The 144,179-nt window shown below is 36.7% G+C and overlaps 1 protein-coding gene across 3 annotated transcripts; it reads left to right on the top strand.

Moving 5' to 3' along the window:
• The first annotated feature begins 31,791 nt into the window (after positions 1 to 31,791).
• On the top strand, positions 31,792 to 118,011 carry LOC131052983 (uncharacterized). 3 transcript variants are annotated; one of them, XM_057987594.2, is made up of 5 exons: positions 31,792 to 32,673; positions 72,772 to 73,885; positions 73,979 to 74,417; positions 74,895 to 74,973; positions 117,258 to 118,011. In XM_057987594.2, exons 1-5 carry the CDS (start codon positions 32,368 to 32,370, stop codon positions 117,420 to 117,422), a joined length of 2,103 nt encoding a protein of 700 aa, XP_057843577.2. In that variant the 5' UTR covers positions 31,792 to 32,367; the 3' UTR covers positions 117,423 to 118,011. The 3 variants fall into 3 exon arrangements, with proteins under 3 accessions (XP_057843577.2, XP_057843576.2, XP_057843578.2); XM_057987593.2 differs by having other exon boundaries at positions 31,795 to 32,673; positions 72,772 to 74,417; XM_057987595.2 differs by lacking the exon at positions 31,792 to 32,673 and adding an exon at positions 68,163 to 68,635 and having other exon boundaries at positions 72,772 to 74,417.
• The last annotated feature ends 26,168 nt before the right edge of the window (positions 118,012 to 144,179 follow it).

Genomic DNA, 144,179 nt, shown 5'->3' with positions numbered 1-144,179 from the left:
GTAACCCCTGAGTCGAAGGGAATCTCTCCCATGAATCCAACATAGGTAAGTCCTCCTGCAGTCAAGCAAATCAACCATGTCAATCGTAGTAGTACTACCTGTCCATCACAAAGTGTTTCTCTTTTATCCTAGTGCTTATATCTATCATATGGCACTCTATCCTAGTGGTAATCCATGTTCATCACAAAGTGTTGCTTTTTTATCCTAGTGCTTATATCTATCATATGGCACTCTATCCTAGTAGCATTCCCTATTCATCACAAAGTGTTGCTTTTATCTTTTAGGGAACCTACTTGAGTGTATCCTCTTGAGTAGCTTATCCAATAGCGTATGTTCTATCACAGAATTGTCAATTTCTTTGGTACTTCTTGTTCATCACAAAGTGCCTCACTCTATCTTGTCCTAGGGCCTCTGCTTAAGTGTATCCTATTGAGTAGTTTCTTGATTAGCAATGTATGTTCTATCAAAAAATTGTCAATCCTAGCCCTATCTGTTATCCTAGTCTTCCCTAGAGGACCTACTTGAGTGAATCCTCTCAACAACTTATCCAATTGACAACATATGTTTTTCATAGAACTGTCGATTCGACCTTGAAGACATAAATGTGCTTGCCCTGCATAAACGCGTCTGCATTTCGCAAACGTGCTCGCATTTTACATAGATGCTTTTAGAATCATAGACGCGCTTAGACCAAGCACATACACACCTAACCTACCCAGACGCGCTTAGCACCAACGCAGATGTGCCTTCCCATCTTTTGACTCGCTTGACATTTTTTTTAGACCTACCTAATGTGCATTTATTGACCTACCTAACGTGCATTTATGACAATAATTAATACAACAAGGTACAAGGAGGTTTTGTGGTACTCACTGGCTCTCCTGCATCTACTAGCCTCTAATATCGACGAACGCAATCGAATCTGTGCACCAATGCCATCGTTGTTGATTGCTCTTTTCTCTCTCTGCACTCTGATCTCTTAGGTGTGTGGATGACAATGAGGATGTTTTCCCTCGTAGTCTATCTTATAGACTACCCTAGCCCTAGTCTCTCGTGTCAGTCTTCTTTATCGCGTGACTCTGTCACTCTATCCTGTCTTGTCAGTCCTCTCTAGCCTTTCTTTCTTATCAAGAGATTGTCTGCGATATTTTCAGACATTTTCATCCAATCTCTCAAGGGGGCATATCATTCCCGTCTTGGGACAACTATGTATCAATTCATCTTATCTTCTTTGAAACAATGCAACTTGTTGCATTGTCTCAAAGAGAGGCAAAATGTAGACACCTAAAATTGTCATGTCTAATTAAATAAATATTTTTATTTATTTAATTATTTTAGCCTAATTCTTCTATTAATTGAATAAATCTTTATTTATTTAATTAATTCATTTATCCTCTTCTAGCCTTATTTCTCATTTAAATAAATACATTTATTTATTTAAATTACCCTTCCCCTAAATTAAATAAATACTTTTATTTATTTAATTGATCCCACTTCTTCTATTAATTAAATAAATCTTTATTTATTTAATTAATTCATTAACCTTTGCTACCCATGAAACATGTCATTTATCTCTTAATTCCTACACTACCTACCCTCTTATTATTTTCTTATTTCTTCTACCTACCCTCTAATCCTAGCCGACCATTTATCTTTTACACCTCTCAATCTTATCCCTCCATTTCTTACAGTGTCTTCTATATAAGGAGATGCTTCTTTCATTATCAATCTCCCAAGCATTCTAGCATTCGAACTTTCATATGCGATCAAGCTATCAACCACATTTTTATTCTTTGTTAAGCTCGTGTACACATAAAATCTGAGAGCAAATATATCAAGCAAGACCAATGGAGATAGGAAGAATGAAGATTCAAACCCTATTGGACATGTGAAGGTATAATGTTTGTGATTTTGTTGATTTGCATTGTCTTAGGTAATATTCATATGTTATGGTGGATCTTTGTTGTTGTTAGGCTAGGGTTTTGTGGTTGAATCTATTTTAGTCTTTCAATATTGTTGTTTCCATTTTTACTATAAACACCTTCAATAATTATTAAGGTCGCGCGGGTCAAAGAGAAAGCAAAAGCTGGTGATATCTTCGGCAATCTGGCTAAGGGAATGACCTCAGACAAGGCGACTCCTTCTGTTGATCTCACAGACATGGAAGAATAAGGATTAGGTAGTATTAGAACTTTGATATATAAGCTTAAGTTTGGTTTATGGACTTTTAAACTATTAGGCCAACATATTAGTATGAACATAAATTTTAGCTCGTTTATATGGTTAAACAATGTACTCAGATATGTGGGTGATGGGCAGTTTTGGGACGATAACTTAGTATATTTTATTATATTTTGAATTAATATAGGAGGTTATAGCTGGTAAAATTTGGTAAACACTAATGATTTTGTGTATATTAGCAGGTTGGTTTGGATCCAGTTCATTTATATATATGATCGATTAACAGGGTAAAGCAATCTTATTGGCTTGCAGAGGTGCATTGACATGCTATTTTATTTTCCTTAGCCTATTATTTGATGAGCTTGGGTGCATTGTAGAATGGGTTCCAGATTGGTTGTCACTTGTTCACCTACATGTGGGTGCCATGACAATGGGAAGGGAGAAGAATCTCCCTTATGATTGTTTCTTTTGGCTAAGTCTAGGGTAAGTTTAGAGACCTGGGGATGAGTTTTTAGGCATATCAGATATAGGTTGTTAGCTAATGAGCCTTATGGCAGAAGTCTTGGGTTTAGCATCAAATATTTCTAATTGTCCTTAAGCATTAACTTTTAGGGTGCGTTCTAGCTAATTTTGTTTGATATATAATTTTTCCTAAGGTTTCACTTATGATTTGTGGCGTGGTCTTCTTAAGGAAACATTGTAATTCTGAAATAAATAGGATCGGTTGCACACTCTTATGGTCCACATTTACAGGAATTCTGGGACTCAGAGTCTTCATATAGTAAAATATACTCAAACAAATAAATAGATATATTAAGCTAAATATATTGGTTGTGGAAAGGAATGAAAATTTTCTGTTTGCAGAAACTTAATGGGATTGGAACTTGGAAAATTATGATTATGATTCTTTAGGGGAGTAGCGTATTCTTTCCTTTTAACTGATATAATTGATCCATCCATGGTATAATTGATCCATTTGATCTATGTCGAAAAAGGTATCTTCCTGAAATGGGGATGGGGCAAGGCCACATGCCACAAGGGTATTGTAACTTGGGTAATCTTTTGTCTTGTAGTCAACATTAAAATGTTCCTTGTTGTCTCAATATAAAAGATGCCTGGGTTGTAATAGCAAGACTGGAGAGTGAAGGTAATGCTATTTTATATGATATATGTCTTTTAGACTAACAAATTATGAAGTGGTATGCTGCAGGGTTGTGTTGAGATTTGATTTTGCAGGTGTCAATGCTAGCTAGAAGCCTGAGTATAAAGATAAAGGAGGAAAGCCCTTACAAAGATTGGAGGTAGTATGTTGCATAATGCATCCCTGTGATGGAACACTTTCATTTCAATAGTAAGAAGTGAAGAGCACTTGGACTAGTCTGCTCAACAGAGGATGAATGGCTGAAGAAGAAAATATTGTAATTTAAATTGTTTTAAAACCATTGAACAAGAATTAAAGTCCCAAGCAAGGCCGGAGATTTTCTCTTCTCCACTCTTTCCTATCGGCGCCCACACCAAGCGGAGAATATAACCTATTTATAATTTAATAAAATATTATGGCTTCGGCCTTTTACCGATAAAAATAAATAAAAACTATTAAAGTTATAATTAATCAATTAATTAATGGATATTTGATTTATTATTATTGAATTTATTAATGTTTGATTTATTAATTAATTGATTTTATTTTGGATTTAATTAATTGATTTATTGACTAATGTTTTTTAAATTAATTTTATCCTTTCAATTTTATTTATTGTTAATTGATTTATTTAATTTATTTTAGATATAGTTATGAACATTGATTTTGATTAATTAATAATTATAAAAGTATAAAGCCTATTTCTATTTCTACACTCTTAAAAGTAATAATATTATCATATTGCTTTTACTATGCATGGGAGGTGTAAAAATAAAATAAAGTTAATCTTACCTACCCTCCTAATTGATTGGGTGAATTTGGAATAATAGGTAAGAAATACAATAAAATATTCTTACCTTGGAACTATACACGATAGGTATGAAATATTGATTTTCGGATTATTTTGATTGGTTGGGATTTTTGCATAGTTTGTCGTGCATTTTCTATTTATTTTAAATTTCTGGATGGTTGTGGGGTTACTAGACAAGATTTTGATTGAAACTTTTAGGATTTTGGCTTGGATCTTGGTTTGCATTTGGATTTTGGAAGCTTGGATTTTGGAAGCTCTTCTTGAGTTTTCATCGTTGGATTTGTGATCTCTAGGTTGGAGTTCTTCTTTCATTTTTTAGTTTTTCTAAAATTATTGTCTTCTTTGTGTCTTCCCGTGAATTGATTTATTTGTGATTGATGAATGGATAGAGAAAAGAAATACATTATAGTTTAAATCCTTCAGAATCAAAATGAATGAAAAGGGGGAAATTGTAGATTGGCTCTTATGTTTGAGTGAAATTCTTGAGTTGATTTGTTTGTGTAATGAATAGTGAATAAATTCATATATCTATATACATTTTCCATGTATTTGTAGAATGTTCTTATTGGTATTTAAATGTTTATTTGGGTATTATACTCCTTGTGAACTTCCGGTTGTAATAAGGGTTGTTTATCTATGTTTTGGGTGTTTCTCTGACTATGTAAGAGGTCATGAAGCTCCCTGTAACTATTTCAATCTATTTTAATTATGTTGCAAGTGTTTTTTAGTGTATGGATTTGCATTTTTAAAGTCCTTTTGGCCTATGCAGAGTTAGAGCTATCTCTCATGCACTTAGATTCCCAAAATGCAGTTTTAGCCAAGTTGCTTATCCACTGAGTTGTAAACTCATACTTGTAAGTTGAATTTGATGCGTAAACCATGTGTACACCCTTTATGATTCTTAGCCAACCTCCTGGTCATGCCCTTGAGGTCGTTTTTGTCTCCTAAGTCAATCTGGGCAGTCACCTTACCTTCAAGATCCTTCAAACTTGAGATTTTGCACACTTTACTAGAAACACCACCAAAACTACCAGGAAACACCCCATACCAACTAGGAACACCACCCTATCTACCAGGAATGCCACTATGCATACCAGGAATGCCATGATATAGACCAAGAGTGTTGACAAATTAACTTTGAGAGCTAACCTTCAGACTAAGTAAGCTAACCTATGGACCCAAAACATTGACCAATGGACCCAGAATGTTGTGCAATCAACCAAAAATGCTATGTAATGTTCCATAAATGTTACCCTACATACTAGGGGCACTAACTTGCATACCAAGAGAGCTCAACTAGTCTGAAAGGCCCAAAAAGGTCAATTTTAGTGTTGTAAAGTCCTAGTATGGATTGTGTGAGTTCCCAGAGGCATGTGAAGTCTGCGTTGAGAAATTTTAATTGGGTCATGATGTTCTATGAGGTCTCATGAGGTATTTTGTGCTTCGGTAAGTGGGATTATGCCCTACCATTAAGGAGTTTCCTTATGTAGAAGTTGCTCCTGCAAGAGGTTGTTGCCTTGTTCTTTGAGGATTGCTTTTATGGCTCTAGTATGATTTTTTTTACCTCGCTATGGAGGATTTGCATTAGTTTATGATGTGCTTATGTTTCACATTCTTGTATTGGTACTATGCCTATGAGGCATTGGCGAAGGCCCTATGCTTGTAATGGTTCATATGTATGCTCTATGTGCAGTATGTTCTCAATGATGTTATGTGTTCTTGAAAGGCTTTAGTGAGAATTATTTATGTGTTGTGATGTAATTTTATGTGTTACCCTATGGCTTGGCATATTATTAGGGAGAGTGGTCTTCCTTTTGATAACCGGGGTCACGTGAGTTAGGTTGCTTGGCACCTAGACCGCCAGGCCACAATGTGAGTTTTCCTTTTTGTAATTCAATGATAATATTTAATAATTGATTGGGTTTGGGTTTCACCTAATAAAATAATTCTATTTGGTTGGGCCATATGAGATGGAAAACCAATCTCCCTTGTACTCACATAGGTTGAGATGGCTCCACATGTCTGTTAAGGGATTGTTTTCACCCTACTTTTGTGAGGGTATCTTGTATGACTATTAGGAGTATGGATTGCTCTTCTTTGTGAGGATAGCATACATGTATACTATGGGTTCATATTTACCTTCTTTGTGAGGCTAGCACGTAGGAGCGTGACTAGTAAGGATGGCCATATTCCCTTCTATATGAGGACAACATGCGATGACACTTCGTTCCTACATGTGACCATGTCTATATGCCATGGTTTATTGCACACCTCTGGAAGAGTTTATTGTTGATTTCAACCTTGTGATGTTATGTGATTATTGTTATGTTGAGTTCTTATGTGTTGCGTTGAGTCGCATGGTTGTTAGGTGTCATCCTAGGTCTTGAGTGTGTGTTAGAACCCCATGTCATCTCTTAGCATGGGGGGTGGTTCATATTTGGTTCCATATGGTTGGGTGGTTTTGATGCCTTCTCCCATTGGGATATTCTTCATTGGAGTTGCGTGTGCGGATGTGGATTCTATTGCACTTCATTATGTGAGAAGACTTGTAGCTGATTCTATGTACTGTATTACTCATGTATTCATGATGGCATTGTATTAAGGAAAGGAACATGTAGCTTGTTAATTAAGTCTATGTAATGTGACATTGTAAGATTTGGAAATTGTATGTAAAATGAAATGTCCTATTGTATGTTTAAGAAATTAATGTATGATTCTTAGATGTAATATGTACTTTGATTAGATATCATGGATGTATGTTAATGTAATTGTATATGAAATTATTCCTAATGTTATGCATAATATTCCTAGATCTAAGATAGTTGTAATGGAAGTAAAGATTGATTATGAGATTAGTATCATGATGTTAGGAAGGATATGTGTTAGCTTTATGATGTTGGAACGAATATGTTAAATGGAATTAGGAACATTTGGCATTGGTGCTTAAAATGAACCTAGTCTATAAGATGATACTCTTAAGTAGTGACGTTGAGATACCCTAAGGAAGAGATGATATTATATGTTATTCCGCTTTCGTAGATGGTGCTAAGATGTTTATGCAATGTAGTAATTAAGATTAAGATGTAATTTGTAATGAGGCATTTAGTAGATGTTATATTTGATATGCATTAGATGGATGTTATAGTTGCATATGCTATTTAAAAGATGTGCATTTTAAGAAAAAAACTATCTCCATTGTAGATAGATTAGGTGTATTTCTCTAGGGTATTTTGGTGGGCATTACAATTACTCAATTATTTGTCCTTTTATATTTTGTCTGATAGCATGCTTTTATGTGGATGATACTATTGGTTTAGTGCCTTTTTTGAGGTGTTACAATTATCTGGTCTTATTTGATCAAAGTACAACCACTCAAAGATGGCTATTGGAAGTCATTTTCTCCTTTTCCTTGGGGTTATTACTAAACCTTTGAAATCACTTCTATTTTGTTTTCTAAACAAACATCAATTAAAAATTTAGATGATTATAGAATGCTTTTTTTTAATAGGTTGCAGTTTCAATTGCCTCTCAAGGTTATATTTTCTCTACATTAGGTAGATTCCAAAGTTTCAAACAGCCAAGGAGTAAGATAGTGTCATTGCCACATCTTGACAATGAGGGGCATGTGTGTGGAGTAAATTTTATAGTGGACTAGGCAATCAAATTCTAATATGAAAACATACAATTATAGAACGACATATGAACCCACAAGTGGATAAAAAAAATTTGATGTCAACATATAGAGCTATACAACCACATACTTTTATGCCAGGAATTATCATATCCTAGTTCCAATATAACTAGGTTTTATGGATATTTTCCATTCTCTTTTAAGCAAAAATATAAATGTGGAAATGTTGGTCTGAATACTTCAATATATACTATAGATTTGTAAAAAATTTATGTTAATTAAATGTTACCATTTTTTTATACATATTTATTATTTTTGAGGTTCCATTCCTTGCACATTTTACTAACAACCCAGGAAAAAATCACTTTGTATAATAGGTCATCGTATTTTTTAGACATGCATTTATGAATATTCAAAAAATTAAAAATTTTGACATATAGAAAATATAATTAATCTATTTATTGAATATTATTCTAAACACCTGCTTTGGATAATTGTTTTTGTTTCAATTCCATTAATTCTAGAGTTTACTAATAGCCCACAAATAAACCCCTTCCATACAAAATCCTCATTGTTTTAGACCCGTTTACCAAGTTATGAACAAATAAGTAACAAACACAACTTCTTACATCAATTTCAAAAATTACCCATTTAAAGAAAAATATGTTCAAAATTTTACTAATAGCCCAAAAATAAACCCCTCTATACTAAACTCGTCGTGTTTTCCAAACTGCATCTATCAACGTTGAAGCATTGCAATTTTCAACAAGTTCTGTCAGTTATGGATAGAAAAGTGCTAACAGATGCAGCGTTCTATGACAGTTTAAAAAATGACTCATTTAAAAAAAAAATACCCCTTTCATAGCCCCAAAAAATACCATCTGCACCTAAAATTTAAAAAACCTACTTATAATTTTTTACTCACTGTTTTTGATAGTCACATTCACTATCCACCCTCCAATCAAATCTTTCTCTTTCACACGGTCCCACTTTCAACAATAGATGATAAATGAGAAAAAACTTATTTGTTTTCTTTTCATTGTTGTAGCGCTTCAAATCCCATGTGTTTTTGGAAAAATCGCATTCACCTCCTTTAAAACTCATGGTGTTTTCTACACAACTTGGTGACAATAAAAAATTCCCACGTTGCTTTTGATTTTTTGGATAAGCTAATGACTGGACACTTTCTTATCGCTTCGTTGGCTTCATGTCTATATCGGCGGATGGCTATCGGCTTAGATTTTCCCAATGGTCAAAGGGCATTGTCACGATGATCTCTCTCACACCCCACAAATGAAGCTATGTGCTCCTATAAATTCTACTTGGTCCTCGATGTTGGGTTGCAGGTGAACTTCGTATGGCCACGTAGTATGCCGATCCATGCTATTTTTTGTGGAGAATAGATGATTCCTTAACTATTAGATAATAATTGCTTCAAAATTGTTGTCCAATTTATATGCCTTTTGCTTTGCTTTATTCTCTTCTTTGCATGCTTTTTTGATAATTTATGTTTCAATCTTATTTTGTACCTAGTAGAAGCATGTGATCAATAGATATAATATTAACCATTTATTTCCTTAGTCAATCTTATTTTTAATCTTTTTTTTCTGGTGGAATGATATTATGTTGATCGACCATAATTTCTTATTTTACTGTTTGTGTAGTCTATTGCGGGTGAACTCAATAATTGGTATCAATCTTCTTTCCTCTATAGTGTTGGAGTAAATAATTCATATATTAATTATTCACTTAGTTGCATTAATTCGCTAAATAATCGATGTCTTAATTAGGAATTAATTATTGACATTCATTATTTAGTTAATTAATTAATTATCCCCTAATTAATATTTGTCTCCATGCATAATGCAAAATAGGAAAAACAAACTATGTTTAGATTTTGAGAGTTTCATGCATTTAATTAGTCTATTATGCTATTTGTGCATACATGATTGATTCATGCATTATGTTTCAACTCTTAGTCTATCTTGTAAACTCCACCATTTAGGGTTTCTTTCTTTATAGTTAGATTTCTTTATAAGGATTAGCATCCTTCATTGTAATTCAAGCAATTCAATCAATTTCATTGTTATTGTCTTCAATTATTTTGTTGTTCAATTTTCTCTTTATGTGTGACAAGTATTCTTGTAGAAGATCATTGGGCTTGTGCGATTCACATTTCACAAATTCTAACATGGTATTAGAGCTCCAGATCTGAAGATTCTTAATTGTTTTTTTTGGAGATTATTTGAATACACAAAAAATTGTTCATCTTGGGTTAATTTGGAGCACACCATTAGTTATAGAAGGCTCAAGAAAGTCAGGATCGCCTTTTGTTTCGTTGAAATTGGATATACAGAGTCTATTTTTCAAGGGTTCGAAGTTCGAGGGCTTTCTTTGTTCCAGAGGGTACCTAGAAATTTAGAGAATTTTGGGCCCAAACGGACCTCGCCATTGGCTTCAAAAGGCCTTTCAGATGAGTTTTGATATATAATTTACCTATTTTCGGTGATAGGAGCATCGGGGGCACAAATTTGCTCTATCTTGGCCATACACAAGTACAATATGAAAATATTTTAATATTTTCATCAAAAAAATAAATAAAAATAATAATTTGCAATTTAAAAACCACTTGGTGGTCATGCAAACCATTGGAAGCCTATGGCACTGACTGGCGGTCACAAAATCAAAAGTCGCAACAGTAGCGGTCTACCTAGACGCTCATGACAATGGTCTCCTAGTCGGTCACGACAACAGGCAGCACAACTGCTAGCGGCCACAGTAACCGCTAGCGGCTATCCACAAACCATCACCACTAGCACACCTCCGCCTGGCCTGAGCCACCACTACATCGCTCCTCCGCAACCTCCATTGGGCCACCGAGCTAAGGAGCCACCGCCCTGCCACCTGGGGGGGTATATTTTTTTTCTCCAAGGTTTTTTGATAGGGGAGTGTTTTTTTTCGTAATATCTTGAGCATACGGAGGCAAAATTGGACAAACCATTTATCAATGGAAATCTCTTTCCAAGCTTGATCCAAAGGTAGAGGTATTTTTCTTTTCTTTTCATTTTGCAGGCTTTTTTGCTAGTTGAAGTCTGAAGTTGTTGTTTGCACTCTCGAGGGCATATCTTATGCATCCGGACTCCATTTTTTGCAAACGAAATATCCTCGAAAACCTGAATCAGATCTCTATCCAAATCTTAGGACATTTTTTTGCCAGATTTTTGTCCGTTCCTTCCGAAGTCAACAGTGCATATTTTGGTCCTATTCTACCTTCCTGTGATTCAAGCTCCTCCATTCTTGTTCTCAGAGGAATTTTGTTCTGATTTTTCTTATCTCAGATCTGTACTTTTTCCAGCATCATTGAGAAAAGTAATGTTCCTCTTCTTACCACTTCTAATTTTCTTGAGTGGAAGTCTCACATTGAGATCGCTCTTAAGAAGTTGAGGTTATATCGAGTCACCATGGGTACAAAACTTGAACCAATAGGTGTTGTAGAAAAGAGGAAATGGTTCAATAGATGTGATGAGGCCTTTGGCACTCTTTGTATGAGTATCTCTTTTGGTCCCTTATTTCATGTCAAGTCTTGTAATACACTGCAGGAAGTTTGGGCACAACTTGAGCTTCTATTTGGTAAGTGGGACACACTTAGGAATTATCAGTTGGAGAATGAGTTGATATGTCTTAATCCTTCTAATTTTGACACAATCCAAAACCTTTTCACAAAGCTTAAGTCCTTGAGGCTTCAACTAAAGAAGTTTGGTATTGAGAAGAAAGATGACCAGTTGATCCTTTCTATTCTTGCAAAGCTTGGTCCAAATTATTTTGTCTTTGTTTTTGCCTTCTATGCTACAAAGGATGCTATGGGCTCCAAGTACAAAATGCCTTCTCTTGATGATTTTGTCATTCAACTTTCTCTTGATGATTTTGTCATTCAACTCACATGAGAATAGTCCAAGTTGATTCAGAATCCAAAGACCACAGGGCAAGGAAAGGATTTCATTTCATAGAACACCTCTGGTTCACCTTCTCCGAAGGGAGAATCATCGAAGAGAGAAATACCTATTTGTGCTTATTGCAAAAAGACATGGCACGATGAGTCACATTTCCATCAGAAGAAGTTTGATGGATATGAGAAACAGATTTCAGATTTGATAGCTCTTCTTGCAAAGAGCAATATTCCTTCTTCTTCTGACAAGTCTTCTTCTTCTGCTTCATTCCAGACAGATGGATAGTCCAATGGAAAGGGTTATGCATTATGTGCAACCACTAGTCCACCCTCTTCTCAATGACTACTGGATTTAGGTGCTTCAAACCATATGGCATCTTTTGAGGATATTTTCTCATCTTTTCAGGCTTCTCCTACTCCACACATCTTGATGGGAAACAACACTATTATGACAGTATGTGGGAAAGGTTCTATCGACATTGATGACGATACTTTCAATGATGTACTTTGTGTACCATCTTTGTCTACTAACCTTCTCTCTATTTATCAAATTGCTCATAGTGGGATAGGGAAGACATTTGAGTTTACACGAGATTCAGTGCACATCAAAGATAGCGAGACTGGAGACATTGTTGCCACATGGACAGTTGATCATTCTTCCCGCGTGTACTCCTTTTCTCATTTTGGTCCACCTTCTCCATTGTCTCAGAATCACTCTCTTTTTTCAAGAGAGCATGTTGAGGTGAAGTCGGGTGACTTGAACTTATGTGTTCTTCTTGAGACCAGTGTTGTGACTTCTACGCCTCCACCTCATGTTCACATCTATTCAACAAGATTCCTCTTCAACACCACCTTACATTGTAACTCCATGCGTTGATCCCACTATTGTTGTTGTTGAGGACATATCAGAGGATGTCCATTCCCTCTTAGATGACATATCCAACACATTTGTTATCCCACCATCATTGGAGCGTCCTTTATAGGATCATCATGCGTTCTCCTTTGATCAGCATCTAGGCCTTCCAGTTTTGCCTTACATACATGTTTTTCCACTCCTTTATCCATTGATTTGTTTCCTCCACATTGGAGCCACACCGGTTTGATCATCGACACAGGGGTTCTATCATTCTGGGGGGGGTTTGGAGCCTCGATCCTCTCTCATGGGGGGATTGGTTGGGTTAGTTGTACATATGTTCTTGAGAGAGTCTCTTGAGATATTGGTTTTGTACTTTCTTTTTTGTTTCTCTTTTGAGGAGGAGTTTTGTTCCTACTGGGTTTTCTCCTTTGCTCTATTTATGAGAAACTTGCATGTTTGTTCATGTGTACCTCATCAGGCTTTATGTCTAGACCCATCTTGCATCCATCTTTGCATGATTTTTTCCTACATCTTTTTTGCCTCTCTCCTCATTTGTAAATTCAAGGGGAGTGTTGGAGTAAATAATTCATACATTAATTATTCACTTAATTGCATTAATTCACTAAATAATAGATGCCTTAATTAGTAATTAATTATTAGAATTAATTTAGTGGTGTAGGAGCACCTACCTATGAAGACATGAACCAAGAACAAGATGATTTTCTATTATCCTAGAAGAAATGTAATAAGACCCTATGGGTCCTTTTTGTAATTCAATGTCCTAGGAGTGTGACAAGTTTGTCCATGTTTGGGTCAAATTGTCATCTAGGGTCTAGTAGAGCAAATTGAGTCAATAAGGGTCACATTTTGGGCGAGTGAGTCAAAATTTATGTTCCGAACACCCCATTTGTGTTAAGGTGTTGTAAGAACACCCCTCCAAGGATCGTTGTATTGAATTGATCAAGTGGGTCATTCAAACCCTAAAGCCTAGTAGTAGCCCATTCATGTATGCAAGGGTGTGGGTAGTCACACAAGAACATGAGAAGTGTTGGTTATTTGTAAGTGGACATAGTGGAGCCTTTGGGCCTTCTAAGGTGTTGTTTGGTGTCATTGAACAATTTCTTGACTTGGTGTTGTGTAAGGAACTTTGGAATTAGGGATTTTGGTTGAGTTTGTGAGCCTTAGAGGTTGGTTGGTTCAAGGTTATCCTTCCGGTCTGTTGCCTCCTCATCGTATTGGTATCAGAGTAGGATTTTGAGGATCACTAGGGTGGTGTGATCTTAGTGTATGTTAGAGGAAGAGATTGAAATAGGGGCTGAAAAAAGGCCTCCTAAGAGTATGTCACAAGATGCAATGAAAAAGTTGATTGAAGAGATGCTTGAGTCTAAGCTTGAAGAATTGAAAAAGACTAAGGATAAGGAAGATGAAAGTGACACTGATGAAGAAGGGGATAAAGAAGATGGGGAATCCTCTAAGCGGGTAGAGGAGATACCTGCAGATCAGAGGGCATTTGTAGATGCCTGGAAGTCAGTCAATAGGGACACCATTGATGGGTTGCCTATATATAGTGGAAGTATGGAAGCAGAAGAGGTGATAGACTGGATTGAGGCATTGACCAGTCATTTTGAGTACAAAGAAATCCTTGAAGATAAGAGAGTTAAGTTGGCAAAAGCAAGGTTGAAGGGGTCTTCTCTTACATGGTGGAACTATGTACAAGGGGAGAGAGTTAAGGAGGGAAAGAGTATGATAACCTCTTGGGAAAGGATGAAGGCTAAATTAAAGGCACAATTCATGCCCATTGGCTATGAAGTGAAGATGTACAAAAAATTGTTGAACCTCAGATAGAGAGACCTTGGTGTGAATGCATATACGAAGGAGTTTCATAATCTCAGTCTCATATCAAAGAGACAAGAAAATGAGTCAGAGAAAGTGGCCAGGTACTTGAATGACCTAAGTATGAACATCCAAGATGAGATCAACATATTGGCACTGAAGGCAGTGAACAAGTGTTTTCAATTGGCCCTAAGGGAAGAAAGAAACTAAAAAGAAGAAGTGAGTAGGGTAATAGACGTAAAAGAGGGAGAAGTTTCAGAGGCAGAGGCAATTTTGGAGGAAGAAGTCCTAACCAAAGGTCTAGTGGTGAGTCTAGCCAAGGAGAGCAAGTTGGGGACTCAAGTAGCAGAGGAGGCTAACGTGGGAGAAGACCAAATGGAAGAGGTGGGACAAATGGATCAGGGAGAGGATCCAAGTTCTCCAGTAAGAGATGTTATAACTGCAATTAGATGGGGCACCCGACCTACAAGTGTCCAAAGAAGGCCTCAACTTCTCATGGTGGTGAGAGGAGAACCACTTTGACTCAAGAATATGCAAGGAGTGTGACATCTCCTAAAGTGAATTTGACATCAAAGATGGGAGAGAACCTAATGATCAAGAGGACATTGCTCAAGGAACCAGTGAAGATTGAGTCACCCCAAAGAAAGGCTTTGTTTAGAGTCAACTGCAAGATTCAAGGTAAGGTTTGTAAAGTTGTCATAGATTTAGGGTCTACCAATAACATTGTATCTTTGGAAGCAGTGAACAAGTTGAACTTGGAAAGGATACCCCATAGTTGTCCATATAGGGTCAGTTGGTTGAACAAAGGGCAACACATACTCATTGATGAACAAGCATGGGTAGAGTTCAGTATTGGGGGATATAAGGATAAAATTTTGTGTGACATCCTTCCAATGGATTCTTACCATATTTGCCTTGGCAGACCATGGCAGTTTGATAGAAAGGCTCATCATGATGGAGAAAAGAATGCTTACTCTTTCCAAAAGGATGGTGTGACTTTTAGGATACAGTCAGTGGTAGAAGGGGATCCACAACATGTAGGATCTAGTGTGATGACGGTAGGGGAAAAATAATTCCTTGATACACTAAAGGAGGAAGGTGGAGTAGGTTTTGCTTTGATTGTGAAGCCCAAGGAAGAAAAGAAGAAAGGTGTGAGTGAGGTAGGACCTAATGAGGTCAGGGAGATGCTAGAGAGGTACAAAGGAGTGTTTGCAGAAAACATACCAGACTCCCTGCCACCTATTAGAGATATTAGTCATCAGATTGACCTCATACCAGGAGAAGTACTTTGTAACAAGGCAACATATAAAATGACCCTACAATAGAATGAAGAGATAGCTAGGCAAATTCAAGAGCTCCTAGATAAAGGGTTGGTGAGAAAGAGCCTTAGCCCATGTGAAGTGCCTACTATTTTAGCCCCAAAGAAGGATGGGAAATGGAGGCTTTGTATAGATTCTAGGGCTATCAATAGGATAACCATCAGATATAGGTTTCCTATTCCAAGGATAGAGGACCTAATGGATTATTTAGGGGGAGCTACCTATTTCTCCAAGATTGACCTCAAGAGTGGGTACCATCAGATAAGGATAAGAGAGGGGTATGAATGGAAGACTGCATCTAAAACCAATGAAGGGTTGTATGAGTGGCTTGTGATGCCTTTCGGTCTTTCAAATGCCCCTAGCACCTTTATGAGACTAATGAATGAAGTGTTGCAAGAGTTTATAGGGAAATTTATGGTAGTCTACCTTGATGACATATTGGTGTTTAGTAAGAGCAAGGAGGAGCACTTGAAACACTTGGAGGTAGTCTTGAAACGACTGCATGAGAAGAAGTTGATGATAAATTTAGAAAAGTGTGACTTCATGAAGCAGTAGTTGATGTACTTAGGCTTTGTCATCTCTAAGGGTGACTTGAAGATGGATTCTTCCAAGGTAGAGGCTATTTTGAACTGGCCTACACCTAAGACAACTAGAGAGGTAAGAAGTTTTCATGGTTTGACAACATTTTATAGGAAATTCATTAGAAATTATAGTGATATTTGTGCACCTATGTTAAAAACCATCAAGGGTGGTGGTAAGGTGAAGTTTGTGTGGACCAAAGAAGTGTATAAGAGTTTTGAGTGTTTAAAACATAAATTTGCCAAGTACATAGTCCTGGTATTGCCTAATTTCAGTAAGGTCTTCACCATTGAATGTGATGCAAGTGGATTGGATATAGGAGTATTATTGAGCCAAGAGGGGAGACCGGTGGCCTTTTTTAGTGAAAAAATAAATGAAGCAAAGAGGAAGTATTCCTCATATGATTTAGAGTTGTATGCCATGGTAAAAGCTTTGAAAAAGTGGAGGCATTACTTGCTTCCTAAGGAGTTTATTGTGTATACTGACAATCATGCTCTTAGTTTTTTGAATGGACTGGAGAAGCTCAATCTTAGGCATATGAAATGGGTTGAAATTCTTCAAGCATACACCTTCATCATCAAGCACAAGAAAGGGGTAGCCAATAAGGTTGCAGATGGTCTAAGTAGGAGGGTGTTGACAATGTAAGAAGTGCAGTTGCAGAGTATGGGTGTTGAAGCACTCAAAAGATTGTATGAAGAGGACCAAGATTTTAAGGAAATATATAAGGTATGTTGTGAGTTTTCAAATGCTTTTCATGGAGAGTTATCTGACTACACCTTGTAAGATGGTCTTTTGTTCAAGCGATGTCAGTAATGTATCCCTAGGTGTTCAATGAGGGATAATGTAGTAAAGGAGAAACATAGTGGTTTAGGAGGTCACTTTGGGCTAAATAAGACTTTGGACCTAGTTAGGAGATTTTACTTTTGGCCAAAGATACAGATTGATATCAGAAAGTTTGTGGAGAGTTGTACTATGTGTTAGAGAGCAGAGGGGGTCTCAACCAATGCAAGGTTGTACCAACCTTTTCCTATACCAAGTAGACCATGGGAAAGTTTGAGTATGGACTTTGTGATGGGATTACCCAAGACAAAGACAAGTCATGATAGTGTGTTTGTTGTGGTAGACAGGTTCAGTAAGATGGCTCACATTATTCCTTGTAAAACCACAAATGATGCTAGCTATATTGTAGGATAGTTTTTCAGAGATTGTTAGAATCCATGGGTTGCCTTTGAGTATTGTATATGACTGGGACAACAAATTTGTAGGGCATTTTTGGAGAACCTTGTGGAAAAGGTTGGGTACAAATTTATCTTTTATTTCATCCTATCACCCTCAAACCAATGGCCAAACTGAGGTTGTGAATAGGTCATTGGGAAATCTTCTTAGGTGTTTGACAAAGGATCATGGCAGTATTTGGGATGTGGTGATACCTCAAGCAGAGTATGCCTATTATGATTTAATAAATAGAAGTACAGGTCTGAGTCCTTTTGAGATTATGTATGGTAGTCATTCAAGAGGAGTTTTTGAATTGAGAGATGTCTAGGGGTTGGATAAGAGTAGTGGACATGCTGATGAATTTGTAGGGGCTATGAAAGAAGTGCACCAACAAGTCAGAGATACCTTACAACATAATAATCAAAAGGTTAAAGCAAGAGTGGATCAGAGAAGGAGAGATGTGCACTACCAAGTGGGTGACATGGTCATGGTTTATCTTAGCAAGGAGAGGTTGCCCAGGGGAAGCCATAGCAAGTTGATGGTGAGAAGGATTGGACCTTGTAAACTTTTGGATAAATATGGTCCTAATGCATATGAAATTGAACTCTCTGATGATATTGCTATTTCACCTATATTTAATGTATCTGATATAACATTGTATAGGAGTCCTACTATAGGAGAATGTGCAGGTGAATCTATTTGGGAAAGTGAAGAATGGATAAAGCACTTACCACCTAAGGAGCTGCCTAAGATGGAGTGCATTTTGGATAGCAGGGAAGCCAAGAAAACAAGGCACAAGACCTATTTTGAGCACTTAGTTAAATGGCAGGGCCTTCTTGACTCAAAAGCTACCCGGATGTTGGAGGAAAATCTCAAAAAGCAGGGTGGTGATTTGCAGCAGTTGGTCTCTAAGAGGACTTGAGATAAATTTCACTCGGGGAGTATGGTGCAGGAGCACCTACCTATGAAGACATTCACCAAGAACAAGATGATTTTCTATTAGCCTAGAAGGAATTTAATAAGACCATATGGGTCCTTTTTGTAATTCAATTTCCTAGGAGTGTGACAAGTTTGTCCATATTTGGGTCAAATTGTCATCTAGGGTCTGGTAGAGCAAATAGAGTCAATAAGGGTCACAATGGTCTAAATTGAGGGATCAAGTGACCACAAGTCTATTTGAGTTGTTTTTTATGTTTTCGAATCAAATGTAATAATTTGGGGGGACTGTGATAGTCTGGAGTCTAAGTTGGTTGAATTATGCAAAAGTTGTCATATTGTCAATTTGTTGTCAATGACAATTTTGCACTTTTTTGTGTTATGATCCTCCAATGGTCAGTTCAGTTTGAAAAATAGTTGGAGGAGGTTGTGGTCATTTGGGAGTTACCTTTAAAGGCCCCAAACACCAAAGGATGTAATTTGGTTGATTTGGAAAGGAAATTAAAGCATCAAGAACTGTTGGAAACTTGGAAAACCATCTAATTTCTATTGATTGCATACTGGAGGTGGATTGGAAAGAATTCTCATGGAATAGTTCCTATAACTAGATCATTTTACCTTTGTTTTTCTTTCAGTGTGAAGTCTTGAAGCGATCGCTGCCCCATTCTACAAGCAAATCTCTATCGGATAGCCTAAAACCCTTAAACCCCTAGAGTTTGACTGCAATAATGGGTTTTGGCCTATCAATCCTTAACTGAACACTCTACCGTTATAGGAGATGATAGGACACTATATCATATGTCAGTTCCAAAAGCCATTAAGAGGATACAATAGGGCGAAGAGGATGGAGAACAAACCCTAGGTCTGGCATCTCTATGTGATAGACCAGTTTGATGAGTGCAGTGCGTGAGAATTGAGTGGTAGAGCACTGGAAAGGGGTTTGAATGTGGTAGAAGCGTACTTTGGAGGTTTTACATAACATTTCATGGTCAATGATGGTCACCCATTAGGAGAACCAAACCAATTTGTGGAAGGCATTCAGTCAAATAGGTGCAATATTGGTTGGGATATCTGCAAGTTAGTCTGGTACCAAAAACTAAGATATTGTTGAGAAATCCCAAAAGGGTATATGAAAATATAATTTGTTTGCCTAGATCCTCAGGGTGTCAAAAGCTATCACTCGATTCCTTCACATGGAGGCCTAATTGCAACTGGTTTTGTTTACGGGCGAGTGAGTCAAAATTGATGTTCTGGTGGATCTAAACCATAGAATCTTGTTTCATTTCTGTTAAGGTGTTGTGATAACACCCCTCCAAAAATCGTTGTGTTGAATTGGTCAAGTGGTCCATTCAAACCCTAAATCCTAGTAGTAGCCCACTCATGTATGCAAGGGTGTGGGTAGTCACACAAGAACTTGAGAAGTGTTAGTTGTTTGTAAGTGGACATAATGGAACCTTTGGGTCTTCCAAGGTGTTGTTTTGTGTCATTTAACCATTGCTTGACTTGGTGTTGTGTAAGGAACTTTGGAATGAGGGATTTTGGTTGAGTTTGTGAGCCTTAGAGGTTGGTTGGTTCAAAGTTATCCTTTCGGTCTGTTGCTTCCTCATCATTTAGTTAATTAATTAATTAGGAATAATTAATTAATATTTATCTCCATGCATAATGTAAACTAGGAAAAGAAAACTATGTTTAGATTTTGAGAGTTTCATGCATTTAATTAGTCTATTATGCTATTTGTGCATACATGACTGATTCATGCATTATATTTCAATTCTCAGTCTATCTTGTAAACTCCACCATTTAGGGTTTATTTCTTTAGAGTTAGATTTCTTTATAAGGATGTAATATCCTTCATTGTAATTCAAGCAATTCGGTCAATTTCATTGTTATTGTCTTCAATTATTGTGTTGTTCAATTTTCTCTTTATGTGTGACAGGTATTCTTGCAGAAGATAACTGGGCTTGTGGGATTCGCATTTCACAAATTCTAACATATAGTTCCCTTTGGGTTATTATTTATCTTAGGCAAATGTGTAATTTGAGGCTCTTTTGGTTCTACAAAATATTTATTTAATATTTTTACAATCCTTTATAATTCATGTAGATGTATCTTATATGAATTATGTATATTATCATTTCTCATAGGGTACATCTTTTAGTGTTTGCACAAACATATCTAATGTAAAGTAGTTTATAGCATATATCTATTTATAATGAGCCCTTCGATTCTGATCACTTTTCCTTCATGAACAAATTTAAGACATGGATGCAAAACCAAAGGAACGTATTTACATTGCTCAATCCATTGTTTCCCAAGTAATACACCAAATCAATCAAATGATTGTATAACATGACATAGAACAAATAATCTCCTAGGTCCAACTTTCAATTGTTCAATAATACTACCTAGAGTGTTAATTATCAATCCATTGAAATCATCTTCAATGCAATCCCAAAATGTAAATAGTTTCAATCTCTAACATGAATATAAATAAAAGCTTCTTCTAAACAAGTAAATTATATTGACATGCATGATCAATACAAATATAGTAGGTGATGAACCTCTAAAATTACTCTATTTATTATGGGTAAAATAATTATTTATGGGATCTCCTTATCAAAATTATAATCAATGGTACCATGAGAGGAGAAGACATGACCTAGAATTCAAAAATTCCTATGAAAACTCTATCCTCGTGTTCCACATTATCACCATAGCTTCCATACCATGTATCTCAACATTATGTGAATGATTTTGACATGGATATGTATAAATCAATTTAATTTAATACTAAAGGGTGTAATTGGTAGATTTCCATTATCTTTAACACGATCAATTTTAGTTGGCATTAGTTTTAATCATATTATTGTCACTAAGATCTTGTTCTTCGCACTTTAAATTAAATCAAGATTGTGTATACTAACTTTCAACTCTATTATAACTACAATATGCTTGACCATTGTATGACTTATGGATTGGTTTAAATGTATCTAATGAATGGACAAGAGGGAGTCAATTATAGATACTAGAAGCTTAGTGAACTTCTTAGAAGCATTTTATTTAAAGGAAGGAAAAGGAAAAATATTGGGAATTTGATTCAAATTTTCCTTCACAATTATTACCCTTTGTAGAATTATTTGAAGTTTGATACTTAGGAGGATATGAAGCATTTTGGCTTAATGATTCATATTTAAAGCCATTATATGCAAGTAACTTGGATTTTATATTTTTACCATGTGTACACAAATCCATAATAGAATCAAGACTATTCAAATATACATTATTTTGAATTGGTTTGATTAACCTCTTAATAAAGATATTTTGAACTTCAAAATCATGTAAAGGAGTAATCAATTTAGAGAACAAATATTGAAATAAAATAACAAAATCACTAATATGCTTATTAGATTGTTAGGCACACTCAAATAAATCAACAATAGTAACTAATGTCCCATGCTAACTTTGAATTGCTTTAAAAAATACTCTAGTAATGCCATCAAAAGAATGACTTTGTTAAATATAACTACTCAATAGAAAAAAAATTTAAAGTGATAAAATGACTTTGGTAAATATGTATCCTCATAGAGAAAGTGTATACATGTAGTTGTATAGGATCTAAGATGTGTATTAGGGTTAGCTTTTATGTCATACATTGAGATATATGGTAGCATAAGGCCCATAAGTAACAAATATGTCAAAATAACATAAGATAGTGGTGTGTTTCTAACATCCATAAATTCATCACTATGCTTAAACATTGCACCCATTCTCTTTTCTACTTGACCTAATTTGTGAAAGGGAATCTAGGCTAGATAAATACATGGTGATGAAATGAGAGTTATTAGGAGTTCTATGGGAAGTGAGAGAAGTGAATGAAGTAATGATTTGGGATAATAACATAGAAGAAGAAATATACTTAAATATATTTGGGGAATGAGATGTGGTATGGGTTATGTCAATGGCTTGAGTAAGTGGGGTAACTATAGGTCCAGTAATAGTGGAGGAGAAAATGTATACAAGTGTGATACATCACATATGTTAATAAATATGATGGGATGAGCATACCCAAGAGCTAGTCCATAATGTGGAGGATAGGGGGAAAATGGGTAGGTTTTAAATGTCAAGACACTCGTAGACAAGGTACTATGGATACAAGTGGTAGCAAAGAATGGATAAATCATAGAAGAACGATCTATTCTAGAGGTGGGGATATATGCAATAGTCATTATTGAAGAAGTATGCCTATCCAAAATTACTTGCAAATTTTTGGATTATGTGGTTTACTTGCAAACATATTGTGAAACATATCCATTAGTTGTGTAGGAATTTTGGTATTAATCAAACTAGATGATTCACTTGCATGATATTGATTATTTACATAAGCATAATGATCATATTCCTCATTCTCATCAGAGCATTATAATAGATTTTATTTTCATTAATTTGGGCTATGCTAGGGTTCAGGTAGGCACTTTGATAAGAGACATAAATAAAAAGAAAGAAAGTTGAAATGCCCACTTTAGGATTGAAAAAAAATAAAAATAAAATATTAAATTAAGTAAAAATCTAATATGGTAGCCAAGGGTGCATAGGATGGGTGAAAATGTAATATAAAAAAACACAAAATCTATAACAGAGAAGGATTAATCAATGAAGAAAAATGACCTAAAAAGAGGTATAGATTTGAAAGTAAGATGTAATCTAAAAAATATAAATCTAAAAGTGCAACTTGGTAATATAAGCCCTAAAAAGAAGGTTGTTATGTGTAGGATTAGATGAGATCATCAAAATGAAAAGAAAAATAAAGTTTTCTCATTAAGTAATCTAAACTAACGAGGTACATGCAATCAAATAAGAATAATCAATCCAAGTTAACAAAAATATGATTAAGAACTTCAACTTTAGAATAATGTGTTTTGGATATTGAATAGGATAGATGGTGGTACTTGGCTTTATTATGGGATTCCTCTACTATCTAACATGGATTTAATGACTCTTTGTTATTGATATTACTTGGGACTTTTTTGTAGATCTCTACCCTATTAGAGAATAGGTTCATGGGATTTAGATAAATTTGAGGCCAAAATTTTGTACCTATTCTTTTAGACCTATCCTAGAACTCTATAGGTTTTTATCCTACAACGTCACTCGGAATGTAGTCTTATGTTCTACCTTTTTTATGAAAAATTTTGCTAGATTTTGATAAATACTTTTGTTAAGTTGTCACATGACCAAGTCATCAAGGCTCTTTACCTTTACCAACCATTTGAAATCAAACAATATTCAAAACAATAGGTAAATGCTTAAGTGTTCATTTTTTTGTTGTTGTACCAAATCAAATTCTGTTATTGATTACTCTAAAATATTCTCTAGAATGAATAGTCACTCTATTATACTTGCTTGATATTTTGACGATTATAATGAATGTATTGAGTGTCTTCAAAGAATAACATATAACATCAAATTGCACTAAACATGTGTTTAGCTGGTTCAAGCTAGAAGGGTGAGGAGGCTCTATATGATAAAAAATCAGAAACAACACATACCCTCAAATTTATGCACAAAGATCCAATCCTACTTATTGAAGAATGAAATCAAATGCAAGAAATTATGAAATCAAATCAAAATTATACTTTCTAGCATTCGTGTCAAATTACCTCCATTGTTCTTTTCAACCTTTTCAAATCGCTCTTAGAAATTATATGTGCACACATTCACAAGATAAAACCTCAAAGTTTGATGATTCAAAAAAGTTTCAAAGTAGTGGTTGGATTTGAAATGAGAAGAAATATCAATTTATAAAGAGGATCCAATTTTTATCAATGGTGGAAGTTTGTTGAGAGATCAAAGGAGGAGATTTAATGAGAGAACGAGCACCCAAAGTTGCATTCTAGAAGTGGATGAAAAGAGGAGAGAGAGGTGTGTTAAGTGGAGAGAAAAATTAGTTAAGTGAAAATGGATAAATCAACTATTTATTTTCAAATAAATGAATAATTACAAGGAAATGTGTTAAGTGAAAATAAATAAAGAAAATAGGTGGTTTAACATGTTTTATAATCTTTATAATATGTTGCGGTTGTGTAGGGCATGCTAGGGGAAACCCTATCTGCCATTTCTCTGTTCTTTTGTTTGCAGATACGTTTGGGGGTTGATTTCGTGGTTTGGTTCAAGGAGGTGTGAATTTTTTGCTATCTCCGTGGGTGTGTGGCGATTCTTTTGGGGGGTTTGATGTGCCTTCTCTCTGCAAATCTGTGTTTGGTTGTTGTTCTCTTGGGATAGGCTTGTGTTCCCATTTTAGATTGGTGTGCTTTGTGCTCTCGGTTGGGGTTCTTGGTTAGTGGGCGTGGGTTTTAGAGTTGGGGGTGGTGTTTTGCGTGGTGCCCTTGGGGTTTGGTGGAATGGCTGGGGCTTCTAAAAGCCTGGTGTCGGCTGGTGTGAAGCCGTCTTCAGGATTGGTTGCGGATTTAAATGTATGAAGTTTAGATTCCTCTTTTATGGGTGAGAGCTCTAAACTTAAGAAGGTGAATGGTTGTTTGCCAAGGAGTCAGGATTGGTCTGTCCTGGTTATTTCTCCAGAATCGGTTCATGAGGATTTTTTGTATTGGAGCCAACATGTCTTGATTTGTAAGTTCCTAGGCATCCGTCTCCCTCTTTCAAATTTGGAGTCTTGGATGCGTCATTCTTGGTAGATTGAGGGTGATTTTGAGATTTTGGTTGCCGGGAATGACTATTTCTTGGTTGATTTCTCTTGTGTTTTAGATAGAAATAGAGTCTTTGAGGGAGGGCCATGCTTTTATAATAATGTTGGTTTATTTATGAAGCCCTGGCATGGAGGATTTAATGCGGCAACTGATTTTCCTTCACAAGTTTTAGTGTGGGTCCATCTGCCATGGTTGTCATTGGAATTTTGGTGAGAGGATATTCTCCAGCGAATTGCACCCTGTTGAGGAAGCCGACTGCTATTGCTCAACATACTCGAGATAAAAAGGTATTTCCTTTTTCTCATATCTATGTTGAGATTGATTTATGCACTCCTTTGCCAAACTCTTTGCAAATTTGTATTGGCAATGCTTCATGGGTTCAACAGTTGGATTACGAGTCCCTCCCTTTCCAATGTTGTCTTTGTCATGAGTATGGGCACCTTCAGTGTCAATGTCCTCGGATGTCTAGAAAGACTGGGGTTTCTTCTTCTCCCTCATCTGCACCTTCGGTGTACAAGGGTGCTAATGGCAAATTGGTTGTGGCCAAGGGGGTCCAAATGATGCTGGCTTTATCCCATTTAAGTCGAAGGCTAAGGGGAGGGGTCAGAAGCAGGCCTACAAGGATAGATAGAGTGATCAAGATTTTAATCATTTTGAGGTTTTGGATAATCAGGCTTTAGAAGAGGGGGTTATTGTTGAGATTCTGTCTGGGGCTACTGGTATAGATACAAAGATGGAGCAAGCGATTGTGGTGAAAGATAATTCTGGGGTCCTCGACAAGGGAAGATCTCGGCTACCTGTTGTTTCTATAGATTTGGAGTAGGATATTGTTTTAGTGGACCTTGCTAAGGAGGTGTTATCTTCAGCTCATGGCTGGGGATTAGTCACTAATTTGGGGGTGTTGCAACATCCTCTCAAGAAGGGGCATTTTGTTCATTCCTCTAAAGTTGGTCGTAAGAAGGAAGTGGACAAGATTAAATCTACAGGGGATTTGTTGGTGGAATCCGGGTCTGTTAAGACCATAGATGCCCACTTTGCTCAACCTTCCTCATGATTATTCTTTTCTGGAATGCAAGGGGGTTGAATTGCGTCTCCCGTCAAAAGGATATTCAAAATTTGATTGTGGTTCATTCACCTGCTATCTTTTGTGTTCAGGAGACTAAGCTTCATGTAGACCTCATGTTGTAGTATGCTCCTCGTATTTTGTCTTTTGGCCAGTGTCAGTGTATTGGCTCTAAGGAAAGTTCAGGCGGTTTGGCTCTTTCTGGGAACCTCAAAATATTGTTCCTCGTTGGTGGATCTCTAGTCAGTTCTCTATCTTGGTAGCGGCTTCATTTTTGGAATCTGGTGAGACTATTCTAATCAGTAATGTTTATGCTCCTTTTGACATTCGTGGTAAAATTCAGCTTTGGGTCCATATCCGGTATGTTAGGTCTTGTTCTCCTTATCTGCCTTGGATCTTAGCTGGAGATTTCAATTTTGTTTTGTGCTCGGAGGAGAAATGAGGGGGGCTACCTAGGTTGGATCCTGCTTTAGATTTTTTTTGGGCAAATGTGGATACTCTTGGTCGTGTTGAAGTTAAACCCTCTAATGGTATTTTTAGTTGGACCAATAGATGATGTGGATTTGAAGCAATATCTGAACAGTTGGACAAATTTCTTGTCTCTTCTTTATGGGTTGGGGGGACTGTGGTCAGTTGCTCTGAGATTCTTGATTGGTGCAGCTTTGATCATTGGCCAATTAAGTTTTTAGCTTCTTCCTTTCATATTCCTAAGAATTTGCCTTTCAAATTTCAGCTTATGTGGCTTCGTGACTCTTCTTTGTATGATCTTGTTGCTTAATGGTGGCAAGATGGGGCCCTGTGTATGGTACAACTATGTATTCCTTTGTCAAGAGGCTTCAGTATGCCAAGTATCATCTTAGGCGTTGGAATAGGTCATGTTTTGGTAATTTAAGGGCTAAGAAAAGAGAAGCGCAGGAGCGTCTTGTTGTTGTTACTCACCAGATAAGGGATCTGGGATTTTCAAAGGCTCCTGGGCAAGCTGAGTCCCAAACTTTGAAACTGATGGAGGAGTGGGAGCTTTGGGAGGAGATATTCTATAAACAAAAGGCTAGAAATTGATTGGCTGCGAGAGGGTGATAGGAATACTGCCTTTTTTCATCACTCTGTGCAAGCTCGAAGGAATAAGTGTTATATTTCTTCTTTAGTTAATTCTGATGGTGGTATGATTTCTTCATAACATGATATGTCCAGAGAGGCTCAGGAGTTCTATTCTTCTTTGTTTATAGAGGATTCTCCTCTCGCGGAGGCTGCTGAAGACAAGGTTCTGGCTTGTATTCCTTTTTTGATCTCTGATGATTTGAATGAGATGCTTTCTCATCCGATAACTTTGTCAAAGGTGGAGGAGGTTGTGTTTGGCATGAATAAGGAGAAAGCTCCTCATCTTGATGGTTTCCAGTTGAATTTTCCAAGATTTTTGGGATATTGTGAAGCTGGATTTGTTAGAGGTTGTGTGAGAGTCTTTTCAGAATAAATAGATGCTTTGTGCCCTGAATGCTACTTTTTTATTCTTATTCCTAAGAAGGACAATGCTGATTGACTTGAATTCTTCAGACCTATTGCGCTCTGTAATGTGGCATACAAGATTATTACAAAATTGATTGCGGAGAGGCTTAAATCTTGTTTGCTAGTTATTATCTCTGAGGAGCAAGGTGGATTTATGGCAAGTCGTCAGATTTTGGATGGGGTGGTGGTTGCTTCTGAGGTCATTCATTCCATGATGACCTTTAAAGATAGGTCTATGTTCATCAAGTTGGATATGGCCAAAGCATATGACAAGGTTAAATGGACTTTTCTTCAGAAGTTTTTGTTGGCTTAAATGGTTTTTCTGCAGATTGGGTGGGTTGGACTATGAGCTGTGTGACTTCTTCCTCATTTTCAGTTATTGTGAATGGGGAACCTTCAAGGACTTTTAGTGCTACCAGGGGTCTTCAGCAAGGGGATCCTCTCTCTCCTTATCTGTTTATTATTCTAGCGGAGGGGCTGGGCAAGTTTCTTAAATTTTAGGTGGCTCAAGGTTTGATTCATGGTTGGTAGTGGGGGTTGGGTTTGCCAACACTTTCTCATCTCCAATTTGTGGATGACACTTCTCTCATGGGGTTGGCTCATATTCGGGAAGCTGAATCTTTTAGGCAAGTTTTGGATATCTATCTTGCTACTTCAGGTTAGAAAGTGAATGAGCAGAAGTCTTCTATTTTCTTCTTCAATATTCCTCATGCTATCCAACGACAGATTGCAACTATTTTGTGATTTCAAATTGGATCTCTTCCCTTTGTTTATCTGGGTATTCCTCTTGCTGTTGGTCACCAACCCAAGTCCTCTTGGAAGGTGTTGTTAGATAAGTTAAGGAAGAAGGTAACTCATTGGACACATAGGTGGTTGTCTACAGCTGCTCGAGTAACTCTGCTCAAGTTTGTCATTCAGACCTTCCCCATCTACAGGTGCTTTGTTCAAGTAGCCCCAATGTATTTTCTTAGGGAGTTTGATGCTCTCTCTAATCAATTTCTTTGGAGTGGTAATTTGTTGGCTACTAAGTGGAGTCTGGTTAAGTGGGAATCTATTTGTAGACCGAAGAAGGAGGGTGGTCTTGGATTACGCTCTTCTATCTTGAACAGACAATTTCTTGTTGCTAAGCTTTACTGGAGATGGTGTACTCATCAACACCGGTTATGGGCGCGTTTCTCAACCACAAATATCTTATAGGTGTTGCTTCTTTTGAGGTTCCATGCTATCCTCTGGAGGGAAGCGGTTCTCTGATTTGGCATACTCTAAAAGTGGGGGCTCAGTTGATTAAGCATGTGCTTTTCTGGATCTGTCACTCTGGATCACATGTGCTTTTTTGGTTAGATTCTTGGGATGGTCATCCACCTATCCTCTCTTCCTGCCCTCATCTTCAGTCTCTTTGTGATGTTTTTACTGTGGCTGGCTAGAATACTATTGAGCATTACAAGACTACAAAGAATTGTGGTTTGGTTGTTACCTATCACTGGAAGCACCCTTCAGAGTGGCCACCTGGGGGGGCAGAGGATCATAGGAGTGAACTAGTCCAACTTTTGGCTTCCCAAAATTATAGTTCTTTGAGAGGATGTGATGTCTTGGCTTGGAATGGTCCTAATGTTTCTAGGAAGTACTCTGTGTCTGCTGGTTATAAACAACTAGATAGGTAGTTATTTGGGGATATTAAGGTCTTGTGGTGGAAGCAAGTTTGGCATAAGCTGGCTTGGCCCAAGTGTAACTTTTTCTTATGGTTGGTTGCTCAAAACCGGTGTGTAGCTTGGGATAATTTGTGCAAGCGTGGTTTCAATGGTCCTTCAATATGTGTGCTCTGTTGTGATGCTGCAAAGACCGTCTCTCATATTTTCTTCCAGTGTTCTTATGCTAGGGAGCTTTGGCATGTTTGGTGGAGGGTGTGGAATTTGCCCTGTAGGCAGGTTTCCTCGTGGACTGAGTTTGTGGATTGGGGTGAGGGGGGGGGGGGGGGGATTATAGCCCATGTTTCTACTTCCTTCCTTCAATCTGCTTGGGAGATTAGACCATCCCTCATTATCTGGAACTTTTGGTTGGAGAGAAATCGTCGGATTCTTCAGGATGAGCGGTTGGTGCCCCTTTAGTTGTGGTGGAAGATCTTGCATTCTCTGGGAGAAACTATAGCGGCTAAATGTGACATGACTGAATCAGTGGCTCCTTGTGATTTTGGATGTTTTGATCATCTTCATCTCCCTCCGCTGTAGAGTCAAATGCATAATCGAAGTAGACACCCTACTCCAAAGGTGAATAGAGAGGGAAGATGGTCTCCTCCTCCTCAAGGCATTCTTAAAATTAATACGGATGGGTCCTCCTGTGGAAACCCTGGTCATGCTGGCATTCGTTGTGTGGGTCGGGATAGTTCTGGCAAAGTTCAGTTTATATTTTCTGTTTATATGGGTCTTCATACTAATAATTTAATGGAGGCTCATGCTATTTTATTTGCTCTAGAGTGTGCTAGTAAAATGTGATGGCGCAGGATTATATGTGAATCTGTCTCTCAGGTGGTGGTTAACTTGTTGAATAGGCGGCATTTAGATGGGGTTAGTTGGCATTTGACTTTGATTGTTGATCATATTCTCAACCTTGGTGCTTCTCTAGAGTGTTTCTTTTACCCATATTCCTCGTGAATGGAATGGGGTTGTTGATTGTTTGGCCAAGTGGGCCTTGGATCATATTCATGATTGGAATGTTGTGGATTGGGGTCAGTTACCCCCTGATTTGTCTCAACATTTGCTTCACTTAGTTGAGCTTGATAGGGCTATGTAATGCCCTTGCTTTGTCCTTCTTCTAGTCTTTAATAAATTTTTACCCCTCCTTTATTTTAAAAATAAATAAAGAAAACAATTTATTTTCCACAAAAGTGAATATGACAAGTGAAGAAAAAAATTGGTAAGTGAAAATAAATAAATTTTTATTCTCAATGAAAAAATGAATAATTAAATACATTTATTTAATTATGGAAGAATTAGATAATTAAATAATGAAAAGTAATTATAATAATAAGAAAAGGATTAATTAAACAAGTAGAATTGTTTATTTAACACAAGAAGAGATGATTAATTAAATATTATAAAATTATTTAATGAAAGACTGGATGAAAGCTAACCTAATTAAAAATTATTTACTTACAAGGTAAAGTGGAAAAATGAAATTCGAATTAGAAGACTGATGTTAACTTAATTAAATAATAAAATTGAATCGAAATGTTGTTGTAGGCCTTGGAGAATTTTTAGCGTTATAGGGTCATTTGGCTAAATTTGAATTTCAAATTTCAAATTTGAAAAACTTGTCCTCAAATGAAATAATTGAATTTGGAAAACTTGGAAAACTTGTTCTTGAATGAAATAATGGTCATAATTTCAAATTTGAGAATTTGAAAAACTTGTCTTGGAATGAAATAATGGTAGAGCGCAGGGGCAAATGAGGTTTATGCATAGATAAATATTATAAACAATCTTTTTGATTTTTGTGAGCAAGTGTGTGTGAATTTTTAGATCCACTTTCCGATCACACTCTGTTTCCAAAACTTGCTCACAAAAAATTCGATGAATTGTGAAATGACATAATGATCAAGTCAAAATATCATTAATCTTTTTGATTATAAACTTGTTCTTAGATGACATAATGATCAAGTCAAAATGACTTAACAATCAAATGAATGTAATTGCATACACAACTTCTTTAACATAAGAGGTTCAAGTTATGACTGATGCTCCTAAATCAGATAACTAAACAAATCAGAGTATAGAAAAAGAAGAACAACTTTTAACATCCACGAGGCTAAACATTGAAACCCTATAGGACAGTCAGCCTTGCCATCATTATCTTTTGCAGTTCGGTTCTTTTTCTATACAATCTGATGATGAGCTCCCCCAATTTCTCAACCGACCTCACATTGAAAAGACTAAACCAAGAGCCGACAACCAAAATATTTTCATAGTTGTTCCTAATGTCTCTATAGACATCACATTCCAAAATGAGGTGTCTTAGATTCAACTGCTCAGGTGGTATAAAAGAAGCAACCCTTTCTTCTCAAATTTCTTTTGGCCTATTTCACCGTCCTGTTTCACCTCGAAGTTGATGAAAGTTGGTTTTCAATTGAACAATGAAGATTTTGGCCTTCCATACACTTTCTGAGAAAGATCCTATGTGAGTTTGAAATCTTCAATATGATAGGCTCCCTAACTCCAAATATGCTTTGTTCAAAAAAAAAAATCATACTCAAAACAAGCGCATGCGCATGGGTATTTATGTAGTCTCCCCATTACACCGTCACGCCAATTTCTGTACAGGATTCCTACTGCCTACTGGTGCAGTTTCGAATTATTTGTTAAATGCAATTCATGTTGGCGGCTGTACAGGTTTTTCATAATACTACGTACACGGACACGTTTGCGCTGCCGTGCTTTTACACTCGTTACGGGAAATTTCCACAACTTTTGGCAATTTTCTAAACGCGTTGCTGGGTCTGGGTGTTTTATGGTTTCCTCCTATTTAGCGAACTGTGATGTGAGTAACACAGAGTGTTTCAGTGACGATGCATTTCAGCAATTGAAGCAGCTTTCCAAGTCCAGGTCTAAATTAAACTTACTTGAGCGGTTAATTAATGTGGTAGAAATTTTAAGTTGTGCATGATAATGGCACAGGGGAGTGTAGAGTTGGAGTATCAGTGCAAGCATGATGATGCATGGTATGTAGTTAGTGTGGAAATGAGAGGGAATGAGCTTGTTGTGCATTATCTTGATTCTGGAGATGTTTGCGATTGTGATGAAATCTTGTCCATGGAAGAATTTAATAGCAGCAGGTCTAGATTTCGGTTGGCGTGCAGACACCTTCAAGACGAGCATTGTGACCAGGTGGAGGAGGGCATGCAAATTTGTGCTTTATATGTCACTGATGCCCAAGAAACTAAGTTCTTTGATGCCATTGTCAAACAGGTGATAGGTCTCTTTGCTCCGACTCGTTCCTTTTAACACATGTTTTAATTCCCAAAGATTTTTATAAGTGTTCTGTGTGTCTAACCCTCATTCGTAAAATGTCTGTTCACAATGTTTTAGTAGGACTGAAGAAAATAATCTTCTGGACGCGTAGCGTAATTATCTATGGTTGTGTGCATTGGGTTTTACCTATCAGCAGTGAAAATTGGCAAGATAACTTAGGGGAAAAAAAATACTCCAATTTTCTCACTAATGTTGAGAATTCCTGCTCCAATTGCGAAATGTCCACGTGTTTTAGAAGCGGTTTGGCTTCAGGATTTATAATTAAAGTCAGGTTCCACGAGATGAGGGAAAAATTGTTAAGAGGATAATCGGAATTTTATCTTCAAAAATAGGAACCTTCACTTTTTAACTCTCAGAATTTCACCATCTGTATGGAGGGTGAAATTGGAAATTTTCCTTACAATTCAAGGTTTTTCTGAACACTCGATACCTTTGGAAGGCATCTCAGGTTTTTGAATTGATTGTTGCACTGAAATCCATGAGGCCAGTTCCTGAAAATTCTCAACTAAATGTTTTAGTATTAGCTACCTCTATAAAATCCATGGGACCACGTGATTGTAAAAGGATCCTAATTTATTCAGCAGTCCTTCCTCAGAAAGTTCAGTTAGCTCCTCTGCATGGGACCATAGCCTGAGCAGGTTTTGCAACTTTTAAGGTGACAGAACAAGCAGATTGATGTTTCATTTTTTTTGGAAGACCACCAGTTTCCCAAAAATTCTCTAATTAATATTTTTAATATCAGTTACTTCTATAAAATCTCTGGGACAACCTGATTTAAAAGGCTCCTAAATTCCCTAAGTAGCATCTTGTCAAAAAGTTTAAGTAGCCCTCCTCCATGGGGCCATAGTCTTAGGATAGGTCCTTATAGAGCTGCTTAAGGTGGTTTCTCATGCGGCTGCTTAGTTTATTATGGATAGTAAAATTTGCTGCTTATTTTTAAGCACTCCACTCAAATGATAGTTTTTTATTAATAATATTTCTTGCAAATAAAATTTGGAGGCAAAATTGAAGACAAATAAAAAGGAGAGAGAAAAAATTGGTGAAGCCACCTACCATTTTCCCCAATAAGCAGTTGCAGTTTATTTCCAGCCCCTCCTTTTTTTCAAAGCTTAGGGCAGGTCCACATGCTGCTTCTTAGCTTATTTTGGTTAGTAGCAGCTGCCCAATTTTTTGAGGAGCAATTTGTGGAGCAAGTGGCCCCATGGATAGCAAAATCGCTACTTATTTTTATGCAATCCTCTTAAAATTTTTTTGTAAATGAAATTATTAGTAATATTCTTGCAAATAAAATTTGTAGGCAAATAAAAATGAGAGAAAAAAATGTGGTGAAGCCACATGTTAGTTTTTTGATTTTCAATAAGCAGCCGCTGCTTATTTCTAGCCTCCGTTTTTTTCAAAGCTTATTTTCAATTTTTGAGCAGCTGCTGCTCCACTAAAATAGGGGAAGATTCCAATTTATCCTTTTGTCCTAATTAAAATTTTACATGGGAACACTCTGGTTGCTTAGATTTAAACAAAAAATGTTCATAAGCAGCCGCATGAGGACATGGGGTTATTTTCAATTTTTAAACAGCAGCTGCTCCACTAAAATAGGGAAAGATTACAATTTATCCTTTTCCCCTAGATTAAAATTTACATGGGAACACTCCAGCTGCTTAAATTTAAGCAGAAATTGTACATAAGCAGCTGCATGAGGACGTGGGTTAGCTTATTTTGGCTAGCAGCCACTCCTTAACATTTTAAGGAGCAATTTATGAAGCTGGTGGCCCCAAAATTATTTAATTTTGCTGCTTATTTTTAAGCGATCATTTAAATTCTGTTTTTAAAAATGTATAATTTTAATTTTTTTTTTTAAACCAGAAAAATTTCATTGATGGGTCTGAGGCTTGGAGCAACAATTCCTCTTTGTCCCATGAACAAACTGGATAGAATACAGGTGTGTTATAGTGAATGCGAATGTAAACAAATACAGTGAATGTAAAATACAAATTCATCTACTCATAGGGATCAATATTTCAAACAAGAACTGCAAACAGAATTTGATTGAAAAATTTATTGTCTTCATAAAAAAATTGTATCTGGGTGTTGCACTACATCACAATTTCTTGCCAGCTTTATTTACATTTATGAATGATAGTACTACTAATATTTTTTGTGGGTAGAACTTGGAGGAAAAATTGGAGGCAAATGAAAAGGAGGGAAAGAAATTTGTGAAGCCACGCCATTTTTCTCACTGTGTAGTTGCTGCTTATTTCTAGGTCCCCATGCGGCTACTCAGCTTATTTTGGCTAGCAACCATTGTCCAATTTTTAAAGGAGCAATTTGTGGAGCTGGTGCTGCCCCCATGGATATTTAATTTTGCTGCTTATTTTTAGGTGGTTATCGTAAATTTTATTTCTAAATGAAATCATTATAATATTTTTTGTAGATAAAATTTAGAGAAAAGATTGGAGGCAAATAAAAAGGAGAGAAAGAAAATTGTGGAGCCACGTATCATTTTTTGCAATATGCAATTGCTGCTTATTTCCAGCTCCCCCTTTTTCAAAGCTTATTTTGAATTCCTTAGTAGTAGCTGCTCCACTATAATAGGCCACTATAATAGGGAAAGATTTCGATTTATTCTTTTCCCATAAATAAAAATATGCATGGGGACACTCCATTTGCTTAAATTTAAGCAGAAAATGCAGTTAAGCAGCCGCATGAGGACATGGGGTTAGTAAGTATTGCATGTTTTTTAGTAGCAGAATAAGCAAACTGATAGTTACTTTATTTTTGGGAAAATGCTTATAAAAGAGTTACACAAAGTGCATGCTTAACATTGGCTAAAAATTAAATAAACAAAAAATGTCAGATAAATACCACAAACTTATGGCCTTCTCCTTAGAAGCAGCTCAGAATCATCTCAATTCCTTCCTCTTATGATGGAACATCTTAAAAGTACCTCCTGCCCCCATCTGCAGCACCTTCAAAAAAAATGGCCACTCTAGATTTTAGGGTGAAGAATCCAAATTTTCATGTTTGCATAATGCTAATCTCCCAGAAATCTCCTTTACGTTAAAGCCTCAACCCTCTTCAAGGTACCTCATCCTTAGTTTGGGATTCTCAAGTGGTTTCATATGGTTGCCATAAGATGCAGGGGTGTGATTGCTTAGGAAGAAGATTTGGGAGCATCTTTTGGCAAATTGCATTTATCACTAACTCATATTTTCCCTGCAATTTGTTTGGATTGTGGTAGTGATTGATGCAATTCCAAAACAACTGTAGCAGAGCAGAAAATGTAAGATACCATGGTATCATGCCCCACTTAATAAGGAGGTCGAAACATTAGTCAGGTCGATGCCTTAATTTGTAGGCAGATGTAATAAAGAATGAAACAACAAATTATACAGGCATCGATTAAGATCTGAAAGGCATCACAGCAAGGATATGATTAAAATAAAATAAATTAATAATGAATGAAGAGCCAAGGCAGCGCTCCATTATGAAGAAGTGTGACTCTTTGCAAGGAGATCACAAGGAAGAGGTGTGATCCCTCCTTTGAGGAGATATAAAAGAGAAATCAATTTTGTTGGAGGAGGGCAGGAAGGGAGAACTGGAATATAAGAATAGAAATGGATTACAGCAAATAATAATATTCAGAAAAAAAGAATTCAATTCAGACTGGAGAATTAAAACAATCCATTGAAGCAATCGAGCTTTTCAATTCAGATATCAGCAGTGATCAGCAATGAAAAACATATTCAATTAAGTCTAAATGGGATTTACAGAAGTTGAAGAGTAAATGAACATTATTTATTTTTAAGAAAAGATCAGCAAAGGAGAACTAAAGCAATTAGCAAGAAGAATATTAATTACGATAGCATAGAGAAATTACTCATTCAAGTATAAACTATTGAACCCCATTCAAACATTAACTTGTCAGTCCATCAAGAAATATCAATCAGCGTCAATCAAGCAAATTCATCAAACAATCAATTTGAATTTGAGGAAGTATCTTGGAGTTGGAAGGGCATAATCCTTTCATGCTGTGGGGCTAGGAGTTTGAAGGACGAAAACCCTTTCATGCCCCAGGGAAGTTAATTCGCAAAGAATTCATGATTTGATTGATTTTGAGGACTGTGCTATGATTTGTTGATCTGATTATTATCTTGAATTTCTGATGTTTGATTAACTTATTATCATTTTGAAGTAAGAATTACTGTTTAAGTTTAAGAAATCAGGAATATCCCAAAAACAGACATTACAATTGGTATCAGTTCCTTGATTCTGCAGCCTGGAGGGAAAAAGATACAAACTTCGGGGTGATGAAAAAAATCAACTTGGAACAGGCCAATGCTGATGACAGTGATATGAATGTTGGCATGCATGACAAGGATCACAACTTAAGATTGAGAGCAGTCCAAACAGACTGAAGCCAAACATGGGCATGTTCAGTGGTGAGAGGAACGGATGAATGGAAAGCCCCTCACCACAACCCTGTCAAAGAAAGGAAGCAGACATTCACAGTAGTTTATAAGATCTCAATGCTAATGGGATCATAATACAGCAGATGGTCAGGAATTCACCATATTACAACCACTAATCCAATCAGAGTTTAAAGTGAAACCAAAACATATATATATGTTTATAATGGAAACAATGACATACCTTATTCATTAAAAAAAAACTGGCTACTTTGGAAAATTTATATTACACCAGACCAGCCTTAATCTGATAGAATTATCAGTATTTAGATTTATGATACCTCCAACCCCAAACAGAGTGGGTGAGCCTTGACGCACCTCATCAAAGTATCCCCAAGCACGAGTCCAATCGATGGGAGGATGAATTGACATCCTAGGGACTTTCGGCTTTGGAATGTGTTTAAAATGTTCATAAAATAGAACAGATCTGGGAAGAACAGTGAAAAGTAGGAGTCAAGCAATCTTGGAAAATAGAATTAATCCTAGCCAACCAAATACCCTAGTAAACAATCAATGAAAGAGCCCTATAGGCAAGTAAAGCACTCCGCTAGAACCACCTTTCAAGGCACTCATAAACAATATCTCCATCCCATGTCAAAACTTTTATCTTCAAAACAAGACATGTAAATCCTAGTCTTTAGTGGAGACTTAAACGCCCAAAGGCTCTTCCAGCGTGAGCATCATGAATCTCATTTTTACATTAAAGCGTTGCATAAAGGATCTTGCCATTTAAGTTTTGACACATAGAGACATCTGCTGATTGGACTCTGAAGTAAATACTAGTAGAATAGATCAAAATAAGCTATATTACGAATATATGAGGCTCTAGATGGTTACAAAATTCAAGTTAATCAATTTCATAATAATTATAGATAATTATAGGTGGTATAATTAGGGGTATTGTTTATCGTGTGTCTAATTAAGCATCATTAGTCACCAAACATCGCTATAAAGAAACAAAACCTATCAACTTGTAGGGACAAAACCTACCATCATGTTCTTGACTCATAATATCCTATTATTCTAATCAAGAGATTTGTAGAATCAACAATAAGCCACCTTACACAGTCCTTAGAGATCACTACAAACAACAAGAAGATTCACAGTGGTTCCATAACAGCAACCCTTGTGTCTGGGTTCAAATTCATCCTCATTCTAGGGTGTAATGTCCCCTTCTCAGTTCTAGACTGATGGATGGAGTCTTAACCTATTTTGGAAACCCGTAGGCTAACCAAAGACTAAGTTAGGGTTTATGTCTTCATGATGGTTTTCAAAGGGGTGTTTGTTGGATTTTGGAAGTTTGCCTCCTGGGTTTTTCTGGGTTTTTCGAGAGCTTCAAAGTGGTATGACATGCAGTTCCCTCAAAGGAGATTTCTTTCTGGGTGGATTTTAGATTAGTGTTTGCAGGAGTTTTGCAGTTGGCTCGCTGGATTCTTTTTGGGTTTTTCATGAGCTTCGGGATGGTATAACATGCATTCCAATTAGAGAAGATTTCTGAATTTACTATTTTTAGTAAATTGTGACAACTGTTTGCTTTATAGGGTTTTTTTCTGAGCTCTAGCATGGTTTGACATGCAAATTCTTCGGAGATGATTTTAGGACTTAATATTTTTAGTATGTCAAGGCGACTGCTCAGAATGTGTTCTAATGAAGTCTGAGATCACTTACTATTTTTAGCAATATGCTAATTTAGTCAGTGCTATTTTTAGTAATCCCATTTTTGGCAGTCTGGTGGTTCTTTCCAGCAATTCAGTTCAGTATTATTTCTCCAAGAATTTTAAGATGACTAAGGTTTTTATTTATTATTTTTCATAAGGCATTTTTGGGTGAATATTTTTATTAACCTTGTGCAAAAATAATATATTTAATATTTTTGGCGTCCAAGCTAGACTTGGAAAAAGGTAACTCATTTTGACGCCTAGATGGGGGGGGGGGGGGTTGGGGGGTTGTGGTAATTCATTAAAAAGTTATTTTTAATATTACCCAATTGTGGTGCCCAAGTTGGAGGGAAAAGGAATTTGAATTTTTGAGGTCTCCAGTCTATAAATAAGACCCTTCTCTCCTTCATTTGATTATGCTGGAATTTGATAACGAAGTGCTGCCGAAATGTTTGCAGAATCTTGGCTTCGGGGTTGCGTGCCCTCCTAGCTATATCACAGTTTTGAGTTTGAAAGACAACTCCTAGCTGTTTGAGGAATTTCATACAGAGATTTCCAATGGATTTTCAAAAAAGCTTGGTGTGTTCTTTTGGTGCAAAACAAACCTTACAGCTGAAGTACGTTTCTATTCATCTTGGTCGGAGTTGTTATCTGATTTTTGTGGGTACGGGCTCAAATTACTTGTATGCTCTGGGCACCTATTTGCTCATACTTTGGTGGATTTTGGTGGAGAGATTGATTTATGGTTTCAAATCGAACTTGTTGCTGATCGCCCTAGACCCATTTTCAGCATTGGAATGCGTGTCCTTGCTATGACTCTGTTTGGTGGCAAGTTTTCTGTCCTATCTTGGTCACCCAATTCTCATACTTCATTTGCATTCTACTTGAGCTCATTTGGAGGTGTCACGAGGGAGTTGTGAGCATTTTGATGATTCTACAATGGCTAGTTTTTCTGAGAATCAGAATTCATTCTTCATACTACATGGCTGGTAACATGGTTTTGATCTTCTGATTTCAGTTATCATTTCTCTTCAAAATTAGCTTATGTAATAACTTGTTTAGTAGTACCAAACAATCTTTGGTCTCATTCTTGGAAGCTAACTTCATCCCACTGAGCAAGTGGAAGTGGCTGGTTATACCGCCAAGTTTGATTGTTAAGTTTTCTAGTAATCTTCTAATTCCCACTGGATAAGTGGAAGTGGCTGGTTATACTGCCAAGTTTTGGGTTGTTAAGCTTTTCATATTTTGAAATTCCCCACTAAAATCAGTGGAAGTGGCTGGTCAAACCGCCATCATGTAATGCTTTCATTGTTTATGTTTTCCTCCCATTGCATAAGTGGTTGAGATGAATATTTGCTAATGCTGATGGGTGCTGAATGTTGTGTTTGAAAATTGAAAAAAATTAAGGGGCATATTTCGTATTGATTTACTTTTAACAATAAGTAAGCAAACTGAAGTAACAGGTCTTTACAAGGGTCTAGGAGTTCATAAAGAATCCAAATGATTACTCTAGATTCTGGATTGCAAGATGAAACCTGAAATCATAACTAGCAGGGTTTAATTAAGTCATAGAGATTCTATAACAAATGTCCAAATATATCTTGTTCACGCTCTTGGTTACAAACCTCCAACAAACAAAGTATGACTTAAAGTTAAAATACAGGGTAGTAACCAAGAGCATAGCGATATTCACTTTGTATACTGGATTGAAGGATGAATCTTTTAGTGGACCCATCTCAACATCATCATATACCGAAGAGTGATTAAATTTGGTACATATCAATCGAGTAACACCAAAATTTAGAAATAGATATGGCACACAACCATACACTAATACATTTCTGGACTGGTCAGAGTCCTATAACTAATACATTGCCATCAATCAACCAATCAAATGATAATGCATAGCAATCTCTCAAAATGGTGAATCTACATTCCTAATCATTGGTATAGTGACTTTTAACTTAAAAATGTGGCTGATCAATGGTGGTCAAGATGGTTAGTTTCCAACTAATCACTCTGGGACAACTCTTCATCCTCACTAAAAATGGGTCAGTCACGAAGCTGGTATCCAACTCACAAAGCTATGAAACAACAACATTAACTATCAACAAGAAATTTAGCACCACAACTGTAGACATCAACAAGTCATCTGCAAGTTCTGATGAACAACTATTAATCACTGGAATACAACAAAACTCTAGAATCATGCAGCTAAACAATCAGAACAAATCATCTACTCAATTGTGATAAGGCATAATCATTAATCTGCAATATCATCATTAGGTGCAATTGAAGTACTCACAATTGTTAAACTTTGACACACACACAATCAGAATTTGTAAGAAGTGCAACATCATTTGATCTACAACAATGACCCTCCAACATATTCTCTATTTGAATTGGGCATACATACAAACTTTCCATGGCAGATGATGGAAATAATGCCTACAACATCCCCCCCTGAGGGAGGAAAGAGTAGCAAATACTTTATGAAGCCCCCCTAAATGGGAAATCCTAGAACAAATTTTTAAATGAAGTAGTGATCATCATTGCAATAACTTGGTGACAACTCTACAATTCAGATTACCATACAACGCTAACACGTCTCATCTAACATAATACAAGATCTATCATAAATCTAAATTATTTATCCATTGTCAATCCAACTTAGTCACTCAACACAGACCCCACTACAGATAAAGTAAGGTTGTGAAACAAAGAAGACAGTTTCCAAAACCATCCCTAAACCTTTCTGACAGAGCACAGTCAATTTGTAGGCAATTATTCTCCTAAGTAATAACCCCGCATAAGAACCTTATTGAACATTGACAATGAGAATACTAATTTCCACTGCCATTTCCATATAACATAATCTTGGCAAGAATCTGCTAAGTGACTGAATATACAAAATTGTCAGAATTATCAAGCATCCCAAATTGAACTTAAATCCATTCACCTACAAGCCTCAACCATGAGAAAGGAACGATGAGTCTCAACCAACCATGGCTATAGTCAACAACCACCTAAGAGAGGATGACACATGGGAGTGGATTTTAAAGAAGGAAATTTGTTTATTGGGTGCCTACCACTTATCTATGAAGGGATTATATTACATAATAAAGATCTTTATTGGAGAAGAGCGATTTATTTTTACCAAGACAAATAGTATCATCTATAGCATATCACCATGATGCCCTTATGTTTTGCATCTTGGGTGAGTGGAAAGGAAGATAAGCGTTAATAGAAAACATTACCAATTAAGGTCATAGATGTGTGTCATGCTTCTAATTTTCATCTTAATATATGGAAGGTTCCTTTTCCTACCTTGACACAAAGAAATAAATCAAAGTATATTCCTTGTAGATGTAGAGGGGGAAATTGATTTTTGAATTAATTTTCCATTACCTGTTTTCACACTATGCTACCACAAGATGTCTTTTTAAGAATGAGAGAAAATTTGTCTTGCAAATTTCCAACTTGTAATGTCCCCACTTGGAAATACAATTTAATGATAAATGATAATAATAAAATAAAAATAAAAATATAAAAGAATATAATTAAATATAATTAAATTTTGATTAAGTTAATGAATGGTCAAAGGCATGAAATGAAAATTTGTGACTCCATCAAACATGAGATATAAAAGGGAGAAGAGAACCTCATTTGAGGGGGATAATCTGGGAATCAGAAGTGCAGATCTGATTTAAATAAGGAATGCAGATCTGATTGTGAAAGGTTGTGTCCCTTTCAAAGGGCAGAAGTAATTAAGAGTTGCACTCTTTCAAAGGGTGCTAATGGTGAAGGGTGTGTCTCTTGCCAAAGGGCATCCATAATGAAGAGGTGTGACCTCTCCTTCACATTGAGAGATATAAAGAAAAGAAATCAAAAGCATCCAGTGACATGACCATCGATCAGATCAAATCAGAACTGTTATTACTTATTAAGTTACAAGCAAGAAATGGATCACTATCAATGGGTCAATTCTAGGCATGGATCATCTCACACATAACCCCTGTCAAAGAAGACACTACAGATCGCATGAACAAGTAAAGAGTCTTCTACATAATCACTGTCAAGGAAGTAATATAGATCGACCCCCAAATAAGAGATTATCCTCTACCTTATCACTGTTCAAAAAGGAGATTGCGATCTGCGTTAGTTAATTAGCTAATAACAAATTAAGTGAAGAACAATAAGATTGATAAAGGATGACTAGTTAAGTTAATAATCTGGACAATAAACAAAAGGTCAAAACCATTAGAAGTTTGATTAGTTTAAGTTGTTGGAAAGCCATGACTAAGGAGATACAACCCCTCACATCATGACCGTTGGAAGAGATTTTAAAGGAGGATCATATTGTAGACAAGGAGGATGGATATTGATTATTTTTACTGATTCATAGCAGAGTACTAAGTCAGAAGGTGGTGTATCCACCAATTTGCAAGGCCATAGACGCATGTCAAAAAAAGATTTAACAAGCAGAATTAGCGTCAAGATTGCATGCGTACAAGGAGACATAACGGATAGAGTGATCAGGGATCAGAATCCCAATTCAGAGACATTCAAATCACATGATATAAAGGAACCAACCAGACACAGCGATCTTATTATTAGAGGGTCAAAGGACATACTTTGTATCAATAATAAAGGTGGTGAACATAGAAATCACAGATAATTCTGCATACATCTATAATTATCAGACCTTTTATTTGATCTCACAACATATTTCTTTTAAAACATTATATTAGAATCTACATCAGATTTGAAAGGTTATATTATTGTCAAGAAGAACATCTAATATTCATATAAGGTCTGCTAATTGAATCTTGTCTAGAGTCATAATGCAATTTCAATCGATTCCATAAGCATCATGAGTATAATTATCTCATTAAATAGCAAAGTTAGTGGAAAGCCCAAAAGGGGACATTACACAACTCTTGGTTATGTTGTTAAGAGTTATTGGGATGCCTCGTTTTTGAAGGCAAAACATATCCTGTTTCAAATTTGCAACTTGAGATAATATCAGAGTAGCGTAGAAGAAGTTGAATTGTGAGACCAATCTTCATAAAAGGAAATGATAGAAGTTGCAAAGACCAAGCCATTTCCTATTGGGAGTCATCTTGAACACTCTCTCCATGATCATCGCTCTTTAAAAATTGCTTGAGGGAAGGGTGGACTGTCCCGGTAAGGAGGTCGAAACGTTAGCTAGGCCGTTGCCTTAATTCCTAGGCGGGTGCAATAAAGAATAAAACAGCAAATTCTATAGAAATCGATTAAGATCTGAAAGGCGTTGCAGCCAGGATATGATTAAGATCTGAAAGGCGTTGCAGCCAGGATATGATTAAAATAAAATAAACTAATAATGAATTAAGAGCCAAGGCAGCACTCCATTATAAAAAAGTGTGTTTTTTTGCAAGGAGATCACAAGGAAGAGTTGTGACTCCACCTATGAGGAGATATAAAAGAGAAATCAATTTTGTTGGAGGAGGGCAGGAAGGGAGAACTGGAATATAAGACATCATTTTGGAATAGAAATGGATTGCAGCAAATAATAATATTCAGAAAAAAGGAAATCAAGTCAAACTGGAGAATTATAACAATCCATTGAAGCAATCAAGCCTTTCAATTCAGATATCGGCAGCGATCAGCAATGAAAAACATATTCAATTAAGTCTCATTGGAATTTACAGAAGTTGAAGAGTAAATGAACATTATTCATTTTAAGAAAAGATCAGCAAAGGAGAACTAAAGTAATTAGCAAGAAGAATATTAATTACGACAGCAAAGAGAAATTACTCATTCAAGTATAAACTATTGAACCCCATTCGGACATTAACTTGTCAATCTATTAAGAAATATCAATCAGTGTTAATCAAGCAAATTCATCAAACAATCAGTATCTTGTAGGAGTTGGAAGGATGTAATCCTTTCATGCTTTGGGGCCAGGAGTTGGAAGGATGAAAACCCTTTCATGCCCTGGGCAAGTTAATTCCTAAAGAATCTACGATTTGATTGATTTTGAGGATTGTGCTATGATTTGTTGATCTGATTATTATCTTGAATTTCTGATGTTTGATAGAGTTATTGTCATTTTGAAGTAAGAATCACTGTTTAAGATAAAGAAATCAGGAATATCCCAAAAAGGGACATTACACGTGGGACCATTTTCCACAAAACACTTTAATATTTTCTTATAAGTTCTTGCACAAAAACCTGCAGTACGCCCCCAACCAGGACCACTGGGTTAAAAAACGGGCACTCTGGATCAATAGATGAAGATCTTAAAATTTGCTGTATTACCATGAAATTGGTTTCATGGAGTTACATGCACAGTAAAAATGTAAATGGCAGTATCCTCTAGAAGCCTCCATTGAACTTTAAAGAAAGTTTTCATCCAAAATAAACAGTATTCGTATTTTTAAGGGTAAAATTTAATGTTTTCCTGTTTCAGATATTTAATGGAATCTTGTAGAAAATTTGAAGCAGTAGCCTCCCTCTATCGGAGCCTTCCTTACATGGTACTAGCAAAAAGAATTGATGTCAGCACCAAAATTTCCTATCTTCTATTTTTCCAACAGGATAAAACACACAAATGGGGGCATGCCAAAATGCTTTTCAGAATCCGGCTCTGCCCAAAGGGTCACGGAGATTGCAAAAAAGTACATTTGTAGTTCCTATCTCAATAAAATTTCAAATTGAGCTTCATTAACAAAGTGACAGAGTCCAAACAGGATGATACCAGACCTTAAACCATTATAACTCAACATTCCTTCTCTAATTATGACCTGAGAAATTTGTTCTCCAAAATAAAGATGTCAGGAGTTCCTCAATAATGACATCTCCCATTAATAGGGATGTAGGGTTTGTCCAAGGAAAGTACCAGGGCTCTTTCCTTGCCTGCTAATTATGCTCTATAAACTGCAAACAGGTACTAAGGTTGGATGCAATCTATGCCCCATTAATGAATTTTCCTGGCAACTATGTTTCAAAATCATTATGAAATTTACAAAATCAAGCAGTATCGATGGTGCTTAACACCTCATGGTGAGCATAAGATTTGTTTCCCTCAAAGGCTTGCTATGCTTTGTCTTACTCTTGGGTGCAAGTAACCTCGAATCATGGAGAATGCAGTTATCCAAGACATAACTGGCATCTTCTCAAGGTAACTTATCCATTTCATGCCCTGCATGCATTGAGTAAAAAATCCAATTAACTACCATGGGGTTCTGAACCCTAATGCTCAATTCCTGAAAAAATTCTCTAAATTTTGTACAGTCCTTACCTTCCATTTGGTAATGGTACCAGACCCATAGCCTCTGTAGTGAGTTTCAGAGATTGGCATTTGTAGATATGGAATTTTTTCTTCATTAGAGTTAGGGAAACTGCTTCCTTCCTCAATAAAATATTCCCAGGAAATATGTCCAGTCCAACATTCATTAGAACTACAATGTAGAGTTTTCACCTTGACTTTCTCAGTCAGTGTTCTCACATTGATAGCACAGCAGGGACAGCAGCAGATCAAGATGTGTGTGCGCACCTGAGAGATCAGCATGGAGAGGATGTAGTTATATGGGAGAATAAGGCCCAGCTATGGAGGGAGACTTCTTTATGATTTGGGCCTAGTTAACTAATTGAGACTTGAGTGATTTGTGAATATAACCAAGCCTTGACTTATTTGACAAGGAGTTATTTATTGTTAGACTAGTTCATAGCTCAGTCCAGTTGAGTCACTCCAATGATTTGTAAGTTTAACTTGACACCACATCTAGTTTTTCTTAGTTAGATATAGGGTGCTCGTCTTTCTAAAGGGCACATATTCTAATTTTAATCATGATGCATATATAATCTCTTTTCTAAAATCTCATTCCAGTGCAGTGGATTTTTTTTCAGTTTTAATGGAAGATAGATTCAGTATTGAGAGTTCAATATAGTTTATTCACTGTACACATTTTCAGCAGGATGTGTATTTTTATATTATCATAGTCAGAGATTATTGTTTTGATTGAAGTTTTTGTGTTTTAAGTCTACTTAGTTTGAAGACTAAATTGTCTGAGTGAAGAATCTGCTACCATGGTGTGATCATGTACATGGTATCAGAACTGTAAATCTGAAATCTTCCATTCCGTGGATAGAAAGGGCTGCTGTCTATGAGGGAGTTGTTGGAAAGTGTTAGCTGGTGTGATGCTCCAGCTTCAGTGACTGAAGCCAATCCATTCCTGTGGGAGGCATAAGGACCTATTATAGATCTTTGCATGTGATGCTCAGGATCTTCTAGTGATTGGAAGGTTGATTTTAACTTGAGACAGGTGGTTGATTTCTTTTTAGCGAGTGTGCTGTTCAAGAGTCTTTAGTGATCGAAGAGATTTGGATCTGCGAGAGGTTGTAGGAAGGGATACCCTGAGTGCTCAAATGATTTCTATGTTTATTTGAGCCTGTGATAGGCTTCTTATCTAAGTTATTTCCATCTGATTTGTATGTTTTTAGTGTGTTTCAGGAGATACAAGTATGATTAGTCTTAGTCTTAGAGAGTGATCATTTAGAGGGCGCTTCCAACTTTACACTTTGAGAGTGTAGGTTGCAGAAGCTAACAGAGGAGGTTGATCTTTGGAGTCTTGTGGAGATGAATATGGCTCGTTTTGACCATTTTTAGGTGGCTAAACAGATGAAAAAGTTGGCCAAGATGAAGCAAATCATCGTAGATTCGGGGAAGGACTATCTGATCCCTCACAGTGCAGATAAGAAGAGATCAAAGGAGATGGATGATGCCTTGATAAATTTTTTGCTAGAGTGTGAACATTTTCCACAAGATATTGCTAAAGAACAAGCTTAGTGCCACGTGCATGAGTGATACAAGCCAGAGTTACCCGGGGACGCGTCCCCGACCTGAAAACCCCCGTCCCCGTCTCGGGGACGTTTCGGGGACTTGGGGACGGCCAGGGGACGTTTCCCCCCGTCCCCAAATTGCCCTATATTTTTAGGGGACGTCCCCGAAACGGGGGGACGCCTGCCCTAGCCTTGGGGGACGTCCGTACGTCCCGGGGACGACTGGGGACGGCTGGGACGTCCCCAATCCGTCCCGGGGACGGCTAGACGTCCCCCTTATCTAAGGCCATTAATAAATATTAAAAAACTAAAAAAAGTTGTATTTTCAAATTTTTAAATTTTTTTTCTAATATAGGCCCCTTATTAATTCAAATTGTTAGTAAAAATAAAAAAATTAAAAGATAACATTAATTTAATTCATAATTTTGACAATGAAACTATATGGCAGCAGTGTAGTCTTTGGGCATTTTGACACAGAGATTAGAAAATCGCCCAAAAATCGCCAAACTCGGCGAGTTAATAGAAAAATAACACCCAACACCTTTATGAAAGAATAAGTTTTTTTGGCCTCGCGGGGCGCTGCCCCTCGACCCTGCCCTGTATCGCGACAGGGAGCGCGCAAGGGGCGCTGCCCCTTGACCCCGCAAGGGGCGCTGCCCCTTGACCCCGCAAGGGGCGATGCCCCTTGACCCCACCTTGGGGGCGCTGCCCCCAAACCCCCGTTGAAAAATATGGGGGGAAACCGCGTCGATAGAAGTAGGGAAAATTTAACCTCTTTGTTTTGACATTTTGTATGTTATTTCTTTAATATCTATTATGATATGCATATTGACAATGTGAATGAATTGAAATTCTGATTTATGAATGCATAATTGCATATTGTCTATTGAGTATTAACAATGTTGTATGTTCAGAATTTACATTCTAAAATGTCTTCAACTTTTCATAGTATCATACACATGCCATTTCCATGTTTTATTGTTTTCATATGAATATAATGTATGTATGCATGCTTTATCCATGTTTTCATATGAACATTTAGAATTTTGAAATTTTCCAATATATTTTAAATATTTCCTATATTTTAATAGCCGTCCCCTTTGCCGTCCCCCGCCGTCCCGAAATTTGGCAAAAAAATTTGCCGTCCCGGAAACGCGTCCCGCCGTCCCCTGCCGTCCCCGTCCCGGAAACTCGGGGTAACTTTGATACAAGCACATTGGCTAGTTACCTCATGAAGATCATTGAGCTGTGAGATCAGCTTGCTACCATTAGAGTGAAGATGGAGGGTGATGAGTTGGTGTCCATAGCTATAAATGGGTTCTCTCCATCTTAGGATTTGTTTGTTTAGGGTGTTTGTGCTTAGGAGATGCTTCCCACTTTTAATAACATTTGGGATGATTTCATCTAGGAGGAGATTGGCCTTGAGACTATTTTAGCTAGAGTAAAAGAAGGGGAGAACCTAGTTGTCATCAGGAAGATGTGGAAGTGTGATAATAAAGAAGGATTAGAGAAGGTCAAAAGTGCAGAGCGGAGGAATCAAATTTGTTAGACTTGGAGAAAGAAGACTTGAGTCACTTGAAGTGTTTCTTTTGCTACTAAATGGGCTTCTATGCATCGTAGTGTCTTTAGAGGAAGAAAGCCAAGCATCAGCAACAATGAGAGTTTGCAAGGAGTGCAAAAACTTAAACCAGAGTTTATGAGTTAGCATCTAGACTTGAGACAACTTTCTTTGTGGTGTCATGCCTATTCACTAGCACTGGTTTAGGTGTAGGTTGCTATGTGTATGGTGGAGCATCCAAACACATGACCTTCAATAACAAGGCCTTCACCGATTTCAAGAATGAGACGATGGATACAGGTGGAATTGGGAAATGATGCCATTTGTTGAGTTATTGAATTGGGCTTTGTCTCCTTCGACATGCCTTAAGGTGATGTTCTTGAGCTAGGTGATGTCTTGTCTGTTCTTAGTTTAATAGAATCTTTTTCAATTTCTTACATGATAGATCTATGATTTATCATTGAGTTTGATGGTTGGCAAGCAATCATTAGATAATACAAACCTAAACTTGGGCAAGTTTTCACTAGATGAGTTTGAGATGGTGGCCTTTACATGCTAGTTGTTGATCCAGTTGACTAAGTATGGTAGGATGCCAAGATGGAGGGGTGCCTTTTCAGCATTGTGGAGATAACTTCTAAACCTACCATGGAACTATTGATTGATTCCATGCCTACAATTGATGGGAGTATTGAAGAGTACTATGAGAAATTTGTCGTTGAAGAATTCACCCACCCCGGTGAAGAAATATCCCTGGCTAAGAATAGTAGGGGCATGGGCCCCTATGATTTGTTATTCTAGCAGGTGCCCCGTCTACTCCCACCCACGTGGGAACTAGCCATACAATAGTAGGGGCCACCCAACCCTAGTTAATTAATTAGCAACTATAGAATGGGGGTATAGTTATGGTAGGGTGGGCCCCTACTATTCGGCTGGTGGAGGATAGATAGTGGGGCGGGGGGGAGTGGCATAAACCTAGGGGTTTGACCTTGATGCAATTGGAAAACACATTTTTCACAAAAAGGAAATGTTAAGAGTTTTAACCATGAGTTGCTAAGTCAGTGTTCTCATAGTGATAATAAAACAGTGACATTAGTGGATTCAAACCTGTGTGCAGCTTAAAGATCAGCATATTAAAATAATATTATATCTATTATATAATGGTCATCTTATTTGTTCACTTAGTTGTCCTTTTTAGTTTGTTTAGTGTAACTATTGCTTCTTTTATTAGAACACAGTTAGCTTTTTAGTTTTTTAGCTACTTAGCTTTTTTAAGCGTTTTCAGCTTTTTGGCTTTAGGTTGAAGCTTTAGTTTAACGGTTGTTCTTTTTAGAACACCGCCTTGTAATTCCTTTACATATGATGTATATTCATGAATAATTCATTCAATTGTTTTTCATGGTATCAGAATGGGTTGATGGGATTTTTTAGGATTTGGGCCTCTACCTGGAATTTATTTCCAAAATTCTTTTAATCAATTTTTTATGAAAAAATTGTTGGAGTTTTTTTGAGGGTTTTTCAGAACGCAGAGGGTTTTTTGATGAAGTTTTTTTTACTGCGTAACCTTTGAAAATCCGCGATGGCTGAGTATTCTTTTTGCTATGGAAAAGCGTGACGAGTTTTTGGGCGCCTTTTTTTTCAAAGTTTTTTGTCGGTCTGTTTTTGGGCGCTTTTTTTCCTGCAACGTTCCGTTTTTCATGCCCCTGTTCGTGGTGGTGATTTCCTTGCTTCCGCGATTTCCCTTTTTGTCTGAGCGTTAGGATTCTTTTGCGTCTTTTGCAACAGACACGTTTTTTTTGCGATTTTTGGCAGAGGTTTCATGTTTTTTGAGGATTTTTTCAGCACATGTGGTTGCGATTATTGGATGTGAAAAGGGTTTTTCATTGGTTGTTCCTGCATTTTTCCTGAACCGGTTGCGTTTATTTCGCACCTCTCTGGTCTATCCACGACAAGCGCGACCTCCTACCCTCTTCTTTGGTGCGATTTTTTTTTGGGCGCTTTGACTACACATTTCAGTGTTAGGGTTTTCTGCAGGTGTTTTTGTTGGATTTTTACCGTGCATTTTTCACGCTTTTCGTGATCCGCGCAACGTTTTTTTCTGCTATTTGTTTCTTTGACTTGGATGTCTTTGCTGGACGGGTCTAGACTAAGATTACTTGACGGAACTGAGGAAGATTGCGTCGATTTTTATTCTCATAGCGGCATCTGGGTGGTTTTTTTAATTTTTTGCCCTTAAAATTTTTTTTTTCTGATGGTTTTTTATAATTTTTATGGATACAAATTATTTGTGGGTTTTTTGATTTTTCTCCACAAAAAATCATGATTTTGCTTGATTTATTCCTCAAAAATTAGGGTTTTTCCGTGCGATGTTTTAGGGTTTTCACAATTTTTTCCTTAAAAATTGTTTGTGGATTTTCACGATTTTTTTCTCAAAAATTGTTCGTAGGGTTTATAATTTTTCCTTTAAAATTATCATCTGTAATTCGCGAAGTTTGCGTGGGATTTTGGTTATCTAGGTTTTACCCTTTTTTTTTCCAAAAAAATGATGATTTGTAAATCCAATTTTTAGGGTTTGACGGTTTTTTCCACAAAAATCGTGCTTTGTTGCAGTCTGTTTTGGGTCGCACGTGGAGTTGTTGGGGCGAACATTTACAACTGTGGTATCTTGAAGTTTGTTTTGGAGCTGCTGGAGTGAACAATGCTCAATGTTCATCTGCAAAAGTTTTTGCTGTTTTTTGCTCTTTAGAGGGTTTGCTGATTTTTCCTCAAAATCATGGTTTCAAGCTCAATATTTCGCATGCGACAATTCTATAATTCGCGTGTGAGGATTATATCGGACTGGACAACTTTTGGTACTCTTGGTCATTACCATTCTGCAAATCTTGGGAGGGTCTCCGTACTAGTAGAGTGTTCTTTGCATTTGTGATCAAAACACCTATGGTGTCTTCTATAGGGTATTGAGTATGATGACCATTAGGGAGGGTATTAAAATAATATTATATCTTTTTTATAATGGTCCTCTTAGTTGTCAACTTAGTTGTCCTTTTTAGTTTGTTTAGTGTAACTATTGCCTTCTTTTATTAGAACGCATAGTTAGCTTTTTAGTTTCTAGCTATTTAGCTTTTTTTAAGTGTTTTTAGCTTTTTAGCTTTAGGTTGAAGCTTTAGTTTAACAGTTCGGTCTTTTTAGAACACTGTCTTGTAATTCCTTTATATACGTTGTATATTCATGAATAAACCATTCAATTATTTTTCAGCATGGAGAGGATGCAGTTATATAGGAGAACAAGGTTCAACTATGTAGAGAAACTTCTTTGAGATGTGGGCCCAAAATACTTGAGATGAGTGATTTGTGGATGTAACATAATTTCAGTTACTTTGATTAGAAGTTATTTGTTGTTAGGTGTAGATTGATTGATTAGTTAGCTGTTTTTTCAATCAAACTGAGAGTCACCTCAGTGAGTTGTAAGATTATCTTGGAGCTTTACCTGAGACCTCATCTAGTTTCTCTTAGTTAGATTCATAGTGCACTTGTCTATTTGAAGGGCACACATTCTTATTTTAATCATGATGCATATAGAGTCTCTTTTCTAAAATTTCATTTCAGTTCAGTTTATTTCTTTTCACTTAAGATAGGTGCAGTTTTAAGAGCTCAACACTGTGTATTTGCATACATATTTTCAGCAATATGTCTTTGTAGATTAACACGGTTGGAGATTATTGTTTTGATTGAAACTTTGATTAAATTTTCAGAGATAACTGATTAAATTTTCTGAGTGCAGAATCTATTGTCTGAAAATTGACATAAAATACTCAATGCACCTCATGTAACACATAAAGGAAGAAATAATAGCAAAGATAACAACAATTAAGGCAAAATATTAAACTCGAAACAATTCCCCTTTTAGGTCCATCAAATCTTATTAGGAATTACATACCATTCTGTGCCATTTACATCAGTAGTAGGAAAGAGTTCTGTCGTTGTCTCCAATGACAGAAGGCTAAGGGACAAATCAATTGCAGAGGCATTGTATTGCTGCTCTCTGCCTACAAATCTCCTATTATACTTCATTTCCTGACAGTACTATATATATATTCAAAAAAAGGTAACAACAATTTCCCAAACTTTCTCTCAGCTGTCTCCACTTCGTGTATATATAGCATATAGGAATGTGTGAGGTAGGGGAATGGATTGATCACCCTGATCAATCATGTACAACTAAAAGTATATGCACCTAATTCCAGAAATTTTACAAAGATCAACATTGTGAAAACAATCTCGAAACTTAATTCAAAAACAGGTTACAACAATTTCCTAAAATTTATCCTCAACTGTCTTCCCTTCTTGTGCCAATGTGGAATCTTGTATTTCTGAATGGATTACTACTCCTAAGTTCCTTGGAGTTCTTACACGGAGGAAGTAGACTGAACCACAAAGGAAGGGAGGTGCTCTTAAATCAAAGAATCTCATGTTTAGAGGGCAGACCTAGATCTTTTCATGATTGCCAAGGCCCAAAATCAATCATCATAGCATTGAAAAAATTATCTGCAGGTGACTTACATGTTTTCTCCATGAGAAACAATGAAGAGCTCAGTCAAATTCAACTACTTTCTTATCAATTTATACTCCATACTCTACTATGCTTCATTATCATTCCCCTTTAGGAAGTGCCTAGTCTTTTATAGATGATTATTATCTTTCTCAAGGTTATCTTTTTAACCAACTCGTTTCTGGGACGGCGATTTTTTTTGCCAATTTTGGGGATGGCTAGGGGACAGCAAAGGGGGTGGCTATATAAACATAGGGAAAATTAAAATATAGGGAAATTTAAAATATTCATATGAAAACATGGATAAAGCATGCACATATACATTATAGAACCTTAACATATAAGAACTAGCAGAATTCTCTTATGCCAAATTTGTGTTAAATTGAGAGCCAAAGTCAAATTGCTTATAGAATTCATTTTCAAAATTCACTGTCGATATGCAGAATTTATAGGGACGCCCCCTAGGTGTCCCCTGTTCCCGGGACATCCTCGGGTTGGGGATGCTTGATAATGTAGCTGAATAATGAACTGAAGTTTCCAGGTGCTCAAGGAGTTTCTCCTTATGGTAGAAATAATTAATGTGATAAGCCTATAACAACTTTTACACCCATTTCCATTTCCATTCTCACATTATATGAATATCAGAACATCAATAAAGGATAGGAGTGCATACATACATAATATGGTGCACAATCCACAAATATAATGTTCACTCTTAATAATTAACTGTCCTTTCAATTCAGTGGCTGTTAGTGATAATTACTTGTACTTTTTATTTTCACCGATTTGTAATAACCCTATTGGCTTTTACTTGTAGGTGACATGGAATTTTAACATTGGTTGTCACTCACACAGCTGAAACAGGGAACGCAGTTAATGTTTGCTCACTGTAACACTTAAAGTTTGCTAGTGTTCAAACATTGAATTTACATGTACATCTCAAGAATGGCCACAAGTTGAAAGTTCATTCAGATCACTAACAATGATACACTTACCAAGGATTTTACAATCAGACAACTCATACAGGCAGTAGTAAATATTTATTCATACTGCTAACCCATGTGGATGTTAAAACATGGTTTAACTTGCCACTTTGATGAGATGTCTGCAACTATATTTGCTTCTCTAAACAATGGACTAGAGAGATATTCTCAAAGCACAACATTGGTATCTTTGTCTCCTCTAAGTTATCAATCTTGGTACTGGTTTGGTTTTGGGTTTGTTGTTTTGGCTTGCAGATTCGGCAAAAATATGTTTGGGGTTAGGTTAATTGGTACAAAAACATGTAAAAGTCATAAATATATACACATTTACAGCCTAGAATCAAGAATATTAGATACAATACACACATTTCCTAATATTTTTAATGTATAATTGATATAATAATAAAATTATAAATAAAATTAAAATAAATAAATATTAATATATCTTATTAATCTTAAAAATTAACTATCATACATAACTATTAGTTTTTTATCATTCGATATTCCAACATTTATGGTAATACTCCAACATTTTAAAAGACAACACTTGTTTTAGATTTTAAAACTCCAATGCTATTTATATTTTAAAGATTGCAAGATTTATAAAACATTTTTCTTCCCATGATTGGCAGTATTGTTCTTCCTATGGTAAGTTGGTAATAGTAATATTTTTTTGTGTGACATTGTTCTCTCCACATTGACATTTTGCCTTGTGTTACATTTGTTAAAAACGTTGTTCTTCTTGTTGTAAGCTCGTGATACTAATTTTTGTCTTTTTGGTTGGATTTTTTCTCATGTCTATATTTATGCCCACAATTTTAAGTTTTTTGTTTTTGATTTTTTCCTACTCTACTTGCAACCTTTGTAGCTAGCCATGTCTAGGGTTTTTAACCTCTTGTATTTTCTTTTTAAAATGTCCAACCAAAAAACATAAGTTTTCAAAAAATTTAAAGGCAATTTTTGAAGGGTATGCACCTTAACAAAATTCTGTGGTGAATTGGTTTGGTTAGTGTTGTGTGTTGCACACGCTCCCTGTCGTCGACAGGGTCCCCCTTCCTGTTTTTGAGCCTTTCGTCCTTGCCCTGTTGAGTTTCGCGCGGAGTGTCTCGCGTCCTTTCGAGCGAGTCCGCGACTAGTTCGTAAAGTGATGGTATCGAAGAAAAGAACCGATGAATCCACCCGGCTAGTCTAGCCCTCGGGCACGAATGCCAAGAGGTTTGTTCGAAATTTTGAAAATCACCTTGGATAGGCGTAAGGTGATGGAAATTGGCGAAGCCCGCCAAGCAAGAGCAGTGTGTCTAAAGGTCGCACGAGAACCAAAGTCGCCGTTTTTTTGCACAAAGAGCTATGAAGTAGATTGCATAAGGTTTGTCTCCGCGATGTTTGTGGGATTTGAGTAAAGGATGATTTTCGCCTGTTGATGAAGAAGCGAATTTCTTGACCAAAGTGCCGAGGTTGCGGAAGTTGCCCAAACGCCTTGGAGTTCCGAAGCCTCCAAAATCCAAATTTGTAGAATCTGGCGAAAACTGGTCTGGACTTTGAAATTTTGCTAAAGTTCCCAAAATTGTCTTATGGGCCGAATTTCGGACCTAGAGGCCAAAGGTTAAAATTTCACAAGGTTGAGAATTTGCTAAAATCACCCAGGGGGCCGAATTTCGGACCCGGGGGAAAATTTCAAAATTCAAAGTTTCCTACTTGGTTCGAAAATGCTTTTTAAATATTGCAAAAGATGGGTTTAGGTCCGAAAATCACTTAACATGTTCATTTTCGGACCCTGGGGCGAAATGTGAAAAATGTTAAAAGTTGCAAAGAGACCCTCCAGATCCAAAATTCACTTTAGACCTCCAAATTCGGACCCTAGCTCCGAAATTTCAAAATATGACAAATTTGACAAAAACGCGTTTAGCTCCGAAAATACTCCCAGTTTGCCAAAAAACGCTTGAAAACTCCGAAATCACTTAAGTCTCCAATTTCGGACCCTGGGCGAAAACTGGAAAACGTGAAATCTTGCAAAAAGTGGGTCAAGGTCCGAAAATCACTTAACACGCCCATTTTCGGACCCTGGGGCGAAAATTAGAAAATTTGAAAAAGGCGAAATCTTGCAAAAAGACCTTCAAGGTCTGAAATTCGCTTTAGACCTCCAAATTTGGACCCTAGCTCCGAAATTTCAAAATATATCAAATTTGCAAAAGATGTTATGAGGTCCGAAGTTTTTTTAAAAACTTGCAAAGAGTGGCGTAAGGTCTGAAATTGGTGCAAATTTGTAAAAGCGCGTTTAGGTCCGAAGTTTTTGCGAATGGCATTAAGGTCCGAAAACCTTTTCTAACTCACAAAAAACGCTTAAATGCTCCGAAATTTGCAGAATCATACGAAAGGTCCGAAGTTTTTGTCAAAGCGTTGAACTCCAGAAATCGCCAAAAGCGCAAAATGCCTTGAAGCTCCGAAGTTTGAAGATGCAAAAGCATGCGAACATGGGCCTAGGGTTCGAAGTTTTGAAAATTTGCGAAACATGTTAAGTGCTCCGAAAATCTCCAGATAAAAAAAAAAACCCCAGGCGCTCCGAAATTTGCCAGAAGGTTAAAAATCTCCAAAATCGCAAAAGGCGATGAATGCTCCGAAGTTTGCATAGAAGGCGTCCAGGTCCAGCTCCGAAGTCCTTGCAAAATCTCCGAAATTCGCCATAGACACGAAGGACGCCATGGCTCCAAGGTTTGCATAGCTCTCAAGAGGCGTTATTGGGTCCGAATTTTGCCCTTAGGATTAAATAAAAGCAAAGTTTAAATTTCAAAGGGCCTCCATATCCCCAAGGCTACGAGGTGGAAGATAGACGCAGAATTTACAAAACTCTCCAGAAGGTCCGAAAATGAGAAGATAAAACGCCATTCAAATTTGATAAACCCCCTCCACGCTGCTACATTTCGTGTAAAGGAGACCACGTCCGATTTTGGAAGGCAAAGAAAGCTAATTTCGCGCGATTCATATTCAAGGTAAAACGTTGCATTAGCTATTCCAAATCATTCAAATTCAGATTGCCAATTACCCAGGGTAAAAACCATTTTAAATGATAAATTCTCTTTCGTCCAACAACCGTGAAAAATTTAAATCAAGGAGATAATCGTTAGAATTCGAAACTTTGCCGAATCGTCCATTCGCCTTCACGCAGCAAGGCCAGGCAATTCTTCGCCATCCATTTCGTTAGGTAAGTACGCTCTGTCTTCCTTGATCATCTGAAATGCTTATAAATCAAACAGACGTATGTGTGAAATCTGATTAAAATGCCTAAATTTTCGAAATCTGCATCTCTTTCGCTTGTAAAACGTTGTTCAAAGCAATCAAAATTTGGAATTCACTCCTAAGGTTTAGCCAGAAATTGCGTTTTCAAACTTAGGAGAATTTTTCATGTTTTGTCTCTGTTGAAAATTAATCCAAAATCCAGAAAATGTTAAGTATAAATTCGCAATCAAAAATCTTCATGAATGCTGCGGTTAAAATTGATCAAGCCCTTTTTAGCTAGAAATGTCGCTCCATGACCAATCTAAATTTTGAATTAATCCCGGCATGCTGGAATATTTTCTATCTAACTCGCCTTCCTTCTTTTGTATCACCTCGTAATCCGCGTCCGACTGTGCAGGATAAATGCCTAAATCGGCGGTAGAATCATCAAAAACGCCCGCTGCAGCCAAGACATCGCGAGCATCCAAATCAAATATCTCGCGCAAGGTTGAAAGGATGAAGTATCAATATCAGAGGGGAGAATTGAGGGAGTCAAAAGTGCAGAGCGTCCGGGACAATGTCGGTGATACCGACCTTGGCCATATTGACATTCAAGGCTTCAGGAATCGGGTCTTCTCACCTAACGCATATGGCAAGCCTAGACAGATGGTGGAAAGTGGCATCGCCCAAGCGGCAGGATTTCCTCCAGCAGTACAGAACTATGAGCTAGTGGTAGAGGCTGCCCGACATTATCAGCCAAATTCCAGACTGGTGCTCCTTGAGAACATGACCATCGCCAACTTCACTCTTGAGGCCATTGACGATGCATTTGACATTCCCTTTCCAAACAATCCCACAGCCACAACTATAGATGAAGCACAAGGGGCATATGATATGAATCTGGCCTGATGCAAAGCACTGATCAATGAAGAGTGGTACAAGGAGAAAAGGCCTCCAAGCGCCAGAATTGTGAAAAAGACCCCCAGAAGTGATTTTCATAATGAACATGGGGATATGGTCACATTACTCAGCCGAGTTATGGGACTCCCTAAATCCAACTACTTTGAAGAGTGGATGTTCTATTTCACAGAGCAAGTCTTCGCGGGGAAGTCTAAATTCGACTGGGCCCAGATCCTAAGCGACAACATTCACACCCAGCTGATAGAGCTTGAAATGAAGAAATACTTCACCATGACCTCTTATTTGGTCTATATGTTCGCCAAGAACCAGCCGCTGCCAGGTTTGATAATGAAAGGTGAAATCGGGAATGGGCCTGATCAGGTAAAGGTCTATGATTGTTACCCGCAGCTGCATTACCAAGATATAGCTCAGAGGGAAAAGAGCAGCCCAGCTTATGCAGTTGGCCAATATGACCGCGTCAATGACGCCTTCACAATGCGCCTGGTCAGGCTAATGCAGGGAGGATTACATATAAGGCTCTCAGAGCAAGCTACTATTCTAGTACAGAGGTATGGAGCTTGGTTCATTCAATTCCCAAGGTTCTCCTACATCTGAATAGCAGGCTTCGATGGTGCCCCTCTTCGACTTCCACGGTACCCAACCGACAAAGTAATTCTTATGGAGGTTGCAAGGCAGTCACGTCCGGCCGACATCTTACTCAGAGAAAGTAAGCAGGCTGGATTCACATTCCCCATGATCATAGGCAACCATGATGTCCACTTGAAGACCCCTACCCTAGCAGAGGAATCCCTTGCAAAGCTGGCCTCTTATGGCCTACAGGACCATTTTCCAAGAAAATACTTCGATCATGATAATCTGGCGAAGAGAGCCCATGGCAGGCGGTACAGAGCAAAGGAATCAGTTGAAGACTATTGGAAGAATTGCTCTGATGACTACGAGGTCAGGAGGCGGGAATATTCTAGACTGAGTGTGCAGCAAATGCGACTCTTTGAATACCGTCGGGTCCCAGATCAGCTCACAGATTCAAGGAATTGCATCCAGGTCCGAGAATTTGAAGCAGTAAGGCATCTCTTGCCAGGCGTTGATTGGTCCCAGGACCCAATCATTGATTTCGAGGCAGTCATGGCAGCCCCAACAAGGTACACAGATCAATGGTTACATCAACAGATTGAGAGGCTAATTCACGAAGGAGTCCAATTCACCTACCACCTAATGGGTAGCCTTGATTCTCAGTCCTCCGAAGATGGGGGAACGTCTAGTACACCCCAGGAAGAAACTGAGAAACCAGAGAAAAGAAAGAAGGCTAAGGCTTGCAGAGGGACTCGGACGTCCAAAAGAACAAGAAGGGAGAAGATTCCTATAAGGAGACCAGAGGTCACGTTATCGTCAAGGGACCCCAGTTCGTCCGACGATGTAGTGGAATTAGATCATATACCTGCTCCGCCTTCTCAAAGTGACATTGATGTGTTTGGAACTGATGATCCTCTCGTGCTTGACATGCTGGAAGCTGAGCTAAGAGCCCTCGAATCGACTGAGCTGGGCAACCAAATAGAGGTAGGAGAGATTCCATCCACCCAGGGAGTCAAAGTGCATGAACCCACTCAATAGAGCTGCCACGAGTTGCTGCTCCACAATACAACCAAAGATGACTCCACCGTCGAAGGAGAGTAAAGGATAGATGAGACTCATGAGCTTGAAAGAATTGAAGAACAACCATCACATGAAGATGTCAGACAGTTGTTCAGTGAAATAGGAGAAAATTCAGCTGCAAGCAAAGAACTTCGCACCTCTTTCACTCCTTCGGTAGTAGAGCAGCTGCGAATCTGTGGTGAGTCGGTTGAGAACGTCAAAGAACAAAATGCAAACTTAACCTTATTATCAGCCCAGATAGTGCCTCAAGAATGGTTGATTGCTAGAGCCCAGCGTAAGGCCGCCACCAAACCACCTATTGATCTAGAGGATATCTTCTCGCGCATAGACCAAGCAAAAGCTAAGGGGAAGAAAAAGCCCAAGGCATATTCTAGAGTGACCAAAGACGAGCAAAGGAACCACACTCTCCACATTGCCACTTCGCTTGTAGACAAGCCAGCAGATCAGATTACACTGGTAGATTATAGCATCACAACTGTCCCCATCGGACGAGCCACTAAAGAGCAAGAAAAAGAAGAATTTAAGGATTCAGTGCAGAATATACTCAGGCAGCTCGAAGAGAAAACGACTGAAAAGGACATGTATCAGGCTCGTGTTGAGCAAGCCGAGGGATACATCGATCAACTCCTAAGGCCACTACACAATGCCTCCAAATCCCATATTCCCCCGACAACATTGGCGCAAAAGACCACAACAAAATTGAAGGAGTATGGGACACCGCAAGGGCCGTCAGGGAATGGATACAAGACATCAAGAAAAGGGGAGAGCGAATCCTTAAGGAAGTAAAAGAAATGGCCCTCCATCGAGAGCTCTCCATTTTCATTGAAGTTAAGGTGAAATGTGTTCTTTCTTGCAATATGCATGGTTTCTTGTTGAATCTTCATTTTAAATGGTAGATAGTTAGATTGAATGGAGAAAAAATGTTGAATGCACTTGCGTGGAATCCGCCTAGTCCAAACCACTAGCCTCTTACTGATTGTAAGGGCGCCTTGCGTGGTCAACTGGCATTGAATGAGCTTAATCTCGAGTCATTACGCGTCTATTGTTCATGCATTAACTTGAATGGTGATCAGTGTTTGACAGTGATGATTTGAACATCTTCAAAACTACCTTAGAAGATCACACTGAGTTGGTGTCAGATTGTTCAATTTGATGGTGAGACCCAGCCCAGTAGGGCTCCACCTAGTCATTCATCTATATTCTTGCATTCTAGGTCTTAGATTAGGTTCTCAAAACCTGTATCTTTTGCCATTTCTTTATCTTCTAGCCAGTAGATAGGACTTGAGTTCCAGCAAATCAAACGCTTAGGTATTCAAACGTAAGTCCCCTTGTGATTCCAGCATAATCACATCACACCAACAGAGCTTATCCGCACGTAGAGACCCTACATATAAGAACCTTGGAGTTGGCTCGATTGATCCTTAGGCGAAATCTTTAGCATTCGGGGAAACTTTGTTCAGGAGAAGATAAGATACTTTGGTATTTTATTCTGTGTTCGCATGTGCATGAAAAACACATCAACAGTATGCTAGTAATTATATGCAATACAACTTTTCGTCTTGTTCCACTAAGTTAGCGTATCCCCTTCTAAGTGCAAAATACCACTTATTTATAAGGATACGAACAATTGCATGAAATAAACAAAACAAATTAATTTCACTAATACCCTAACTACAGCCAATTGCATGATGTAAAAACTTTATTACAAAGTATTTAATACACTAATTCTAATTTGACATCATGTGATTGCCAATTCAATTGATGATTAAAATATTAAAACTATCCCTTAATAGCTCATATGCATCGCATGACAAGATAGATGATCTAAAAATAGTTGACTCTAGTCTAAAAATAGCAAATGCAAAGAATAGTAGAAAGTTATAAAATAGAAGAACTTAGGAAAATATTTTTATCCTTGAAAATGATGACGACAACAGCAATGGGCTAAAAATAGATTTCTTTGATGACATTTAACAATTTTGATGAAATTTTCCTCTACTTGAGGCAATTTCGCTAAGATTTCAAAATTAAAAATTCTTATCTCTGCAAACTCAACAATATCAATGTTTAATTTCAACCCCCTTTGGCCCATGGACAACAGAACTTGAGATCTCTTGATGACAACCTCTCAAAATTATCCTCAGGCTTATAAGACAATACTTCACTTGTATGAAAGTAATTTGTGTTTACTAATGTCTGCTGTAGTTATGAACTCTTTTGCATGCCACTTTATATAAATAGCTGTTCCTAAATTTGAACTTTTCAAATGGTTTTGTGCCTTTCCGATCATTTTCTTTGAGAAGGTACGTCCCTAAAAGAGACACCACCTTTTAAAATTTTTAATCAACCTTTACCAATATTGTTTATTTTACTAAAAAATTACATGCTCTTGTAGAGAGTGTGCCTCACCTTCTACACAACAAAGTTTTTCATTCCTTGTACGTGTGCATATTTTGTGTCATGCACACCTATTTAAAGGTATAGAGAATGTTTTAGAAAAGGTTATGTTTAGATAGGCATCATTTAACTTTTTGTGTGTGCCCACATAGCAATTTTTTTATTTTAAACAAAACTTTGTAGCTTTTTGATGCGCCATTTAGTCCCTTTTATCACAAAAATTTCTCTGAAATAAATTGCTTGTCATGTCTTCTTTTTGTAATAAACTATGTTATGGACTAAATTGCTTATTTCCTATTTCTTGCATCCCATGGTTCAATTGTGTGTGTGTTCTTCCTCTTCTTTTACCCCATGTTTGTTTAAGTTTCTTGAAGTCATTGAGTTTGAAAGCATGTCTCATCTTTTAAATGTTTGTTAGTTGTCGAAGTCTCAGATTTATACATCCTGTCATGCCTTCCATCTTTCTCCCACTCTATTGTTGAACTTTTTGGACTTTCAAACTTGTCGTTACCGACACGCCCGTTGTGTGACCCCCAATGCCTTGACCTATAATATGAATCTTATGGTATCTCCAACCTTGGATCCTTGAGATTCCCGCTTTTGTTTCCATTCTCTTTCCAACCTCTCAGCATGTGTTGTAAAGTCATTGGTGGTCTGTTTTTGGTGCCATAAATTTCAAAAGTGAAATGTTTCTCATCCATCATTGTTCAAATTTGAGGCTGCACGTGTACTTTGTGGATGACCTGTTGTTGTTTGTGAGGGATATAAAAAGTGAATGTGTTCATTTTAGGATTATCATTTACACTTAACTGAATTCCTTCAAATTCTGTTATGAGCACTTGCATTTGAGTGTGAGAAGCTTAGGACAAAAATCCTAGCGATTTTAGGGCAATCTCATACAGAGTTTGTATCTCAGCTTCATTGGAGACAGACTCTAGCTGGATTGTATTGATTTGATTTGCCATTGCTGTTGGTATGAATTATTGTTGTATTTATTGATATTGCAGAACCATTTGAATGTAATACAATGATTGTTTTAATAAGAAAGATATTGGGATTTACACTTACCATTTGCTGTTCATTATAAGAAAAAGATTGGGAGTTGTTTTTGTCATTTGTTGTTTGAAATGTAATGATATTGCTGATACATAAATAGTAATTTTAATTAATGTTGTCTAAGATCTGATTGAATATAGGGCCTGACAGTGTTGTTATCCAAATAATAAGTGTTTGTGGAAGGTTTAGAATCGGATTTGCATTATTGTTTTGGCTCAGGACGTTGCATTGCGCACCTTCATTCTTTTGTGCATGCCTCCTACCCTAGACATGTGCCTCATTCTTAGACATTTGTTGGCTGCCAAAAAGTGGGTGCAATTTTTTGCTCGAAAACTTATTTTCCTTTATGCTCTTTTCTAAGGCATGTCCTATACAACATCCATTTTTTTTGAAGTTTACCTTCCCTCACAGTGACATGCACCTATTCTTTCACGCATACATCATGATTTTTAAACTTTTTGCTTTCTTCTTTCATTGATTTTTTCTCCTAAGTGCATTTGGTTGATGCAAACAACTCAATGCATACTCTTAGTGGACCAACAGATCCTATATTAAGTAATCTACTGTCCTGGAGGGGTTCATTTAATTATTGAGCAGGGACATATATATTTGGATGATGTTGGCACTGTATGTGCAGCCAAGGACTCTCTAAGTTGTCTATCAATCGCATAAAGAGAACTAATTGAATTCAACAATTAACTGAAACAGAGACAATGCTGGAATGTAAGCCTATTTGCACAACAGTTTTTCTAAGTTGCCAGTACGGGTACGGGTACATGGGTATGGTATGCCAGTACGACAATTTTTTTTTTTTGTGGGGGGGGGGGGGTGGGGTTTGGGTACGTCCGTACAAAAAAAATAAAAATCATAAATATATACATATATGCAGTCGAAAAAGTAGAAACAAAAATTAAATTTAGATTCCCAAATATCATCCATATGCTAAACAAAACTTGGAACTATCATATATGATATAAATATAACAAATTGACTGTAAGTCTAATCTACTTTCCATTTGTCAAAATCTGAATGTTATGATAGATATATCGAATTCATTATTCATTGGTTCAACAATAAAATGACACAATTAATAATCAGCATCATATGGGTCACTAGGAAGATCAAGATCAACATCATCATTGACATTAGATGATGTAGCTAGAGTAGTGGAACCACATGCAGCCTCACTGCCACTTGCACTAGCAGCAAATTGGCTATTGGACTCCCCAGAAAGTAAAGATTGTGTGGCAGCTGAAAAATCTAAATCAGTTTGCTTTGGATCTACATCCCAAAACTTTGTGCTCCCATCCTTGTACTCATTTTGCTTATGAGTAAGAAGGTGCAAGTTTGAATGCAAATTATCTAGCTCTTCCGCCTTACTTGCTGCCAATCGGTTGCATTTCACTGAGTGGATAAAGGAGTATGTGCTCCAATTTCGCTTAGATGAAGAGGAACTAGCAACCTATTGAATAATTGACACAAAGTTAGAGGACAATTATAAAATTAACTTTAAATTTTAAAATACTAAAAAATATAAATTTAGAGAGCAATAAAAATTAAGAAACTTACTTGCGATAAAAGTTTGATTGCAAGAGTTTGAAGGTTTGGTGATGTATGGCCATTGAGGTACCACCAAGCATGAGCATCCTTCTTATACTTGTCACGGAGAGCGGAAACACTTTGACCATTGGAGGCTACAAAATCAGCAAACTCACTTGTCATTAAATCCTCCATTTCAGAATCGGGGAAGAGTTTAGTAAGTGCTGTCCTACACCCTTCACTGACTTCTGAATCTCTATATGGTGGTACCCTTGATGGCTTAGCAAGCATTTCATCACTATAAAATTTGGGAGTCAATGCAAATGCAAGAAGATGTAGTGGGGTGGTCATTTTGTTCCACCGCTAAACACAAATTGACTGAACCTCTTTGAGGAAAGTTTCTTCGGGATCTTGCTCTTTTGCATTGATGATGACTTTCATTTCCTCAATCATCCAATCAATGCCATCATATACCTCTTCCAAACATGGGTGATCCGTGTCAGTATAACGGATCATACTCATGATGGGCTTGGTGAAACTCAAAAGATATTCCACTCGATCCCACCAAGTGTCATCTAGGATCATGTGCTTTACATTTGTTGCCCTTTCAGAATTGGATTGCCTCCATAGGGACCAACTTTGACTAATTACCATGCTAGCAAGTGGCTCCCGCACCTTCACAAGTCGTCTCAAGACATGCAAATTGAGTCTCAGCAACCTATTCAAAAATTAAAAATAAAAATTAGAATACAAAGAAGACGATGATCAAATTTAAAAAATAAATTAATGATTACTAAAGTGAAATGCAGATTTTAAAAATTGAAGTGTTTCAATTACCTTTAGCAAACTCCAATTGTGAAAATGATCTGAAAATGGCATGTGACATGTTATGGTTTGTGATGAACATTTGGATCTCTTCAGCCTCAACATAAATTTGTTTGATTCAATGTATTTTCCTACCCATCTTTTGTAGCATGAGGTTGAGAGAGTGGATAGCACAAGGTGTCCAATATATGTGTTCAAACTGCGTCTCAATCAACATACCTGCAGCTCTACAATTCTTTGCATTGTCCGTTATTACTTGGACAACATTTTGAGGTCCCACATCCTGATTGCATTGTATAAGGATGTTAGCAATAAATTGTGCATCCTTCACCTGTCCCTCACAATCCACAACTTTCAGAAACATTGCCCCTTTAGGGCACATTGCAATTACATTAATTAATGACCGATTTTTGGTATCCTTCCATCCATCAGAAATGATGGACACCCTTGTTTGTTTCCATGAATTTCTAATGGGAGCCAATGCATTTTCTATGCTTTTTTACCTCCTTTGCTAGTAAGGTGCTATGCACCTTCTCATAACCTGGCCCTATGTACCCTTGTGGAGCCTCATTTACCTTTCTCAACATATCTTGCCAATATGGTGATCGTACCACATTAAATGACAAACCGTTTGCATATAGACATCTTCCAATGGATTGATCTGCAATCTCTCTAGCATCATTCTTAAATGCTCTCTCTAATGGTCCCTTGATTCTCTTCACAATAACAGGTTCTTCATCAATTCTGCCCAACAATGGGTGGCTCTCTACCACAATATTAGGAAAATTACCATGAGATGGAGAAGTAGGGGGCCTCTTTGTTCTACTTCCTCTTCCTATCAACAAAGGATGGTTTGAGGCACGCCCAACTCTTGCATCTGCTTCCTCTTGCTCTCTAATATATCCTGCTATTTCTTGAGGTGACATCCCATTTCCATCCTTTCCTAGACATGGTTTGATTCCTTGTTGGGGAATGGCACAAAAATGGGCCTTGACACAGCTGTAGGAGCTAGTTTTTTTCACACTACAAAAGTTGCATATCCAATTAAATGTTTCACCATCTTTTACTTGGTCTATTATTTTGACATATTTCCATAAAGGTGAATTTGGGTCGGTTTTGAAAGTCCGTTGAGGAATAGAGCTAGCACTCGTTGCCATTATTATGCTATCTACAACAAATTAAAAAATAATTATTAAAATTTAATATTAAACAATAGATTATAAATGTTAAATATTTAAATTTAATTTAAAATGAAAGTGAAATTATTATAATTATGAAAGTAACCTATAACAACATTTAAATATTTACAAACTTCTAATTATGAAAGTAACTTATAATTAAATATAATTATGAAAGTAACCTATAATTAACTATTTAAATTTTATTTAATGTGAAAATAAAATATTAATTACAAAATAGTTAAAATATTCATATTTAAAATAAATAATACATATCAAAATTAAATATGATATTTAATTTTAATTTGTAGTATTATTATTTTAAATACGAATATTTTAATTATTGTGTAATTAATATTTTATTTTCACATTATATAAAATTTAAATATTTAATATTTATTATTTGTATAAATTAATATATAAATCATTAATTAATAAATTTATATCAAGACTCGATTTATTTTGTTTAAAATACAAAATACAAATAAAAATACAAAGAATACATAACCAAAAATATAGAAAATAAACATAAACAAAATAAATCGAGTCTCACAACGATGAAAATTAAAATACAAACAAGACATCTACGTGTGTCGTCGCTATTGTGTGTCGTCGCTGGTCTACCGTTGTGCCGTGTGCCTCGTGCCATCGTTGGTCTACCTCTTTGCTATCGCTGGTTTTCTCTTCCGTTTTCATTGTGCGTGGTTTCCTCTGTGCGTCGTGCCCTTTTCTCCGATGAAGACAAGCGAAATGCATTTTAACTTTTCGTTTTAGGGTTTAAAGTTTTAAACGACCCAATTTCATTCCGCAAAGTCAATGAAAAACCCCTCGAAAATTGTGCGTGATGCGGATTCGTCAAAAACTCCATGGAATTGCCATGTCGACCTCAGATGCATCGGGATTCATGGGTCAAAACGCGGATGCGTTCTAGGAGCAAAAAAGAGGAACCTTGTCCAATTCCATAGGGATTCCAAGTCGAATCCGAATCAGACACATACCGTACCCGGATTTGGAGGAAAACTTGAACGTACTGGTAACTCAGCAGTTTTTGTGGGTAACTATCAAATGACCCAGTAGTGGATGCAGGTAGTGTAGTGTTATGACTGTGCTGCAGCTTTTAATTTACAATCTATACTACTAATATCATGAACACTATCTATCTAACTGAAGAGAAATAATTATAAAAACTAATCTATTAAAGTAATGAACAATCCTTACTATTGCTAAATTAATAGTTTAACTACTAAAAGGATTACATTACATCAAGTGGCCCTTGCTTGAGGGTTGCAACCCTTGAATGCATAATAGTCTTAACTTAGGATATAATCAATCACTTTATTAATTCTTCAACGTTACATAACAGATAGTAGTAACTTCTCTAGCTAATTAGAAATCTAGCAAAATCTAGTTTGTATCACATATGCGAAAATCTCTCAAACTCTTGCAAAATTGCACTTTATACACAATTTGAGAGAGTGGGCTAGTTACATATTAGAAACTGCTTTGAAGTTTTAACACTTGTCAATCCTCCCTAACACTAAGGATGACTTATTCTTCTAAAACTGAAAACACCTTAAACTAACAAGAGTCACAATCCTATTTGGACTCTTATTCAATCGATAAAATAGAAAAATAGGAAATGTGCAAGAAGCGAATGAATGCCATAATGAAACATAACTCCACTTTCCTACGAACTTCTTCTGTATCTTCCGAGTGCATTTATTCTTCAGAGCCAAGGTCAAGAGAACTCCTAACTGCTGCATTTTGGTTGGCCCAGCCTTGACTTTTTCCACATGGGCCGTAGGGGAACATTCTGCTTTGGCTGTGGGCCATCAGTCAATCTTTAAGCTACAGGTTAGTATCTTAGAGCAAACATTTATTCACAGCAACAACTTTTATAACATTATAACATTATATCAACCATGAAAATCCACAAAACATATTCATTCATCACATGTCATATATCATCTATTAAGTTAAAACATAATTCAGGTTGAAGTCTTAAAACATATAAAAGTCTTGTGAAAGCAACAATAAAACAGTGCCATTTGTAAAACCCACCACTCACCCCAATTATACTTTTGCTTGTCCCCAAGCAAACTAAGGCATAAGATTAAATTGTAATGCATCAAGCCTATAATTTATTGATCACTAACACCTATTCCCTAGGTCATATAAAAGCCTTTCTGCCCTATTATCTTCTCCTACCGTTCCTTCTCCTTTGCCATGTCCACCAATTTCCTTCTTGACCAATGTGGAATTGGACACAGGAGGAGTGATGGAGGAAATAAGAGTGGGAGCCAGGTGATCTTGGTGTCCATGGAGGCTTTGATGTACCTTGTTGCCCTGGATTCCAATGCTATATAGTTGTTTATTGAGTAGGGTTCTTTCCTTTTAAGCTCAGGGGTAAGTTCACTCCATCTGTTTTGACAAAACACCATGGTCTCTTTTTCTGATCTAGTCACCAATGCTTTGAACCTTCTATAATCGTCTGCTATGCATCAAGTGATCTTATCAGCCACTTCTGGTTTGTTAATGAGCTATAAGTTATAACCATTCATCCACAATCTTTTGTGGTTCTATTGATTCTGCTTTGAACTGAAGTGGAGCTGACTTCTCCCTTTCTTGATATGCCTGAAACAATACTCCCCTTTTTGGCTCATTTCTAATGTAAGATGAAAGAGCCTTATATATTAGGGGGTTTTAATTGGCATTATAAGGGACAAGTAGGTTATGAAGGCAAAACTCACACATTTGATCTTTCATGTCTGTTATGGCTCTTGAATAAGCAATTAAAAAAGACCTCGGTGTAATGATGGAGATAGTGAGATCACCAATAAGCTAACTAATCTGAAAACATAAATTTTTTTCTTACAAGTATAGAGCATATACTTGGGCTGGTAGTTAGTAGCTCCTTAGCTGATTTGCTAAGTTGGCCATATTTTCCAAACTGATTGTTAATTTCTTTACCTCCGAGTCTTTTTCTTCCAATTCTGTCTCATACTTGGCCTTAATTTCTTCTTTCTCCTTTTCACATTGCTCTTTAAACCAGTCAAATTTCAATTGAGCACAAGAGCAAGTCCAAGGGTTAATGTTGTAAGCGGCAGTGGTGTCACAAGAGCATCTACTTCCTTAGTAGGTGGTGGCTCATTCTTTTGTAGTTCCGTTAAAGCTATGTGTGCTAGCTTATTTAACCCTATACCCTCCTGCTGGTAATGTATCAGCTGTGTCTCTTATTGCTTAACCTCCTCCTGTAGTCCAATATTTCTTTCTTTATACCTTTTCAATTGCTTTTCTAACTCCTTAATATTCATCATATGTATTCGTCCTTTTCCCAAACACCTATGTCCTGGTTGCCAAGGATTTCTGCACTTGAACTGACTGCTAATTTCTTCACCTTCAAATCTTTTTCTTCCAGTTCTACCTTATACTTGGCCTTAATTTCTTCTTTCTCCTTCTCCCATTGCTGTTTAAACCAGTCAAATTTCAATTGAGCATGGTATAGAGCAAGCTCAAACTGATTTTTAATTTCTCCACCTCTGAGTCTTTTTCTTCCAATTCTGCCTCATACTTGGCCTTAATTTCTTCTTTCCCCTTCTCCCATTGCCGTTTAAACCAGTCAAATTTCAATTGAGTATAGTATAGAGCAAGTCCAAGGATTAATGCTGTAAGCACTAGGGGTGTCACAGGAGCATCTACTTCCTTAGCAGGTGGTGGCTCATTCTTCTGTAGTTCTACTAAAGCTAGGTGAGCTAGCTTATTTAACCCAATACCCTCCTACAAGTGAAGTATCAGCTGTCTCTAATTCCTTAACCTCCCCCTTAGTCCAATTTCTCTTTATTTATACCCTTTCAATTTCTTTTAACTCCTTAATATTCTTCAGAGTTGTCTACAGCTCGCTTTCCTCTTTTCTTGTGAGAAAATTCTCAGGATTAGTAAAAGTCTCAGGTGTGGTGTCCATCTCAATATTATTGTTATCAGATTCCACAGGAGAGACTATCTCTCTCTGCCCTAGGCTCGGCATGTCCTTAGCCTTTTTCTTGGCTATACAGGGGTCTCAATATCATGTGTTTTTTGTCCCATGGTTTCATCTTTTCGCAATTTCTCACCCACAGTTTTATCCTTTCGCTTCCTAAATAAATACATTTTGAATCAGTCTCCAAATTAAGAATATGCTATAGAAACTTATATGAAGATCATTCATCTTGTGTTTGCATTTCCATCAAGTTAATTGAATTGAGTAACTTTGTCAAAGTTTGTGTTGATGCCAGTTTTTCATTAAGGTAATAACTTTGCATATTGCTTTAGCAATTTATCTCATGGAATCATATGATGTTTATTCATATAATCATTTCTTGTGTTGATACCAGGTCATTGGTCCTTGATTTAGCTAGTAGTCAACAAATTCTTGATTTGCAGCTAAGTACAGGTCTCTGCTTCAATTGGTATAGACCGCTCGTTATTCATGCTTGAATTGTTAATCCCCCATATGTCTGAAAATTCACTGTAGTCTTGACTGTTGACAGTTCGGTGCTGCATGTGGGACAAAAACATAGTCAGTTAGATATTTACTTTTAATGCAAAAACCTCAAGAGATAATTTGTACACAGTGCATATTTATAAATTCTGTTAGTTTTAGGTTTAGTTCCATCTCAGGCAGCTTCTCCCAATAATTTGATGAACAGTTATATTGTACATACTGTTCTGTTTTGCGGTGTCACAAAACTAACAAATTAAAATACTAACAAGTCAAAGTGGTCTTGGGTATGAGATGTTGATTGTGTTTGGAACTAACCTCTTGGGTTGCATGGGTGCACTTTGCTAGTAGAGTCAAAGTGGTGTTAGATATGTGATATTGCCAATGTGTCATTTGTGCTTGTGCATCAACTTTTCTGGCACAATCAGTCATTAGTGTACATTGTCTTTATTTTGATTCCCTTTGCTAGTGTGCTATACTGATGGCTCCCGTGTACACAAATTTCAGAATTAGTTTGGACTAAACTTGAGGAACATAGATATTGTCCTAATACTATAATTCACTGTTAAAAATGAAGCAAAGCTAGCCCAGGAAAGGAGATTCTAAGATATGCATGCATTTGGGTGGGAAATATGTTATTTATCATATTCTGTTTTTGGTTTATTATTCCATTGTTTCTTTAATACTAACTTAGCATTTTCATGAGGTAGTTGACTTTTTTATAACAGGATATATATGGTTACAGGTTTGTAGGTCCACGCATTGTTCGATAGATGATGAAGACCAGTGCACATGCGCTTTTAAGGTTTTGTGGCAAGCTGGACCAAATGCATGTAGAATTACCTCCGTGTCTTGTCAGAATATATGCTTGCTGACTACAGGGAGCATTGAAAGTCACCCTGTAATCAGAGAATTTGTAAAGCTTGTTCGATCTAATGAACAAGAGCTTAGTCTGGATCTTAACTCGATGGCAGTCGAATTAAAAGCAGATCAGATGAACAGTCATCTGAGTGCCGATATGAGAAGAGAAGAAGATTATTCATTATCTGGTCATGGTGGTACGAAAAGATCTTCATCATCCTTGGAGGAGCAGAAGGATGGAAAAATCATGGAGGGCAATGTTGGCAAAAGAATTTTCCTTCATTATTCTAGGGGCAATGTTAAGCAGTGGACTCTAAAAAATAGTGAGATGTTCACTGGTGGAAGAAAAGTTCAGGATTATAATCACAAAACTGTAAATTTAAAAGATTCAAAGAACTTACTACAACATGGTGATGATTTAGATTGCAAGGTGCATATTGTGAAAAGTGTGAACATACACACAGAGTCTAAGAGAAATAAGATAGGATCACCAGAATCACTGCCTGCTGTAGTGGATCTCTCATCTGATGATGAAGATGACTATAGTCCTTCAAAGAAGAAATGTGATTATAGAAGTCAGAATTTAAATAGGCAACATGATGATCACATTAAGTCACAGAAAGAATTATCTACGGTTGATGAAATAAAGGCAGACTGCACATGCATATGTGAATGTCATAGGAATGCATGGAGCAGAAATGACAAAGTAACCATTTTTAGATGCAATTATGAAGGTCAGAAGAACATATCAGCTATTCAACATCACTGCAATGGCCATTTTCTTCCAGAAAAGAGCAACTCTTATTCCTCAGTTTATGTAGATTCTGCTGATATGCCCTTTTCTGAATCTGATCACAATCTTCAAAGGAATTTGCATTTTACATGTAAGGAATGCCAGAAGACAAGCACTAGTTCCATGAGGCTTTATTCAAGGCCATCTCAATCAAACATTAGACAGTCAACTTTGCCAGCATGCAATCAATGCAGAACATACTCTGGTAACACTTTCACAGCTCACCGCCAATATTTCTTTCATTCTTCAATATGCAGGTGCAATGAACTACCCATTTCTGATGTGAGTGCATTCTCAGAAGATGAGCCAGTTTATGATGGGGCGGGAACTGGCCACTTCAAGGTTTCAAATGGAAAACATTGTAGGAATTCTATGAAACCAATGCTATCAAGCGAGCGAGAAAACATGATGATTCAAATGGGGCTTAATGAATCTCGATGTCGCTGCACAGATGCTGGATGTGAACATTGTTACGAAGATGTGAGAACTGAGGAGAGACAGTTTTATTCCTTGGAAGTTCTGGGTTTAGATAATCTGGAAAAGGATGTGAACCCATTTGATGTCAAGGAAGTCATAACTTCTATGGGTTGCCGAGTTGCCCATGTTCATATTTTACCAACCCTAAAACTGGAACAATTTACAAGAGGATTTGTTTGGTTCCAAGATCGTGCAAGTTTGATGAAGGCACTAGACTGTTTGCAAGATGACAATTTTTTTGTTGTATCTTCAAATGGAAGGTATGGAATTCTAGCTTAGTAATTGCACTGATGTTTTTTACACTTTGTGTTGAAATTAGGGTCCACTTGTTTTCCCTCTTGAGTATTTCCTGCCAAGAAAAAGATGGTCTGGTGTTTGTCTTTGTTCATATGAAGTTTGTTCTATTGCCTGAGGATATTTAACAAAGTTTGATGAAAAACAACAACTGAAATTATTATTATTTCCGAGGCATATACATAAAATTATTTGATTTGGATATATGAATTAACACCTGAAATTTAATAAATGAAACTTCCACTGCTTGGGCTGTGAAAGCATTCTCTAAAAATTGCTGGACTATAATTTCCTAATCAGTAAATGAATTATATTGCATGATACTTTCATATATGAATGAGTGTTTTTGGTTGCACTGGAGTTAGTATTTTGTTGTCAAAAGACAAATGCATTGCCTTACTAGTAAAAGAGTAGGACCTAATTCCTTTGTCTATGTTTTGCAGGCCCTGGGTTTCACTTGATATAGATGATGGAGTTTTTGGTACTGGTAGCATCTCTGAAGGATTCAATATAAAATCAAAGGTTGTGAATATCTAACTGCTCTTTTCCTCAAGTATGGTTTGTTTCTGGTTTAATAATATCTTAGTTTGATTCAAAGTGATCTCTTTCCCTCTCTCCCGTTATTTCCCTAATTTGCTGCTCCCCCATCATCTCACCCCAACTTATCTACCTCCCTTATCAAGCAAATTAAAATGCATTTGGCTTGGAATTCATATATCAATGTTAGATCGCTTGCAGAATAAATATCTGTTCTGCAATCTTCCATATTAGCCATACATCCTTTTTCCTTTGTGTTGGGGATATTTCTACTGTTCTATGATGTGCCTTTGGCCTATAGCATGTCTTGGGATTTTTAATAATCTATTATGGCTCACATAATCCTTAATTGAGTCATTTATGAGTTCCTATGTATTATTATTATAAGCTAGGTTGGTCTTATTGGATTACGTTGCTAATATTGCCTAATGATGCCTAGATATATGGGAGGTAGTGAGTAGTTTTTAAGCATGAAGTTGCAAGTTCTGTTCATCTTGAAGAATTTGGAGGTTGCCCCCTTGAATTGTGTAATTATTATCAACTGTTGCAAAGTATTTTTTATCATATTATTCTCTTTTGCAAATAATTTCATTAAAAGTGGTATCAGAGTATGTTCTTGGTAGTGCTATGAGACTTGGACTCGGCTCAGACTCGGACTCGGCTCAGACTTGGACTCGGCAAAAACTCAGCAAATTAAAAAACCCAAGAAATTCATAGTTTTTAAAGGATTTAAAACTTGTTTCATCCACCCTAAAGACACAATAAAATCATCAAATAGAAGCTAATTTGATCACACACACAAGTATACATTGATCACATAAGTATAACTATAAACGCAAATTTAAGCTGAAGGAACACACTTAGATATATAAATATTGCTCAAATTATAAGTCTATGGCTTAGAGGAGAATGCATTACTCATCCCAACATCACAACAAATCATATGTTGGCATCTAAGATAGGTCCTACGTGATGATGTAGCCATGATATTTGCTTGTGTCTCAATGAGTGGTGTGTAAAAAGGTAAATGGAAATGTTCTATTTTGACTTTAGCTAGGATACTAATATGGGATTCTTCTATGATTTGTTTATGCAAGGCATGACTGATACTTTTTGCATTATGAAAATGGCATTTCTTGCTAACTATGACTTAACTTGTTTTCGACAATACAACGATTGTAGCATGCCAACTTTGCCTATGGTGGTCCTTGTATACTAAACAAATTGTCTAATGTATGAAGCAAGAAAATCATTGATTGTGGCTTTGGTTGTGAATCTGCAGAGATTTGCTACAAGGGATATGCTTTTTTTTAGATTTTTATGATCTCGATTCATCATTGGGCTATTACTTGCTTAAACTTATATTTTGATGGGGGTTTGGGGGCAACACCAAAACAAGATTGAGGGGTAGCACCTCTTGCATGGGTCTAGGGGCAGTGCCCCCAACGGGGTTGAGGGGTAGGGCCCTTTGCAAGGCCCTGGGGCAGTGCCCCTAGTGCGTTCCTTGTCGTGATACAAGGCGGGTTTGAGGGGCAGATTCCCCACCACCAAGCCCAAATGAAGACCTTCAAAACCACACAGACCTTCACTGTGCACACCATTTTTATATTTTAAAAAAAATCCTAAATGGGCATGTCATAAACAAACAAGCATTAAAAATTTGTAAGTTTTTAAAAAAGAAAAAATTAAAATGGCCGGGTCTTAGGCCCAAACTTGTCGAGTCTTGTTGAGTTTGGTGAGTCCAACGTCGACGAGTTTGGGAAGGATTCAGAGGACTCGGAGGCCAAGTCTCCCAGATTCAGCTAGTCTAGATCGGATGACTTATATTTGATATTTTATTTGACATTAAAACTTGTAATGAAAATATTTATTTAGGAGATAATTTTATGATAAAAGATGTATGTACAAGGAAGTTTTAATTTTTTAATGAAACTATTGGAGATGCACTATCTGTTCCAAATTTAACAAAGAATGCTTTATTGTGTTCTTAGCTTTCCTAAAGACAATTTTAAAATTATCTTACAAAAGATGGTATATAAAAAGTCAAAGTAAAGTTGTTGTTGAAGGCATTTAGAAAAATTGTCTTTGTATTTTTAATATTTGAAAATAACTTTTTTATCTATGCAAGTAAAAACTGAAACACAATTATTACATGAAAGATTAGGACACTTATTAGAAGTATAAATGAAATGTCCTGCCTTAATTTTGTAATTAGATTACCTAAAAATTTAGAATAAATTAGAAACTTATAAAGGATGCCTCCTATGTAAAAAACCCACTTTTCCCTTTAACAAAATAATAATCAAATTTCATCTAAAGCAATGGTACAAGACTTGGACTTGCCCAAGATTTGGCAAATTGAAAAACCCATGAAATTCAAAGATTTTTAACAATTTAAAACTTGTGTCATGCACCCTTTAATAAATAAACTTTAAAGACACAAAATCATTAGATAGAAGCTACTTTGGTCACATACACAAGTATACATCAATCACATAAGTATAAATGCAAATTTCAGCTGAAGGAAATAACACATTTAGATATATAAATATTATCAAATGTATACAAAACTCATGGAATATGAAATCCATGGCATCAAAAGTTTAATTCAAATATCAAACTATAAACTGGAAGTGTATGACTTAGAGGAGCTTGCATCACTCAACCCTCTTGTGTGGGTGTTTAAGATAGGTCTTGGATGATGATGCAACCATGATATCTGCCTATGTCTCAGCGACACTCACACCAAAATCCAAGGTATCTTCTTGTGCTCTATCGTCCTTTTCCATGGCCATTGCCTCTGCCTCTGTCCACTTGGTCAACCCAATCAAAGTCCTCATCCCTAAAGACAAGATCCTAAACTTTAGTGATCTAATTTGATTGTGGATTAACCTCCTCTAGTGTGATGAGTGATAAGTCACCGCCCAAAATCTATTAGTAGTGAAGGTGAAGATTCTAATGAACATTAACTAGATCATTCAACCTTTGCACTAATAGTCTATTGTGCTTCTTGGAGTGTATTTGCTCAAATATACTCCAATTGCACTCACAACCTAAAGCATTGCATCATTGGCTCAAGACTTGAACTGTAATCCTTTGAAGATTTGATTCCTTAGCACCAAATCTATGCATCTAAGATGAGAAAAAGAAAAAAATGAATCTCATTATCCAACTTTACGTTCTAATATTTAATAATAATTTAAAAAAAGCAAAAAGTTTTTACTTTTTAAACATAAATTATGTCCTTAATAGATTTTTACTTGGCTCCAATGTCAATTGAGTTGGCTTGCATATATCACGTGCAAAGAGATCTCCTTGTGCACATTTAAAGATGTCAATCTTGATGACTATTTGTGCTCCAACACTAGAATCAAGCATCATCCACTTTATGATTGTGTAGAGCCCACTTAAAGCCTCTTCATTCACCTTGAAATCAAGGTGGAATTGGAATGTCGAATTGAGCAAATAAGCAACTGCATGTGGGGGCTTGTGAAGCTTGAGGTTCCATCATCTATCAATGATTTTCCAAATGTGGTGATACTTATCCACAACTCCCATATAAATGGATTTAATAGCCTCGTTGGCCCTATCCATGCCCTCATATATGTAGTGCATCGTGGGCTTCTCCCCATCAACAACTCGTTGGAAACTTGAGTTGTGTTGTCATTGATGTCAAACTTGTTCAGCTTTATGAATGTCGTATATGGTCCGAAAATGAGTGTTTAGTTGTTGTCTAGTGGTGATATTAAGTATGAGGTGTTTCCAGAAGGCTACAGTAATGGAAGTTAGAATAAGAAGGAAAGCGTATTTAATGTCCTTTTGGAAGAATGCTTCGCATTCCTTCGGTTCTTGATGATGGTGGCTTGCTGTTTTGGATATAATGTCTACGTTCTATGGATGTTGCACTATCATTTTTTCAAGTCCTCAGTTGCTCAGATGATGAAATTGGTTGTGGCGGTTTGCTAACAATGGGGCTGTCTGTTAGGATTGGTCTGGAGAATGATCTACATTGCTCTGCTGTGTTGGTTCAAGTGTTGCGGTTTGGTGGACATGTTCATATGGTTAGTGCAGTGTTCCATTTAGATTTCTAGTGTTGGTTTGATCAACAAGTGAAGTTATGTTGCTTTGTGTTTCGCTTTGTCAACTGTGTTGGTCTTTAATTGACTCAGTTGGTTTATCTCATTTGGATCATACTCTTTTGGTCCAAATATGTATTGGAGGTTGAGTTAGAATGTTGATATGGATCTTATTGTGGCGTGTGTAGATCCGCATTGAGTAATTTGCATTAGTTAATGTTTTTGGGCTAACTGGTTAATGTGCTTCATTTTTTTTCTACATGTTACATTTGATGCCAACTTTAGAGGAAGTGTTAGTGTCATTGGAACCGACCTAGGAAGATGTGATGTATTTGGGTCCCGCTTTATCTCCTAGAGTGGACCACATTGTGTGTTTTTGGTCTGGGTAGCTGACTTTATGTAATTCATGTATGCTTTGTGGCCGACCTAATTGAGGGTTTCAATGTATAACCTTGTATAAATAAAAGTGCGGATGTGTGAATTGGTGTGTGGGTTGTTGTGAATTGCATGTGAATGATATACAAACATTGGTGACGAAGCAAAAGTGTGAGTCAGCCTGTGATGAGCTATGATGATCATATCTTTAGTGTGACAATGTTTTGAGATAGCGAATGAAGTGAGATATGTTTGCCATGATCTTGTTCGCTTGACACAAAGATTCAAGGACAATTTCATGATCAAGATATCTTGTTCATTTCAATTTATCATTTACCGTAGCTACTAGAAGACAGTGAGTCTTTTGGCAACTCATGCAGTCTCTGTATCTTGCCTTGAGATTGTGCGTCTCAGTAATGCAAGTCCCTTGTATCTTGCCCTAAGGTTGTGTGCCTTAGTTTTGCAAGTCCATTCAAGTGCAATGAGCTTCCTTGGTCTTGAGCCTAAGACATTGTAATTAGTTATTCATATTGTGAGTGTGCTGAGGTTTTTTTTGCCAAGTCTGAGTCCCGAGTCAGATCAGCCTCGCCGAGTCTCAGTCCTATTTCTATGATTTCAAAACGAGCCAACTCTGTCTTCCCTGTGAATTGCCTCCTTAGGTTGAGGACCCACTATGATTGTACATGTATATACAAATATTTTTGGCTATCTACACACACGCTTTGATGCATGGAATCTTGCCAAGATCCTCTAATATATTAAAGTAATATTGTAATATTTAGTGTGTAATGTTCATCTAGTTAGTTTTAGGAAGTTTCCTTTTTGTCTTTGTCATCTAGCTAGTTTTAGGAAGTTTCCTTTCTGTCTTTCATACTGGATTGTTTCTTTTTTAGAAGCATCGATTGTACTCTCTATTTAAGGAGCTTTCATCTCCTTTGTTAATGTCAAACAATCAATTATCATTTCATGGTATCAAAGCTCGGAAGTTTTTTGACAAATTCTTTTATATAAAAAAATGTGGTCTTTACCTAGAAATTTCGAGGAAATTTCTTGAAATTTTTGCTCGATTTAAAAAAAAATGAAAGTGAGGGTTTTGGTTTTTTGGCAGATTTTTTTAATCAAAAAATCGCGGGGGTTTGTAGATTGTGGTTTGCTTGGAAATTTTTTTCTTTTCCAAAAGTTTTTGGTCTATTTTTTTAATAAAAATCGTGGGTTGCTGGTTTATTTGTTTGATTCATGTGGGTTTTCTATAGGAAATTTGAGGGTTTCTTGCATATCGTGACTTGTTGAAAAATCGCGGATTTTTTTTTATTTGAAAATTTGTGGGCGTTTTCTTTTGAAGGTCACTAGTTTTTTTCCGTTGCAAATTGAGGATTTGGGCTGCTAAAAGTTGCAAGACTTGCATCGTGTTGTTGTAGAAGACAATTCGTTTTTTTTTTCTGGTCTGTTATTTTGCGCGATATTAGGTATTTTTTGTGCATCGTCTAGTATTTTTCCGTGCAACGTTTATTGTTTTGGCCCGTGACTGGTATCTGGCTATAGTATGTCTATTTCTTTGCATGTGTGGGTGTTTTGTGTGATTTTATTCCACAACGGTCTGATTCGTTTTCGCATGAAGGGTTTGTCTGAAGTTCTTTTCTTGCTTGTGATGGATTTTTGCTCTTTTCCTACACGTATGCAGTATCTATTTTTGCATTATTTTTTGGAAAAATTGTGAGTGCCCACATTTCTAAAAATCGTGAGTTTCATGTGCTGCAACCAAGGATTTTTTGTTTTTGACGATTTTTCACCAAAATTGTGATAGATTTTTGCTAGTACCATTTTTGCCTGATGACAAATCAGAGGTTTTATCATTTTTTAGGTAGCGCCTAGGGATTTGTGCTAGTAGGGTTTGACATTTTTTCCACAAAATTGTGGTGCGCTTTTTGACGATTTTTGGATTAAATCGTGGTTTCTTATAGCTTGTTTTGGGTCACACATAGGGTTTCTAGGAAAACAGCGTTTTGCAATTGTTTTTGACATTTTTTTACAAAATTGTGGATTTTGTTTTTCTAAAGTAGTGGAGGTTTTTTTACCTGGTTTTCTTTTGATAATTTTTTGGCAAAATTGTGGATTTTCAAATTTTTTGCATAATTTTTAAAAATAAATCATGGGTTTCTGTTTTTTGCTGATTTTTTTTATCAATAAAAAATTGAAGTTTTTTGAGAAGTTGATCTTAGTTTCCGTATCTTTGGATACCGGGAGGGATAGCTTTGCTACCCAACATTATGTTGGAAGGATTGCGATAAACTTGGTCATATGAAGAAGTTTCACAGAAAGCGGTTGGCTGATCAAGAAGTCCAACTAGGGAGGGTCTCAGCAGTAGACTCATGTCATAGAGCATTTTGAAGAGGAGGATTCGACCTTCTATGCATTCGTGGCCAAATGACCTATTGATTATGTCTTCTATAGGGTAGAATGACCATTCAAGGAGGGTATTAAAGTAATATTTAGTGTGTAATGGTCATCTAGTTAGTTTTAGGAAGTTTCTTTTTTGTCTTTCGTTCTCGAACATTTCTTTATAGAAACATCGCTTGTACTCGTTATTTAAGTAGCTTTCATCTCCTTTGTTAATATCGAACAATCAATTATCATTTCAATATAGGAGGTCAAGGCAATGAGCAACACGAGGAATCTAGAATAATGATGGGTGCATATCCACGAGTAGCCTACATACAACAACATAATTTGTAATTACTTGCACCGCATTCATGTCATGCAACTCAACCAAGGTTCCCTCCAAAGCTTCACAATGGAATTCAACGGTTTTTGTGTTTCCCAAACCATCAATAGATTTTAGGAACATTATGCCATTTGATAAAGAAACAAAATCAATGATTCAATAGAGTATAAATTAAAAATATTAATCCCTAAATCAATGCATTTTAGGAAGTACAATCACCTAAGGAAGAAACAAGAAAAATTAGCGATGTTCTATTTCTTCCATCCATCCAACCATCAGTCATGATGGTGTAGTGCTCCTTCCTCCATATGTCTTGTTGCTCGTCAATTGTGGCTTCACATCAGCCACATTTTGAAACAAAATGGGGTCCTTTATCTCCTCGTTATTAGGGATTTTGATTTCCACCCCACAAATAGTAATAGCATCCACCATGTTTTCCAATAAGAAGACATTACACAATAAATTAATTAAGATATTTATTGTAAAATTGAGTTGAAATTTGAATTCGACATACCTCTAAATATAAAAATTCAAGAGATAAAGAATCAAAATATATATTTAGAAAAAAAAAAAAATTTCTTGGTTGCGTGGAATGGAATGAAGTCTCCAATCGCACTTGTAGCCGCATCAAGTTTATCTTTGTTCCAACCCATGCTCTCAAGTAGGGAAACTAGAGTAGTAAGTAGCAAAATATATGAATCTCACCTAGATGCATGAACTCTAGGCCCAATGCTAGAACATTTCCATTGCCACTGCCAATTCCACTACCCATACCCATAGATGGGCTAAATGGAGGAATGGAAGAAGAAGAATCTCCAGTTCCACCAATGGCTGCCATCTCCTCTCTTTGCATCTTTTTTAATTCTTTTTACTGCTCAAAGGTTTCTAATTGAACTTGCACTTCAAGCAAAGAAGACTATTTTCTATTTTTTCAAACTTAATACCCTAATCATATTAGTTACACGATATTATTCATATAAGGTCTAACAATTATGAAACACAAAAAGAACACAAGACATGCAATATAAGATCTAACTATTATGAAACACAAGAACACTTGATTTACGTGGGAAGCCTTACGGGAGAAAACCACAACAAAATATTGCTTATAAGACTCTCTTACAAGTTTCGTAGGCACCAACCTACTGGAGACAGCAATCCCCACAATTCTTAAGCACCAACCTACTGGAGACACCAATCCACACAATTCATAGGCAACCTATTGGGGACACCAACCCCCACTGTTAAACACCAACTTAGTGAGACACCAATCTCTCCTTTAGGAAGCACCAACTTCCAAACTAAATTCCACTTTATGAATGTTGCTTCTACAACGGATGATGGATGATTCAATCCTTTCAACAATTGTACTTTTCTTCACAAATCTGCTACAATTTCTGGTCCAAATCTGCAATAATATTATAATTCTCCTCTTTAGATCTGCTATTATCACCTTAAGCTATCTGCTTGAAATCTGCAATAATATTATAATTCTCCTCTTTAGATCTGCTATTATCACCTTAAGCTATCTGCTCGAAATCTGCAATAATTCTCTTCTTAGTTCTGCTATAACTCCCTCACAAATCTGCCTTATATATTTTCTTCATACAAATTTGTCTTCTATATTTTCTTCATACAAATTTGTCTTCTATATTTTCTTCATACAAATGGGCTGTTGTTTATATGATAGATCTTCTAATTTCCACACACTTCTTTTTCTCCACATGCTTCTTATTCCATTTATATCTTCATATTTCCCTCATTAACTAATTACTGCTGCAACTATATTGATCTCTATATTTTTATTTTTTATACTTCTTCTCTTAAGCGATTAATCATATATTTATGTCTTTGAACATTTCTTAAAAATGTTGGCCAGTATTAGCTTTAGATGACTTTGTCTTGGGCACCAATATGGACAGGTCGGCCAGCATATGAAGGTAATTTAAATTTAAATTTATTTCCATCTTGAATGCTAATGAAGGGAGGTTGGCCAGAAATGAATAGGATATTATTTTTAATTTATTTCCATAAGAGTTAGGCGCCAATATGGAGTATAGGCCAACACTTGGAAATGGTTAGTAGCCTTTGGCCAGTAGATAATTTTGCGCATCTTCTTCAATGACTTCGACTTCCTTTGACATCAATGATTATTCTAACAAAATGCTCAAATATATGGATATTGTGATGTCAAATTTGCAGGGGATTCTGTAGACTGGAAATCCACTTTAGGATTTGTGTTTAAATTTTGTACAAGTGCAATTACATAGAGTTCTAAAAAGTAATTAGCCATAGCTTATTCTCTATAGAAGCAAAATATGAAGTGCCTTTGAAACAACTAAAGAATAAATTTTGGCTAAATCATCTTTTAATATAATTCTTGTACCATACTCTTATGTGACAATCAAAGTTGTATTTATCATCAACGATCAAAACATATTGAAATTCAAGCTCACTTTATTCATGAGAAAGTCTTACATGTAGGTCTTCAATTCTGCCAAATTGAGGATCAAGTTGCAAATGTTTTTTATAGAACCATTGTGCAGTAACTAAGTCTCAAATTCAGAGGAATGATTGGCTTTGAGGAACTTCCATTGAGGGGGAATGCACATGACAATAAGGACTCCTAATGGCTAAAAATTTGGATGTAAGACCTAAGATCACTTGTAAAACCTCTAGGCATTAATTTTGTTATAAGTCATTATGTAATGACCTAGGGGGAGGTTGGCTTGAGGAGATTCAAGCTCCGATAAAATCTTTATAAGACCTCATTTATAGCATCATCTAAGAAAATTGAGATTATAAATTATGACAAGAATACCTTCATGTAGTTTAGAATACGTATTGTTTTTTTGGCATATATTTATGTCTTTGGTTATCTTTGACAAGAAGACTTATGTCATTGGGGTATTGTTGGTTGAAAATTTTGTAATCAGAGGATGATTACAAAATGTGCTTTTCAGCCATAGTGTGATGAGATTGAATCTCTCCTCGCAAAGGGGAGGCTGCCTTCTTATGGCTATTTGACAACTAGTATCTACCTAATTTCTATCTTCTAAATTATCTTCCAAGTGTTACAATCATTATATTCTCTTTTTTCAGAATAAGTGTTTATCCAACTCTCTTACTTCAGAGTGGACTTTCTCTATTACAACAAGTCACAAATTACAAGATACTAATTTAAGCAATAATAACCGATATAAATTCCAGCCAAACAAAAGAATGACTCAAATATGTACCAACAAATCTACAATTTCTAAGAAACCTTTGTAAGCCCAAAGTCTGACACGGTCCCTCTAATTGATTCTTGAAACTAAATTGTGATATGTAGATAGCTCAAAGTCTTTCATATATATCACAACTTTCACTACTATAAATAAATAACTTGATGTAGCACAAAGTCTCCACCTTGCTATCAATCATAGATAAATGGTTTTCAATAAAATGCTATAGCGCAAAGTCTACAATATTTTTATTTCCCTTAATCTAACAACTTCTCACATTGCACAGTTCAATCTTTAAAGATAATATAACAAGAATGACATAGGAACACTCTCACCATATAATAAAGTGAATCCAAGACAAAGATTGGAAAACAACTCACTTCTTTATTTTTAGAATTTTCAGATTTTCACTTAAAGCACAAAGTCTTTGCTACCTCTACAATCCGGTAGAGTTTCGATGCATTAGCCAAAAGATCCTCTTTACAAAGAAGCTTTCTCCTTTATATAGAGAAGAGCTTTGAGTAAAAATAGGAAATCTACAACTAATTTGACTTATTCAATAACAAAGTCCTATTTGATTTTGACTTGTGTTGTTGTTACATGTAATTACTATTTTACAAATTACATGTAAAATATCATAAACAAAATTACATAATGCATAACTGACAACATGAAAATTATCTAGTGTCCAGAGACATGCCTTTGACATCATCATCCTTCTTCAGAACACCTTCGTATTATTGCAAGTTAGCCTGTGCTTTAGAGTCATCTAGTTTCGGTGTATGGAATCTGGCATCTAGAATGGACTTGCAGTATTGAGTTGAAGAATCCCCAGAGGGAGAAAATTCTGACATAGTAGATCAAAAATTGCAAATCGGGGTTTAAAACCCAATTTGCACCAAGGTAGGTCAAAACATGCAAATTGGGTTTCAAAACCCGATTTGCACTCAAGACTAGAACATACATGTAATTTGTTTTAAAACCCAATGTGCATGTGACAAGTGGAAAGTGATGTAAATCGGGTTTTAAAATCCGATTTACATGTGTGAGGAAATGCAAGGAAAGTGCACATCAGGTTTTAAAACCCGATGTGCATGTTCATTGGTGATGAATGTGTATTTCAGGTTTTAAAATCCAAAGTGAGACGTGCATTTCGGGTTTTAAAACCTGAAACACATGCAAATAGTGAAAAGTGCATTTCGGGTTTTAAAATCCGAAGTGCATGAAGGTTGAGTGGTAGGATGTAATTCGGGTTTTAAAACCCGAAATGTATAATGATGGAAGGATGTGCATTTCGAGTTTTAAAACCTGAAATGCATAAGGATGGAAGGCTATGCATTTCGACTTTTAAAACCCGAAATGCATAAAGGTATGATAGGTGAATTGTATTTCGGATTTTTTACATGAAAAATGCAATTTTGGGGAAAAACCTCGAAATTACACAAAAATAGAATGACTAACTTTGAAAAAACTAACTTTCGACAATTTTTTAAAAGATGATTTCTCGAGGAACCTGACCATGCATGAGAGGGTCTAGCAAGCACCTCAACATGCGTGCTTAGAGGATGTGGGCTACATAATGGGCAAATTTCATAAGGGTTATCCCACGATTTGAGGGAGTCGAAATTGAGGATAACAGGTACTTATTTTTTTCTTTTATAAGAAGTGTTAGAACATAATGTTATTAAGGATCAAACCTCTATGATATTAGTAATGTTTTAGATAGAAGGTAAAAAACATTATTTTATGCTTTATTAAGGATTCTTCTAACCACGTTGTAACAATTAGTAATTTAATAAAATAAAAAATAGCAATTAAATTATTAATTGTTATTAATGGTGCTTTTGTGAAAAGATATTGTTGTTGCTCTTTCAGGTTTTTCTCCATCCATTATTCCTATATTTGAAGGAGAATATTTTCAATATAAAGGATGTAAGGGAATTTGGGAAGTATAAAGAATCAATTGTAGCCTAAGTGGAAGTGAGAAGTGGATCCCCGAGTTGTGTCTATTTTTAAAATACACATTTATATGAGTGTTCTTGATGAAATAAAATTTCTTGTGAGTTTTTTACTGTCATGGTTTTTCCCACATAATTTTGTGTTTGATTTACAGTTAGTATTTTAGATACTGATCACATTATTATTTATAATCGTAATAGTTTGCGTATTGGATAAGGGAAGCAATTGGCTTTTCGGATTACTTCAGTAAGCAATTGGATATTTTTTCAATTTCTATTAGTAAGATGTTAGTTTCACAATCAATCCAACAACCCGATGGATCCATGGGTACAATTCAATCCAGGTCCAAATGGTTTGGAGACTATCGGCTAGATTGCCCTATGTTTGTTATTCCCATGGACAAGGTAGACATTTGTTTTGGGTGTCTTATGGCTCATTAGCTTGGAAATAATCAAGATGGAACTTCTAGGAGTTGTCCATGTGTTTTCATTGAGTGGGTAGTATATTTTAATTGAATGGGTTGCATGCGAAGCCTCCATAGATGTTAGCTTTCACCAAATGCAAAAAATACTAAAAAATGTTGTGGATGGATTTATGGCACAATTAATTTTATTGGAAGTTGTAAGGTGTTGAAAATTAGGGCTTCACCACTTAGATTGATGGTGTAGGAGTACCTGGAATCTAGTAAATAGGTTTTGAGTCTTAGGAGTTAGGGTTAGGTCTACTGTGATTCAATAAGGTCTATTGAGACCATTTGTAATGTAATTTCATGTTTTTTAGATGGATATGTCGAATTTGGAGTCATAATTTGCAAATCTGTAATGTTGTTCAAAAGTTGGCAATTCTGTTGTTATCGGGATTAGTTATACCGATAAAGTGTCATTGTTGCAAAAAGTTTTCAAAGTGGTCATCGGGATAGTTAACTCGATAAAGTGTCACTATTGGGAAAAGTTGCCATCGGGATAAGTTATCCCGATAAAGGGTCATCGGGATAGTTTCTTCTATCGGGATTGGCAAATGTTGTTTAGCTGACTATGGAAGGTTATCTCGATGATTGTCCAATTGTCTTTTTTCGGTATAGCTATTCCGACATAGGGACATCGGGGTAAGTTTACCTTATCGGAGTTGCACAAAAAGGTTATCCCGCCGATAGTAGTTATTCCGATGGGTGAATAAAGACTTCAGTTCGGGATTGCTATCTTGACGTCGATGTCCAGTAGAGTTTTGTCAGTTCGGGATTGTTATCTCGATGTCTGTGTTTAAATTTGATTTTTCAAATGTGGAAATCGAACAGTCAGGGAACCCAAGGGTCTGTTGTGACTGCGAGAATGCATAAATTTGGTATAAATTGTATAGCAACGGGGTATTTTTGTAATATACAACTGATTTTCGAACTTTGAAATCATTGGCACCAAAATTGGAAGTTTATGTTCTGCACCTCGCTCTGTCTCTGCAAATTATGTTTTTTGTATTTGAATTTTGCTATATGGATTCAAACTGTTTATGTGAGCACATGTGAGTATAGAGTGGTGTGTTATCTTCCATTGGCCGATGGTTAAAATTCTGAATAGTTAAGACCTTGTAGATTTTTCACGAGATTGCCTGATAACTAGGGTTCTAATAGAGAATTGATGATTTTCCCCTGATCCGATTGTCATAACACCCTGTGTTGCTAATGTGATGAGCATATAATCATAGAGTCTGAAGGAAGAAATTTCTGTATTGCATCAAATTGGTATCAGAGCTACAAGGATTAGATCTGTTGGAAGGCGGAAGGACATCATGGCAATCAAAGGATCCATGGAGGAAGAGATGCTACAAAGGAATGCCATCTTCAAGACCAGATGTTTCTGTCAAGGCAAGGTATGCAATGTGATGGTTGATTCATGCAATTTGGATAATCTAGTATCTCAGGAAATGGTGGATAAGTTGCACTTAAAACGTTTTCCTCATGAAGCACCTTACTCTGTTTCCTAGTTGAATGGTGAGCATACTTTGATTGTGAAAGAACAAACTTGGGTTGAGTTTGAAATAGGCCTATACAAGGACAAGATTTTGTGTGATGTTATATCTATGAATACATGTCATTTGCTGTTGGGATTGCCATGGGTATGTGATAGGTATGCTTTGTATGATGGGAGACACAATAGTTATAAGATTAAGAAAGATGGTATTTGTTTTGATTTGACTCCATTGGTAGAAGAAAATCAAGGACAAGACAGGGTTAGAAGAGTACTTATGCAGGGAAAAGGGAACCTATAAGGCAAGAGGAGAGTCATTGTAGTGATGGGGCAGCCATTGCCAAGGAGAAGGCGACAAGAGCAATGCCTAATGAAAGGCAAGAAAGGCCTAGCCAGGCCACAAAGGAGGAAGAGTACTGTCCACTGATTGGACAAAAACATGAAAGGTAGCAAATGAATGTTGACAGAGGGAATGAGGAATCAGATAATAAAGAGGTCTCCAAGGTTGAGATGATGAAGGAAGAGGAAATCCAAGAAAGGCTTGAGGAAGTCACGATGGGAATGGTAGTGTGTCCCTCGAGGGAAAGAGAAGTTGTAGGGCAGTCAAGCACTGCTAAAACAAAAGTTTATCAGTTTGAAGATGCAAAGATCAAAGTGGAAGAACACCACGTACAAGGTGTAGTGCAATGTGAGCAGCAAACCAAAGAAACGGTTAGCCAAGGACCATGGCAAGGATTAGTCACCCCAAGAGGTGAAGAAGGTGAGAAGAAGAAGAGTTTGCAGAGAGTCCCAAAGGTGGAAGAGACTAAGCAATTGGCAGGCCAAGAGAAGGCCAAAGACACTATGTATGAGAAGTCTCCAAGGGAAGTGGAGAAAAGAGTTAGTTTTGTGGTTAGGACAATAGGATGTCCTTTGTTGCTAGATCTGATAAGGAGCCATTTAAATGCTGGTATGATAGTGGTTCTAAGCATAAGGAACCTAAAGGTGATAGTGAAGAAAAGACTTCAAAGACAAAGAGAAGGAAGTGCCCTATTATTTTATTGTTGTGGTGAACAAGTTGGTGGAGGCCAAGCCAAAGGTTGAAATCAAATAACAAGGACTGGTTATGATCTATTTAGAGATGAATGAGACCAAGAGATCTGTTGGCAGCAGTTGGATGAAGAAGGTACAATCAAGCCAAAGCTTGGAGGTGCTGATCCAAGGTAAATAGTCAAGAGGAGTGCTAAGTTGCATGGGCAAAGCCAAGCCCAAGGTGAAGATGAAGACAAATGGAAGTAGTTGCATGCTCGAGGAGGATCATCAGAGTATTGAAATTCAAGACAATGTTGCAGACCTCATTTCATCAAGAGCATGGAATTTTCCTCTTTGGGTGTTTGGTGCAGGAGCACCTGGAATTTAGTAAATAGGTTTTGAGTCTTAGGAGTAAGGGTTAGGTCTATTGTGATTCAATAAGGTCTATTGAGACCATTTGTAATGTAATTTCATGTTTTTAGATGGATATGTCGAATTTGGAGTCATAATCGGCAAATCTGTAATGTTGTTCAAAAGTTGTCATTTCTGTTGTTATCGAGATAAGTTATACCAATAAAGTGTTGTTGTTGCAAAAAGTTGTCAAAGTGGTCATCGAGATAGTTAACCCGATAAAGTCACTGTTGGGAAAAGTTGTCATCAGGATAAGTTATCCCGATAAAGGGTCATCATGATAGTTTCTTCTATCGGGATTGGCAAATGTTGTTTAGCTGACGATGGAGGGTTATTCCGATGATTGTCCAATTGTCTTTTTCGGTATAGCTATGCCGACATAGGGACATTGAGGTAAGTTTACCTTATCGGAATTGCACAAAAAGGTTATCTCGCCGATAGTAGTTATTCCGATGGGTGAATAAGGACTTTAGTTCGGGATTGCTATCCCGATGCCGGTGTCCAGTAGAGTTTTGTCAGTTTGGGATTGCTATCCAGATGCCGGTGTCCAGTAGAGTTTTGTCAGTTCGGGATTGTTATCTCGATGTCTATGTTTAAATTTGATTTTTCAAATGTGGAAATCGAACAGTCAGGGAACCCAAGGGTCTGTTGTGACTGCGGGAATGCATAAATTTGGTATAAATTGTATAGCAATGGGGGAATTTTGTAATATACAACTGATTTTCGAACTTTGAAATCATTGGCACCAAAATTGGAAGTTTATGTTCTGCACCTCGCTTTGTCTTTGCAAATTGTTATGTTTTCTGTATGGATTCAAATTGTTTATGTGAGCACATGTGGGTATGGAGTGGTGTGTTATTTTCCATTTGCCAATGGTTAAAATTTTGAACAGTTAAGACCTTGTAGATTTTTCACGAGATTGCCTGATAACTAGGGTTCTAATAGAAAATTGATGATTTTCCCCTGACCCGATTGTCATAACACCTTGTGTTGCTAATGTGATGAGCATTTAATCATAGAGTTTGAAGGAAGGAATTTTCGTATTGCATCAATTGATAAGGCCACTTGTTTCATGGGACCACCTCACATTAAAGAGGGAATTGAATTTGATTGATCCAATCCTAAAAGGGCTGAATACAGATCAAATTAATCCTCCTTGTTTGAGTTGAAATTGAATTTGAATAAGGGTTAAATTGCAATGTTAGCTCTAGGACAAACAATGAGAATTGACATAAAATAACAGTTCAGAATGTTCTATATATCATGCAGAGTTGTGAACCTAGATTTGAGGATGGGAAATAGATCATGCCCTGTGATAGAAAGTTTGGGAAGAATTATTGGGACCAGTGGGAGCAAGTCATCCTGGTCCTTCGAATATTGGGGGCAGACAAACTTGATGTTTTTCAGATTAGGATGATGCATAGAGTTCATTGTCAAAAGATCGTCAGAAATTCTCGAGATTGAGAGGAGCCGATTGTCCTAGTCCTCCACTTTTTGCACCTTCAAAAGTTGAGTTTGATGGTCGTAATCCACTATGTCAGATTCCTTGCTCACAACTCTTGAGACAATTTCTTGCACACAGAAAGAGGGAAATAGGTTTGTTGATGGGGGTTTGCCTCAGGTCAAACCCTAGTTTGAGAATTAATGGAATGCTTTCCTCTTGAGGGAAAGGCTAGATCTGATTTGAAAATGCTTGAAACTCAACTTGATACCTTGATGAAGCTTGCTTGAATCCTCACACAAGGGTTTAGAATGCAATGTAGAATGTCTTCGTAGAAGGTTGATCATGAATGCTTCAACTTGACTTGACCTCTCCTTCAATGCTTGATGAATACTTGACTGCTTGCTCACTTAGGCCTGAATTGATCTTGTAATTGAGAGTTCACTTATGATTTACTTCTAGTTCTCCCAAAATTCTAGTTCTAATTACCAAATGAGGGGGGTAGGCTTCCTTTCAAACCTAACCATCCATTGTGTTTGAATTTTTGGAGCAAGCCAATGTAGAGCCAACTTTCCTACCCACAAGAGGTGACCATTGTGAGGCCCTATTTTGGGTTCTGATTGGGAGGACTAGGGTAGTCAGGGCGTCCTGGTGTTGAGACGGGAACAAGGCGCCTAGGGCGTCTTGGTCTTGTCAATCAAGACTCAAAATTGGATAGATGCTGGATCAAGAGTTGAAAATTCAGATTTCAAGAGGGTGTGAGCAGCATCAAAATAGTCATTGAGCATTGAAGGCTAGAATGCCAAGGTGAGGTTTAGGTGAGGACGAAATTGTATAGGGATACAATTTACGACGCTACATTTAGCCCCCACTTTAGCAGGAGTATGAGCCTATGTCTATACTCACAGTAAAGTAAAAAGTTGCATTGAAAAACTTTCACCAAGAGACCAAAAGGACAAGACACACCAAGCCCCCAAGGACTTATGATCTTATCAATCTAATATCGAGATAAAAGGAGCAACACATGAAGAGGATAGAAAGAGCATGACTGTGGTTGGCCTTGTAAGGCTTGTGCTTACTATGAGTCATGTTTGGTTGAAAATTTTGAAAAAGATTACAAAGAAAAAGGCTCAGTTTTCAAAGTAACTCGAACATTGAATTGAATTGGCTGCAAAATGGGTATTGCAGTGTATACTAAACATGTCATGGTGTGTGATCAAATTGTTCAAACTAAGTCTTGTAGTGTGTGCAGGAAGTGTAACATTGAGCAAAGTGTATGCCCCCACGTTAAAGTGATTGCGCACGCCTTACCCGGAGCAATAGCTTTAAGGTAGCATACATGCATTCAAAAGAGAAGCACATTGCCACAAGAGATGCCCCCAAGAAAGGACAAATCAAAGGGCAATGGTCACAAAATATGTAGGAAAAAAGACATAAGGGATCCACTAGTTGGGGTCAATATGCACTTTTGATAAATAATGTATATCAAGAATAAATGCATTGAATTGACCTCATCCCCAAAAGGTAGTGGTACTACGAACACAATGGAAGAAGAGCACATAAGATTAACAAACAAATGTCTTTTTGAGTCAACATGGAAGGGACCAAAAAGAGATCTCAACGCTTTGCATTGTCCTCTAGTAGACAACACAAAGGCACATTTACGAACAATAGCACATGTATGATATAACATTCATATGACATATAGAAGAATTGAGATACAAATAGAGTAATGTCACAACAGATTTGACCTCTTTATTACCTTGCATAAATGAAGTAACAAGTATCATCCAAAGAGAACCTAATATAACATAAAGACATATCAAGCAGCACATCACGGGGGAAGCACATTACACACAAGCAAACACACATAAGAATCTACGACACAGATGAAGCTAATCAAGCAAATCATTCGTCTCCCAATCTTGGTTAACATCATTTAGGGATGGTGGACAAGATGCAACAGGAGCAACAAGAAGCACATTAGATGGAGCTATTGCAAGTTCCAAACAAGGACCATGCTCTAATGATGTGTCACTCTTTTTGTCACTAGGAGCTAGTATTAATGCTTTTGAAAAGTGTGAAGATAGTTCATGATTAATCTCAACAAGCTCATACATATCATCAGAATCACTAGGATCAACATTGTAAACATGAACAACATTATTATCATCATCTAAATTAATCATAATAGGATCTTTAACATGAAAAGAAATTGAACTATCATTTTTCTTAAGCAACTTTAACTTTGGTGATTTGAGTTGAATTTCCTCTCTAGGGTTAGGCGAAGGTTGGTCAAATGGAATGAAGTCAACATTTGGTGTCTTCAGGGATGAAATGGTTTGGGAAGCAAGTTCACAAGCCTTGGCACGACGTCTTCGTCAACATTCTCTCACCCAACAATTTCTTTTAGTTTTACTTGAGATTTGCGAAGGTTGACGATCAATCAATATAGGCTTCTTTTCTTCCCTTGTAGGGGGAGGAACGAAAGGAGCCTCACTAGGTTGATAGATACTAGATGCTAGGCATTTACCTTTATAAAATGTGGGAGGTGGGACTTGTTGACGTGCGTTTTGTGACCACACCAACACAGAATAAAGTTTTCCAACAGTCACTTTATCCTCTCTTGATCAAAATCAGATGTATGCTAAGATTGCAGGAAGATCATACATTGACTCCAAGGTTCCAACTGCGTACTAGCGATTTTATCGTGGATATAGACTCATTTGACTTTGATGTTTGCTGGTAATCCAATGGGACTTACGTTTGATCATTCTTTCACTTCTTTGTTGTGGCTGGAACTTCATCATCGGATATAGCAATTCTATGATGCTTCTACTTCGAATGAACTGAATTGGAATGGACTGAAATTAAAGGGGAAAGGGTTTAGGAAGACTAAGCTAAATCTAAGAATTCAATAGATAGCAATTCTTCAGATGAGATCAACCACACTTCACTTGTCACTAGAAGACAACTACATGAAGCGGGTGCAATCTTTAGAGGTTGTGTTTGAAAGATTTTAAACCATTGACGAACACCATCAGAGAACAATGTTCATTCCACGATTTAATTAAGTGCACACATAAAATAGCTCAATCCAACCTTGCACTGTTGATAAAAATCATCTATCAACAAAAGGTATGAGCAAGGGATCTTCACCTTAAAACATTGCAATCAACTTTGTTCATCTAACTGTTATTATCTCAATAACTTATTCCAACAATTTCATACCATCTCCCCCCTTTTACAAATGAAGGGGTGAACCCCTTTTATAGGCCTCTAGCTTGAAAATGGACGACCTAGATTACAAACCAATCAATGACGAAGATTAAACATGCAAACCCTAATTAGGGTTTGACCAAAAAATTCCAAGTATGAAGCCACATAGTGGGAATAAATATTAATGATGCATCATGCCCACTATCAATTAATCACCCATTACATTCAACAAATTACCCATTATGTAATTAGTGCACCATCACCTCCAGAATCGGCCATTGTGCATTAAATGCACCACTTCATCCAAATTCATCCAACCGGCAATGATGAGCCACTACTTGGTCAAGATGTCCTGTAGCAATAAATGCGTCATCATGACACCATGCACTCAATAGACTCTCGCTATGGAAATGGACCTTTCCGTCATAGGAACTTTTATAATTTTTTGGGTTTTGCTTCATTAATATGGAATATTCTCTTTGCATGTCGCCAACTCATCTTTTGCAAGAATCTTTCCATTCCAGGCATTGAAATAATTTTAACAACCTTTTCCACTTTTGAAGGACTCTTGTATGTTTGAAATTCTAGGAGAGAAAAAATCTTTGTAGAGAGATTTTTTGTTAGAAGGAATTTTCTCGTGTTCTCGTGCACACCTTGTCCTGAAGGAAGATTTTCCTGCCCAGTGACCATTTTCCATGTTCAAGGAATTTTGTCTTGTCTTGAGTTCTGGAGAGAGAAAATCCTCTCTTAGCCAATTTTCCTCGTGCCTTGAAATTCTTTACCTTGGGTGCATTTCTTCCCTCAGGAAGGAATTTTTTGAATTTTGAACTTTTCTTCCTGAACCTTGATTTTCATGTCCTACTTCCAACCTTGGGCACTGTTTGAAGGTGGTGAAGGATTTCTTTGGAATTGACATTTTCTTTCTTGACCATGTTTTTGCATTTTCTACTTGTCCTAGAGGAAGGAAATTCTTCATGCCTCAGGTCAATTTTTACTATTTCCAAGAATTTTGTCCTGAAGGAAGGAATTTCCAACACTAAATTTTTAACTTTCTTGGAATTTTGTCACAAAGGAAGGAATTTTGGTCATGAGGAAAAAAATTCCTCCTCAACTAGGATTTTGCGCTCTCCTCTTGTCCTTGAGTGCAAATTTGAGGTGGAGGAGGAATTTGACCAAGGAAGGAAAATCCTCCTTGACCAAGGAAATGCGCTCTCCTCTTGTCCTTGAGTGCTTGAGTGCAATTTTGAGTTAGTGGAGGAATTTTAGAGTTTTTGAAAAAATTCCTCAAGGAAGGATTTTTTTATTTTTGAAATTTCCTTAGGCAAGGATTTTTTGGATTTTGGAAACTTCCTTAGGTAAGGCTTTTTGGATTTTGGAAATTTCCTCAGGGAAGGATTTTTGGAAAAAACTTGGAATTCCTCCACTTCTTCATTTTGGCTCTCCATCACTTGTTTGGGTGTTGATTCCACATGTAGGAGGAATTTGCTTTGGAGGAGGAAATTCCTCCATGACCCTCATTTGGCAGCCTCTTCCAGTCTTGGGCAGAAATTCCACTAGGAGGATGACTTTTGGATGTTTCAAGAAATTTCTCCCTGACCTCTTTCCAGCGCCCATATCCAGCCTAGAGCACTAATTTCACCTTGTGGAGGAATTTTCAACTTGGAGGAAAGTTCATCCTCTACCTCATTTTGGTGCCTTGTTTCATGCTTAGGTGGATTATGGCAAGGATGAAGGATTTTGTGAAGTTTAGGAAATTTCCTTGCCTTAGACATTTTAGCTCACCACTTGAGTTTGGATGCCACTTTTGGAATGTCCATTTCAGGAAAGAACTTCATACCTAGCCATTTTTCTAACCGTCTGCTTTTTTCAACTTTCCGGATTTGGTGTAATGTCCCCACTTTGAAATACAATTTAATGGTAAATGATAATAGTAAAATAAAAATAAAAATATAAAAGTATATAATTAAATTTTAATTAAGTTAATGAATGGTCAAAGACGTGAAATGAAAAGTTGCGACTCCCTCAAACATGAGATATAAAAGGGAGAAGAGAACCTCATTTGAGGGGGATAATTTGGGAATCAGAGGTGCAGATCTCATTTAAATAAAAGTGCAGATCTGATTGTGAAAGGTTGTGTCCCTTTCAAAAAGGCAGAAATAATTAAGAGTTGCACGCTTTCAAAGGGTGCTGATTGTGAAAGGGTGTACCTCTTCCTCAAGGGCATACATGGTGAAGAGGTGTGACCCTCCCTCACATTGAGGGATGTAAAGGAAAGGAATCCAAGCATCCAAGGAGATCACCATCGATCAGATCAAATCAGAACTGTTATTAAGCTACGGGCAGTAACATATTTGTTTGTGGTTGGGGATGTGCTTAATATGTATGCTTAATATATGAAGCCTGATAATGTTCTTATGCAGAATTCAGTAGTAATATTAATATAGACTGCAATATGTATGACATTCATACTTAATCCATAATACATGAATCAGTTGGAAAGAAATAGACTGCACTCAGAATTACATCAACATCACAGGCGGATCAAACTTAAAGATACCTTCAGAAAGCCACACCGAAATTGACTGATTGCTTATAACAGCATCTGGGTATGATTACCAGTGAATTCCTTATGCAGATAGAAAACACATACAAATAGATTAATATGCAGATATATGCAGAAGTTCGATCTAAACTCTGATCTAAATGAAAAAATAATCAAAAGGGAGAATATTTTAGCAGAGCAGAAAACAATAAAGGGACCGGCAAACTGTTTTCCCTTTAAGAAGGTAAAGAAACCCTCTCTCTAACCCTCCCTTATCAATTGAGAATAGTAATCTAAGGCAAGATTTAGGGAAATCCCAAAAGGGGACATTACAAGTGGTATTAGAGCATGATCTTGCCAACATGTAGGGTAAGGATAAATCGATTATGCGTTCTAATCAATGAGAAGGGATATTAACTCCATCCAAAATATGGCAACAACTAAATGACAATGGCAAGACAATATGAGAGATTGTTAAACATTCATGTATTGTGCGAAGAAGACAATCAAGTATATAATATATACACTAAATTAAGAGACAATATTATGGAGATCTAAGGTGAAGTATATTAAGAGTTGGTAACATCCTTTTGAGAAAAGATTGTGGATACTTTATGACAATCTTATGATCAGATTATGGAAAACTTTATAGCAGATTTGTGGAAGAGATTTATTGTGAACTATGGAATAATAATTGGCCCAAGAGATGGTTCTAGTCCTGATTGGATGCTCCTGCCTCTTGTGGATAAAGTGAATTAGCCCAAGAGATAGTTCTAGTCCTGGTTGGACGCTCTTGCCTCTTGTGGATAAAGTGAATTGGCCCAAGAGATGGTTCTGGTCTTGGTTGGACGCTCCTGCCTCTTTTGGATAAAGTGAATTGGCCCAAGAGATGGTTCTAGTCCTGGTTGGATGCTCTTGCCTCTTGTGGATAAACTGAATTGGCCCAAGAGATGGTTCTAGTCCTGGTTGGACGCTCCTGCCTCTTGTGGATTGGTTACTCCAAGAGATGGTTTTGGTCCTGGTTGGATGCTCCTGCCTCTCGTGGGTAAAATGATAGATTGATTGGCCCAAAGGATGGATCTGGTCCTGATTGGACGTTCCAACTTCTTGTGGACTAAGTAAACTATATCTACATGTATATGCTTGTATCTGAATATATCCATGTGTCTACTTTGTGTATACTTTGTGTTTTCATGTGTATGCTCCGTGTTTTATGTGTATACTCCATGTTGGGCATATCTACTACATGAATATTTATGATTACTGATTTCTATGATTGTAAATTCTATTTTTTGTTGACCTAGAAAGATGAGTTTATTTAGGAAAAATTTATTGCAATTAAGGTCTTACATATGTGTCATGCTTCTAATCCTCTTCCCAATGAATGATGATTTTTGTTTGTCTCAATTAAACAACCAAACACAGTTCTTACAATTACAATTGATGAGAGAACTTTTCTTAAGATTACAAATCTTCAGGGGTTAGTTAGGAATCCTTGCATTGGGAAAATTTAGTTAAATTGATCGTTGCTCGAGGACAAGCAATTTTGAGTGGGGCGGGCTGTAATGTCCCCACTTTGAAATACAATTTAATGGTAAATGATAATAGTGAAATTAAAATAAAAATATAAAAGTATATAATTAAATTTTAATTAAGTTAATGAATGGTCAAAGACATGAAATGAAAAGTTGTGACTCCCTCAAACATGAGATATAAAAGGGAGAAGAGAACCTCATTTTAGGGGGATAATTTGGGAATCAGAGGTGCAGATCTAATTTAAATAAAAGTGCAGATCTGATTATGAAAGGTTGTGTCCCTTTCAAAAAGGCAGAAATAATTAAGAGTTGCACTCTTTCAAAGGGTGCTGATGGTGAAAGGGTGTACCTCTTGCCAAAGGGCATACATGGTGAAGAGGTGTGACCCCTCCCTCACATTGAGAGATGTAAAGGAATGGAATCCAAGCATCCGAGGAGATCACCATCGATCAGATCAAATCAGAACTGTTATTAAGTTACGGGCAGTAACATCTTTGTTCTTGGTTGGGGATGTGCTTAATATGTATGCTTAATATATGAAGCCTGATAATGTTCTTATGCAGAATTCAGTAGTTATATTAATATAGACTGCAATATGTATGACATTCTTACTTAATCCATAATACATGAATCAGTTGGAAAGAAATAGACTGCACTCAGAATTATATCAACATCACAGGCGGATCAAACTTAAAGATACCTTCAGAAAGCCACACCGAAATTGACTGATTGCTTATAACAGCATTTGGGTATGATTACCGGTGAATTCCTTATGCAGATAGAAAACACATACAAATGGATTAATATGCAGATATATACAGAAGTTCGATCTACACTCTGATCTAAATGAAAAAAGAATCAAAAGGGAGAATATTTTAGCAGAACAGAAAACAATAAAGGGACCGGCAAACTGTTTTCCCTTTAAGAAGATAAAGAAACCTTCTCTCTAACCCTCCCTTATCAATTGAGAATAGTAATCTAAGGCAAGATTTAGGGAAATTCCAAAAGGGGACATTACATTTGGACTTGGATTTTCAAGAATGTTCTACCATCAGTGTCTTGACCACTGCCTGAGATGGACCTGCCAAAAATAGACTTACTAAAAATAGTAAGTACTTCAAAACATCAAATTAGGGCAAACCGAGACAGGGTGACACACACTTAAAATAGTAATGTTAATGTTGGAAATAAGCCACACCTGGACCGATGATGGACTGGTCCAAGAGGGGCCAGTAACTCAGTGGTAGAGCACTCCAACAATGTATGGAAGGTCCTAGGTTCGAGTCCTAGCTGGTCCATGTCTCAACATGGTATCAGAGCCAGGTCCAGGCTAGGAGCCCCAAGCACACGAGAGGTGTGGCTTAAGGGGGGGTGTTGGTGTTGGAAATAAGCCACACCCGGACCGATGATGGACTGGTCCAAGAGGGGCCAGTAGCTCAGTGGTAGAGCACTCCAGTAGCGTATGGGAGGTCCTAGGTTCGAGTCCTAGCTGGTCCATGTCTCAACAAGTAAGTTTGTTTTTTTGGCAAAATTAGGCCAATCTGAGATGCACTGAAACTTACTAAAAATAGTAAGTGCTTAGGATTTGCTCAAATTTCACTGGTAGCTTCCTTAAAGGGTCCTAACTTAATTGCAACATTCAGATTTTCCAAAACCCTAAGGAAGTGGCCTCAAATCTAAGTTTGAAGGTCAAAACCCTAAAATAGACAACATGTCCCAAACTTAGCCAAATTCACTCAAACGATTTGTAGACTTGATCAAAATTTATCATAAACACTTGTGAACCAGGGAGACTGAAGGGATTGCTATTAAATGACCCAAAGAACCAAAACCAAAAGACCATGAGGACCATAAAAAGTAGGGGGTCCCCATTTGCAATTGGGCGATGTGTGAAAAGGTCACAATAGGACTGTAGCATATAGAGGAGGAATAGGAGTAGGAAGAAGTCCAAGTCTAGGATGAGGAGGAATATCCATGGGTGAAGGGTCTCTAGGTTTGCTTAAGGCCAATATCATATCAATTTTCCACTTTTGATAAGATAGAAAAATAATATCATCTCGAGGCTTTAAAGGTTTAAGTTGTTTAGGCCAAAAGTAATCAAGGGTGAAATTTCCATGGCTTCACTGTGGGTTGGTAAACGCTATGATTAATTGTGATAATATGGCCATTATGAGGGAACTTGAAACATTTATGTATTGCAAAAGGATCAACTTTCATGGAAGAGAGCCAAGGATGTCCCAACTTCACATGAAATTGATTGAATGTAGGAATAATAGCTTAGGTAACATCTAAACACTTAGTACCAACCTCAACAAGAAGAGTAATAGAACCAAAAGTAGGACACGAGAAACCATCATACACCTTGATCATAACATCATATTTATCATCTGTAACTTGATGCAATTGTTCAGTAAAAGATGTTCTTTAGTAATAACATTTACCATACATACTAGATTAATGAGTACTCCTTGTGAGAGTTTGCCTTTAACCTTCACAATAATGTATAATGGTCCATCAAGTGCAACAATAGTCTCACTGGGATCAAAGGTGATGCATAATTCAGGTTTAGGTTTAGGTTTTTCAATGAGGTTCACAACATTATTAGACCCTACACCAAAGTCATTGGGAAAGAATGCAAGTGACTTGAACTCAACAACATTGGTAGAGTGAGGAGGCAAAGGATTGGTGAAGTTTTGGAAGTTTTGATTAGGAGGTGCTATGGATTTGTTCCTTTGATCATTCACATCAGCTATAGATATAACATTGTTATCAATAAGGTTTTGAATCTTATACCTCAACTTATAGCATTTCTCGGTATCATGATCTGCTTGACGATGGTATTGGCAAAAGGCTTTGTGGGCAATTGAAGATTTAGAGGTAGCTATAGGTTTGATTGGAGGAAGTTGCAACACATTAGTATTAATCGACCTCAACATTATACTGTGCAAAGACTTAGATTGAGGATTTAATTCTTTTCTAAAGTATTTGGATAAAGGAGCCATGCCTAGTGTTGTGGCTGCCACTTCAGTGTTGGTGTTGTTGGAAGAGTTATCATTTTATTTTGATGAAACCTTTGTTGTGTTTGATGAATTTTAGAAACAATTGTTGAGTGATCTAATTCTTATCAACCAGAGCCATTGAAGGAGATGATTCAAATTGGCTCACTTGAAGTTGATAGTTATGAAGCATTGCACACGATTGCGTGAAAGAGGTAAAGAAACTTATCTCTAATATCCTTTTGCAAATTAGTAATAAAGCTTCTTTGAACATCATGATCAGGCACATGATAAGCAATTTGTGAATGCAAATGTTTAAATCCACCAATAAAATCAGTCACTTTTTCATTAACTCTTTGCTTACAATGAATCATATCAATCAAAGTCATTTTAGGACCAATGTCATTTTTGAATTGTTGAACGAAAACATTAGCCAATTGTTGAAAAGAAGTGATAGAATAAGAAGGCAAAGAACAATACTATTGCAAAACTTTATCTCTTAAGGTTTGAGTAAATAATTTTGCCATGAGTCTTTGATTATGAGAGAAATCACTACACAAGGTTTGGAATGCCTTCATATGAGTCAAGGGGTCACCTTTTCCATTGTATAACTCTAATTGATTGATTTCCATATTCTTAGGAGCAACCACACGGACAATCTCATTGGATAGTGTGCTTGCTACATCATAAGTGGGAGCATTGAACTTTAATTGAGTTAAAGAAGCCAAGTGTTTTAACAAGGATGAAACACTTTGAGCTAGGTTATTGATAGTGGCTTCGATGGATGGATTGGAATTGGACATATTGGATTGTGAGGAGTAATGTTACTGTAGATAGTTGGAGGTTGAGAATAAGGAGGGGGAACATTATGATATGTTGGTATATGAGATGGTCGGGAAACAAATGGTAGACTCACAAAAGGAGGTATGTAAGATTATGAATTAATAGGATTGCCCCCATGACTAACATGTGTAGGATTAATATTTTGTGTAGAGGTAGTCATTATAGAAGATGTATATGTAGGCACACTAGGCAAGTTTGTAGTCATAGGAATGGAATGCTCAACTTGACTATTAGGATGAGAATAACCAAGAGCTTCAACACAACTTTTGATAGGCATAATATTGGTATCACCAATATGAGCAAAGCCACGTAACACTTCCACACCTAACTTATCACTTTGAACCATTCTCTTCAACCCTTCAATCAAGGAGATTACCTCACTATTCGGGTGTTCTTGGCCCATCCATTGTTGAAAATTGTCAAATTTCATGTCAAGCTCCTCAATTGAGCACTAGTAACCCTAGTTATTGAGTCATCATCTTCATCATGAGAATTGTGAGGTGAATGGGGTTCCATGATATTAGGTATGTCATGTATTGGATTAGAGTAAGTACCAATAGTCACATGGAATAAGTTATTCAACTGAAGGCTCCATATCCTTGGTATTTTCGGGAAGCCCTAAGTTTATTACTTCTTCTCACTAGAATATTGGATGTAGGACTAAGGGTAACAAAACTCATACACAAAGAAGGAAATATTGAATGCAAAGATTTGGAATCTCATTTTTTTTGATAATGCAAGCTATATGTATGATTAAACAATGCAACATTTTTGTAAAATGATTGATTAACCCATGAGTTAAGCAATGTGAATTATGAATTTGAACACAAGGTGCTTCTAAATCTATGAATGGTATGTAATTAAAATCAGATCTAAGCATATAAATTGAAAATTATGTAACCCATAAATCAATTTTTATAAAATATCTAGGGTTTGGTAAATATAACCTTTAAAATGATGTGATTTAAGTGCATGAATAAAAGGTAAGTTGAATTAAATGTCTAAAAATCAAATACAAGTTCACCAAAATGTAAGGTGTTGAAAATTAGGGCTTGACCACTTAGATTGATAAGGCCACTAATTTCATGGGACCACCTCACATTAAGGAGGGAATTGAATTTGATTGATCCAATCCTAAAAGGGTTGAATGCATATCAAATTAATCCTCTTCCTTGTTTGAGTTGAAATTGAATTTAAATTAGGGTTAAATTGCAATGCTAGATCTAGGACAAACAATGAGAAATTAACATAAAATAATAGTAACAGAATGTTTTAGATATCATGCAAATCTCTAAACCTAGATTTGAGGATGGGAAATAGATCAAAACCCGTGATAGAAACTTCAGGCAGAATTGTCGGGACTAGGGGGAGCAAGTTGCCCTGGTCCTTTGAATATCGAGGGTAGACAAACTTGGTGTTTTCCAAATTAGGATGACACACAAAATCCACTTTCAAAAGATTGTCAAAAATTCCCGAGACCAAGGGGAGCCAATCGTTGTGGTCCTCTGCTTTCTGTGCCTTCAAAAGCTGAGTGTGATTGTCGTCGTGTACTCTATCGGATTCCTTGGTCGTGGCTCTTGAGACAATTTTCTGCACACAGAAAGAGGGAAGTAGATTTGTTGATGGGGGTTTGCCTTAGGTCAAACCCTGATTTAGGAATTAACCTTGAAATTAAAATGATAATTGAAATAGAATTGAAGTGGGATTGAGATGGAATGCTTTCCTTTTGAGGGAAAGGCTAGATCTGATCTGAAAATGCTTGAAATTGAACTTGATACCTTGATGAAGCTTGCCTGAATTCTCACACAAGGGTTTAGAATGTAATGTAGAATGTCTTCATAGAGTGTTGATCATGAATGCTTGAACTTGACTTGACCTCTCCTTGAATGCTTGATGAATACTTGACTGCTTGCTCACTTAGGCTTGAATTGATCTTGTAATTGAGAGCTCACTTATGTTTTTCTTCTACTTTTTCCAAAAGTCTAATTCTAGTTACCAAATGAAGGGGGTAGGCTTCCGTTTATACCAAACCGTGCATTAAGTGTTTGAATTTTCGAATCAGGTTGACACTGAGCCAAATTTCCCGCCCAGAAGAGGTGACTGTTTTGAGGTCCTATTTTGGGTCCTGCATGGGAGGGCTAGGGTGGTCAGGGCACCTTGGTCTTGTCAATTAGGACTCAAAATTGAACAGAGGTTGGATCAAGAGTTGAAAATTCAGATTTCAAGAGGGTGTGGGCAGCATCAAGCAGTCATTGAGCATTAAAAGCTAGAACACTAAGGTGAGGCCTAGGTGAGGACGAAATTGTATAGGGATACAATTCACAACACTACAAAAGTCTGATAGTCAAAGGTTCATACGTTGCCAGATTTTGAAGCAATTGTAGATAGGCACTTGGTAGTTTTGGGGGGTATGCTAAAAGAATTGCCTTCCAATAGAGATCATGATCTTGTTATTCAATTATTAATAGGGAGCTAACCACTCAATATTAGACCTTACAAGTAGTAGCATGTGCAAAAAAGGGGAATCAAAATATTGTATAGGAGATGTGGGAAACAAGTATTATCTATCACAATCAAAGTGTTTGTTCCTCTCCAATGGTGATGTTATGTAAGAAGGATGACACTTGACACATATGTCCAGAGTATAGAGAACTTAACAATTACAACATAAAATACAAATTCCCAGTTTTGGTAATTAATGATTTGCTAGTTGAGTTACATAGATTGTACTAAAATTGATCTTCTCTCTGGGTCTCATCAAGATGGTTATAACAAGCTTTCACATATGTAATATGTCCCTTATCAAATCTTGTAGAAGATTGGAAGTTTGGCCTACAAATTGGGTTACCTTCATTTGCTAAAATACATCTTGTCTTCCATATTTCCTGCTTGAAGAAAGTCTTTGGACAACAGATTTCATCCTAGATAGAGTTACCAAAGCTTCATGAGTAGGATATTATTATTTTGGAGCTTGAAGTGATCCTCTAGACATGCATTAAGAGGCTCTGAATGAGGATGATTACAAAGTATTTGATAGTGTGGAGAAGTCTACCTAGTGAAGATGTGAAATGGCCCACAAATTGGAGTCACCTCCATTTGCAAAAATACATCTAATATTCAATTCTTCTTGGAGAAAACATTGGCATTAAGAGGCCGTGAACAAGGATGATTATAGAGTACTTGATAGTGTCAAAAAGTCTACCTAGTGGAGATGCGAAATGGCCCACAAACTAGAGTCATCTCCATTTGCAAAAATATATCTAACATCCCATTCTTCTTGCTTGAAGAAAACATTGGACAACAAATTTCATCCTAGATACAGTTACTCGAGCTTGACAAGGAGAGTAAAATCATTTTGGATCCTGAAGAGATAATCTACACATGCACTAAGAAACTATGGATGAGGTTGATTACAAAGAATTTGATCAAGTCAAAGAGTAGTGTTAAGGATGACTTTGGTATGGAGCAGACGGACATGCTACACTCTTAGCCTATAGTGTGTATTGGGATATGTGACAACAAATTGTAGCTCACATAACCTTTCATTGCGTCATTTATGAGTCCCTAAGTATAATTATTGTAAGCTAAGTTAGCTTGATTGGGATTAGGGTACTAATATTTCCTAATGATGCCTATATATAGGAGGTAGTGAGTAGTTTTTAAGCATGTTATTGCTATGAGCAAGTATTCTAGTGTTCATCCAATACCTTTCTGAATAAAATTCCTTTTTAATTCTTTATTTCATCGTCAATTCCTGGAGGAAGAGATAGAAAAGAGAAAAATAGATGGGAGTTGCTCATAGGATTCCTCAATTAGTTGTATAAGTCTCAGAAAGGCAATCCACCTATTTGTCCAGCTTGAGAGTATTAATTGTATTTTTGCAACAGTTGGAACTTATAGATCTTCTGTAAGAGTGTCTTTCCTATTAGTATGAATGCCTTAATCTTTTGAGTTGAAATTTTATAAGAAAGCCTCCAAAGCAGAACAGAAGCCATTGAGGAAATTCTCTCTGTGAATAAACAAAGGTGTCAATTGGCCGTAGTGAAGCAATGCAACCACCACCAGATTCCTGCATGCTTCAATGGCGATGCACTGGGATTTTCTCGAAAGGAAAATATCATTAGCCAGGAGATCCTGTACCCCAACCAAAGCTTTCAGCAGGAGTGATCACTTCCAAAGCACAACTGAGTGTCAATTGGCTGAGGCAATTCAATAAAGTAATGCTACACAACTGCCTTCAGTTTACTGCATGCTTTAATGCCAATGCTTTGTGTTTTATTCAAATGGCAAATTTTGTTGGCTAAGAGACCTTAGATCCCAACCAAAGCTTTCAGCAGGAGGGAGTGGCTACCGGAGAGACTTGGATGCAACATAAATATGAGGTGAGGCACGCAACTGAATACAGGTTCTCTCACAGCAAGCATGAATGTGCTCATTGACGTGTCCCATCTCAAGATACACACTGCTTTCCTCTGTTTAAAAGAGAAGCAAAGAAAATTATGCCTTGTAGATCATTTATCTTTAAGCACTTTCTTATGTAGTTCTACTTTTTTTCATCTTTTGTTGTTTTTTTTGTATTAAATATAAGATATAAAACATTACAAATATGTCCATATAAGCCCGCGTATCAAGGCTGTCAAGCCATAAGCCACATTATAGATTCATGTACAAGTGAGCAAAGAGTATTGTCAAAAGATTACAGAGTGATAACACGATGAGTCAAAATATGACATGCATCATATGGTCTACACCCTAAGAGACATATATACTGTAGCATGTATTATGTAGCATCAAAAAGGAATATTGAGGGACAGTTTTTCAACTGTCAATCCATGATGTCCACCCCAAAGGGCCTTCCATCCAAATTGCAGTCTTGGCTTCCTGAAAGATGACGGGAGCAACTGCAAAGGGCTGTTGCTGTGTCGGTCTCCTGTAGTCATAGATTTCCCTCATAGTGGTTCCCATTACGGAGGGGAATGCAGATCGGTCGCTGTTATACTTGGACCATGAATATCCATATGATAACTTTGATATGTATACTCAGATGGAGCCTTTATCAAGGAATCTATCAAACTTCTCTTCTGAGATTTTCATGATAAGTGTTACCTGCGAAGCAACATTATGATAGATGAGTCTCCTGAGAGACTCAGTAAGCACCCTATCCCTACTCTGAAACTTAGCCTCATTGTAACATTTCCAAATATTCCATAGGATCTCACAGGTTACAATAGACCAGAAATAATTAGTGTCTTTTTTCATGCCATTAATAAAACCATGAATAACATCAACATGAGTGATACCATTATGAAAATAGATGCCAAACATGTTCCAGATTTCTCTGGCAAAGAGACAATTGAAAAAAATATGTACAATATTCTCAGGGGTCCTGCAAAGTGAGCATATTAGAGAATTATTGTGCAAATCTTTAATAGGTTATTTCTGCAATATAAAAAGCCATTTAAAGCATTTTTGCTTAGGCAGAATAATGGAATGCCAGTGTAAAGAGAGCAGCTTCTGCCAATCATCCTTAGGGTACTGCACATTCCAAACAGAATTAAGATATACAATAATGTCATCATTAGAAAGTAAGGAATTGTAAATCAGTTTAGCATTAATCTTGGGTAGAGGGGGTCCATTCAACCATGTGTAGGAGAAAGGCCTGTCCTCCCTCACGACACATGGTCTGGATAGGCCCACTCTGTCACAGGCAGACTTAACCATAGAATAAGTCCTCCAATTGGAGGGGGAGATATGAAATCTGTGCTGAAGAATGTCCCATGGAATAAGAGCACCATTGACAATAATATCACTGAGGGTTCTAATTTGTTTGTGAGCCCAGCTTTTGGCTGAACACCCCTGAATGAGAGCCAGGGGTTTATCCTTATGCACAAGATCACCAAATAGATTTCTCACCAGCAATAGTGTCGTCATTATCCCAAAGTTCCCAGACTCGGACTCGGCTCGGACTCGGCAAGGCCGACTCGACTCGTGACTCGGCTATGACTCGGCAACGACTTGGCAATGACTCGGCAAAATTAAAAAAACCTTGAAATTAAGAGATTTTTAACAATTTAAAACTTGTTTCATGCACCCATTATTGAATAAAGCCCAATTATAATGTGTGCTAGCTTGTTATGCCATGAAAGGCATGCTGGTAGAGTATCTACTTGTTTGGGGCTTCTGTTTAGTATTTTCTTTGGCCAAATTGAAATTTTGGGAGCACCAACATGAGACATCATGAACATCTTCACTTGGAAACTGTAAGGAATGCTTGTGTATGGTAGCATTAAATAGTGTGCTTTTTGAACTTAGGTTTTACCTTGGGACTATAGTTGACCTTGGTCTTTCTTGGACCTCTTAGTTTTTAGGCTATATATATGTTGGATGGAAGGGGGAATTGTGAGGCCAGAAGGGTTTGAAATATGCTCCTCAGAGACATGTCCCTTGCCAAAAATAACCTTGTGCCCCATGGGGGGATTTTTTGGGATGTGGGGATAGGTAGGAAATATCCCCAACTCACCCCCTTTTTTCAAAATTTTAAGAAACATCCCTGTTGTGAGGTACTTACACATCGCCCCATTGCAAATGAAGACCCCCACTTTTTGCTTTCTAGCGTTAGCTCTTTTAGTTTTGTTGTTGGTCGTTTTAGTGTCTTAGCCTTTGCATTGAAGGGATTGAGTTTCTCAAAGGTCATCAAATCAGGTGGATCTCCTCAAGGTGGAGTGAAGGAGGTTAGGTCAGTTGAGTGATTAGGGGTTATTTAGATCATTCCTAGGGTTTTTGTGTACTATCTGGTCACGCTTCAAGTTGCTAAATCAAACCTTGGTTGAATGCATAGTGTCCTCCTAGGTCCCATCCCTTACATCAAGGTCAGAGTGAACTCGCCTTAAAAGTTTGGAATGTCATCCTGATCCTGAAATGGCCTGAAATTTGACTAAGTCTGGAAATTTGAAGGATCCTCCAAAAACTAGATTTTGCATTATAACTCATGGAGGTCCGAAACCACTCTCAAACATCCTGACAATATATATGGAATATAACTTAAAGTATAAGTGACATTTCCGTGGTGATAGGATGCATTCCATCTTTTCCTTCTAGGCCAATTCTAGTGCAAGTGATCATTCTCAGTCCAATAAACGTCAAAGAACCGAGTCTTGCTTGAATACGATGTACCGACCGACTCGAAGACAAGAAATTCAAAGGCTAAGCATATAGTACTACATTCAAGGAGTTAATTAAGAATGATGTATACTAATGTGAATTGCAGATTTTCTATTGGCCGCTTTCTTATACTTAAATGTTATATTCCATATATGAATCCTGACGAAGATACTAACTTGTCAAACAAGTCAAAACATTGACCTGTGGTGGCCGAGTTTTGGAGCTTGGACTCGGCGAGTTTTGACCATAACTCGCCGAGTCCGAGTCCCGAGTCAGCAAAACTCGCCGAGCTTGGCTCGACTCGCCAACTCGGCGAACTCGCCTGACTCGCGGCGAGTTTGGGAACTCTGCATTATCCACAATCCCATTGTTAGCAATCAGGTGCCTAGTGTATTCCCAAGCCTTCCATATAGATTTAAAGACGAAGGATCCTGCTGGGGAGACAGGAAACTTGCCAGCAATCAAGTCAACAAAGGGGAGTTGTTTCCAACCCTTGGCTTGTTTAGGTACAGCAAGTCTGATGTTGTTCCTTACAAGGATTTTCCAAGGTTCATCTCCTTCCAAGGCATGAAATATCCATTTGGCTGCCAGGGAAATACCTCGGAGTCTTAAGTCTTTCAGTCCTAATCCTTCCATGCTCTTATCCAAGCAGCACCAGCTCCATTTAACTGAATGCCATTTCTTATTACCTTTACCATCGGACCAGAGGAACCGCCTGATGGCTTTTTGAATATCATTAATCTGATAGTTACAAAACATCCACACAGAGGAATAGTATAAGGTGTAGGATGATAAAATCTTTTGACATACTTGCAGTCTACCCGCCAGTGAGAGATATAGTTTATTCCATTTGTTAAGTTTGTTATCCAATTTTGTCTTGATCCATAGCCACATCTCTCTCAAACAGGGATTAACAGCAAAAGGAATTCCCAAGTATCTGACTTGTTTTGAAGGCCCACCCCATTGAAATTCAAATTTGGACAGCCATTCAGGAGGGGATTCATCCCATCCCAGCAGTATGGATTTGGGAGCCGAGACCTTGGCTCCAGAAGCTTCACAAAAGATCCTTAACTTATATAGCAAAGAATTGAAGTTTTCTTCTTCTAACTGCAAAAAAAATGCGGTGTCATCCGCGAATTGAACATTTACCAAATCCATGTTGTTGGGAAGAGTTATACCCTTCAATTTGGGAGAGTATGAGGCTTCCCTGAGCAGATAGAACATAGCATCAACGACAATTACGAAAGGTGCAGGAGCTAGGGGATAACCCTGTCTGATAGATCTGCTGAGTGAGATAATCTGAGAGAGGGATCCATTTATCTCTATTTGAGCAGATGCATCTCTTAGTAAGATTTCCACCATTCGACAGAAGCCTTTAGGGAGGCCAAAAGCCTCAAGCATCATGAGTAGGAACCCCCATTCCACACGGTCATATGCCTTCTCAAAGTCGATAAGGAACATGTCAACCTTCTGGTTGGTGATTTTAGCCCAATTCATGGCTTCCCAACTAGTAATCAGGTTTTCAAGAATGCATCTTCCTTTGATAAAGCCTATCTGGGTGTTGCTAACCACCTTAGGAAGGATCGCTTCTAATCTAAGAGCCAGCATCTTGGCTAAGATTTTGCAAGAGACGTTAAGGAGAGTGATAGGTCTCCAGTTCTTGATAAGGGATTTGTCACCTTCTTTAGGAATTAGTTTAGTGACCCCCCAATTGATCTCTGTACCTAGAGATCTGGCAGCCATAGCCTCTTGATACACCTGAAGTAAATCCTCTGAAATCCAGTCACTGTTGACCTTGTAGAATTTTGCAAGGAGTCCATCTGGCCCGAGGGCTTTATCATTACCTAGACTCTTAATGGCCCTTTTGATCTCTTCAATGTTGAGAGGCTTGTTGAGAACTTCTGTATTCAGGTTTGAGATCTTCTTGGGAATGAGATTTTTACATTGATTAAGAGCAGGGTTGTTCCGAGAGGGATCCCAATCTGAAGTGAATAGGTTCTCATAGTATCGAAAGGATGTTTTATGGATATCCTCAGTGTCTATAAGTTCCACACCATCATCCCAGATCTTATCCACCCTCTCCTTAAACTCCTTCTGTCTGAGCATGTTGAAGAAAAATTTCGATCCCTTTTCACCAAATTGCATCCAATTGAGCCTAGCCTGGACTTTGGCCCCTTGGGCTTTCTTGTGCTGGAGGTTTTTGAGTTTATCTCGGGTAAGAGAAACTGCCAGGGATAGGTCAGCAATGTGGGGGTTCTACTGAATGAGAGCTTCTTGGGTGAGGAGTTGGTATGTGAGTTCCTTCTCCTCTCTCCTTCCATCCTTGGCAAATTTTGTGCCTAAAGTTTGATGAAGAACTCTCCAACAATCCACATCCTTGTTTTATTTTTTTATTGCAGACTGGTCTTGGAAATTCCATTTGCTGATTTGCCTGACAATGTACAAGGGATCCCAAATATCCGGGTTATCAAGGAGCCTAGTATTGAGCATAAAATTGTTATGCCTTTTGGGTTGGGGGGCCGAATATGAACCAACCGCAATCTAAGCCATGATGGGATGGTGATCGGAGAGGGTGTATGGCATTACCTTAACCACACATCTTGAAGAATCTGAGGTGAAAGAGCAAACATTGGAGTTTGCATAGAACTGATCAAGTCTAGAGTAGATCCTCTTAGTTCCTTGTTGGGCATTGCACCATGTGTACCGGATGTGGTTATGTTCTTTCTTTCTGCCTTCAAGAGGATCAAAGAGGTGGAGTCTAGATTTCATCCTGTCCCAGTAAAGCTTTTCTCCACTCTTCCAATCCATGTTTAAACCACCAGTTCTGTCCTCTGCATTCTCAATCATGTTAAAGTCACCTCCGAAAATCTAGGGAATGCTTGGGAGACTAGTCATCCACTTCCATAATACAATTTTGTCTCTATAATCATTAGGGGCGTAGATAGAACAAATGCCTACTTTACAGTCTTCCATCTCTAAAATCACCCAAGTTGCTCTATTACAAGGGGAGGAGCCACTATCACTGATCTTGGAGGACCATTTCTTGTTAATCATAATAACCCCACCACCTCTACCTTTGTCATGACTGGTGGTGAAATGAATAGCCTCCTTCCAGATGAATCTGAGATTTACATCTAGGAGGAATTTGGAAGCTTTAACTTCTTGCAAAAAGAGTGTCTAGATTCCTATGCTGATTGAGGAACCTCCTAATGATGAGTTTTCTATCAGGGGATTCAAGTCCCCTAATGTTCCAGGAGATGAGTTTTAGATCCATAAATAACTCTTCAAGTAGAGGTATCCTTGGCAGCTTTAAAGTCGCTGAAGCATTTGGGGATGTCCTTTTTGTTGTTCTTCCTCTTTGGGAGAGGAGAGATCTTTTTCTTGCCTATTGGTCTCCCCCTTTTCCTTTTCACTACAATGAAAGGACCTTTGCCATCCGTGCTTTGAATATCATCTTCTTCAGAATCTAACAGTGGGGGGTGGTCCTCAGTGTTGGCAAGGTCACTAGACAGGGATCCCTGCTCCCCATCAGAATCCTCAAACAAAGGGTTGGATCTTACCCGCTCAAATTGATCGGAGATATGTTCCTCGGGAGAAACTGACATCTGATTGCTAAGAATGGGCTAGGCTTTAATCACCTCAATACTAACAACTTCATGGTCACAGATGATGGGATGAGGGTCATGCAAAGGGGTCGGAGTTTCTACAATCCGATTGTCTTTATCATTAGGGGGATCCATCTTATTAAGGGTAGCATTCTTCTGGTTATCAACATAATTATCATTGGCAACATTATTATCAGCTTTAATATCAACATAACTATCAACATTATAATCATTGCTTTCTTTCAATTTACCTACAGAAATAGATTTACTTTCAATATCTTTAATCATAGATTTCACAAAGGAACTTTTACCATTAGGGCCAAAGGACATGGGGGAATGATCGGTCACAGTATCAATCATCATGGGGTGAGGGGGGTTCCTTAGCCTATCTAAAACAAGTTGTTGAGCATTTTTGACCCTCATTCTCCCCGATTTGGGAGGGTGGGTAGGGTCAGCACAATTATCTTTCATCTAGGCCAAAGAAACCTCCAGCGCAGAGTAAGGGGGTGGGTCAGCATTGAAGCTCCTGAGGTCCATATTCACGTCAAAAGAGGGGGGAGGGTCTATCGGCTTGGTCATGGCCTCAACAATCGACTTCTTAAGATCGTTAAGTTTCTCCAAAATAGGGGTTTGCACTTCCATTGGGTCGAAGGAAGCAATCTTATTAGAAGATTTCTCTGCGGCATTTTTGGTAGTGGAATTAGGTTTGCGCTTGCCCAGAACTTGCCCAGAATAGGGCAATTTTTATGCAAATGTCCTTCACGTATGTAGAGGAAGCAGGTGTTCAAGCCTTTGAGGACCTCAATAGAGCAGGTAATAGGGTCATCGTCCATTGATATTTTGATGGAATTGGGGATATCCTTGCCCGGGTCCATTGTGATGAGAACCCGAGCATCAAGGTGTGGAACCAAAGAGGGCGAATGGTCAACCCTAATAATTCTGCCAACCGGTTCAAGAAGTTGTGGGATAAATCTCCATAATAGTGGGGGGATATTCTTGATAATGATCCATCTTGGGCACGAGAGGGCCAGAATCTCGTCGTTAACTGCTTCAGGAGACCATTTGATGGCCGTAAAGGTGCATTTACCAATCAACCAAAATTGCTTATTGATCGCCTGTTCCTGAGATTTTGAGTCTTTAAAAAATATGACATATAAACCCTTCTGGATCATTCAGCAGAAGGAGAAATGTAAACCTAATTTCCAGAGTTACCCGGGGACGCGTCCCCGACCTGAAAACCCCCCTCCCCGTCCCGGGGACGTTTTGGGGACTTGGGGATGGCTAGGGGACATTTCCCCCCGTCCCCAAATTGCCTTGTATTTTGAGGGGACGTCCTCGAAACGGGGGGATGCCTGCCCTAACTCTGGGGGACGTCCGTACGTCCCGGGGATTGCTGGGGATGGCTGGGACGTCCCCAATCCGTCCCGGGGATGGCCAGACGTCCCCCATATCTAAGGCCCTTCAAAAATATTTAAAAAATTAAAAAAGTTGTATTTTCAATTTTTTATTTAATTTTTCTAATATAGGCCCCTTATTAATTCAAACTGTTATTAAAAATTAAAAAAATTAAAAGATAACATTAATTAAATTTTAAATTTATTAATTTAATTCATAATTTTGACAATGAAACTATATGGTAGCAGGGCAGCCTTTGGGCATTTTGACACAGAGATTAGAAAATCGCCAAACTCGGTGAGTCAATAGAAAAATAACAACCAACGCCTTTATTAAAGAAAGTTTTTTTGGCCTTGTGGGGCGCTGCCCCTCGACTCTGCCTTGTATCGCGACAGGGAGCGCGCAAGGGGCACTGCCCCCAAACCCCCGTTGAAAAATATGGGGTGAAATTGCGTCGATAGAAGTAGGGAAAATTTAACCTCTGAGTCTATTGATATGCATATTGACAATGTGAATGAATTGAAATTCTGATTTATGAATGCATAATTGCATATTGTCTATTGAGTATTAACAATGTTGTATGTTCAGAATTTACATTCTAAAATGTTTTCAACTTTTCATAGTATCATACACATGCTATATCCATGTTTTATTGTTTTCATATGAATATAATGTATGTATGCATGCTTTATCCATGTTTTCATATGAACATTTAGAATTTTGAAATTTTCCTATATATTTGAAATTTTTCCTATATTTTATATAGCCGTCCCCTTTGCTGTCCCCCGCTGTCCCCAAATTTGGCAAAACAATTTGCCGTCCCGGAAACACGTCCCGCCGTCCCCTGCCGTCCCCATCCCGGAAACTCGGGGTAACTTTGCTAATTTCTTAATCCATATGTTCTTCAGCCATTCATCCATGAATTTGCGGGCCGGACAATTAGTAATGTCCGTGGCCGCTAGAAAGATAGCAATGTCTTTTAGTCTATTCTTTTCATTGTTAATTGCATCTACCATAATCGTGTTGGGAGTTACAGAGAGGGAAGAACCAGAAGGGATAGGATGCATACCTTCTTTTCCACTGACCCCATCGATACCTATAGAAGACGCAGAAACCCTAATGTCGAACTTGGCTGCTTTGGAAATAGGATGGTTGTCTAAATCAAGCAGGGCCGACTTGAAAGATTTTGTGGGAGTCGAGCCCTCGGCAGAAGGGCCTCCACTTGAGTCGCTTGACATTAATGCTCGAGCGTGTGGAGTCCCGCATGGAGCAAAAAAACCTGCAGACAAGATTGGAGGGTGGCAGGAAAACGAACGGAGAAATTAATGCAGAACATAAAGAGGGAGGGAAGGGATACTTAGCTACGTGGAGGAGGCCTGTCCTCCTCCACGTCAGAAGCCGGGGACCCCTCTCGCACGGTCAAATCCAACGCATGCAGGAAAGTTGCAGAGCTCCCTACCCAAACCTTTTCCTTGTTCTCTTTTGTTGTTTAAAACTTTTTACAGTTTATTGGATATTGCTGTTTGTTACGTAATTTGATTTTATATACATCCATGTAGGTCTGCTTTTCTCTCAGTAATCTCTGTTTATGTAATTACCTTTTAGCAATACTTGTCATTCACCCAATGGCAGCCCCATTGAAGCTTTTGTATTTTTGTTTAGTCATATTACAATCATCATTTATCAAAATCTTCTCTTTTACCTTTAGGATTTCCTCTACTTGATGTGAAAGTTTGTACTTACATAAAACTGGATAGAGATAATGTTTGTTGCTGTTGCTCTTGTTGTTGCAGTACTGTAAGCAGTGTACACCTAGCAAAATTTTAGTTGTTCCTAAAGGCACTAAAGATTTTGAGAAGGCCAAAAGAAGAAAAAACCTCTTTTTGGAGTTCAAAGAACAGTTTACACTTCTACATAAAAGGTTGGAGTTCGAAGAAAAAATGTTTAATCAGTCCTGAACTGAAGGTTGGCAGCTTGTCTCACAATCAAATTAAGTTGTATACTGTCACCACAATGTGGTCCTTGGCAAGTGAAAATCAGATGCATAGGGGCAAAGGAAAGGTTGAGATATTGGACCATTGTGTCCCTGTGATATGATATACACGATTTTTATTTGCATTCCAATTGCATGAAGAAAGCAGGGTTGCCGCTTATGTAATGAATGCTGTATCTTATGTATAGAATGACGTGTACAGGTTATGGATGTGGTAGGAGGTGCGATAAATTTATTGTTGGGAGGAGCAGTCACTATTTCATTAGTTATTCACTTTTGAATAAGACCATGAATCTTCATACCGTCTCATAATTTTTGCAACTTGTTAGCTGAGGGTGCAAGCTTTGGATCAATGGTATAACTCAAGTAGCTTTCTTCCTGATGTTTTACAATGATAAAAGAAATAAGATGGGATTTTAAATAGTAAATCCAGTATAGATGAGCTGGGTTCGATATTTTCTTTGATGTTGGCCAACAAAGATGTTTCCTTTGACATGATAGGAAATTTTGTACAAGAAGTTTTCTTTGAAAAGATGGATCTTTCAGTAGCAGAACGTTATCTGTCCGTCTCTTCTGCTTTATTTTTATACAAAAGAAGTCTGTTTGTTCTGATAAGTTGCAGGTATGAAGTGACCGATCCTTTTCAAGGTAGCAACATGCAGTTAATAACTTGTTTCAGTTTAAAATGTGGTTTCATGACAATAAGTAACAGAATTTATTTCATAGTTTTAAAAAAGTGGAAGAATTTTCCTGGAGCAATGATTTAAGAAAATGCTAATAGTTGTGATGTGGAACTCACAAATTGGACATTTTTAGAGGAAAAGTTCATTGTTGACTTGCTACAAATTAGTGTATTTGACTAGAGTTTTCTTATGGCTGTACAAATTAAATTGCTATAAATTAGTTTGTTTGATTAGAGTTTTCTTACACACACATATATATGATCTTGGTTTTAAGTTGGAGGAGGTGATATTGTATAGGTTTAATGAGGTGTTTTAATTTTTTCGATACAAATTTATATCAAAAGATCTATATAAAAGTGACTGTGGATGTATGTATACATATCTTTAGTTTTAAATTTTTAATGGAATTTTGTAATAGTGGTATTAGATGCACAATTTGATCTTTTTCTGGATGGAGCAAGGTTCCAGGGTATTCAGGCCATTAATTTGTTCAGTTGTGATATTGCCTCAACGTTTAAGAATGTTGTCTTTATACTCGGCAAAACTTTATTTTCAATGAGTTTTGTATAAATCGTTCAACTTTATTAATAAAAAAATTTCTTAAATACCATTTTGAGGGGCTGCCCTTGTGAATATCAGGCTTCGATAGATACAAAATGGTACAATTGAACCAAGGAAAACTAAGATATTGTTGCAAAAGTTGTAGATAAATGTGGCTTTTTGACTTGCTTTGTTCACAATGGCAACAAGTTATATTTTAGCCTTAAGACCGGTTAAACGTGCAGGTCAAGTGGTCCTAAAGGTTAATGATTGTTTAAAGACTTTCATTTAAAAAAATGTAGTTGTGTCAGGTCTTATTGTTGGTATAGTTTTTGTGGTTATAAGATTTAGTCTTGTAACATATTTATTCTACATTTTTCAACAATTATCAGCCGATGGGCTATTATAGGTGGGAAGCTACCAGATTTGTCTCATGTCTAATGTTGGGGTCTTTTTTTGTTTGTTTTCAAGACGCCGGTTTACCAAGTTGCTGGTTTAGCCGTTGAAGGCCCCGCGTCTACGAAATGGAATGGGTTTGAAACTGCTCTCTCCTTTCATCACATCTTTATGCAAGGTTGGTATCTAGTTGGGAATGGATTGACTTTGGAAATTCATTCAAATTGGTAATTTGTCAGGGTTTTGAACCCTAGACGTTCAAAAACGTGGGAAAGCTTATAAATATCGGGGCGTTTTCTTTTTTCAAAGCTCTTCATCAGATTGAGTAATTCATTTTTGGGCCTCTTGTCTTTCAAATTGACATAGGGTTTCGTTTTCTTGGCCTAATTGTCTACTAGCTCCATCTGTTCTTTGATATCGGTTGTTACATCTAGAAGGCAAGCGGCAAAAAATCTCAAGCTTTTACAATTTCTATCGCCATTTCATACAATTGCAAAGATGTAGATTCATTTCCCATGAGATTCCAAATATAGCTTTGCTTCTTGCATATCTCTATCATAAGCTTGACTTGAGGATTTGGATAACATTAGGGTTCTTGTGGATTGTCTGGAGATTACTATCAGCTCAATTCGTAGTAGCATGTAGTTAGGGTTGAAGGACAAGGATGTTGTGTAGGTTGTCATGGAAGATATCAAGAAGTAGCAGAGTTTTATTGATGAGATCAACAACCTTCCCCATCATGTGGTCCATTGCAGTCATGACATTCAACGGGCCAGGATCTTGGTTGTGCTCAAGATCATCAAGTCATCTTGAAAGAGGTCATTTAGCTTCTAGACCTTGATAAAGTTTGCATTTTGTTTTATAAAGGAATCAAACACTGCTTATTGGACGGACTATAAAACCCTATTGTTGCAAATCTTAGAAACCAAAAAAGAAATGAAAATTTACAGAAAAATCATTTAAAATTGAAAAAAAATTGTTGCTTATGTTTTTATTGGTTTTTGGGCTTGGTTTTTCAAAAGGCCGCAATAATTTATTTGACTAAGAACACTTAGTAGTGTACAACCATTGCATTAATTTTAAATATTATATATAAGTATGAACTATCTGGTTTTGTCCATCAAAATGGAAGCCTTGAAAGTAGGGTATAGACATCCATCAAAGCATAGACAAAACATGGTAGTATTCCTTTAAAAAAAGGTGGTCTTATGGCTTGCAATGATTGCAAGATATGTACAAAAATGATTTGTTGAAAAAGCTTAAGAAATTTTCAAGCAAATGCAATTCATAGGTGTAAAGCCATATTCAACAACCTTTGCCAGTATTTGCCTTGCCTATGATAAAGTGGGAGCTTTAGAATAGTGTATGGACATCCATTAAAGCATAATGAAGGTTTTTTTTTTTTTTTTTTTTGTCAAATATTATGGTCCTTGCCTATGATAAAGTGGGAGCTTTAGAGTAGTGTATGGACATCCATCAAAGCATAATGAAGGTGATTTTATTGTCAAATATTATGGTTGTAAATGCTTTGGTAGATATGTATGCAAAATGTGGAAGCACAATTCATGTGAATTGTTTGACATAATGCCTTCATATTTAGACATGTAAATTTCACTGTAAAATACAAAAGCCTTCACCATAAGACCAACTCATGAGTCTATATGGTAGAGGCTTTTGTATTTAACTATGAGATTTACATGTCCAAATTCGAAGCAAAGTAGGATTTTACATACAAATAATCATACTCCTTTTAATAATTTTATAAGTTATATAGAAAAATATTCTTCTTATAAATGCACACATACATGTAAAATATATTAACATAATTCAAAATATTAAAAATAATATTATAAAAAACAAACTTTTTGTCCTGCAATGTGTTTAGTCTTGTAGAAAAGATATGAGGTATCATAGACAACAAAATCGCAAATTGGGTTTGGAAAAAGATTTTGTGAACTTTTTAACAATTAGAAGGCACATATATTTTGAACTCTAGAACTTATTCTATGGTCTTAAATACTTGGTGAAAAGGCTTTAGAAATTTTTAAGTAAATTGTAATGTCCCACCCTAGGTGGAACATTAGAAAACTGCTCTGTAGCAACTTGCTTATTTATTTTAATTAAACATACCATGTTTTCTCTTTCTTTTCGTATTCTTTCAAAGCTAAACATAAGTTGCAGAATAGTTCGTTGTGTTTATAGAGTTTGAATGATATATAAGAGCATAAAATAAATGTTGCTATCAAATAGCAAATCTGAAACTTAACAAGATGATTTGCCTTGTAAAATCAGAGTTTTCAAATTAGTCTACAAGTCTAAAATACGTAAACTAAAGTATAAAATGTAGTCTAGATTACTATGCGAAATTACAATCCAATTCTTGGCATACCCATGAACTGCTCTTGAAACCCTTGTAGGAAAATGGATTATAAAGGTGGTTTGCAATTTTGATATAGGAGAAGGCGGCCACATAAGTTACTCAACAAGCTTCTTTTGCAGCAACAACCAATCATCTTCTTCCACTCCAAGGTGGTTCCCACAACTAGGTAATGTTTAGCCCTTGATTTTGATGATGATTGCAACTGAAGTCTTCTTGTATAGCCTTCCAAAGGTTCCAACAACTTCCAAACACCCAAGAATGGTGTGACCTAACTAGCAAGCTACATACTTAGAAAATTCTCTTCAAAATACTCTAGAATCACTCCAAACTGATCCAAAACTATCTCAATCTGATGGTATTGATAACTGCTTGTAAAACTAACTCTTAAAATAGAAAATGGTGCCTTTCTTCACCCCACACAAGATAGAAAGGGGGTCAACCTAGCACACAAGCTACTCACTCATAAAATGATTCATAGATTGCTCCAACTTCCCCAAACTAGTATAAATCTTGAACCAATCTACTGGAAATGAAGAAACTTGATGACCCAAATACTGGAATGCAAGAATATGTCTCTTCTTCACTTCAAACAAGCCAAGAAAGGGGTTGACCTCTCAAGTAGGCACCTCCTTCAAATTTCAACCAACAAATTGACCTCTAAACTAATTTCTTTGAAGCCCAAATGAAATACCTATAATTGGAATTCCCTTGCACACTCTAGGTTGGTCTTTCAGAACTACAAGTGTGATTACTTGTAAAGGTTTCCGTCTTCAAAAGCTCCTCAAACCTAGTCCAACAAGCTCCTCTAAGAAGGCAAGGTAAAATAACAACAATAATATGTCAAATGATTTCCAAATAGCCCTTTTAATAGCCTCCAAGTCATGCATCCTAATTAGGGTTTCTTCCCAACACCCACTTTAAGTTTTTAAATTGAGTTTTGCTTTTCTCTTTAATACTCTTTAAAATTTGAGATTATTTAAAACTTTTAATATCTCACCCAATTCCTTTTAATATCTTTTCTCTCTCCTCGAGGGTATCCAAGATAAGTCACTTAATTTCACCCTTTTATCATTTTCAATGACACTATTGTAAACAACCAAAGTGTTCTTATCTACCTTTGTTTAACTCTTTTAGCCATTGCATTTAATTAATCTGATCTACTTAGTAATATTGATGAAGCTTCATCCTATTAAGGACCCTAATGAGGGCATTCTTTACCTCATTGGCATCAAGAAAAACAACTCTACCAAGCCTCTAGATAAACCAATTTAGCCATGACTATGTGACGTATTTTATTCCAAGATTATGATCCTCAAATTGATATTGCTATACATAATCATACAAATAATCATCGTAATCCAATTGTAAACTAATATCCAAAGGATTCCCTTAAATACTTCTCTTAATTTGAGATAATATAAAACTTTTAATATCTCACTCAATTCCTTTTAATATATTTTCTCTCTCCTCAAGGGCATCCAAGATAAGTCACTTAATTTCACCTTTTTATCATTTGCAATGACTTTATTATAGACAACCAAAGTGTTCTTATCTACCTTTTATGAACTCAATTAATCTGGTCTACTTAGCAATATTGATGAAGCTTCATCCTATTGAGGACCCTAATGAGGACATTCTTTACCTCATTGGCATCAAGAAAAACAACTCTACCAAGCCTCTAGATAAACCAATTTAGCCATGACTATGTGACATACTTTATTCCAAGATTGTGATCCTCAAATTGATATTGCTATACATAATCATACAAATAATCATCATAATCCAGTAGTAAACTAATATCCAAAGGATTCCCTTAAATACTTCTCTTAATTTGAGATAATATAAAACTTTTAATATCTCACTCAATTCCTTTTAATATCTTTTCTCTCTCCTCAAGGGCATCGAAGATAAGTCACTTAATTTCACCCTTTTATCATTTTCAATGACTTTATTATAACTTAATAATTTTGGCTTTCCAAGATACCTTTGATATAAAACAACAAACAAAACAATTCATTCCTCCAAATCTGCACTCCAAATTCTTTAGTAATTTGCAACTCCTCTATTAATATAAATCTTTGCTAATCCAAATGATAAACATGCATACATAATCATACAAATAGTTCATAATGATAAACAACCAAAGTGTTCTTATCTACCTTTGTTTAACTCTTTTAGCCATTGAATTCAATTAATCTGATCTACTTAGCAATATTGATGAAGCTTCATCCTATTGAGGACCTTAATGAGGTGGCATCAAGAAAAACAACTCTACCAAGCCTCTAGATAAACCAATTCAGCCATGACTATGTGACATACTTTAATCCAAGATTGTGATCCTCAAATTGATATTGCTATACATAATCATCATAATCTAGTTGTAAAGTAATATCCAAATGATTCCCTTAAATACTTCTGTTAATTTGAGATAATATAAAACTTTTAATATCTCACTCAATTCCTTTTAATATATTTTCTCTCTCCTCAAGGGCATCCAAGATAAGTCACTTAATTTCACCCTTTTATCATTTTCAATGGCTTTATTATAACTTAACAATTTTGGCTTTCCAAGACACCTTTAATATCTTTTATAATATTACAAATAACCACAAAATGAGTGAACTCCATTTTCTCTCTCTTGGGACATCGAGCAAGGAAGCACCTCACTCTCTCTCTAGACTCGTGTATACCTTTGAAAGAGATATTATAGGGTTTAATGCAGTTTTAGTTTGGCAACTTGGAGATAACAATGTTGTCGACTGATTCCACCCATGTTTACTCTAAAATGCCATCTGAAATAGGAGAAAATCACTAGTCCAGTATCCTCTGCCCAACCTTATCAGTCTATGAGGAATTCGTTAATAGACTAATCATGATTTGCTGACTTTGGCTAAGAAGGGGACATTACATAAATGCAATTGACAAGTGTAAAGCCAAATTCTATAACTTTTGCCAACATCCTCCTTGCCTATATTAATGGAAGCTCTGAAAATAAGTTATAAGCATCCATGAAAGCATAGACAAAAATGACAACATCCTTGAAAAAAATGTGGTCTCATGGCTTGCAATGATTGCAAGATATGTGCTAAATGGATTTGCTGAAAAAGCTTTAAAAACTTTCAAACAAATGCAATTGGCAGGTGTAAAGCTAGATTCAACAACCTTTGCCAACATCCTCCTTGCCTATGATAAAATGGGAGCTTTGGAACAGGATACGAACATCCATCAAAGCATAATGAAGGTGGATTTTTGTCAAATATTATGGTTGGAAATGCTTTAGTAGACATGCTTCCAAAATGTGGAAGCACAAACAAGGCATGTAAACTGTTTGACATAATGCCTTTAGATTTGGACATGTAGATTTTACTACAAAATACAAAAGCCTTCACCTAGGTGTGTCTATGCTAGCACATTTTAATATTTTAGCAATTGCTGTTTTAGGGTTAAAATATTTGTTTCGCACATGCTTAACCTTTTTTTTTTTTCATAAAATCTACAAATTTTGGGAGCATGTATTTAGATTTTGGATGTCTAAGATGACTTTATTGATTGTTATTATTTAAAATAATTTTCTAATATTTTTTATGCTAGATTTTAAAAAATTTGAAACCTTAATTCTCAATTTTAGGCATATGACATGATCACAGTGGTATTTTATAGAGATTAGAAAGCCAAATTCAAAAAAAAATTGATGTAAAATATATGCAATTTGGAATCCTGAATTCTAATTCAAATATTGATTGATAGAAGACATTTTTTTTGGTTTGTGGGTTAATTGGTTGAAGTCCACCTATGTGGGATTTTTTGAATAAAAATCGTTTTGATGAATAATGAAAATTTCAACATTACAATGATAAACACATTTTCTATTTGTAACAAGAATATTGTGGAGTTGTTTTGATTATTTAAAAATGAAAATTTGGTAGCATAGTGCTAAAATTTATACCATACTATACTTTTGAAGGTTACATACATTGATTTCCTGGGTTTCAAGGTGCCATACCCCCATGTTTTGCAGCGAACTTAAACATAGTGGGAAGCATTGATACAATCAAAGGGAAAGATTTAGGGATGAAAATTTCAATGATTAGAATAATTGTGTATTTGGAAGCTAAGCTTCATAATTTTCATATGGAGAATGGAAAATTTAATTTTGTATTTTTTAGATGGATATTATTACCAATGAAGAATGCTCTCCTTTGCTTTGTATTCTTTGTTTCTTTTATCTCAAACTGTTTTCTTTAGTACGTTTTAATATCATTTAAATATGTTCTACAAATTACATGGATGTTCTTCAAGTACTCTCATAGCTAATAGAATTAAAGGTTTTTTTGTCTTTTTCCAATTGTGTAGGGTGTAAAAAAGAAGTCTCAAATTAAGTTCCTTTCGTTTATATTCAGTTTTCTTTACATTACAAATTCAATTTACTTATATTGTACATAGTTACTCCTAATAAAGGCAATTTCTATTTTCTAGCATTTCTTAACCCTCCAAACAAATTACCTAAACTATATCTAACTATCGACATAACCATTGCACTTTGTTAGGGTGCAAGTGCTAGTTCTATACGTAAATCAACAAATGATCAAATGTTTGTCAAAATGGATCCTTATATGAACACTTGAGAACCTATAAATATGCTTATTAACAAGTGAAATAAATATTGTTTGCTTCATATAAAATATCACGACTATCCAAAATAAGCATGTCATTTATAAATTAAGGTGGTTATCTAACTAAGTATTGTTATTGTGTAAAAATATTGTTGTGTAACAGTTGGAATGAATGTATATGTAGTGTATATTATAGGTTTGTCCTATTAAAAATATAAAAGTGTTAGGATTAAGGTGTCATCTACCTTGTAAATCCTATGACATGGTTCCAACATCACTGGAAAGTGTCCTAAGACACTTAGGATGTATTGGGAAAATAATTTGTAATATTTAATTCTCACCAATATTTATAATGCATTCATAAGGAGTGATGAGCTGCACTAGCAACAATAAAAGTGGGTTGTGAACACAATTATTTAATATTGTTTTCCTCACTTGTGGACGTCTAAAATAAGAAATTTAATGGATTAAAGAAGTAAAAAAAGAGTGACTTTTGGGCTTCTCTAAGTGGGAGCATGAAAGAGGCAACAAGTGTCTCTTGGTACCCAGTCATTTATTACATTTAATATAATGTTTATCTTACAAGTATGAGTGTCTAAGTTGGAGGGAAAGTATTGGAATCTAAATCAATGTCAGTTTCGTGGAGGCATTCCAAGGGTTGTGGTTGTGAGGAATGAATATTCTCTTTTGGGAACCTTTGTTAGTGGTTTTGGAGCTCTTGCCATTCTAAAATTCAACCTTTGGGTGTAGATTTTATGATGTAACAATTGAATGTACATTTTTCAGTAGGAACAAAGGACGAATGAGAGGCATAAGGAGGTTGTTCACATATACGTAGGTGCTTCTATGCTAGAGGAAAACAGGAGAATATAAATGATTCTATTGTATGCACTTTTATTATTGATAATGCAAGTTTGTCTTCTCTCCTTGGTGGAGTTTTTTCCCGCAAGGGTTTCTCCATGTAAATTATGTGTTATGTATGGATGTTATATTTTTGATTATGCCTTATTGTTGATACCTTATGCTGATATTAATCATTAATTATTGTTGTTATAAGTTCACATAAGATGGGTTGATTAATCATGATAAACAGGGTTTTTTTGACATCATTAAGAAGGATCTAATCTTCTTTTTCCAAATTAAGGCAACTTAATTTTCAGATTTGCATATGTGTTTCTTATGTTGCAACTATCCAAACCTTGTATCTCATCCTTTTATTAGTTTACTGGGTAGAGATTGATCTTTACAATCTTTGGTATTGAAACTATTTATTTTTGAACATTTGGTATTAGAGCTAGGTTATTGGTTCTAGGTATTCCTCTGTTTTTAGTTTCTTAGTTTGGAAAGCTTGTGGAAATCATTTAGAAGGAATCAAAGATTGTTGGAAGGGTTTTGGGGCTGAAATGAATTTTCTATGAGTTAACTTTATTTTGTAGATTTGTTAGATTGGAAATTGTGGATATTATCAATGTGATCTATATTGGGCATTTAAAGCTCATGATAACGAATCTACATGAAGTTGGCTATGGTTTGGTAACCTAGAGCTCTAGTTTGATAAAATGTGTCTATCCTCTTGTTTGGTAGTTTTGTTCCTTTACCTTGTGGTCATATGCAATGAGAAGGTGTACATGTTGGATGGGTATTTGTAGTAACCCACTTAATCCAAAAACTCAATTGATTTTTTTTTTTTAATATATAAAAATATTGATTTCTTATTCTTACTTATTCTTATTTATTTTTTCTTTCAATCACATACTCAGGTACGTCTATCCAAATGAGATAGGCATCCATCCAACCGGGATGGGCATCTAACCATACGGGTTAGGCATCTAACCATACGAGTTAGGCATCTGTCCATATGGGATAGGGGGTTTCATCTATCCAATCTGGGATAGGCATCTACCCAAACGGGGTAGGCGTCTATTCATAAGAATAGGATATGCTCTGGCCAGATACTTTAGACTCATCGGGACCATCCGGGTCCTAAGCCATTCTCTAAAGACTACACTTCCCTACTAGGAGTGCATCGAGGTCGCTGTCCTTAGGAGTATAAGAATAATTACATAAACAAGCTTGAGTTCCGCCTCAGAATTCGGCCTAAAGCCTCGGGAAGTCAAGCGAATCCATACGGGATTCCTTCTAAGTAAGCATTGAATTAATTTTAACCTTTCAATTATTATTTGCATCATTTGATTAAAAGATCAAGGAGCTTCAAGAACCAACTACTCACCCATAACCAAATCCTAACCCCCATCCCCGAACACCTGAGTACAAGGGACAACTCCGTTCCTAGACTGCCTACATACCATTTCGGCACAGGATCAAGGCATACAGTATGTAGTTCTGGTTTCTAACTATGGTTTAATGTAAACTGTTTGGTGGGTACGCAACCCTTTCTAGGGTCAATGTCCTAGACAATTTCTCTGCGGTTGCTACCCACGATGGTAGCTCTATAGCAAAAAGGCTTAAGGTGGCCTTTTGCTTGTGTCCTAAAACAACTAAGTTCTATTTTCTATTAAACACGCCACCCTTAATATGTTATCATCCGTTGAATTGTATCAAAATAAAATAAATTTCCAAGATCTTCACACACATCCAAACCCTAATGGGGTTATCTAAAGTTCAACTGATCGGATGCAAATTCATTTAAAAATTAATCTTTTAGATTATCGATCCAGGGGGGATTACCCGCCCCTTGGATTTTAACTTCCAAATGACCCTTATTTCTCCCAGACGATTTAGAGGGACGATGCCACAGACGTCGTTATTGCAGCTTTATTAGGCGTTAAGTGCAGTAGTTCAACACGATGACATTACCCGTAAGTGTGACCCAGAGGCACCATAGATACTGAACGCCGCTAATTTTTGGTTTCAACTCCTCTTGTTTAGTTATCTAACTAGGAATTTAACTTTGAATTCATGAATCTTAAATGAAGCAATATACCAATACAATTATGAAAAGAAACTATTATATACAAGGAATTATTTCTTGAATTTAAAAACTATAGTATGAATTTTACGTAATTGAAAGGAACATAAATAAATTGACTACTTGGAATAGTATTTTCTCCTAAGGAAAGTTAAAAATTCGAAAACTTGAACTAAATACATGAAATTACTAATTGCTTGGAAACCATGATACTTCCAAAAATAACTTATGAAAATGATTTGAATTACTTGCAAGATATAATTGTTTTGGGAAAAACCATTACACAATAAGTATGAATCCTAGTACTTATTTGCTTGAAAGAAAATTAAATGATTGAATAGAAATAATTTGGAAATGAATTTTAACACCTACTTGTTTGAAGTGAAAAGTACTTAATAATAATCCCAACTAATTCTTCCATATGAAGTAAAACAAATTTCATCTATAAATGATAACACTACTTTAAATGTGAATCCTAATACTTGAAAGGTACTAAATTGCTTGAAATAGAATTTAAATTATGAAATATTATACTTTGGAAACGAATTTAATACTCACTTGTTGAAGGGAAAATGAAACAACTATTCAACAATAAGCTTCAAACTAACCACATTATTCTTAGTTACTAATGTTTGAAAAAGACAAGAGTATAAACACTTGCTAGTTAACCAAGTAAATAATACTAAGGCTCCTAATAAACAATTCTAATCAATAAACTTCTAGTTGCTTTTGAACTAATACCTTCGCAAGATTATAAAGTGATAACGAATTACTCCTTCCACTTGAAGTAACGTTAACTTTATTGTTGGATACATTCTACAAATAATAACTTTATCAATTTCAAATACTTCAAAGGGAGCTAATATTTGCTCCTTAAATTACCCTCAATTAGAATTGTTATTTAATTTTCTAAGTGATCACGGAATAGTTTTCTTGAAACTCATTTGCTAAACTCTCTTTGCATCCTAATTAATTCTATTACCATATGAATATTTAACTATGCAATTTACCTCTAATTTTAATGTTAATTAAATTTATCCTTACTAATTACTTGTATTATTAAGTGTAACTTTTCCTTTTTACTAGTCTTATGTTTCTTTTAGCTAGAAGGTAAATGTTTTTAACTATTAAAAGAAGTGACTATTCACAATGCCTTATATACTCATATCCTGGAATCTAATAAAGAAACAAATCAAATAATCAACCTTTCGAATTGAGGCAAAACTTTGTCTAACATTAACTCATATTGCTGAAATACCTAAAAGGGTTACTATGAATCTAAACACATCTACTTGTTAGGTAAATTCTTTTAACATTTGATACTTGTACTAATTGAAATATACAAAAGTTAGTTTTGAAATCCAATAATTAAAGAACTTAAATATTTGAAATGTATTGAATGTCTTGAGGGAACCCACTTACTATTAGGATTTAATTATTTGATGAAAAAATCCAAAACTATGGAATAAGTGTATCATTGGTGCAATAACATTTTCCTTTGCTTTGTTTTTCCTTGGTCAAACTAATTTGTTTAATAAGGAGATTTTACTATTACATCTACATCCTAAGAAGGATTAATTCAAGATGATAGATCTCTTAATGCTCGATTATCTATTGAAATTCTCAAGTGTTAATTGACCCTTTTGCCTTATGCAATATTTATCTTTTCAAAACCCAAGGGATTCTTTTCCCATCATTGAGGAGATACTAACTCTTTAGAATTTAAAAAGAGTTCAAATTTGCAACATAATTTTCCATAATTAAAACTCCAATAAGGTATCCATTAATATGGGTTAGACCCTTTTCGCTTAAATTTTCCTTTAATATATTAATAATCTAATTCTTAAAACTAGAGATGATATTTTAAACACATTTCCATTAATTTTAATAAGGTTAGATTGTCACAACCCTCCTTTATCACCTTTTGATTTAAATACAAACTCTATTATATTTCTTTTGAATAAACTATTGAATGAATATTATAAAGGAATAAAAATAATAAATCACACACACACATGGAAAATATACTTTTTTTTATTGTTTATTTAAATTTCCTCACCCAAATTATGGCACATGTTGTAGGAGGAATAAAAAGCTTCTAGAGACTTCTCCACCACCTTGCATGTAACTCCTCCCACTAAGTCTAATCAATTTGCATGAAGGCCAAATTAGGAGAGAATCTCTATTTTTTTTTTATTTAAAAATTAGGTAGTGGAATTTGGAGTTTTTTCTTATAAAAGATGTACAAGTTTTCAAAAAGAGGAGTTGGTTATTCCATAAGAAATTCTTCAAGTAAATTTTTCTTTTGTAGTCAATTTTCATTTTTCAGCTAAGATTTTTGCTTGGGAGGACTTCTCTTCAAGTTTGGAGGATCAAGGGAGATTCATAGAGGATTTCACACCATTTTCAAGCACCCAGGTTCTTTCTAATTTAGTTTTCATGCATCTTATTCTTGCTGCAATTTAGATTAGATTAATTTGTTTAAGAAATTAGATCCATTAGTTTCAAATTTTTGATAAGGAGTAGATTAAATTGTTTAAGAAATTAGAATCATTTGTTTCAAATTTTGGTGAGAATTAGATTCATTTATTTTCAGATTCTTGATAAGAATTAGATCCATTAGATCCATTGTTTAAGAAGTTAGATCCTTATATTTCAAATTTTTGATAGGAATAAGATTAAATCGTTTAAAAAAATTTCTTATTAAGTTTTAGATTGATTCTTGTTGAAGAGCTAAATTAGAACCATCTTTATTTTCTCTAGAATCATCTCTCGGGTTATTGTTTATAGAGATTTTGCTGTGATTATTTCCTCTGTGTCTGGTTTGAGATTTTACTGCGATTATTCTAAATTTCTCCCTGTAATATTTAAATCTGTATGATTAATTGTTTCTATCTCTGTGAATAATTCTCTGTGAAGAAGCAAAATATAAATTTATCTCTGTAGATTTTAGATTGAAAATAAAAAAATACACACTTTATGAGCTTGCATTTACCAGCATAATTCATTTATCTTCATGGCTGGAAACAAATATTGTATCTGGATTGTCTATCTCTGAGAATAAAAGTTTATCTCTGTAGATTTTATGAGATTACACTTCCTAGCATAATCATCTATCTTTCATCTTCCTGGATTGTTTATCTGTAACTTCCTCGATTATTCACCCTGTGAATGAATCCTTATTGTTTACTTCAGTATTTTTTTTAATCCTTTATCAAAAATCTACTTTTTGTACCTATTTAAATTAATTAAAAAAAAAATTAGAATATATATATATATATATATATATATATATATATATATATATATAAAATTTATATTCCAATGTTAATATATTAATACTAACGCCATAGCGTACCGCATTTATGTTGCACGATTTTCCGAAAATGAGATTGCGTAGGGCGACAGTTTTGAAAACTGCGGGGTTAATGGTACCCCTTCATTCCCTACGGGCCTGCGCATGCAGGACCGCAGGGGATGATGGGACCCGTGGTCCCCACCTTCCCCTAATTACTACACTTAAAAGCAATTCATTGCTAATGAATAAATTCGATAAAACTTTTAAAAATCATTTTTTTATTAAAAATTTAAATTATTATTTTTATATATATATCGTTTAAGTTAAATTTAAGTTAATTTTTTTTTTACTTTATACAATTGTTTAATTAAATTTATTTTTCTTAAAATTAGCAAAAAGTTTGAATTCAAAGTATTGTTTCGATTCCTTTAGGGAATTATTGGATTATTTAATCCATGGTTTTGAAAACAAGTAAGTCTTATTATTATTTCGATTTGACCCAAAATTTTCAAAAAAATTATAAGTTAATCACTCATGGGGAATTTGTAACCTTATAATTAATTAGTCTCGCGATAAGAGAAAACATTTCTGCATTTTGTATGTAAATGACGTTACTTTTGCATTGCATTATTATTATTTCGTATTCCTTATCTTCATGCAATTACTCATAAGTTCACAATTATCATTACCATGCCAATACATGTATTATTTCATTTAATTGTAGAATAATGATATTTCTCTTTTTCAAATATTATTTAAAGTTAAATTATGTACAACCATTTCATAATTATATTTCAAGCATGATGTTCATAAGCTCTTAGTTAGAAACTAAACAAAGGAAGTTGGAAAACCAAAACTACCAGCGTTCGGTATATACGGTGCCTCTGGGTCACGCTTACGGGTAATGCCGTCGTGTTGAACTACTGCACTTAACGCCTAATAAAGCTGCATTAACGACGTATGTGGCATTGTCCCTATAAATCGTCGGGGAGTAATAAGGGACACTTGGAAGTTAAAATCCAAGGGGCGGGTAATCCCCCTTGGATCGATAATTTAATAAGATAACTTTTAAATGATTTTCACATCCGTTGAGATAAACCATAGTAAACCCCTTTTAGGGATGGTCAAGTTAAATGCTCTCACGAAATTGATTTCTTTTTTTTTTTTTTTATCTTGAAGGGATATTGGTGATTTACAATTGGGTGACGCTCATGATAAGTATTAGGATCTAGTTATTTTTTAGGCCACAAGCAATAGGCCATCTTGAGCCTTCGCTTAAGCGCTACCATCGTGGGTAGCAACCGCAGAGAAACTGTTTGGGACACTAACCCTAGAAAGGGTTGCGTACCCACAAATCAGTTTACATCAAACCATAGAATAGAAAATAGAACTACATACTTTACGCCTTGATCCTGTGCCGAAGCGGGTATGTAGGTAGTCTTGGGACGGAGTTGTCCCTTGTACTCAGGTGTTCGTGGGTGGGGTCTAGGCTTGGTTGAGTAAGAATCCTAATTGAAAGATAAGATAATTAAATTGAAAAGAAAATTCAATGCATACTCGGAAGGAATCCCGTATGGATTCGCTTGACTTCCCAAGGCTTTAAGCCAAATTCCGAGGCGGAATTCAATCTTGTATTATTTTAATTACTCCTAAGGACGGCGACCTCGGTGCACTCTTGTTAGAAGAGTGTAGTACTCAGTGAGTGGCTCAGGACCCGAATGGTCCCGATGAGTCTAAGTCTCTAGCCAGAGCATCTCCTATTCCGTTTGGATGGATGCCTACCCCGTATGGGTAGATGCCTATCTCGTTTGGATAGATGCCTACCCCGTATGGGTAGATGCCTATCCCGTATTGGATAGATGGAATCTTATGTCCGGTATGGACAATTGCCTAACCCGTATGGTTAGATGCTCATCCCGGATGGATGAATGCCTAATCTTAAATGGATGGATGCCCAGAGTATGCAATTGAATAAAACATAATGATTTCATTAAAAAAAAAAAAAAAAAAGAAGAAGAATACTCAATTTGTTTGATTCAGTCATGGTGGGTTATTACATGTGGTATCAGAGCAAAGGTTCAAATCTAGGCCTTGTGCTCACTTCAATTTATTCAACTAAGGGATTGTTTTACAATAGTAGAAATTAATTTAAAAAAAAAAAAAAAATCCTAAATCAAAAACTAACTACATAATTTAACTTTTAGGTAAAAACTAGAATGGCAAGAGGAAGAGGAAGAGGAAGAGGAAGAGGAAGAGGAAGAGGAAGAGGAAGGGGTAATGGAAGATGTACTAGGAGTCAAAGAGAAGAAAACCATGAGGAAAACCATGAAGAAAACCATGAAGGAAACCATGAGGAAGATCATGAAGAGGATCGAGACAACCCAGGGAATAACGGAGATGGGGTCCAAGCTATAATCGACCTTCTAACTGAACAAAGAGACAAAATCAACTTCTTGGAACAATCACTGCAGGACCTTAGGGAAAGGCAGAATGACTATGAGAATAGAAGTGGTACCGAAAATGGAAACCCTGGAAGCAATCAAGGGAATGTGATGGATAACAGAAAGGAAAATAACATATTGGAACTCTCCAAGGATTTAAAGAAATCACCCCTCCTAAGTTTGATGGGAGGCAGATTGGTGAAAGGGCTGAGAATTGGCTAAATAAAATGGAAAAATATTTTGAGCTAAGAGATTTTAGCGAGACAACCAAGGCTTTATGGGGTTCCTATCAACTCACAGGGGAGGCGGCTAGTTGGTGGACCAACACCAAGGAACAAAATGGGTATAACAGGGATACGGTCACATGGGATCAATTTGTTCACCACTTTCGAGATAGGTGGCTCCCTCAATTGTTCTTTGATGAGAAAGTGACAGAATTCCATAATCTACGTCAAGGGTCCCTATCCGTTCAACAATATTGGGATAAGTTCACCAAGTTGCTTAAATATGTGCCTATGTACCAAAGGGATGAAGAAGGCCAAGCAAGGAAGTTCATTTTGGGGTTAAATACCAACATAGGGGCAGAGGTTGACATGCATGGACCCATAAATATGAATGGAGTACTCGAAAAGTCCCTAAGGCAAGAGAGGAAGATTCAAACACTAGCAGGGCGGAACTATAATGGGAACCACTCATTTAAAAGGAAGCAAGAATTCAATGGAAACACTAATTTCAACAAGGGTTAGAGGAATAATTCTTCCGAAAGGAGGCCACCGCCTAATCAATATTAGAGGAATGGAAATGATAATAACAAGGGCAATAATAACAGGGGCTACTATAACAGGAATGACCAGCAAAACAGGATAACTTATCCACCTAGGGGCAATGAAACAAGGAATGATCCCCCTAGAAATCAAGGTAGGAGGGGTCCTCCAGGCGGATTCTTTATGTGCGGGGAAAACCATTTTGCCAGAGAGTGCCCCAAGATGCAAAGACAAATTAGGGCCAATCAACCCCAACAAGGGCCCCAACAAAGGATTCATGCAGCGGTTAGGAACCAAAGAGGAAGATACCAGAATGTTCCTGTGGAAACTACAGGTACACTAATTGAACAACCAATATCAATTCTAATTGACACTGGATCATATGAATGTTTCATCTCACCTGAATTTGTAAACAAATATGCATTGAAAGTTAATCAAATGGAGTCATCATGGACGGTTCAATATGGGGATAAGGCAACTAGGGAAGTAACTAAGTGTTTATCGAGGGCAAGGGTACGATTCCTTGAGTTCGAAACAAGGGTAGATCTTATGTGGTACCCCTAGGATTATATGATGTAATTATGGGAATGAGTTGGTTAACAGACCATCAGGCTAATGTGGATTGCTATAACAAAGTTGTTGAATGTTTGGATGATGGGGGGAAAAGGGTCAAAATCCAAGGAAAGTTTAAACCCATTAATATAGAAACCATCTCAGCAATGCAATTAAAGAAGGAAAGGAGAAGAGGAGGTCAAATCTATATGGTTGAAATTGATGAAGGAAAGGAGGAAAATACACCAACATTTGAAAATACCCCTTTCTTAAGGGAATTTAAGGATGTTTTCCTAGAAGAATTACCCGGTTTACCCCCTAAGAGGAAGTTTGACTTTTCTATCGAAGTACTCCCAGGAGCTGAACCAATATCAAGGGCACCTTACCGAATGAACACAACCGAATTACAAGAGCTCAAAATGCAGTTAGAGGAACTCTTAGCTAAGGGATTAATAAGGCCAAGTGTATCACCATGGGGAGCACCAGTTTTATTTGTTAAGAAGAAGGATGGAACCTTAAGACTATGCATCGACTATAAGATGTTGAACAAAGTCACAATAAAGAATAGGTATCCCTTACCTCGCATAGAGGATCTTTTTGACCAAATGAAATGAGCGACAGTTTTCTCAAAGATAGATCTCCAGTCAGGGTACCATCAACTCAAAATTAAGGAGGAAGATATTTCGAAAATAGCCTTCAGGACTAGATATGGACATTATGAATTCACAGTAGTTCCTTTTGGTGTAACTAATGCCCCAGCTGCATTTATGAACCTAATGAACAATGTACTCCATGACTACTTGGATAAATTTGTTTTGGTATTTCTGGATGACATATTGATTTACTCTAGAAATGAAGAGGAACATTTAGAGCACCTACAAATTGTTTTGCAAAGGTTGAGAGAACATAAGTTATATGGGAAATTGTCCAAATGTGCTTTCTTTGAGGAAAAGATTCACTACCTTGGGTATATAATATCAAAGGAAGGAATAGCAGTCGACCCAGATAAAATAAAGGCAATAGTAGAATGGCCAATCATTAAGAATGTTTCAGAGGTAAGAAGCTTTATGGGGCTAGCAGGTTACTATAGGAGGTTTGTGGAAGGGTTCTCTAAGATAGCAAATCCCATCACCTCATTACAAAGGAAGGGCAAAAGGTTTGTGTGGACCGAGTAAAGTGATAAGGCATTTCAAATCTTGAAGGAAAAACTAACTTCAGCACCCATTCTAAAGGTACCAGATCCGAATGGACACTTCATAGTCGTAACAGATGCTTCTATTGAAGGGTTAAGAGGAGTACTTGTCCAAGATGAAGGGGTAGTAGCTTACAAATCCAGAAAGCTAAAGACTCATGAAGTCAATTATGCACCCCATGACTTAGAGTTGGCAGCAATTGTGCATGCCCTACAAAAATGGAGACACTTCTTACTAGGGAAGCCCTTTGAGCTTAAGTCAGCTAACCAAGGACTAAAATACATCTTTACCCAACCTCACTTAAATGCCAGACAAAGAAGGTGGTTAGAGTTTCTAAGTGAATATGATTTTGAAATTGAATATATTAAGGGGAAAGAAAATAGGGTGGCAGATGCCTTAAGTAGGAGGAGACACTTGATGACTATAGCAACATTCAAAACCTCTTTCAAAAGGCAAGTAATGGATGAACAACGACATGACCCATGGTATGAGCAAGTCAAATTGACTTTAGAACACAACCCAACCGATCCTAAGGTTGAAGGGTATACATTAGATGAAGATGGGTTGCTCAGATACAATAATAGAATCTATATTCCTAATTCAGGGAACTTAAGGGAAGTAGTCTTGTCGGAGGTTCACAATGCCCCTTATTCAGGGCACCCAGGAGTTAACAAACTTTATGCAGATCTAAAGAAGTTATACTTTTGGCAACGGTTGAAGAATGATATTGTCAAGTATGTAGCTAAATGTTTGGAGTGCCAAAGAGTAAAGGCAGAACATAGACACCCAGCCGGATTGTTGCAATTGCACGATGTACCTCAACACAAGTGACAAGTTATTAGCATGGATTTTGTGCAAGGGTTACCCATGTCACCTTCTAGGCATGATGCAATAATGGTGGTAATTGACAAACTCACTAAGGTGGCACACTTTATACCAGGAAATCTGACGGATGATGCACCTACCTTGGCTAGACGCTTTGTTAAAGAAATATTTAGGTTGCATGGAATACTAGAGAAAATCATATCAAATAGAGATGCTAGATTCACTTCAAGGTTTTGGACCACTCTTCAATCAGCTCTAGGAACTCAACTAAATTTTAGCACCGCATACCATCCTGAGACCGATGGTCAGACAGAAAGGACAAATCAGATTATGGAAGACTTGTTTTGCATGTACTGCATGGACCAACATAGGAAATGGGAAGAATACCTACCTTTGGTAGAGTTTGCTTACAATAATACTGTATATGGTGAAAATGGATACAATAATAACAGAATTGAAAGGCTAAATGAATTCAACCACCAAACCCTAGCCTAACAACAACAAAGATCCACCATAACATATGAAGATTACCTAAGACAATGCAAATCAAATGAAATCACAAAGATTATACCATCACATGTCCAATAGGGTTTTGATCTCCATTCTTCCTATCTCCATTGATCTTGCTTGATATATTTGCTCTCAGATTTTTATATGCACAAGAGCTCAACAAAGAACGGAATGTGGTTGCAAGTAGGATCGTAGTGTAGTCAATTGATCAAGTAGTTAGCTCATTAGGATCATTAGAATGCTTGATTAGGATGATTGATTAGGAATGAATGATTAGGATGAGTCATTAGGGTTTGACAATGAAGAAAACATCTTCTTAAATAGAAGACACAATATGAAATGGAGGGTTAAGATTGAGAGGTGTAAAAAGGAGGTCGGCTAGGATTAGAGGGTAGGTAGAAGAAATAGTAAAATAATGAAAGGGGTAGGTAGTGTATGAGTTAAGAGATGAATGACATGTGTCGTGTAGAAAAAGCTAATGAATTAATTAAATAAATAAATATTTATTTAATTAATAGAAGAAGTAGGATAATTAAATAAATAAGATATTTATTTAATTTAGGAAAATGATAATTTAAATAAATAAATGTATTTATTTAAATGAAAAATAAGGCTAGAAGAGGATAAATGAATGAATTAAATAAATAAAGATTTATTTAATTAATAGAAGAATTAAGCTTAGATAATTAAATAAATAAAATATTTATTTAATTAGACATGACAATTTTAGGTGTCTACATTTTGCCCCTCTTTGAAACAATGCAGCTTGTCGCGTTGTTTCAAAGAAGATAAGATGAACTGATACAGAGTTGCCCCAGAATGGGAATGATATGCCCCCTCGAGAGATTGGATGAAAATGTCTGAAAAGATTGCAGACAATCTCTCGATAAGAAAGAAAGGCTAGAATGGATAGACCGGATAAAGTGACAGAGTCACGGGATAAAGAAGACTGACTCGGGAAACGAAAGCGAGGGCTAGGGTAGTCTATAAGATAGACCACGGGGGAAAATACATCCTCATTGTCATCTACACATTCACAAGAGCATATTGCAGAGCGAAAATAGAGCAGGAGTAGTCAGCAGCGATGACTTTCATTCACAGATTCGACCGCGTTCGCCGATTCCAAAGGCCAGTAGAGGCAGGAGAGCCGGTAAGTACCACCAAACCTCCTCATACTTTGACACATTTATTGTTGTCATTAATGCATGCTAGGTAATATAATAAATGTGTGTTTATGTCATGTAAAATGTTTTTGTGTCCAAAAAAATGAATTTGTGTCTTCTAGGTCAAATCAACAGTTCTGTGATGAACATACGTTGTCGATTGGATAAGCTGTTGAGGGGATACACTCAAGCAGGTCCTCTAGGAAGACTAGGATAGATCAAGGCACTTTGTGATGAACAGTGAGTACCAAGATATAGTACTTTGTGATGAACAAGGAGTACTAAAATATGAGCAACACTTTGTGATGAACAGTGAGTACCACTAGGATAAATAGCAACACTTTGTGATGAACAGTGAGTGTCACTAGGGTAGATAGCCATATGCATTTAGATAGCGAGTAGCATTTTGTGATAAACAGTGAATGCCACTATAACTGACATGATTGATTTGCTTGACTGTAGGAGTACTTGCCTATGCTGGAGTCACGAGAGAGATTCCCATCGACACAGAGATTGCGACCTGAGTTGACGTTTCAGGATAGAGCTGCCATCGAGGAGATGGGTTTGAGACATATATTGTATGTGCCTGAGTTTCGAGCAAACATGGGTTTGCTGACTGCGCTGGCTGAGAGATGGCACTCTGAGACGTGCACGTTTCATCTGCCGATGGGTGAGATGACAGTCACCTTGGAGGATGTATATAGGATTATGCAGATACCGATTGATGGGGAGCTGATTCCGTACGATCGAGACGGAGATTGGGATGCCCTTAGACGAGTGTTCTAGGATCCAAGACTAGAGATGAGGGCAGGACACGTGGCATGGGATACCATGACATGGATAGGATTAGCACTACCAATAGTGTTGGCAGGAGTGATCAGTGAGTTCCTCTGTATCAGTTTTGTACCATTTTGTATAATGATGTAGACACCTGCGGGTGATTGTAGCCATATGATTTTGACATCATTGTATCATGACACTTTACATATATATATATATGAGATGATGCATCTTTGCGGTAGCTATATGCATGTGTACCTATGTGATGAGATGTTCTTATGTGATACTTATGATATGGATGCAAATATGTATATGATGCAATGCAATATTTTTTTTTTTGTTCGTTTATGTTTTATATGTGTATGCATGATGCAAATGTGAATGTAAGTAATGTAGATGAATATGATAATGCAAATGTAAATTGTGCTAACAGGTGTTGTGTGCAGGATGTGATGTAGTTGTGATATCTATATGTATGTATGAAATGCTTATATGTGGTAATGTAGGTGCAACTACATGAAATGCAAATGTTTTTTTTGGTGTGTCATTATACTCAGTCATGTGATAGCGGGCTACACGGACTCGAGAAGGACGATGGAAGTCAATCAAGAAAGGGGGATGAAAGATAGAAGATATGAAAGTGAAAGAGCTTCTTGTGCGTTATCATCATTGAGCTTTATTATGGCAAGTAGGTTATGACAATCGAGGCATATGTTCGACCCAGAAAGTCATTGTACCTGTTTGCATGGAGATAAGACAGTCACAAACAAGGAATGCCCCAATTCACACTAGACTCACAGTGTCCTCATATCCTTGGACAAGTCATAGCATTACTAAGAGACAATCCACAGACAGAAAATACAAATAGGCGACGATACCCCATCCTCGCCTTTCTAGTCAAAGACATCCTGGAGATAGAATCTCTAGTCAAAGACATCCTGGAAAAGCTAAAAGACATGCCACCAAAAGATAAAATCAAAAGAAAACCAAGACTCGACACCAACACCCACTATAGTCCTCAAGTTTAGTGTCTCTTGTCACCTGTATAAGTCTTATTTGATTGTGGTCACAATGTTTACTTTCACAGAAAGGATAGATAGCACTGAACCATATGTTGTCTGAGTCTGTTGAAAGATTTAATTTATTGAAGCCCATTGTTGCTACTGTGTCTCATCTGAAACTGACCGAATCCATGAAAATGATACTTTATTGTGGAGAAGATGAAACTTTATTGCGGATCTGTGATGCAAATGTTGCTTTATTGCGGATTGTGCGCGAATAAACTGAAGGAAGCTGGAAGAAACTGTACTCCTCGAAACATGTGATGTTCTCAGTTCCACACCCCTCACTAGACGTAGGATTTGCCTTAGCCACAGATAGGGTCTGATTTGTTATGGATGGAAAGGGAGGTTTAGGAATGTTTATTATGAATGGCTAACCAATCTTAGGTAGATCAATAACAAGCCATGATGGGAATGGGTAAGTTTATTATGGATGGATAGGTTGTGAGTGTGTGCAAAGTGAAAGGATGAAAGTGAATCCTGAAGGAGGGAGGAGCAATGTCTCTACGCATGGCGCTGGGAACCTAGTTTTCACCATGGTACTTGCCCAGGGCGCCACCGAAGTGGTTTTCACCGTTGGATGAAATTATTTCTTTTTACTTTTTTCGATTTTTCAATGTTTTTGTGTCACAAGGCGCCTATTTGCCAGGTTTTCACCAAGTAACGATTTTTTTGTTTTACAATTTTTTTTGTATTTTTGATTTTTGATTTTTTTTTTTTTTTTTGTTATTTTGAATTAGGATATTCCGACGAGCTATGTGTAGAACCTACGAAGGTGCATGCTGTTGATAGGATCCTCCAAAGGTTCACCTTCTGTAGTTGAGAGCTGATATGCACCAGAGCCATATACGGCTGTGATGATGTAGGGACCAAGCCAGTTTGGTTCGAACTTTCCCCTCTTCTCTCTATCTTGCTGATTTTTAGGATTTTCTCTGAGAACTAAGTCACCTACCTCAAATGTACGAGGCTTGACTTTGTGATTGTAACTGCATTGTTCCTTGACTGAATTATGTGTAGCTCGAGTGACTGTCTTCCTTGATAAAGGAACTAAGATAGAATTACTAGTGTGTGGACTACACAGGCCCATATGCGTGTCACCGAAAGAAGTTTGGGCATCACTGATAGCAAAGTCCTTCGAGGAAGCTCCATTAAAGGTCCGTGATGTATCACCAAAAGGGGATGGATGTGTGGAACAAGTGGAAGAGTTATGAAGGCTTATGATTGTGAAAAGAAGTGAAAGTAGGATAGCATGATGGAGACTTAGGATCAACAAGTATGCTTTTTGACTTGAAATTTTAGAACTTTTGCCCCCAATTATTTTGGTATTAGGGGAGACATCTCTTGTTCTTTTTTCTTCATGGGATTTTTATCCTTGACTTTGATTTTTGCAGAGTCCAATAGCTTTTGATTTTTATTTGTACTAAAGGACTTTTCTTTATTTTTGACTTGTAGATTTTTCTTTTCAAAACTTGATTTTTGATCCCCAATGAGTAAGGGCTTTTGTAATTCTTGTTGATCCAAGTCTGGAAGTGGAGTGGAAATGGAATGAGTGGATGATATGGTAAAGCTATGTGAGTTCTCAAGAGGGCTAGCGATACGCTCATTAGATTCTTCACTGAAACCACTCTTAGGACTATTGATATCAAGAGATGCTTGCACCACTAGAGGAGATTTGCATTCAAACTTAGTAGCCAGAACACTAGGTGGTTCACACCCAATTCCTTGCAAATTGTTTATAGATTATTCCTGTAGACTGAATACCTTAGGAGATAGTGGGAGTTGGTCAACATGAAATATATACTCACCACATCCTAGGTCTTTAATCTTCAACCTTTCTTTTAGCTCTGCTTGTTTGGATGTAGAAGCTTTTAATGATTCTGGATCCACATATGCTGAAGATGGAACAACTTCTCGATTGACTGGTATTGTTATTTCTGATCTAGGTTGTAGATTGTTGCAATATATGAATGGATTTGGATCTACTTTGACAGTCACTTCAACTCCATTGTGTGGAAACTTGATACATCGATGATATGTAGATGGGACTGCCCTCATTTCATGAATCCAAGGACGTCCTAGCAATATGTTGTATGTGAGATCCAGATCAAGTACTTGAAAAACCACATCCTTTGTAACTGGCCCAACTCTGAGAGGTAAGGTGACTGTGCCCTTGGATGAACGCTCTTCATCGTCATATGCCTTGATGGTGATTTTGTTTGTAGAATTCACAGCTTTATCAGAATATCCCAATTGTTTAATTGTGCTCAATGTACAAATGTTTAGACCTGCTCCTCCATCTATCAGGACTCTTTTTATTTGATGTTTGTGAATGAAGGCTTCAATGTGTAGTGGCGCATTATGTGGTTGACTTACGGAGGCGTCACTAGCTTCTGTGAATGTAAGGGAGTGTGGAATGGAAAGGTATCCCACCAAGGCTTGAAATTGGTCCATGTTTAGATCAGTGGGAACAACAGTATCTCTCAAGATTTTATCAAGAATGGCTTTATGTGCAGGAGATATGCGTAATAGTTCAAGGATTGAAATGAGCGCGGGTGTCTTCCCCAACTGTTCTACATGGTCATACTCAAGTTTGG

This window comes from Cryptomeria japonica, chromosome 3 (genome assembly GCF_030272615.1).
Source record: "Cryptomeria japonica chromosome 3, Sugi_1.0, whole genome shotgun sequence".
NCBI lineage: Eukaryota > Viridiplantae > Streptophyta > Pinopsida > Cupressales > Cupressaceae > Cryptomeria > Cryptomeria japonica.
This window is presented reverse-complemented; position numbering and strand designations above follow the sequence as displayed.

Bases quoted from the DNA above. Each gene is read 5' to 3' on its own strand.
- LOC131052983 (XM_057987593.2), top strand. From the start codon at position 32,368: ATGATAATGGCACAGGGGAGTGTAGAGTTGGAGTATCAGTGCAAGCAT. The intron at 32,674-72,771 runs GTGATAGGTCTC...ATATGGTTACAG, and splicing joins TTGATGCCATTGTCAAACAG to GTTTGTAGGTCCACGCATTG. The intron at 74,974-117,257 runs GTTGTGAATATC...TTGTTGTTGCAG, and splicing joins GATTCAATATAAAATCAAAG to TACTGTAAGCAGTGTACACC.